General features: G+C 42.3%; 3 protein-coding genes across 3 annotated transcripts; 1 reads left to right on the top strand and 2 right to left on the bottom strand.

Moving 5' to 3' along the window:
• Positions 1-18327: 18327 nt before the first annotated feature.
• Positions 18328-32079, bottom strand: ANXA8L1 (annexin A8 like 1). The gene is made up of 12 exons (XM_051617852.1): positions 32038-32079; positions 27465-27555; positions 27096-27190; positions 25401-25514; positions 24478-24568; positions 23767-23846; positions 23105-23164; positions 22728-22821; positions 21092-21187; positions 20782-20840; positions 19815-19937; positions 18328-18484 (listed from the first exon to the last, which is right to left on the bottom strand). Exons 1-12 carry the CDS (start codon positions 32056-32058, stop codon positions 18428-18430), a joined length of 981 nt encoding a protein of 326 aa, XP_051473812.1. The 5' UTR covers positions 32059-32079; the 3' UTR covers positions 18328-18427.
• Positions 32080-45101: 13022 nt separating this feature from the next.
• ANTXRL (ANTXR like) lies at positions 45102-107125 on the bottom strand. Its single transcript, XM_051618590.1, has 18 exons — positions 106539-107125; positions 94390-94461; positions 94200-94271; positions 93248-93329; positions 93111-93144; positions 91252-91331; positions 91072-91140; positions 90785-90865; positions 90616-90676; positions 84685-84783; positions 82385-82454; positions 81187-81265; positions 75752-75847; positions 75007-75045; positions 71807-71905; positions 70002-70169; positions 68754-68834; positions 45102-50267 (listed from the first exon to the last, which is right to left on the bottom strand). Exons 1-18 carry the CDS (start codon positions 106694-106696, stop codon positions 50037-50039), a joined length of 1671 nt encoding a protein of 556 aa, XP_051474550.1. The 5' UTR covers positions 106697-107125; the 3' UTR covers positions 45102-50036.
• Positions 107126-111139: 4014 nt separating this feature from the next.
• On the top strand, positions 111140-130717 carry ZNF488 (zinc finger protein 488). Its single transcript, XM_051617994.1, has 4 exons — positions 111140-111264; positions 123532-123754; positions 127908-128136; positions 129215-130717. Exons 2-4 carry the CDS (start codon positions 123536-123538, stop codon positions 130384-130386), a joined length of 1620 nt encoding a protein of 539 aa, XP_051473954.1. The 5' UTR covers positions 111140-111264; positions 123532-123535; the 3' UTR covers positions 130387-130717.
• Positions 130718-135792: the final 5075 nt, after the last annotated feature.

The following is a 135792-nucleotide window of genomic DNA, read 5'->3' as shown; positions in this document are numbered from 1 at the left end:
TACAACTACAGCGTAATTTCACAAGGCTAAAGATAATAGAATCACAGAATTTAACAGTAGAAAGATTTTTGTCTGTTTAAAGCTGTAACAACATACAGGACATGAAACTTCCACTTTAACTCTTAAAAAATAAGGCCAGGCTTTGTCCTTAAAGTCCCAGGTAAAAATTTCTGTCCTTTGAATATAACAACTTCAGTTAATGAATTAATGCATCCCTTATCCAGACTATAGGAGTACAGAGCCTTCCTGATGGCAGCTCATGGGTGAATACTAATTCATCATTAATGAGTATTTTTTTAATTCCGTTTTATTACAAGGTGACTGCATGTAGAATGCACTTGTCTCATTCTGTGCCTGTAGCATTGATTCATCTACTTGATAGGCTGACTTAATGATTAGTTACATGTAACATGTATTTCTTTAATTTCCAGACAGACTGCAGGAAAGTTTCTGATGTCCTAGAGACTAATGTAATCACTTTCTGAAACCCACTGCATTCACAGCAGAAATACACTGAAAAGTTGTTGTCTCCTCAGCACGTATGTTAAGCTCACAGAAATGAATACAGTCAAGCAAGCCTGTGTTTTGGGCAGACTCACAGGATACAAAGATAGCAGAAGCTGGCTGGTACTGAAGTTAAGGTTTTTAAAGCTAATGAGATAACCTAACAACAGTTCCACTTAAAATTCACTATGTACCTAGCTCCGTACGTCAGAAGCCACGTTTCCACAAGCCACCAGAGAAGCCCCACATGACACAGTACACTCAGACACATGCAGCCTCACACCAAGCAAGTTAATCACCACTAGCAGGCCAAAAAGGGTTATCACAGACTTTTTAATCAAACCAAATAGTACATGAAACATGAGTCTTAACAGGGTGAATCTACTCCCCATGTATTGGAAGTGACAGTCTAGTTGCATCCTGCATCTGAGTTAATTGCTTACAGAGAGTCAGGCAGAGCAGTGCTAATTACGAATATCTTACTACTTGTGGTAAGGAAGCATGCAAGAAACTATTTGTCTGAAATAAAAGGAAGTTTTCTACCTGTACTCAGAGTAACAGGCAATATATTTGCAAGCAAAGCCCTGACCCAGTATGTGCTCAATTCGTTGCACTGCAAAATGAATCTATTACATCCCACATTTGCAAAGGTTAAGCTTTAAGTAAGGACAACATGTGGCTTTATGCTTACAAACACTTTCCATGCATCAGTTTTCCACAAGTCATAATTAGAAGAATAAGCATTGTGGGATATTTTATATACATATAAATCACAAACCCATATAATTTCTCAGGATCTGGGCCATGGAAGACAAGTGTACATGGTACATTTTAAAAATCATTCATCACAGATGAATGCGCTGTTGTGACCAGACTAAGTAAATGATATTACTTGGTGCAGTACAGAACATCTAACAGCTTTTACTAAGAATAGTAAGAAGGAAGGTGCCCTTATCTAAACCAGTTTAACTCAGTATCACTTTTTACAAATAGAATTCACACAAACAGGCATCTGTGTGTACAGAGAGAGTGTTTGAGCATAAGATATTCAAGATATTAACCTTAAGCCTGTTGTATCTAGGAGATTATATAAAGTCTTCATTAGTCTTTTTAGACCTGGAAACAAATCAATTGATGCTGTTGCTATGATTCAGCCATCAGCTACATGCTGCATCAGACTAGCTGCATTCATTTTTGACTCCATAGTCTCTTAGTAAAGTTAGGGAATGAAAAAAATCAATGTAATGCTTATTTCAAATGTGCTTATCAGTGGCAATCCTCCATTTTATACTAACAGCAAATGATGTTTAATAATTCCTTTAACAACTAAATACAAATTAAAAAGAAGTACAGCACCAGTAAGTAGTAGCATAAAACTTCTTTAAAAATAGTATTTATAGGGTCTATTCAGGAAACCGCTATCAAGTGTGTTAATAAATAAAACAAATCGCTGCCCTGTTGGAAAATAATATCCATGTTGCAACCCATGTTAAAATGCATTAATTGTGAGTAGTGACCAGCAGCATCAATAAGCTCCAGGTGTCTCAGTGCCATCTTGGTACACAGAAATTACATGTAGGCATCAACAGAACTGGTCTTCCAACTGCAGGAGCACAAGGACTTGGACACCCCTGAATGCTTTCCTACACGGCCCAAGCACATGCATGGGTAGGTTCATGTGCTCATGCTTTTTTTTGCCACATGAGGCAGCAATGATGTGCAGATAATTAACTCCTGGGAACAGAATACACTAACAAATTAAGTAGGTTTACCCCTTACCTTTCTCTTTTCAGAGCCACGAGGACACAAGCAGATCATTATGCTTATCTACCTGTGCTACAAATACAGCTCACTGCTACCACAGATGAAGGGCGATGAAGGGTCACACATGTACTGCCTGCACATCAGCTACTCAGCAGTCATATGAAAGTTAAGGGAAAGGGTATTGCCTTGCCGGAGCTGCTGATGCATATCCAATGGCACAGGCCTTTTGGGAAGCACAGGCTGGGCAGCACCTGCTCTGCAGACAGCTGCAGGGGCTGGGAAAGTGAACTGCTCATGGGTGGTGATGAGACCAAGAGGATTCTGGACATGACCACAGCAGGATTTCAATCGTACCAGGGAAGTGGCACAATACAGAAGTCTAAGTTTAGGAAGAGTTTTGAGGTGCTTAAGCTGCAGCTAAACCTAGTAGTAAATTCAGGTAACATGCTGAACTCATGCAAGGAGTTTGTAACTGAGGTGTTGAATCCAGTCCTACACCACCACAGTAATCAATAATCCACTCCCACCTTAGCAGTCTACATGAACCTCTGAAAACTACAGCCCCAGCATCTTCAAGCCAGCATAGCCTCAGGGACTGAAAGCACTGAAAAGGAGATGGAGCTGTACAAGGTGACCTGAATAAGGATTGTCAGTCACACAATTAGAACAATTCCCCTTCTTGGGGAGTCACTTGATTTTATAATTAACTTAGTTTGAATGAGTTCACTTGTCGCAGTATCTGTAGTAGTAATGAGCATCCAGCCCTGAGGAATAGGTACCTGTGCAGAACTTGCTGGACAGACTTTAATGTAATTTTAATTCTTATTTGGTTGCTATTAGACCTCCTCAACTGCACCTAAAGAAAGCATACCTGGTTTTGTTTGTTCTACCTATCCCCCTATGAAGGGCACCCAAGAGGTACAGTCAGTAGAAGACCAAAATATGACTTTTGAAATTAACTAACATCAGGTAACAGCTGTTCCTGCTTCATTGAGAGGCAGTGAAAGTCAGTGTACAATTAAACAATATGTTGGATCAAGGCATCGTGTTGGTCTCTTCCCAGCTTTCTCCCCATCTATTTTTTCATCATACCATGTGCTGTGACAGCACATCCCAGCAGAGCTGGGAACTGGATAGCTTAGCTGACATGCATTTAAAAATAACTCAAAAAAATAAACATTCAAAGAAAAAAGAAATCTTGCTATTTTTAAGCTTTGTCTTATCATTGATTCAGTTAATATTATGGCCCTGTAAACTTTTGTTTATCACCACAAGTAAAGAGACAATGACCTTGCAGCATGAGAAAAAGGAGAGTAGGGGGAATGCATCACTGCTTCATCTCACTATCTTAAGCTATAATCTTTATCACATGAAAAGCAGTTGCAATGGAATGTCACCAATTTACATCAAGTGGAACACTGTCCATAACTTTTTTCTTTTACTCCAAGTTTCTCACTAGTATTTGGAATTCAGCTGCAGGCTCACATTGCCCATCTAAGATTTTATTTGCTCACAGGCTCAGATGGAGTCTTAATCCTGATCACAGAAAATAGCGTCTTTGAACTTCTTGTTGAAATTTAGGCCTAACTTGCATGATTCTGTGTTTTCTTAGAACACCAGCTTTTGTTTGGTGGTGTTATCTCATTGGGAAACATTGAATGTATAACCACTATGACATTCACTTCAAAACCTAAAATGAAACAAACAATTTTTTACTAAAATATGAATAACAGCTCAGTGACAGTTTTGTTGAGAGTCCCTGCATTTTAACAACTCTCCTTTTAGAACCTGTTACTTGTTGCTCTATTTCATATCCTTGCAAATACTTTCATTACTAAAATGTGGTGGTATTTTGCTTTGCTATTTATATTTGTTGGAGACTTTTTTTCCCCCCCCTATTTGACACTATATTAAATTAATGAGCCTCATTTTCCAGAATGTTCTGGTGTAAAAACATGCGAGCCAACAGCAGAAGTGAAGGTCATGTCTAGTACTTTTGCAAGTGAGGGATCATGCTTTTCTTCGGTGACTTTGAGATCGTCCCTGCAGCTGCTTGAGCTATGCTGCAATCCAAACCTTTAGGGAATTGGATGCATCAGACCAGCAAAACATCAGCTTATCTTTTCCTCTGCTGGGGTCTTATTTTTTAAAAGCAATTTTTTTCCTAAGCTGCCCTGATTAGATAGTACTAATAACATTAAGTTAAATTGGTTCCTTGGGAGATGTCCCAATTAAATGGCTATCCTAATTAAGCACATCCTGATTAAGCAGAAGATCCTATAATTATAATAATAGTATGTAATAAAAACTGGCCCATAGTTTCGTTCAGGCAGAAAGCATTTTGCAAGCCTTATTTACAGGAACCACTTTATCCAGAATTGAAACACAACCAGCTTTTGGGTGAAATGCTACATCTGTTTAACAGTGATCAGTAGAACTAAACAGTCTTTCAGAGCAGAAAATGAAAAATTTTGCACCATACTGACAATGCAGACAATGTTATGATAAGACAGAAAATACTTAACATGTAATTTAGATGAAATATTTTTACTCTTATCAGAATTGTTGCAGTATTTACAATTGCTGCAAGAGATTAAAAACTTACCCAAAATTACATTTTATAGAATCTTCTAACAAAGGTTTAAAACTTCTAATAAGTTGAGGAAAAGTACCCCATGCTGAAATTCTGCCTTATAAGTTTGGTTTTTTTTAAATCTTATTCCTATATTGACACCATTGACTTTTCTCAGCTTACATTAGTGAAAGTGTAGCAGAAGAAGCCAGATCTAGTCTAAATACTGATGAGAAAGAGCTAGCAAGACCATTTTTCCAATGCATTGTAAAGACAAAATCCTGACCTTCTGCATTTACTGCAAATGTATGGCATGGTTTTTGAGTGCTACTGTGCCAGAGGGATTTGTTATTGTGTGTTTTGGATGCTGTTCTTATTCCAGCTTACATAATTGCATTCAGCCAACTCAGTCCCTCTCTGGATCACAGTGGAGTATGACAGCATAATTTTTAATTTTTTCTACACAACACTGTAGAGATGATGTTGAGTAACTCATTAAGTAATGAGAGCTGGATAAAACATCTGAACAGACATATGCAGTTATTAAATTGTTTTTTGCCTTTTAGTGACAAAAGAGCAGAAACAGGAAGTCAACATGAAGGTCAAATGCTCAGAAGTGTCAGTTGATAGAAACTGAGTGAATATATATGTAAGGAGCTATGAGCTTGTACATTATCACTAAGCATAAAAACTGGCAAAGTCCACCACAAATAATTATTTGAGGAGAATGTATAACAACTCTCTACATCTCTCCTAGTTGTCCTGCCATTGTCAAGTCTCAGCAGCTCAATGTTATAGAGATACTGCAACTTCTGCTTATTCAATATTAGACAGATGCAGAGTCTTTAAGCTATGTACCATAACTCTGAGGAGCAAAATCTGATCCCTGCATGGACTCAGGGATATTTATAATGCAGGTGCACAAGGCACATTGAAGTTCTGCTCTCCACAACACCAAGGTAGAGGTCTGAATCCATCTCCTGATGCTCTGTTATAAAGATACTTGTGTCCTTGGAAGGACACACTGGTTGCATGTGCTGCTAGGTGATGATGTAATGTTGCCCTTCCAGGAGAACAGTGAGCTCATAGCACGAAGCAGCTATGAGAATTGCAAATTCAACCTGAAAATTCATAGACCATATAATTGCAATACTCAAGTAAGTGTCATCATGCAAGACCTTGGGCAGAAAACTAGCCACACTGGGGATAGATCTGCAGAAACCAGGACAAGCTGCAAAATAAGATTACTAGGATCAGAAAAACAGCCAATCTATACACAAAAAATGATTAAACAAACTTCATTTTTCAAGCTGTTGTTGTTGTCTGTACCTGCATCAGGCAGATTAGAGAGAAAGAAAAAGCAGTTCTATGAAAGAGGCAATGTTAGCATGGAAACAAGGTAATGTAGGGCTTGAAAAATGAAAGCTTTCATTGAGGTACCTCCTTACTGTATTACCTTTAAGAATAAAGCCTAGTTAGCCAGTAAAAGTGTTTACCTGTTACTGTAGCAGACAGCTGTGATTCAGCTTTTACAGCCCCATATTCCACTGCTATGCAGTTCTGACATCAGGCTGGCCACTGCAATCTCAACACCTGCCATGCTTGAAGTCTCTTTCCTTTATCCCAGCCCAACAAGTCACTAAGCATGCTGTGCTAGCAATTAACCCTCAATCAATTATCTTAGATTGGAATTACATGAAGTTTTATTTTCTCACCTATCCATGCCCTGATGTCTCAGGTAGTGATTTTACATCCAGGTGATCCCAATAAACTTCAATTAATGTGCTTCCTGATTTTATGACTATTTTCCATCGTTGAAGATAGTAAAAGTGAACCATACTTAAAAGCCTAGCTTCTGCAAAGCATGGGGCAATTTTTTGTAAGCAGTAATAAAGCCTCACAACAATCTTGAAAGCAGGGCAAAGTTTATGATAGAAACATGAATGTGGTGTTGTTTCTTGTTGTGGGTTTTTTTTTTTTTTTTTTTCCCCAACTTGCTTATTTTGGAGGAAAATGGGAAATATTTTAAGAGCTGTGTTGCAAATTCAGTCTGAATGGCTTGACCACTGGGATTATTTAACCTTAAGCCTGGTTGTAATAACTTCACCCCGCCCTCAAGACAGAAACATAGTTGTGCTCTGTAGGATGCTTGTCTCCCCACAAATTTTTAAGACTTCAGGATACAATGTCTCTACCGGTTGTTGGGAGGGGGAAGTGTCTCACTGATCATTGTTACAACTGGTGGGAAGGCTGACAACCTCCAGCATTAAACCAACTCACAACACATATTTTTAAAAATAGTTCTGGCTTCTCTTTAAGAGGCTGCTGGCCCATCCAAAGCAGGATTTGTGGTGTTGCTAAACTCTGTTCCTTGGCTGGCAACTCACAAAATCTGCAAGCAATATGCAGACCTAGAGCTATTTAATCTGTGTATGGACGGGGGGTCTTACAGGCTGTTTGCTACATTGCCACCTCATCAGGTTGCATGTCTTTACATATCATCTTTGCAAAGGTGTCACCTTTGGTTCCCAGGGAGCAAAAACCCTGAGCTGGTTCCAAGTAGACAGAAAGGCAAATAGTGCCACAGGTCTGTCCAACAAGCTGGCAGGCTCCTTAAAATCTCAAACTCCATTGCCTGATTCAGGAAGCATCAAAGACCAAACAAAGATGTACCACACAGTGAATCCTGCCCATTATGTTTTATTACAATTACTTATGTTCCAGCAGGTTTGGTCTGTGAAAAACACCAGTTCTAGGAATTGAGGATTTCAATTTACTCAGAATACAGAGAGCACAGGGACAGTGACAGCACAAACTTCTACTTTCCTCACATTGCTGTTGTTTTTTTTCCTGGGAATGGGGCACAGACCTACCTTTCCTTGGTCCCTTTGACACTCATGTCACCTTAGGACTGATTCTGATGAAAGTTGTTTAAAGACTGCAAATATTTACTGGGAACCACAAGGAAAGAGGGACACACAGTTGACCAAGTACCAGCCTTGGATCTGAGAAGATGCAATTTCCTTACTTGCAGCATCTCAGGTTTCCTGTATGAGAACAGGCACAGCCAAGCCCTTCCGTAGGAGTATCAACAGTCTCCATAGTTGCTCAGTTCTAGACTCTAAACCACAGGGGAAATGTAACAGACTTTACACAAACAAGGAAGTATTCAGATAGCACAATAAAGGTGTAGTGCAAATGCCTTCAATTAACAGCAAGAGATGTTTGTTCTGCATGATTATCATAATGACATCCAAAACTCACTGTGCCAGATTTATTTATCAGCAAGACACAATTACAAATACACGTTACCTTTCAAGCCCTGTAACATTCCCTTCCTGCAGATGGCTGGAAATGTTCTTAGATACAATATTTGTAATTAGCTTGCTGATTAAATTAGTGCTCTGAAATGGTTAGTTTTATAGATGTCCATGTTGCTCCCTCTGTGGCTATTACTGCTTTAACCGCTTTGAGACCTTGGCTCAAAGTACTTTCTAAGGACTGCAATATTGAGAGGGCAGGTCAGAAAGAAACTAGCCCAGCACAAGAAGAGAGAAGAGGTGCTGTCCCCAGGTGTGTGATTTGCCTGGAACTCTGACAAACTGCATCTTAATCTCTGCTTCATTACTGACCCTGAACTGTATGAGTAACTGTAATTCCTGACATGTGCTGCTCTGCTCCACCCTTCTGCCCAGCAGGAGGGTTTGGGAGGTGTTCAAAACATTCAGGAAATTTCCTTCCAACTACTGCCTCTGAATTCACCTGGGAGAATTGTCCTGGTGCACACATTACTGAAGAGACTTCCTTTGCCTGAAGACTGGAAGCACATCAGTGATGGAAAGAATGCTCCAGGAATGGAGAGACTTCATAGATCCCATCAAGGATCTCAGGGGGTCCCATACATCCAGGGCATAGTTGCTTCAAACCCACTTCCCCACTGTTCACTGCTTTGTGTCACTGGAATGTGCAAGAGCAGTCTCTTCCATAAGGAAGAAACCAGGAAACTCAGAATTTCATGAAGCTTGAATTCCTATTCTCTTTGCACCTAAGCCCATCAGTGTCTCGGGCTGGTTTTTGCCTTTCACTGACAATAAAGTAATTTGCTCATACCAAGTAGCTTCTCATATGAAAGAGGACTGGCATGAATCATAGCAGAAGCATGAATCAAAGAGGACTAGCACGAAAAGTTCATGCTTATTTTTGAACACTGCATTACGTCCTGATTAATTGGCAGTGGCTTATGGCTCTGTCAATAGGACACACTCCCTGGAGGAATGACACATTTCTGAGAAATCCCCAACAGACCCAAGCATGTATTATTGATGTGCTAGGAGAAAATAATCTGGGTCTTGTTAAAAACCCGAGGTTTAAATCAGTTTTGCAGGAAGGTCTGCCAGTCTTTTCTATTTTGGCTTCCCTGTGAAATAAAATAAATTTCCTGTGAGGCTAAGGATTTAGTTATGGCATCAGCCTGTAGCTCAGGAGACCTCTCCTCTCCCCCTGGTTCTGCTTCAGACACCATGGATGATCCTGGACAAGACATGTTGAAAGGTTTCCTATGCCTGCTCAGCTGGAGTCCCATTTTTAAAAGTACCTAGAGGGGTGCAGTGTCAAAACACAAGGAAGGCAATCCACTGGGTTGCCTGCCATGGCCATATTCTCCCCTCTGTCCACCCTGCTGATTCCCCCTGCAGTGGTACCAGCAGTCTGATGATCTGACTGGGGCAGGGGTCTGAGCCAGCAGCAAAGGAAGGAGGCGGGTTTGTTATTACTGAGCTGAAGTAAGAGCTCCTGGCTTGCCAAGGGGGATTTCTCCCTTGCTTTGGCTAAGATCTCAGGCTAAGCTGATGCAATTCCCTTTCTAGGCAAAGAAATACTAAGCTAATTTTATGCTGTTAGGGCTGGCATGTGGTCAGACAAGGCCTGGAACCAGCGACAGGCAAGAGTACATGGTTGGGATCAAGGAAGGAGTGGAACAACTTGCTTTCACCACCAGGGAGCTGTTCAAGTGGTTCAAGCAACCCTAACAAATCTGCAGCCTCAGGCTACAAATACTGAGATAAATTCTCTGCTGATTTTTTCCCAGAATAAGCACATCCCTGAGTCAGGTAAGTGCCAGAGTCAAGGAAATATATTCAGGTCTGCTATGGCAGCAGGTAGCTAGCACAGCAGCTAACCTGTATCATTAAACCACATCCTAAACCACCTGTTTTACCCTTGTCTAGATCTGCCACCTATCCCACATATTGTGTTGATTTTTCTATTTAAACAGCTTTGGAACAGCATCTTCCCCTTAACATGCAACTGTGCGATGTCTAGCACCATGAGGATCCAATCATGATTGTAGGGATCATAACTACTCTTCAAGTAGTTTCACAAAAAATGAAAAGCATTCAACTGCTGCCAACAATCCTGGCTATCTGCTAGCTCTCCCTCTTCACTGCAGTATTTGCAGACCTACTTTGGAGAACTTTTCCATCTTCTCCTGTTTCCTGCAGGGGTATTATCTGTGCTTGCAAGGATTCAATTAATGCCATCAATGTGGTATGTTGTTCCATTCATCACTGGCCACTGCATCTAATGAATAGGATAATCTAATTCTCCCCAAATAAATATGACACCAAATTAAAAGGGTTCATAAACAGCCTCCAAAATGGAGTGAGTTTGTTTCAATTTATTGCCTTTTAAATTGCACTGGATCCCTCAAGTACCAACCTAGCTATAAACAAGTCAGTGACTGAGCCTGAAAGTTCATCATCACTGATGTTTGCCTTTATTTATACTAGAATTGAGTATTAGTATGGCTAGAGGATCAGAAAAAGGAAGGGCATCCGAATGCCACAGTTTTTAACCATGCTTTTCCTAAGTTAATGAGAGAGCTTTACGGCACAATGTATTGTAGACAATTATTTTTGCTGTGTTTGCTGTCACTGAAACATGTAACAAAGTGGTTATGACCAATCATTACAACCACTTGAAGAGTTTGTCAGGAAATCAGAAAAAAAGTTGGCTAGTTTAAGAAGCGTCTTCTCTTCCTATCTTCCACCAAAAAACAACCCAAAAGCTCTTCCAACATTTTGCCTGCTATAATTTTATTTGGGAATCAGCTGTTACACAAATAATTACGTATATTAAGACAGATGATCTTGTCAAGCTCTTCTTTGAAATTAGTTTGGTTTTCAGTGTTCAGGTTCTCTCACCAGCCTTTCCAGAATATCTGGAGGAAAAAGAGATAATTAGTGTGGCTGTGGATTTCTTACAGGATGATCAAGGTGAAACAGGAAGAGAAAGGAACTATAGGTTTAGTGTGGGGTTTACAAAGTATGTCATATTGGATCACCAGTTTCTTAACTGTGGACAATATCAGGTGCTTGAGAAGAAACTGGTCTTGTGCTTTACAGCTTGCAAATCTCATTTATTTAACACTTTATCTCATGGAATCTGAACACTTGGCTGAAATTAATTGATTTAGTAATGTTATATACAGTCCCAGGAAGTAAAGATCTACTCTACTTAGCTTTTACAGTTAGCACATCGCTCACGGTAACGCAGGCTTGACTTGGAAATCCAGAGCTGTTATGTCTGCAGAGCGTGTCGCAGGAGCATGGAAAGCAATGAGCAACAAGTGGGTTTATAATAGAATTACAGAGTAGTTTGTGTTGAAAGGGACTTTTAAAGGTCATCTAGTCCAAGTTTCCTGCAGTGAGCAGGGATGCCTTCAACTAGACCAGGTTCCTCAGAGCCCTGTCAGACCCGACCTTGAATATTTACAGGGATGGAGCATCTACCACCTCTATGGGGAACCTGTGCCAGTGTTTCACCACCCTCATTGTAAACAATTTATTCCTAGTCTGAATCTATCCTCTTATTTTAAAACCATTACCCCTTGTCCTGTTGCAACAGGCCCTGCTAAAAAGTTTGTCCCCATATTTTCTGCTACGAAGACAGGCTGAGAGAGTTCGGGTTGTTCAGCCTGGAGAAGAGAAGACTCCAGGGAAACCTTATAGGGGCCTTTCAGTACCTGAAGAGGCTACAGGAAAGCTGGAGAGGGGTTGTCACCAGAGAGGGTAGTGATAGGATCAGGAGTAAGGGTTTTAAACTGAAAGAGGAGAGATTTAGGGTAGACATCATGAAGAAATGCTTCACCATGAGGGTAGCAAGATACTGGAATAGGCTTCCTACAGAGGTCATGGATGGCCCCTCCTTGGAGGTGTTCAAGGCCAGGCTGGATGAAGCTTTGTGCAGCCTGATCTAGTGGTAGGTGTCCCTGCTCATAGCAGGGAGCTTAGAAACTCATGATCTTTAAGGTCCCTTCCAAACTTAACCATTCTATGATTCTATAAGCCACCCTTACGTATTGAAAGGCCACAATAAGGTCTCTGCAGAGCCTTCTCTTTTATATAATAATTTTCTGAGACTACAGAACATATTTAATTTCACTCCTAGACTCAGGCTTTAATACTCATATGTATGGTATGGACTCAGAAACTTTTTTCTGCCCTGCCTGCCAGGACAGAGCTAAGGCTGAGATGGTGATTGAATGGGGATAATAATGAGATCCTGTTGTATTTAAGCAGCAATTTATTGAATTAATAGTTATGATTTATATGATTGTAGGGAAAGCAGTACCTGTGTTTATTTAGTAAGGCATAGTTTTTTTAGTCTAGGGTACCAGAGTATTGAATGAGTATTGCAGTATTTTAGATTAACGAAAAAGAATTCCAAACAGCTAATAAACTTCTGAACAATAAGTTGTGCTTGGAATTGTTCAGCACAGGGTTTGAATAAGTTTCTGCACCTTCCTTTTGTTGCTTTTCTGCTGCAAACTAGAAAGTTGACTATGACTTAGTATTTTTAACAAAAATATTCCATATGCCTATGTTATAGTTGTTTCCTAGCAAAGTAATGAAATAAGGTTTAGGTGAAACCCTGTGAACCGTGAAAGGAAAAGCTATGTAACTAACACAGAAAGGTAGCAAAGCTGTTGAGGGACTCTGACAGGCTTTGCAGCTTTGATCAGGAAGTTCTGGCAAGGTTGGACATTGACATTAGCTGTATTCTTCCTGTTTGTTCTTGTCTGGACCTTTTGGGTTTTGTTTAAACTCAGAATTTATCCCCCACAGCACTGATCTTTTCTGTTGGAGAAGATTGCTAGTGACATTTCAAACAATGATACTTCTCTCCCTTTTGAATAACACCCACCTTTATTATGGTTAAAATAACAAGTGGCTAAACAAAGGAACTGAAGGGCAAGCTGTGGTTCTTTGGCTTAAACTAAACTAGACATTTAAGAGACATTCTGGAAAATAAAAAAAATAAAATACTATGAGGCAAACCCCCTCCAAAATGTCCTGTTTCAGCTTCAGATTAATGAAACCTTTAAATAATTGTTTTTCAGCTTGAAATAGTTTTTAAAATAAAGTTGCCATTTAAAAATCAATACATTGAAATGTTTACTTTCCCTTCCCCCCATATTTTTCTGCCTGACATTAATTTATAAGCTCAGTTAAATTTAATTTATGTCCACTAAATAACATTTTTCAGTGAGTATACTGCTGTCAATGACATTTTGCCCAGTGCCGACTGTGATTCTGTGCTTCCCTAGAACATTGCTACACATGACTCAGTTCCTGCTTGGACTGTAACTCAATTTCAGAGCTCACTGTCATCTATAACTCCAAAGAGCAATTTCAGCTGAAATCCTAAATTGAATTACAGATTTGTATTGCATTGCTCACTATTTATTAATTATATTGTGCCTACAACATATCCTGCTCTTCATTACTACAGAGAGAACAGTACTGGTTCCTCCGCGCAGTCCAGAGCTATTTATTTCTTCAAATGTTATGTCCCTGCATATACAGAATCTATGGACATCTGCATTTCTTTTATAATAAGTATGTTTATCTAGCCAGTAATGCAGAAAAGGTTTCTCAGGACTAGGAAAGCTTTTGGATGTATCCACAATATTTGCATGTCATAGAAAAAGATCACCACATGCATTTTTTACAGTTTTAGAGGAATATCAAATATTGTGGGATGAAGTCCCTGGGAGTTTTCAGCTCTGATGCATATGACACCCTAAAGTGTCAGGCATACAACTTTTGGTTAGAAATGCCAGTCCTAAGGCTTCAAAGACATGAGCAATCCAAGGCATGATGCTGATGCACCATGGCTAATTGACTAATGGCTAATTTAGTCGGTCAAGAGAGGTTCTCCTCCCCCTCTATTCTGCATTGGTGAGGCCGCATCTGGAGTATTGTGTCCAGTTCTGGGCCCCTCAGTTCAAGAAGGACAGGCAACTGCTGGAAAGAGTCCAGCGCAGAGCTACTAAGATGATTAAGGGAGTGGAACATCTCCCTTATGAGGAAAGGTTGAGGGAGCTGGGTCTCTTTAGCTTGGAGAAGAGGAGGCTGAGGGGTGACCTCATCAATGTTTACAAATATGTAAGGGGTGAGTGTCAGGGAGATGGAGTTAGGCTCTTCTCAGTGATGACCAGTGATAGGACAAGGGGTAATGGGTGTAAATTGGAGCACAGGAGGTTCAAGGTGAATATCCGAAAAAATTTTTTTACTGTAAGAGTGACAGAGCACTGGAACAGGCTGCCCAGGGAGGTTGTGGAGTCTCCTTCACTGGAGACATTCAAAACCCACCTGGATGCGTTCCTATGTGATGTACTCTAGGTGACCCTGCTCTGGCAGGGGGGGTTGGACTAGATGATCTTTCGAGGTCCCTTCCAACCCCTAGGATTCTATGATTCTATGATTCTATGATTCTATGACATCTGGAACAGGAAGGGATATTGAGAAAGCCAAAGCACAGTTTCAACAAATAATACTTTCCTCCAAACAGATAGGAGCCCAGGTCCCCAAGACTGACTGCTTCAATCATGTTGTGGGAGGACAAACAGATATTAAACCTGAATTAAGAATTTTTTCCTGCAGCCTAACATCAGGTTTTTAGTAAACAACAAATTAGCTTCTATTAATTTATTGGAATCTCAGGGATGAGTCCTCTTGGTTCAAATAGATGACACCGGAAGACTGAATGACAACTACTTACAAGGCCAGCATTGTTTGTAGTGATGCGAGTAATGGAGGACTGGAGTGAACTCCTTGTTTACATATGGTCTGAGGAGAAGAAGTCACTGCACCACAGCAAGCAAAACATCTCTGTGCTGCTGCAGTATCCCACACACATGGATGTGCTGCACTAATCAACCCCAACCACTAAAGAAGTCTTTGGAGTCAGCTCAGGCATGCGGGCTCATGGCAGAAGTTGAAGAAGAGTCTGTTATGTCTTTGGCAGAGTCACATCTTGGCATCTTACAGTTTGGTACTATCTTCCCCGCAAGAGAGATACCACTAAATAGGTCCTGAGGAAGTTCTGCAATTTCATTCACCCACTGCTGGGGAAGCCACAGGAACCAGGAAGATTGAACTTCCTTCTCATATTATTTCCTCCCACTCAAAAAAACACTCCTAAGCATGAGAGACGCAAATGAGATCTCCTTCTTTAACCAAGATATTTGCTGCTCTCTTCTTCCACTTCCTGACAGGAGCAAAAATTTTTAACCTCAGTTTGAACACCTAAATGTAATTTATCTAACAATTACTCCAAACTGTTGCAAAATAGAAATGCATATGAAGGAGACCCATCCAATCTTTTCTTCTCCTACCCTGAAGTCATGCTAATGAGATACCTCTTAATCAGAGCCTCTGCTTGCCTGTGGGTGGCCACTGCCTGAGGATCCTGTGTTTCAGGCCACATCTGCACTGGGTTAGTGCACGAGTTAAGTGGCACTCTATAAACACAGCTTTCATCAGAATGGGGTTAAACATGATTTGTGAGCATTGGCATTGTATCTGCAATAGTTAGAGTTTTTTTGTTTTCCCAGATATCAGGAACAGAGCTAGTAGTTGAAGTCAACTATTCCTATGTACACCTGGTTGTAAGTTGAGCAGAGACCTAAAGCACCTACATTTCTCCATGCTGTCAGCTGGCAGAGCTTCTGCTGTGTGTGCACGCCTTCCAATGATGCACAGCAGCCACCCATGGAGGGACAGCTAGTTGGCATCAGTGCAGCCCCCAGGGACTCACTTGCATACAGATTTTCCTGCAGCACAGGAGGTGAAATAGACTGGCACACAGGCAGCAGAAGGCCTGCACCAGTTCTGAGCATTTTTTACATTGGCCCTGTTACCTTTTCCTTGCTGAGTGTTTATCTTGATTCTTGTGCAATAAAATCATGTTAATTAAACTGCGAATGAATAAAAGGCCCTAAGTCAATATTTGCTTCTGGAAAAGACTGGTTAGAACAGCTTAGGAATTGATTCCACTTTATTAAAGCACCTGTTCACCTAGGGAACATTTTTAGCAGCAATCAATACATAATTAAATCTTTATTGATGTTTTACAATTGTTTTGTTTCCCAGCAATTATGGTGATAGAATCAGCTTTCCTCTCATGTTCCTCCTACCCAGCTTTACTACCGGTCTCCTGTGAGGCTATTGGCAATTCACATCTCCCAAGCTGTTATAAATAAACTGGGACCACAATCACACTGAAACAGATCTAATCCTAACCCACCATGCAAAGCACAGGCCAAGAGAGAAAGCCAACCTCTGACCTGAATAAATGGATAGTAATAACAACAACAGCAATGCCAAGATTATATAAGCACTGAAATTTCAGTGAAATCAACAGGCAACTCTGAACTAAAATATCTCTGAAGAGCTGAGTTTTTAATCAGGCTCTTCTTAGTCAGATTCGAAGTATCTCAAAGCGGGGATCACGTCTCACTTTCTGTCCAACCTCAGGGGACACAGACGTCTCCTGACACAGGAAATGTCTGCCCTGACACAGGGCAGCAAATCTCACCGCCCTGTGCCTGTTCTGCTCCTCTCCCGCTGCAGCCCTGGCCAGGGAGGCGGCGGTGACCGGGGCCCTCACCCTCCAACCCTCCTCGGCCGGCAGGTCTCGGGGGCCGGGCGGGGTCCCGGCTGGGTCTGCGAGCTCCCCGGTGCCGGGCTGCACAGCGGCTGTCACCCACCAGAGGGAGGTGCGAGCACGGCTTTCCCCGTGCAGGCACCCGGGTCCAGCAGGCGGGTCGCTAGAAGTCAGCGCCCGTTCAGAAAAAACAGGGGAAGGGCGATTATCAGGCAGAGAGAAGAAGGAGGTCTCCGAAAAATCAAGGGGGGTCCTCTGGCCAGCAGAAGGGACCATGTGATTCCCTGTCCTTTGATGCCTGGAGGTGCCCCATATCTTCCAAAAACTGAGTTAAGAACCTCCCCTAGATGCTCTATCTAGAGCCATATCTCCAAGTCGTTTTAGTCCAGGCAAGAAATCAAGGTTTCACTGAAAACAGAAGCACTTACAGGTTCAGAGACTGAAACCTCCTCTTTATGCTCACCAGGCGGATGCAGGTACCCTGATCCCAGAAGTGTGGATCCTGGAATCCTTAAGACTTTTTCAACTCACCCCTCTCACTGCCCCAGTTCCTGCCCATTTCAGTGTGCGAGGGAGAAATCACCCCTCTGCCAGAAAATTCATTCACTCGACCTGAAAAGCTACTGCTCTGAACACAAGAGCTTTTGGTAATTGCACATTTAAAAGAGTTTCTTTAAGTGTGGAGGGAGCAGCAGAGAAAACAATTGGTCAAGGCAGACCTGAGTTTCTCAGAGCATTTCTTCCCACTCCCTCTGTATTGGTGTGCACATCTGGGACCTTACTCATGAAGTAGTAGGTGCAGTCATGGTAGGGCTGGGGGCAGAACTTCCAAGGGAGTCCATTGACCTCTGAAGTTACTGTGAAACTAGGAGCAGAAATAGGTCTGCTCCCAAGAACAGGATATCCTATATTCACTGAAAACAAATTATCTGGCCCAGTTTTTATTTCTCCATAGTCTGACATTGGTGTCACATGCTGAACTTCCAGGTGTCCCCCACTCCTGCACTCACACGAGCAAGAGGGACACAGTTATAAACTTCCACATGCTTAGAAAGCACGTTTGGCTCTGCCATCCTCATGTCCTTGGAAACCCAGCACCAAAATTATGCAGATAAGGCTGCTAAACCAGCCCCCCTAGTACTGAATTCTCCATTCTGACCCACATCCAAAAGCCTCTTTGATATCTGGGACTCCTTCCAGGTCCACCCTGTTAGCATCAAATGGCTAATGCTGTCTCAGCTTGTCCTAGTGAAGTTCGCAAGTCTTCAGCCCAAGCTTTGTAGGGTTGTTCAGACTTGTGAAACACCTACAGAGGGTTTAAAAAAGCCTTTAATTTCAGGTTCAATTGCCAGTCTTCTGTGTATTAAAAGAGGAAGGAAATCACACAGAACAAAATGGAAAGGACAAAAGAACCTTTCCCACTTGTAATTGAAAAACTCCTGTGGAAGTGAATAGCTTTTATTGTGTAATGAACATCCACGCCCTTCAGAGAGCTTTGGAAATCTTGACCATAAATATAATCTTCTTTTTCTCCCCACTTGAATCAATGAAAATATTTTCTACATGTACATTTTAAGACCCTTCTTCACTGTTAATATTCTTTCTGTATCTACTGCAACATCTTCCTCCTAGATTTTGTCAGTCACTGCCACAGAGATTCAGCAAGGCTGTCTTGTAATCACCGCTGGTGTCATCCTGACAGGGAAGAAAAAAAAAACAACACAAAAAAAGGGTGAGCGTAGAAGTTCCTCTGCATGCTCCAACTGCTGACTTTGTCAGTCCATAGAATATGCCCACACAGGAAAAGGACTTTGGAAAGAGCAAGCCAGACTTCAGCAGAGTTACTGCCAGCTGACACACCATCAAAAGTGAATGGAGAAATCAGGCTTGTAGCTGCCACCTGAAATAACATTTATCAAGTCCAATTCTTTTCCTTGAAATCCAGGTGAGCAATAGATCAGGGCTCTATCCCACAGAGCTGCACAAAGTCAGCACAAATGAGAGCAACCAAGCCTGTTGTGTTCAGATTTTGTGTCCCTGGGTGTTTGTGTAGCACCTCTCCCCTACAGGAAAGGAAAGGGCAGTATAGTTAGCCCTGACATATGACATTCTTTAAAAAGCCACAATTACAGTAATTTTAGTTTAGAGAAGTACTATAGAGAATATCACTACACAAAAAAATTGCTCCCTTTGAATGTTTTGTGACAACATGTGTTAAGCCAGATCCACTTCTCAGAGAGAATGTATGTTCTGTACAGACCCTGAAGACTGATCATTAATCAACATTATAGATACTGACAGTGTCAATTTGAAGAAAGGGCTTTCATTACAGAACAAGACTTCCCATAGGGACTGCTAAGGATAAGACTTCTGTGGCATTTGCACTGGCAGAAAGGAATGTCCCAGAGTCCTCAGGATAAATGGTAAACCCCAGCATTTTAGCCCTAATAGAGCAGGGTCAATCAGAGCTGAAACTCAAACCTCAAAAGCTACAATAATATTTTACAAGGTTCAGTTTCTAAACATATCTCACCACAGTATAGACCAGGCCTTCATCTGGGGTAAATCAGTAAAAAAAACAACAACCAACAAGCCCACGAACCAACAACAAAAATAAAACAAAAGAACTCGGCACTGTTTTGACTTACATGGCATTGGCTTGAGGTAATTAAGGACAGCAGAGAAAGAGGAGAAAATGGCACAGGAGCATGGGAAATACTTAACAGGGAGGATTAAACAAGTCTAGATTTATCTAGGAGATTATGAAGTGTACAATCACAGTCTAGTCCATGAGTAATGTAGAGCAGTCTCTTCTTGGGTCTGGCTTTGCCCGAGTTGCTTACAAAGCATACAATCTGACCCACCTTTCAGGCTTATTTGTCTTTCAAGGAGCTGACCATTAACAGGCCTAATAAAGCTACGATCTTCACAGAAATGACATTTTTACTGAGAACAACCATTCTCTGCTGGTCAGGTTAGGAATATATATGATGGTTAAGAACCATTATATCAAGATGCTGCTTACCAGAATCATACTGGAGAGAGACTTTCCTGCAATACTCTTGAATTCAGCCTTTATTAGATTTAAGTCAACTTCACTGCGAGAAACGACCACCCTTATGAGAGTCCCATCATGGGTGCCAGCCCCCTGGAATAACAGATATATCAGTCTGTGATACTAGCTGGTGTTCAAGGGATAAACTGTTGCAAACTGGTCCAGGACAGGAGGAATCAGCTTTCAAACACTGCTTGGCACATGTTCTGCAGCACATCTGCATCTCTTTCTGGAGGGCCAGCACCCATCTCCCTCCAAAGGGCCACTGTCAATGCCACGCCCCCACCATGGAAGTGTCCTATCAAACTTTGCTTGTGTCAAATGCAAAAACAGATATGCTACAGAGTTGAAAGTCATCACTGAATATATATTGTACTTCTGTAGCATCACCCATGCAACACTTGGCTTCAACCAATATTGTTTAATCACTAACAAGAATATTAAGGTCATGTTCATAACAAAAATAATAATTCACCTCAGCTTTCTATGAAGTTGGGAGAGCTGACATCTTTTACATATCAGTTAAGAGTTACAGGGGCACAATCTGCAGATGCCTGAAGTTTCTCCATTCATTTTTTACTGCCACTGAGAGAACTGCTTCGTAAAAAGAAAATAATTTGGTTCTATCCATTAAGTTTATCATTATGTGTAATGCTCCATCATGATCAACCTCCTATAAAAGCTTATTCCAGAAGTTTTGTCCAGTGACTGCACTTCTTGCAGACTCCCAAGTCAGAAAAGCCAGGCTCCCTTGGTATCTCAAGCTTAAAGGGTACTTTTCTAAGATGTTTGAAGGGATTCTGCTATTACTTGCAACAACAGCACTAGATTTGCTAGATTCCACCAAAACATTGCCTCTTTTAATTTGTATTGATGGAAACCAGGTTACACCTTAAGTCCAGTATGAAAACAATTATGTTACAATGAAGAGTCTTACCTTTAAAGCATGGTAGAGCCTCTCTGCAAAGTAGCGATGGACATTCCTGGTGCATTTCACTAGGCATATAAAAAGGCTCAGTAAGAATCACTAGTAATTCCAGTCCAAGGTAGTAGGTAACAGAAATTCAACATGCTTTCCATTAATTCATTGTGCCCCTTGGATCTGAATTTACCTTACTTAAGAACTACCCTCTACTTCTTACCATATACCTTTATTTATAAAGTAGATCCATCCCACAACAGTCAACTTCTGCAGGAGAAAAGGCAGCAAATTCAGACAAAAGAAGGGAAAACAGAGCCACTCTTACCAATAGCCAGCATGGCATCCTCAAGTGAACCATGAGTTTCACTCTTGATAGAGTCTTCTATGCTCTTACCAGCTAGTTTCTGGTATTCTTCAAACACTGTTTGAAACACAAAGAACTTTTCAATATATTTTTTTTTCCAAAAACTGCTTAGGTATTTTGTGTCCAATACTTATGTGTTTTGCTTGTGTGGCAATATGAAAACAGAGATCCTGCTAAAGAAATGGCCACATTTGCACCAAATTTAGGAGGCTTCAGTCGAGTCCATAAATCAGCTACAAAAATGGATGACAACATTCATAAAAACCCAATCCACAGGTCTTAATTCCCTGCCTTTGTTTGAAAATGCAAGTTCAGTCACCTCATAGTTATGTGGATATCTGACCCTTCATCACCATTTTTAACCACAGAAATGAAGATTACAGAAAGCATAGGCACAACTCCCTGGTTTCTCTTGTGTTTGTTGATATCACTAGCTCCAGGAGCCAAAACAAAATAAAATTATATGTAGGATTATGCTTTTCATGGCCCTTGGACTCTTAAATGATGACAACGGTTTGGGGAAACTTACTATTTCAACCACTGTTACAAAAATACCCAACAAAAGAAATTCAGAAAAGATGAGCAAAACACAGGTGCAGATTCCAAGACATTTTAACTCCTGCATTAAAAAAAGTTCAGCAACAGAGTTGTTCACCTTTTACACTTTGGATACTCTGAGGTTCAGAATTACATATTGGATTTTTGATTCCTAGCTTTCAGATTAACAAAGAAGGAAAACTGCAGCATAATGCAGTGGACATCTTAATTAAGTTCACTCAGCATTCAAGATGAGATACCTAAACATTAACACTCAGATACTTAAAGGAAAGAAAATACCAAATAATAGATGGATACAACATTCTCAACTCAGACCTACCCTCAATATTTAACAAGTAAATAAATTAGCTGCAACAATTACATTCAAGTTTTAAAGATAAATCATTACAGGCTGCTGTAGTACAGAGGAAGTTAATTTCTCAGTAATACAGTTTGTCCCAAAGCATGTTTGCATTCTGACAACAATTTGGTTAAAATTCCATAGTTAAAAGCAGACATAGCCAAAGACTAGAGACTGCTTTTTGTTTTTGTTGTTTTCTAAGTGATGCTGGGAGATTAAATTTGAAACACAGGGGGGAGCTGGTCTCCAGGGCTGAGAAAACACCCTTAGAAGACCTCAGCTTGAAAAAGCTCAAGCATACCTAATTTTTCACCAGCTAAATTTATGAGTTTAGGTTCAGTTGATTTACACAATACTTGATATGCTTTGATTCAGCTGCCATAACAAAATCTGTCACTCTGAGACTTGAACTGCCTCAAAAGTCTTGAGATAAGGTTAGATATCTGCTGTACAGGGCAGTGGGGAACTGAGGGCTCCCTTAGCTGGAGCTGGGTTTGAAGCTTTCAGCAGCACTAAGTCATCATAATCTTTCTCAAAAGCTGCTGGCAGCTTTTGGTCACTGAGTGATCAAGGGTTAGGACACAGACTTAGATACTTATTTCTGACCACTCATCTCTAACATCTATAGCCCTGCCTCTTCTTTTTTGCTATAGTGTTTTCTCATTTCAGAGGCTTGGGAGTGTGGACTCTGCTCCATACCTTTCAGCAAGTGTATGGCACTCCTTGTGCACAAGATGGTGATGAATTCAATCTCATCAGTACCCCGTATCTTCTCCCCAGCAGCATAGAGAGTCTGTAATTCAACATTTAACTGTTAGAGAGATGTCTGTGCATGTAGCTGGTAAAGAAAGAGAGTTAGATTTAAAGCTCTGCTAGGGTAAAGGGGTTTGAAGCAACCTAAAACACTGTCAACTAGACTATCCTAGAATAGCTGATTATGAAAACTCTTGACCATGTCAAGAGTGGGTGTCTCCCACCCTCTGTGGACCAGGACTCTGCTGCCCACTGAAACACTCTGTAGTTCAAGACTGGTGTGATGCAAGCATATCACTGATCACACAGGTATTTGAGAGTACCTCTGCATCCTGGAGAGCCTTTGCAGTGTCCACGTAGAAGGTGGCATTGTCCCTCTCACCCTACGAGAAGAAAAAGAGAGGTAACTACTTTGTCTCATGAAGAGTCTTTCATATATAAGAATCACAGTGACATACATTCTAGGCAAAGATCATTTATCCTTCCCGACTGTCTATTTCTGCAGAGTACTTGAGCAATGTTATAGACAGCACAAGTGCCAACTCCTTCACCAAAAGGCACTGAAATCAGCTCTATTAAGTGGAGCCAAAAAATGGCTAAGTTATTCTGCTTGGCGGGAGAATTCAGAAAATGTGACCCCTCCAAATGCAATTTGCTTTGAGGGGACAGACTCTGGAAGAGTGGTGAATCACAATTGAGGGACACGGTTTTCTAAGACACTTGTAGAGCTCAGTGGCTTTATGAGGTTTCTCCCTGCAGCAGAGCTGACTGAAAGTTCCCAGCTCTCTTACTGCTGCCAAAGGAAGGGGTTTCCCTGCTTCAGTCACATTGAAGCTGAAACACAGATGCAGTCCAAGTGGCATGTTTGTCTGTGTAGTTTATCTGGTGATCAGGGCTGCATTCTCTTCTCTACTGCGTATCTTCTCGAAAAAGGAAGGAAAAAAGTGAATATATTTATACTCTCATTTCTCTTCTCTAGCATTACCTGAAGAAGACAAACCAGAATCTGTTCCAAGTAGCCACTTGTTTCAGATTTTATGTCTTCTTCAAGATCAGAACCATATTCTATCCAAGGGAAAGAGAAGGACAAGGAAAAGATTTATTATTTGGGTGATATAGTCAGGGTGTTACTAGTCACCCAAGAATACACAATAGGCTGACACTAATCAAGAAGGCTGCTAGGAAAACACCCAGGAGCAAGATCAACTCACACTCTCAGTGATACCCAGACAGGCATTCACATCTGAACTGAGTCACTAGCTCCAGTGATGCCCAAGGTATAAATACAGAGCTAATGTTAGGGATATAGTTTAAAGGATCAAAGAGATCTCAAATATTTACAATACATAATTGATAAATTCCCATCTAGAGCACATTTAATGGGGAGAAAAAGCCAAGTGCATAGCTACTGTTTTACTTGCATTCTGACAATAGCCTGTGAGGCCAAGCTGAACAAAATTTGTGATTTGCTGACCTTTTCCAGTAGCTGGATGAAAAGTTAGAAAGGCATTTTTGAAGTCTCTCAGCATAGCCATGTTCTGTTTGTCAGGCTAAATGCAGAGTTAGGTTGCACCTTCTGGCTTTTAAAAATCCCATTTTCCTGCTGATAGTGCTAGTTGGTCTCACCATTCCTGCTCTGCAATCAGGCAGCCACACATTGCTCTGACCACACAAATTAGAGACACAGGCACTTTACCTTCTTTGTAGGCCTTGATTATCTCTTTGATTTGCCCTTTTGTCCGGGATGCCAGGATCTCTATGATAACACCTTCACTTGTTCCCAAACCCTTTAATAGAAAACATAGTGGAGAAATGAAGGTGGAGAAAAGCATATACTCACGGAGTACAATTTAGTGCTAGAGAAGTATGGTCAACTGAGGAGTCAGATGGCAGCAAGAGTTCTCTGTATTCTGTAAGGAACTGTCAGGACAAAAACCAGAGCCACGACACATATTTGGTTTGAATATGGCTTATTTTAGTGTGGTGTCAAATTCATAAAGGATAATTCAATATGACCCTGGACTTCCCCAATGCATTTCTGGATCTCTGATCATGGACAGTGAGAGAGAAATGTGGGGAGACCAGTGCTTGCTTAGTGAGTCCATCTTCCTATTATTGTAAGAGACCTCTCTGCATCTGAAACTTGAACAGATACTGTATCAATAGGTCGGATCTCAGCCTCACCCTTGCACCACCACTCCCTGATTCCTTAAAAGTTTCAGGTCTCAGGTGAGGGATTAGGGAAGTAGCTTTGGCTCAAGGTCATTACGTTCTGTTCCTGAAATGCACTGCAGAAAGCAGTGAGGAGAATTTTAACTGAAAACATCGCCTGTGGATGCTCATGCCTTGCCAAAGCTGAGTTTAGTTTTGCTGTTGCCTTTCCCAGGCTCCGAGACATGTATGTACAGAAACTCTCAAACACCCCTAAATATTAAAGTAGCATTTTCCCCAAGATGTGCATTAATAGCACAATAAACTATTTCTCAGCAGGTACTGCTAATAAAAAAAACTTTATCATGTAACAGTCCCATTATTATCACTTGAGTTAATAAGCATAGTTACTGGAAATTAACACTGGATCTATGCTACTACTTAAATACCAGCATACAGTTCACTAACCTTCATGGCATCATGGAGCTCTTTGGCATCATACTTGAATGGGGAGTACATGAGAGCTACAATGAGCCTCTCAAAGTTGCCACTCAGTTCAGACTTCAGGCTTTCAATCAGATCCTGTTAAACATGCACCAAACCGTTACATAAAAAGCCTCAGATGATTTCTTTACTGCCTAGTGCCATTTCCATCTTCATGGTATACAGCAACAAAGCTGAATGACAGTATTGTGTTGATAATTTATTAGATGAGATCCTGGGACTGAAAAAGTCACCTAATTTCAAAATAGCATATGTCTAGGTACTTCCACATTCCCTGTTGTCCCATTACTCAAGCTTCTCCCATGTACCAATTAATTCTGCAACAGTAGATAAGATAAAAATCTTCCTCCACTCTGCTTTTCTCAATGAGTAGGACCAGGCAGCTAAAGGCCTTGAACTGAGCAAGGAATGTAGCTTCAGAGCCAATTCCTAAAGCCTGCAAGCACCCAGGACTTTTGCAGAATCAGGCATGCAGCCTGTTTCAAGAGAGACTTGAAACTTTATTTCCTTTATAACTCAGATTTTTGGGTATGACCCTGTTCTACTGGGATGCATCTACTCTATGCATTGTCCCGTGCTTCCCACTCTCATGTTTGCTTTCCTTTCTTAGGCCCTTCCATGGCAATCCCCTTTCCAGCAAGGGTCATTGAAGACTCCAGTTTCTACGCTGACCCAAGAGGCTATGTTGTTCTGTTCCAATACATTTCCTTCTTTCCTCCTGTTTAACTGGGACTCTTATGAGGAAAGGCTGAGGGAGCTGGGTCTCTTTAGTTTGGAGAAAAGGAGACTGAGGGGGGACCTCATCAATGTTTACAAATATGTAAAGGGTGAGTGTCAAGACGATGGAGTTAAGCTTTTTTCAGTGAAGACCAGTGATAGGACAAGGAGTAATGGATACAAGTTGGAGCATAGGAGGTTTAAGAGGAATATCAGGAAAAATTTTTTTACTGTAAGAGTGACAGAGCACTGGAACAGGCTGCCCAGAGAGGTTGTGGAGTCTCCTTCGCTGGAGACATTCAAAACCCGCCTGGATGCCTTCCTGTGTGATGTACTCTAGGTGACCCTGCTCTGGCAGGGGGGTTGGACTAGATGATCTTTCGAGGTCCCTTCCAACCCCTAGGATTCTATGATTCTATGATTCTATGACTCTCAGACAACTAGATCCAGCTGGTGGAAGAGTTTTCCCAATTTTATCAAAGATAGCCACAGAAAAACATGGTTATCAATGACCACAGTTTGTTTTCATTTTCAGAATTTCTAAACAAATGTAAGTAATTAAGTCTTTGAATTGAATTACCTTTCGTATTTAAAAAGGCCCCAAGCCAAACTAAAATTTTACTCCAAATGTCACTTAGAAGGTTATCAGTTTTTGTTACAGCTTCAAAAGCAGTAAGAAGTTACAATTTAAGTTAAAGCAGATTTAAAATATTTGTTAAAAATGCATTTTACATAATAAATTACAACCTTTGGGAGAAATCCAGATTTTCTGACCAAAAATTAATTTCACACATGCACCCCAAGCCTTATAAATAAATAATGACTTATTTGCAGAAGACCTGCCTATTGTTTACATCATGCTTCTAGGATCAACTGTACACCCATTTACAACACCCTGCATGCTGTGACACAGTAACTGAATTGACTTTGCTTTGGAAGAACCTTTCCAAACTGTCCTTTGAACGATTTGGCAATCTGCTGACGTTGCATATTGCTCCTCTTGGTTAGGACATCAATTATAGCTTGTTCATCAGTCCCTGTAGAGAGCAACAATAAGCCATAAACACAGTGCACAGAATAAGCTGAGACTAGTCCAAAATCCCAATTCAAGTATTCAGACAGTCTTCTCTAGTTCATTACCTTCAAAACGTACAAGTTTAAGTACGCATTGATGAAACCTTAACTTTTCCTTTTCCACATTAAAAAAAAAAAAAAAGGTATTTCTGGTTGCATTTTTCTTATGGAATGGCTTTCACTTGGGCAATTATGAGCAAAACATAGAATTTACACACGTAGTTGGAATCAACTCACCAAGCCCTTTCATGGCCTTGTAGAGAGTCTGAGCATCAGGTGCAGGGTCAAAATTTAAAGCACCCGTCACAGACTTGCCCTCTGCTTCACTCTGAAAGAAGAAGAAAAATACAGGACTTTTCACCACTGCTTGTCATCAGCTGAAGTCTGGTAGAAAAAGCTGAGTAGGCTTATTCACTTGTTATACAAAACTTCATAAATGTATGCTATCATATTACTCTGCTTTAGAAACTACATTTCCCAGTGGTTTGGTGCAGGGTAGTTTTCATATTTTTTGATTTCCTGAAATAGTCATGCTCTCACAGACCATTTTCTAGGTAGCAGCTTTATTCTCCTGTTGTTTCTCCACTTGTGCACAGCTGATTTCAAGAAGGAAGTATCTCTGCTGGAAGGATTTGGGCCAAGACACTACTTTGAAGGGAGAGATCTATTTGGAGAAGTGCAGGTTTGATGTTCTTCCCTGAACCAAGGGACAACTATATAGGAACCCTCTGGACAGACCCCTAAGGTACTGTCAGTGTCAGAGTCCCAGGGCAGAAAGACATGCCAAGACTTATTTCCAGTCACCAAAAGGTAGTGAGCGGGGCCATCCATCAGAACCCAGGCTTAAGAGCTTGAGTTTAACAAAAGCTGTTACTCAAGGAACTGGCTGGAATATATTGACGCATCTCTAACAATAAGGTCCTATCAAAAGGGGCTTATCTGAGTGTTTAGTCATAGAGAGTCATCACCACTTTATTCAAATAACACACAGAGTTTTCCTTTTCTTAGCAGCAGAGAGACTTAAGTTGCCCAGGAAATTACTATCTTCTCAGAAATGTATTACTGGCAGGAATATGGTCAATATCAAACTAATGATATCCATATGACTTGATGGATTAAAAAGTACCTTTAAATCTGGGCTTACAGGTGAGAAGGAATCACTATGGTTGTCTCATCTGGCATAACATAGACCATCACTGCCACTCAGCAGCTTCCTGCTATGGTGTAAACCCCTTCTGTTCTTATCTCCTGCACTAAAGGGGGCTCTATCTCTCTTCTCTAAGAGTCTCATCCAAGTTTTGCCAAGAGGGACGGTTGAGTCTTCAAGCAATATTTGCCAGGTAGAAAAGCTTGTGGAAATTCCCTTGAGGATCTACATTCCTTGTTTTTAAGAGAGGCTGGAAGATTGATAAATGGCTGCATGCTTAGGAGTGCCTGTCAGCAAATGCCAGCCTAGTGCCACAGCTGGAGCATACCCGTGCCCTGCTTCACAGATGCTCAGGCTGGCTCTGGGCAAACAAGCTCTGGGGTCCTCATTGAGTGCCTTGCCAATGGATATAGCTGCCACACATCTGCATGCTGGCCCCTTTGCCAGCCAAGCTCTGAGAAGCAGTGATGAGCAATCAAGAGGCAATGACAACAGAATTACAGAATGCCAGGTTGGAAGGGGCCTCAAGGATCATCTGGTCCAATCTTTTCAGGTAATACTATATGAGGCTTATATGAGATGGCTCAACACCCTGTCAAGCTGAGACTTAAAACTGTCAAATATGGGGGAATCTACCACTTCCCTTGAGAGACTATTCCAATGTTTGACTGTCCTCCTAATGAATAATTTACCTTGTGTCCAATCGGAATCTCCCCAGGAGGAACTTGTGCCCATCACCCCTTGTGTTTTCCATTTGAAAAGACATGATGAGGCTCAATAAAAGCAGTATGTTCATCAGTCAGGAAGATCTGGAAGCGGTCTTCAGTTTGCAGAAGTTTGCTTTACAACCAGAACAGAGAGAGACTCCTGTGCTACCACACCCTGCTCTCAGCAGAGAGAGCAGCTGCAGAACTCACAGCTTTGAGGCCCAATGACTGAGCAGCAATTTAAGGCTGCAGTGTAGCTGTCACTGCAGAAAGAGGAATGACAGACTAATGCATTGCCTCTCCAAAAGGTTTGTCATCAGTCTGGAACAGGAGGTTTGGCTGAGCTTGTAGTACCATTGGATGTGGTCTTGCTTTCCTGCTCCCCTGTGAAGTCAGCCAGCAACATCACAGCTGCCTTGGAAAGCAGGTTACACTCAACCATCTGATTTTACTCTGAAAAAGATGGACAGTTCTCTATAGCTGGATACAATGGCTCATGTGAAAGAAGCACTCTGGATCTGTGCCTGATGACTCAGAGAAAAAGGGAGTGCAAAGCTGAGCTTCATTTGGAGGCAGCGGAAATAACTTAAACAATAATCTTTTTATTTTTTTACTAATTCCAGTAAACATTTACAGCCCCTCCTGGCTCTTAAGCAGCACATTCATGACTCACTGGTACACCTCATTCTCTGTGTTGAATTGTTCCAGCACAGGTACAATCACAACAGGTTTCCAGAGTAACCCTGTTCAGTTTGGTCTTGGTTTCACAGATGAATTGACCCTTCAATTACCTAATTAAACTGCTTAAGGCATCTGTGTAATGCTCCTGTGAAGATGAATAATTGGCCTGAAAGCAATGGAATGAGTGTACCTTACAGCTGATGCTCTGAAAGTTTTACCTGTAAATGAAAGGGAAGGGAATTAAAAGTTTTCCCACCAAAATATTTTCAAACTGAATCAGTAGTTTATTGAAAAGCTGGAATCTGGGGACAGGGTTTACTGTTTTTTTTCAGTGAAGTGTTTCCAAAAAAGTTTCACTTTTTTTTTCATTCTGTTTGTTTTGGAACTCTGCTTTTTACGAAGGGTTTGGAAAACCAGAACAATTTTCTACCATCCTTCCTTTGCCCTCTTATCTCTTCATGCCACCACCCCTGTACAATACCGATAGATAAGATATCCTGAGGCTTTTCTCCCTCTCCTTTTCTCACCCTAATTTTTCAAAAGCTTTCCAGCTTTGAACAGATGAGCAGAAAGGGAAAAATTAAAGTCAGAGCTACTCCAAGTTTTGGAAAAACAGTCTGTTTTACTATACTAAACCTCCAGAAGGAAACATGGAGCCAGAGGGACATCAGCAGAACGGAAGATTACACTTCCAATTTTTCTAGGAAAAAAAATCTCTGTATGTTTTGAGATCAGTAAAGTTGCCCATCTGAACTGTATTTGAAGAAAAAGTAGGCATTCACTTGATATTCCCCAAGGGGTTTTCTGTCATTTCTCTAGCTCCCACTGCTTGGGTACAAAATTGTAACAGAGAATGTGAAAATGGTCATGTCCATGCTGAGAGTTTTCTCACTCCTTGATGATGTATTGCACCTGAGGTAATATAATACACTGCAAGACAGCACTCCTGCACTTCTCAGGCATCTTTACTGGCACATGGCAGCAGAGGCCCCTTGTTCAGCTCACCCCTTACACAGGCTGCCAAAACATGAAGCCTTCTTCACAAAAATGTGGAAGTGAAGCACAAATCTTTCCATTGACAACACAGAAGCAGCCAAGAGAAAGCCTGTGCAGTATTGGCAGTGGTGCTGGTCAGTGGACTGGGCTGGGGAAGAAGACTTCTATACCAGTACTCTTCCATTGCATGTCTCCAGCAGGTCTCTCCCAGGCCTTGGCTCAGAGTTATTTGGAGATAAGAGTCGGGGGTTAAACTTCACCTTCGACATAGGCTAATGGGAGAGCTATCACGGATGGCAAGAGAGCTCTGCACATCACCAGAGCTGCCTGCTGCCTGGCCTGAGCTGTGCTCCAGAGGCTGCCTCAGTGCACCCCATGAGCATCCCCTCATCCTGCCATATTCCTCCAAAGCCACAAGATTTTAGAAGAGCATATATGCAGTATTTCTGGGTCCCAGCAAACAGATAGGGTGTCCAAGTCCAAATTGTCATTGCAATATTAAAAATCCACAAAGAAAAAAGACATTGTGGCTTGACTACATCTTCCTCCACGACCACAGCCCACCAGAGCGACTGGGGACCAAAACAGGGCCAGTGCCCTGAACTCACTGCCACAAGAGAAGGGAGCAGATAAAGAGCCTGTAGCTTTCAGACCTATTTCAGTCCTCAGCTATGTTACTTTGCTGCTCTCCAGGACTGTCTTCCCATATCCAAAGGCATAACCAACTGAACAGAAAACATTCCCCCACTATCAACAGTCACCACCCCCAACTTCCACCCTTCAACAGGACCCTCAACAATCATCCCTACAGCCAGCACCAAAACAAATCCAACCCCATGCCCTATAACACGCCAGTCACCCCACGCCTCAGGGAAAGGATCGGCTGCCAACGACAGAATACACAAAAACTACCAGCATCCCCCTCCAGATACGCCATAAACAGAACCAATGATACAAAGGAGAGGCCACGGCTCATCAACCATACACATCCTACGACAGAATCAACCACCAAACCAACCACCCCATAATAAGGAGAAGGATTAGATGCAACTGCATCACACTCAACTGAAGGACCAGGGCAAGTCTGCTCTTCTTAAAGCCATCAATCATGTTAACACCTTCCTCAATTAAGGTTTTAGAAGTACTGAAAGCTATTTTATAGTCAGAAAAATCAGAAAATAGGTCTGGCTGATATTTAAAAAGGAAACATTTCATTCCCTCACAGTGTCAGATGTAACTTGTAAGTCAAAGTATCTTGTTCAGTATTTCCTCTACTTACCCAGGCCTTCCACCATGCCATTGCAGTCTCAGTAGGGACACCTGGGTCTGTTGGTGAAGAAAGTCACACGTATCACACCTCAAGGTTAGGGAAACTGAGATAGGAAGTGGATGAAAGGAGAGAAAGAGAAGAGAAAGAAATAAAAATGTTTGTGGCTTTTTTCCCCAATAAACTTACCACAAGAAAATTGGAATAACTGTACTCCTTAGAAGAGTTATTCTGTCTGGAAGCTGCAGAAAGTAACTGGCTTCTCTGTGCTGGGAGCACACAGGTATAAACCTTCCTTATCTACGAATTCCATGGGCCAACACCCTCAGATGTGACTCAACCTGTTTTTCACATATGATCTCACAGGGAGAGAACAAGTTGCTTAATAAATGAGGCTTCCCTTGTGAGAAGCCCTAAGTTCAACCCCGTTGACAAAAGCTTGCTGTAATTTTTCCACTGCTTCTCCCCACACACCCTTCCCTGCTAACATTTTGGCTTCTGGCACAGACACAACATGCAAATTACAAGCAGGTAATTTCTCAGCATAAAACTCCACCGAGAGTCAGTGAATTTTGCTACAACAGAATAAGCCACACACTCATTATTACCGACTCTCTCTCTCTCTGCCTATCTGGAATACAGCAAATCAGGCCTCCAGAAACTTAATAAACCCACTACTACCTCCCTTCCTTCAAAAAATCATATTTAATTAAAATAAATATCCAAACATCACAACCCGCTGTACCACAAAAACAGCCACACCCCAGAAGTCCTACATCTTACAGTAAAGCTCAATAAAGAAGCAGACTGCACAGAGACTTGGGAGGTCCCCCTATCCCACACCTGGACTTGCATGGCATGAGTCAAGAAACATCTCAAGGGTAACATAGGGCCAGCATATTTAAAGATAACAACTTTCAGTAATGCCAGCCCCAAAAAAGTTATAGGGCTTGCACTAGCTGCTGTGATATGTTAAGGCTTAGTAACAGAGTATGAAATGTTTTTGTTTCTTTTTTTTGTTGTTGTTTTAAAAAAGAGGTGAACAGTTTTCAATGCTTTAACTTGGAGAAATGTTTCTGTGAAATAAGCTGAAAGAACTTACAGTTGTAGTAATATTTTCCTGTCTAGACTTCTGTCAGAAACCCCTGCCAGCATTTATTTATTTATTTGAAACAGAAAGGTGCCCTGATGGAAATGATGTTCCCACCAGCTATATCTTAACCCTTGCTATACAGGAGCTTTTTTCCCTCTCACATTTACAGACCCACATGGGATGCTGGGTAAGCACCAGACTACAGGCCTTTCTTATTTCCTTCCCACACACTGCTATTTCACTTAACCCAGCAAGGTCCCTGATGGCCTGGGAAGCTGCCCTGGCCATTCGCAGAAGAATGATCTGTGCCAGCTGTTCCTGCCTCAAACACATCCATCAAACAGAGAGGGCAAGTCTCGAAGAGGGGGGTATTATCCTTGGTATGATAAGCACGTTGCTAGAGTCTGCACTGGCTTCATTTCTAGCCACATTTGAGAGGCAGGTTCACCAACAGCACACAGTACAAGAGCAGTCCTTTATTCTCCCTAGGGGTAAAGTGTATTTGCTTTTGCTGGATCCCAAGGCTGTGCCTGGCTGGTTACACGTGCCTTTCCCCCTGTGTTGAAATTTAATTGGGTCAGCTTGCAATGGAGGTCAGCTTGCCATGGAGGTCAGCTTTCTTGAGGACTCCAAGGATAAAGGCACCCTTCTAGAGTTACAAAGGCTAGAGGTCACAGAGGGAAGCAGAGACCACACCAGACCAAAAGTAGGACAAAGCCCAAGCAGTCATTTTTGACAGCATGAACTAAAAAGGGCTGCAAAGGGACATTACAGAACATTTGAATGCAGTGAAACAGTGGCCAGATTTTAAGAAATCAATATGGATGGGCTAGGTAAGGTCTGGAGAGCCTGAATCATGCAGTAAAGGTATGAGCAGCATTGCACAGTTTTAATACAGATCAGAGCAGTCAGCCCTCCCAGGGCTGACACTGATGTTCAATATCCCTTTTGCTTATGCAGGTGCTTCAATGGAAGCAGCTCAATTTAATATCAACAGATTAAGCTTCACTACACTTCTTGTCCCCCTCTTAACACACATGCTGTGCATGTGAGTGAGCTTACCTGTGGTTCATGCACTTTATTAATGTGTACCAGACACACACACATCTTTTACAGCACCAGTACACTTATGTAAGGCACAACATCATGTGTAGTCAGTGATTACTGACAGGAACATGCAAATCTTCAGAAAAGGGCCAGAAGATGATGCACGTGTTCTCCCAACCCTGTCTCCCTCTCCCAAGATGCCATTTCTGCATCTCAGGCAATATTCTTTTTTGGAAAGTAAACTCCAAATCCACTCAAGATTGTAATTTTAAGCTGCCCAGCATAATGGGGTGGTTAGAATTTCACCCAGCCAGTGATCCCGGTTGCTTGTACTGTGATACCCCACAAAATAATGTAATCTCTGAGCTAGGCAGTGGGTCAATCACACTGTGGGTACAGACAGCTATAGGGTGTTCTCCACAGTGAATCTTTCTCAGGCCTCATCCACAGGCCTTCTCTAAGCTTCCAGAGAGTTCCTGCTCCTGTCAATATGCCTGGCACAGCCATCAGCCAGCAAGAGTGGGCAGAAACCTCCAGCAGAAGCAGCACATACACCATAATCAGGTTTAGTTTGCACATTTTTAAGCAATTTGGTCCAAATCAATTTTCAGCTAGATAAAACAAAGAAGCTACCCATGTACTTAGCTTTTCTTGACTTTGCTCTTGGGACTTTCCAAGCTTGAATCAGTGATATCAGAGCTGCCCCTGATATATACTGATCCATTGTAAGGAATGTTATTAAAGAAATCACAAGCAAGATTTTGCTTAACGGTTTTCAACCTCAAAAAGGTGTCCGTAGCCTCAGAATGGTGCATTACCAGCATTCAAGAAGCTTTTACCACCCATAAAGCTCTGGCTATTCTGTTTTAAATGAGAGCAGTCTAAAGGGTACTCTAATTTAGCCTGAGGGTGACTAAAGTCTTCTAGGATGCAGGGGCAGCTCCCTTTTCCCCTTTCCTATCTGTAGATTATTATAAAGTCTGGCCCTATGCCCAGAAAGATTCAGGCCAGGAGCTGACTGCCTTGGAACATGAAAATTTATGGAAACCAGGTTCTCAACTGCTCAGCAATTTCACTTACTCCATGGTTTTCAACTCCAATAGAACTTTTTCAAGACTAATGAGAACAGCATATCTCATTGGCAATTTCACCCCAAAGTTTGTATTCACTTGTTTGTTTGGTTTTTTTCAGCCAGGAACCTGGAAATCAAGTGGAACATTGTGGAAACAGCAGACCAAACACAGATACTTTTGTAAAACATTAATCTGACCAATTGTATAACATAACACCTATATTTGAGGAAATTAGAGCTCACCCCTCAAACCAAAGAGGAAACAGGTATTCTATTACAAGGCCAAAAAGTTAATAACTTTGTCCAATCCAGTCTGTAAGAAATACCATGTAGAACTTTAGCTCTAATAAGGAGACAGTTCAGCATACAGAATTTTCTTTTGTACATAGGAAAAAAACTCATCAGACTCATGCAGGTCTATGTTTTCCAGGTCTGAACATAACCTCATTGCTTACAAGTCTTTTAGCTTGCTGTACCTTCCAGTGACTTAAATCAGTCTCTTGCCCCATCAGCTGCTGTGTTCGCAAACAGGTTTGTACTCTTCACCGTGCAAACTACAGTAGTTTCATCTTACAGATTTTAAGCTTCTGTCCAAACAAAGCCAGAGACCAGGCCCTACTTTCTTCTACTTCTACTGCTCCTTTTTTGTTGTTGTTCTCTTTTTCTTCCTGCTTATCACTGCTTAAGTGGATACAAGCAGCTGAATGCCCTCACAATTCTTAAGAGCAAATACCCTTGTGTCTACTAATCAGATCACAATCACCTGAAACCAGATCATGGTATGGCAGAGCTGTGTAAATTTGCCAGCAAGCCAATCCAAACAAAAAGTTTTTGTCTGCTTATGAAGGAGGGATGAGCTGGAGAAAATAAACAGAAGGGGAAGGCAACAGTTTTGAGCAAGGAGTGCATTTGTAATGCAAAAATAAAGTCACTAAAGCCTAAAAAATTGTACTCACATACCTGGCAGCTCACTGCTCGCTCCGCCCTTTCCTCTTGTGCCTTTGAACCATGTTTCAAAGGGAAAATGACCCCAATGTAGGATTATTTCCATTTGAAAATCACTAGCACAGCCTAATTTTTCAAGCCTCCTTTATTACCACAAGCAGCTCTCTGCCAAGCCTTGTAAGAAAATTCACATCTATATGTTGTGGGGGTCATTCAGTCACAGAAGCAGCAATAGAGTAAAAACTCAGGCCTTGATTCTGTCCAGCACCTTTACAGCTCAGGAGGACAAGCCCTGGGGTCAGTGGGGACAGCCAGTGCTGCAGGGGACTCTGCACAGAGGTTTCCACAGGTTAGTGAAGGGTGTGTCAGGTTCACCTTTGCTGCACAGGGCCCCTCTGCTGCTAGTGTGAGAGCCAGGGTGAGGCACTAACACAAACAGCAGAACACATTCCCTTGGCTTGGCTGCCTCTGCTCTGCTTCTGGCTGACTCTGGCTGACCATTTTTCTGCTCATTCCTTTCTTGCTAATGCTGGTGCCAAGGAATCCCTCCCAGTATCCATAACAGCCGTTCCTCACAAAAAGCAGGGAATTGCTGTTCTTGTTTAACCCTAAAGGCCAACAAAGCAAGTACCCACTCAATCACAGTGGGCAAAGGCATCTCACTTGGGTCTGATAGGGATGTGACAGATTCCAGGAGTTCACACACCAGCAATGGGAAAGAGGCAGCATTTGAGAACCTTTGGATGTTTGCATGTGAACTATATTGTGTATGTCCCCACCTACCTTTATGGGATTGTTTTTCTGTAGTCCTTGGTGGAATAAGTACCAGGTGTCTGTAACCAATTAAAGATAATCCTGCTGCTTAAAATTACCCCATGATGAAGATGGATTTATACAGAGCAGCCTAAGGGAGAAGAGAAGGACCCTGGATGTGTCTGGGTCCAATTGTTTGTAGCAAGGTAGCAACATATCCTTCACTGCTTGCATTGCTTAGCAGGTCAGACAGCCTTTCTTGGTAAGATATGCTCTTCTCCATTTCCAGCTTTTACACACTTAGTAGCAATGGGGACATCTTTTGTAGCCTTTTCTGACTTTGCTCTGTGGCAGGAATTGAACCAGAAGTCCCCAACACAAGCTCACTGTGATGCTGATCATGTGGAACTGCCCGAGCAGTAGCAGCTGCATCTGCATGGCTCAAGGTCCACAGAGTTTGAGTATTGTGATCTATGCTAAAGGGGGTTAAGGTTAATAAATGAGATCATGGTGTCACTTCTGATTTCTTGATGAAATTAAAGGTAGTACTAGTGCTTCAGGGAACATCCAGTTTCAGCATTGACTCCTTGCCTGTCTATGTATCTTATTTTGATTGCATTTAGTGTTCTTTTTCATGTCCTTCTCTACAGCTAGATTTGCCTTGAGCTTTGAAGCGGCCATATCATTGTTTGCTGTTGTATTTTATAGTGTGTTTACACAACAGCTGTTGCTTTTTAAGAGAAGCCAACATTTTTCACAAAAAGTTTTTGTGGTAACAAGAACAGAAAACAGGGCAAATAATTTTATAACAGAGAAGTCTGCATTAAAGGCACTAAAAATAGCAACAGTGCTGCTAAAACAGCCAGCTCTCCTTAAGCTGAGAACTGTGGTCTAGCTGTGTTAGTTGAAAATCTTCCAAGTATTTGACTTTTTTCTTGGAGACCCCTGCCAGATATGGGTGGGTGATTTAAGACCAGCCCCTCTGTGATACTGAGGTGATTAGAGTCCACTGAGTCAAACCAGAGAGGATGTGTTCAGGGTCATGGTGATAGCAAGAAATCAAAACAAGCTCTCCCAAGAGCCAAACTCACAGCACCACAGTGTCTCATTTGCAGAATGGCATGAAGTATTCATTCATACCTCAACAGACTAACTAGTGTGTCAAATTGTGGGTTATTTTCAGCATCAGTTTTTGTCACCGAGGTGATAAATGAGGGCTGAACACTTCAGACAGAGAATCATTGTCACTAGCTCATAGATCAGCTCAGTTAAGTCCAAGAACAGAAGAGGACTGATAGTCAGGGCTTGTCTCACTGGAGTTTTTACTTGACACATGTTTGAGGGTTGGTCTCTGTCTCTTTGATAGTAACTTAACAACCAGGTCACAGCTCACCGATGAGGATGCTGATATGAAATGTACATTGTAGAAAACACAGCACAGGCTCCATCATGCCACCACATTACCAGTTTGGCCTGTACAGAGGCTGCAAGAGACGGGCACAGCCAATGAAGGACTAGCTCTGAGGAAGGTGAAGAGCCTGGAAAGAGGGACTTACCATGGAAAGGGTTCAGGAAGGAGCTGAGGAGGTACTGGTTGTGGCAGAGGTCTACAAGTGCTGGAAGGAGAAAAGGTGGTGGCCCCAAGGCCCTGTCCTAAGCTTCCTTTGCTGGTCAGCCTGAGCAGGGGGACTACCAGGCTGCAGTTACATAACTGCAGTTCTTGCAGAACCATTCCAGGTCCAAAAACTGAACCTTAGTTCTTGGAGGAGGTAGGAGCCCTTAGCTATCAGATAGTTTTTAGTTGCAGAGTTCTAGTTTGGTGAAAGATGTGTAACAAAAGATGCTGTTGGTTTAGGAGACAGTTATCTTCTCCAGTGTTGGGCATGAGGGAAACCTCACATTGCTGCCGAAGCTGTATGATGTCTGGGATGCTTTCTTTTGCTAGGGAAGCCATGTCTGGTTCTGGTCCTGGTCCTGTGAGCTTTTGGGAATCTAAGCAAAGACTTGGGCAATCCCTATATAAGCAGGAAAAGTACTGTATTGCATTGCAAGTTGATGGTAACTGCAAAACAAATGAAAACTCCTATAGCAGGGGACTTTTACAATTCCCATTTCCAAATTCCATTTATATCAAAAGGCAATTCTCTCTCCTGATGTGAGTCTATGTGTGTGTGTCTATGTGAAGCAAGTCAATCCCATAGCTATGCATCTGCATAAACCCCTTCTAAGACTACAGGCATGCAACACTATGGACAAAAGCAACCTGAACTACCAGAGCGAGCACCCATTTGCAGCAGCAACCTGTTTCTTGCTTAGTAACTGTGGAAGCTCCAGCTGAGCACGTAGACCTCAAGCTCACAGCGACTTGGATGGCTCAAGGCTGATGCTGGTCAGTGATAAACGTGAGAATGACCAAATTGAGAATGGCAGTGATGTGGTCTAGGGGTTTTATAGCCAGGGAGTTAGTTGCTCCTTGGCAGGGCAGATGAACAGAGAGTGCTTGGAAAGCACATTTACTGTGTGGGCAGTAGAAGAGGCTGTTGAGCTGGAACTGCTAGTTAAGCATGGTTTCCACAACAAAACCAGCTTGAAATAGATTTTTTTTTTAAAAGCAATGCCAAGTTCCCACTCTATTCTGGAGAAGTCTGAGTTGGCTGTTCCGCTGCAGGAAATAGGCAGTCATGTCCTGCCCTCCAGTGGCAGTCTGGCCAGACCTGCCTCCCTGACCACCATGGCCATCATCACCCTCCTCTGCCCTGGACAGCCCTGTGATGCCCTGACCAGCTCACTGAGTGCTGTCAGGGGGTCACAGTCCAAATGGCCACTCTGGGGTGGTACCATGTACCATAATGTCCCAGTGCTTATGTGCAGTGGCCTGCCTCCCAGAGGGGACAGCCCTGCCAAGATGCATCTCCTGGCTGGCATCCATTATGGTCTCACAGCCCTCACTGGAAAAGTATGTTAACCATTTCCTTGCTGTGTGCAACTAGAGGGACAGGATTCATGCCAGGGAGGAGAGGGAAACACTGTGTTCCTTTGGGCATCTTGATGGGGTAGGAGGAAGTGCTGGGGACATTCACCCCTCAGCAGAGGAGCAGGGGAGGTGTGGAGCAGCCAAGGCTGTTGCTGGGAGCCCAGTTCCCACCTTCTGCAGGGCTGCCAAGCCAGGGTGACAGGGGTGCAGTGAAGCTGCGATTGCTTATGGTCCCTTTTCCACACTGGGACATGGAAGACCTCTGCTCAGAACATGGTCTCAAGGGCAGATCCCTCATCGTGCTGAAAGAAACAGTGACAGAGCACCTCCAAGTTCACAGGCAACCCTACAATAACAAGCCAACTGGCTCTGCAGGCTGGCATTTTCCCTCGGCAGACTTGTGGGGAGAAGTGCTTCTCCACAGCTTGTCCTCTGCATGCAGTTCTCTGAGACCTGATTAGGAAAGGGGCTGCTGGGGCCAGATACTGGCAGAGAGACATCATGCACTCTGTTTGGCAGCAAACACGCCAACAGGCTATTTTTACACTTCTTTCCTGCTGTTGAGCTGAGGCTGCTCTTGAGCTACCAAAAATACCATAATGTCAGAGGTGAGTCATGGGCATGGCCAGCATCAGGAGCCTCTCCCGCTTCTTCCCTCTGCCCCAAGGGGAGCTGCAAAGGTACCCAGAAAGGAAAGCTGGCAGCTGCCAAGTCTGAAAGAAGCCACCCTAGCTACAGCTGCAGAAACTGCATGGCCAGGACTGCTGAGCTCTACAGTTCAAGCAGCCAGAGCTGGGGTCTGTTCTTGCAGTAAGGGAAACTGAGGCACAAAATGGAGGGCATCGATAAAGACAGAGCCTAGTTCCCCCGTGGTAGCATCACAGGAGGGAAGGAAAGACTGTTTCATCCCACAGAAGCTATTCTGCAGAGCTGGTGAACACCGGAGGCACTCTGTCAACTCCTCAGAGCCCCTCTTGGCACCAGCAGGCTGCAGCCCAGGCACCCTGGGAGCAGATAACCATCGTCTGTGCACAGCTCATGAAAAGGAGAAGAGCAGGATTCAAGTGGAATGTGGAAAATTCACCTTCCAGACACACCTTCCAGGAGACCCTGGCAGAGCCACTGTCTGTAGCCATCTAGAAAACATCCTGCCTGCTCTTCCCAGGCAGTGCTGGGTCCTTCTGGCCTGGGTTAGAGGCAGACCTGGCTGAGAGGGAAATGAGCTATTTCCTATTTTGACCTGTGAGTCACTTCAGCAATGCAAAAGCCATTTTTATTGGCACAAAAATAGAGGGCTAGGAAATTCCAGAGTCTGCAGAGAGCTGCAGTTTCTCTCTGCCCATTTTTTCCTTGGTAGTACCTTGCTGTACCTACTAGTTTGGGAAGAGAAAGACCCCCACCCACATCTCCATGACTGTCCTGGTGAGTAGGCTGTTGCTTGTGGTGTCTCAGACATGGATTGCCCGAATTCCTGGAGCAGATGGCTCCTGGTGACCCATGGTAGACCCAAGTCTACAATCATGATGATGATGACTTATAATTAACTACCTTCTGAAGACACTCATCTGCTGAGGACATTGCATTTCCCAAGAGGCCCAACAGCATTGTCGCTGCACTGGCAACCCCTTAAAGCCAAAGATCCCAACACACCTTACACAGGTGAATCAGAAATCCAGAAAATAATAGCCCCTACATCTAGGCATGTAGGCCTAGATGGCTGACCCTGGCTGACCATTTTTCTGCTCATTCCTTTCTTGCTAATGCTGGTGCCAAGGAATCCCTCCCAGTATCCCTAACAACCGTTCCCCACAAAAAGCAGGGAATTGCTGTTCTTGTTTAACCCTAAAGGCCAACAAAGCAAGTACCCACTCAATCACAGTGGGCAAAGGCATCTCACTTGGGTCTGATAGGGATGTGACAGATTCCAGGAGTTCACACACCAGCAATGGGAAAGAGGCAGCATTTGAGAACCTTTGGATGTTTGCATGTGAACTATATTGTGTATGTCCCCACCTACCTTTATGGGATTGTTTTTCTGTAGTCCTTGGTGGAATAAGTACCAGGTGTCTGTAACCAATTAAAGATAATCCTGCTGCTTGAAATTACCCCATGATGAAGATGGATTTATACAGAGCAGCCTAAGGGAGAAGAGAAGGACCCTGGATGTGTCTGGGTCCAATTGTTTGTAGCAAGGTAAAGATCCCAACACACCTTACACAGGTGAATCAGAAGTCCAGAAAATAATAGCCCCTATATCTAGGCATGCTCACTTTTAACTAAGCTATTCCTGATGCATAAGGAAATTGAGGCACAAACCAGCCACCATTTCATGAAGAAGATGAGCTGCCACATATGCTTACCATATTTTCCCATTGGTTTTGATTGGACAATTTTCCTTGGATGATGAAGAGGAATCTTGGGACTCAGCACAAAATATCTCCCTACCTAGTGAAAAAACAGAGATTAGAAAACATTTGAGGGCATTTATTATTTTATCTTAGCACATGAGCTGTGGTCAGCAACGAAAGGGGACTGACCATGGCAAGGGCTCAGGAAGGAGCCAGACTCTGCAGTAGTTGCCAGTGACAGGACAAGGGGCACTGGGAACAAGCTGGAACATAAGAAGTCCATTTATATATGAGAAAAAACTTCTTAACTATGAGGTTGACAGAGCACTAGCACTGGGACAGGCTGCCCAGGGAGGTTATGGAGTCCCGTTCTCTGGAGATACTCTGGATGCAGTTCTGAATAATGTGCTCTAGGGGATCCTGCTTTAGCAGGGGAGTTGGACTAGATGATCTCTAGAGGTCCCTTCCAACTCTGACAATTCTGTGATTCTGTGAAAGAGTCACTGTATTTAGTAACCTGTGCCAAGTGTATGCATGTTTATTGCATGTGGATATGTCTTGACTGCTGTGTTCCCCTGTACCTTCTGGCAAGGCTCATGCTCTAAATTCATATCCCTCTGCCATCAGAGGGAAAAGTGCATACCTCCAATGTGAGGTGTTCTGGGTCACAGAATCTCAGGCGTTGCTGAAGGGTCCCTATTTCCATCACGAAGAACAGTCTGCACCCAAGAATAATGGCCTAGAGGCTCAGCAGGATGCAGGAGGACACCAGCATGGAGAAAAGTGCTACATGGCGGTAACAGACTGGCATGAGGACAGCTTATTTCAGTGAACTCTCTGGCAGCAACATAGCTGGAATTATCTGAGTGAAGTACTTACCATATGTAACAATCCTGCATCTCTGAAAGCTTAAAAGTAAACATTTATAAAAGTCCCAGGCAAAACCTTTCAGCAGCATGTTCTCTGTCTTTACGAGAACTCTTTCATCTCATCATCTCACAGTTCTCCTGAGTCGCAGTCAGATTCAGAGTAAGACCTGGAAACTTTCAGCATACCCTCTCTTGCAGTGAAAAGGGGAGCCCTCAGTGTGCAGGAGAGGGGAACTTTGTTGCAGAAAATGATCAAGCTTGAGATGAATCCTAACCCAAAGGGCAAAGCACATTCACTAAGTGAAAATCTGACAACTTCCAGCATGGGCAACATGTTCTGCTTGTGGCCTCTTAAGGAATGGAAGAGTATGGGAAAAGGGCATTTTTTCATTTCCTGGCTCAGATTGCTGAAGCCAGTAAAATTCTTGCTTTTGACTTCCATGCAGCCACATAGGGTTTGCTGGAGTATGTTCATGTGTAAACGCTGCTCCTGGCACTGTGAAGCATTTTTGATGAAAGATGCTAAATCAGCATTAGAGGCTATTTATAGACAAGTCCATAACGAAAGCTGTACTGGGATCTGTAAATTCTCAGTCTCTGGGGAAGTTCAGGTCAAATTTGATTTTTGTTGTCTCAGGCATGCATAAGCCTAACTAGCCACAGCTGCAGCCACTGTCAGGTTTTTGTTAATGTAGAAGAAAAATGCCCAGAGCCTTGGCTCCAGGACTGCTTTTGTATATCTGATCTCTTCCGAGAGCCCGAGCCTGCCTTTCACCCAAGAAGAGGATGGAGAAACCAAAAAAAAAACCAAACAAACAAAAAAAGAAGGCCACAAAACCTTTCTGAGTGAGTATTGTCTTGCCAGATTAGGGAGCAAAGTCAAAGGAAGCCAGGCTATTTGTCAGAGCTCCTGACTTGATAAGGGAGGTGCACAGCTCCAGGCAAAGGTTCTTGGCTCCCATTAGCAGCACAGCCAGTTGGAGCTGCCAGAGGCAGGGGGGTGCCCAGCTCAGCCCGCACGCAGCTCCCACCTGCTTTGCCACGATGACTTACTGCAGCTATCAGCCCCTCAAAAAAACATGTCCACTGTTTCTGCAGATGAGGCTCACATGGGCTCAGGGGGCTGCATGTGTGCAAGGACCAGCTTCTTTTCCCACTGCACACAGAGCTGTGGCTGCTGTGCTGGGCAGACTGAGCATGGAGCACAGCTCAGCAGCTTTGCAGCAGCCTTAATCACCCATAATTGCAGCCTGTTGGGGTTGGAGATTTTTGTGGCCTACCACTGCTGAACTTCTTGTCTGTCTTACGTTTCCACCAGCCTGCCTCCAATCCTCAATGGGACTCAAAGAGATACAGACAAAACATTAGCGGGAAGGGAACAAAAAAATTAGTTTCAGAGACAGTGAGGGAGAAGGGTTCTTATGATCCAGCTCTGTGTCCTTCAGGCAAGACTCCTAAAAATCAGTTGGCGTTTTTGAGTCCAGACTCAGAGACCTGTGACTCTAGTGTTTTCATAGGTGTAGGATTTGCCCTAGAACTTCTCTTCCAGCTCTAACATCTTATCTTGCATGGCTTTTATTTTGTTTTTATGCATTAGACAACTTCTCTTCAAGATAGCAGCAATAAGTTTGATCCTGCTCCATATGTCAATCAATGTTTAAGCATTGACCCCAGTGGAATTTACTAAGCATTTCTTACCTGCTACCTGAGATCTGTAAGGGTTTCCAATAAATGGTGCCTTACCTTTGAATTACGCAAAGATTGAAATTCTCAGAAAAAGAACACTAAGGCACAGAACATACCCTTGTCTTGACTCAATAAGTTGTTAGCAATTTGGGGATGAGAATTCTGACAGCCCAACTCAAAGTTGTCCTACTGACCATTAGAAAACAGCTAAGGCTGAGCCGATTAGAAAACATGTACAGACAAGCTTACCCCCTCTTAAAATGACCCTGTGACAAAATTCTCTGTAGTGTTTAACCAGTAAGCACTTTTATTGTTGATTTTGAATCCATCAAGACTACATTAGGTTGGATTATAAGACTTTGGCTACATCTCCCACATCTGCATGCAGGTTTTACATTTGCAGGGTTTTCTCGGAAAAATAGAGCAGGCGCATAAAATGCATAAAGGTTATGATTATAACATAGAAGCAGCATGTCAGTTACAGAAATTTGTACCACATGTACCAGTAATAAAGTTAAACCCCATATAAAACTTCTTTGTCAAAAATCCAACTGCTTCCTGTGTCCCTCATCTCCATGCCCCAGCTGACTATCAGCCTACATCCCCACTATTTCTGAAAACAGACATTTTTCTAAAAAAAGTTTAGTACAGTACATTTTTTTCCCTTAAAAACTATAACATTTCTTTCACTACCCCGTCCTCCCAAGTGAAAAATCTATCACAATCCACACATCTGTTCAAGCACTGTTGTATGTTTAGCATCTTTACTACACTATTCAAAAGTTTCAGGTCAGTAATGAACTTCTAAACAAACTAGGATGACCCAAAAATCCCCCTTCCCCCAAAACTAAAGAGAACTAAAAATGCTATACTGCATTATCACACTTGCATGCATCCTGAGCCACCTGTATTTATTCACCTTAAGCCCCTTTTAATAAATAACTGTCCAGCAGTAACATCCAGAAGTGTGCTGTCTCCTCCAAATTAAACTCTATATTTACAGAAGTAGGTCTGTTTTCTCAATTAAATGTTTAAAAACAAAACAAAAAAACCCAAAACAACAATAAAAACAGCAAACAATTACAGAGAGAAAGCATATTGCTGATTGTTTTGCTTTAAGATCAAGAGGAGTAAAAAGCATTAGAAGCACCAGGTGCACATGCATTTGAACTGGTACAGTTCATGAAATAATGTCATTCATTGTTATGCTCGCTCATTCAGATGAGGAGCTGATTCTTTTTCTTTCTTTTTAAATTTTTTTTTCTTCTTCTTTTTTTTTTTTTCCCTTCTACATTTAGAACAGTCTGCTCTGCAGGCTACTCCCACAAATGGCAATCCATGCATGTAGGTTGAAACATGGTCATAAATACACTTTGATCAATGTGGTTCTGTATCAGCTTTAAACACATGGGGTCTCCCTCCCTGCTGCCTTGCACCTTGTGTCATTTCACATCTGTGCTAAATACGAGGCAAAAGTCCCCTGAATCCACATTTTTCTCTGATTTAGGGAAGGATTAGATACTCACTTTTTGCATGTTTAAAATGCTGCTATGTATTGGAAAATACAGGGGAATCATCCCACATGAGAACGTTTCTTAGCAACGTAACTATAGTAATCACAACTGAACACAAGCATACCAAAACAAACATTGAAATATCAAGCCAGACAGAGGGATTTTGTCCCTTCATTTATTTTAAGATAGCTCTCAGCTGATAGACACCAGTATTACTGCCTTGATTTCAGCTGGCCTATGTTGACTTACACCAGGTAAGGCTCAAGCGCAAAAGACAGTAAAATAGCAACCAGTTTCTCCTACTGTATTGTTATAGTGCCTGAGATCACTGTCAATAGATACATTTCTACATAGCCAAAAGGCCTTTCTATAGCCAGTGCAGTATATCCACTGCCCCCACCTTTGCAAAGGCAATATAGTTCAGGTTCACTTTCTCTTCTTCCCACGTTATTGACAAACTAAACTTGCAGTGCTCCTATCACAGAAGCTGCAGCCAAAACTTGAGTTAAACATCAAATATTATTATGCTTAATTTATATAATGAAAATGGTGGGAACTCCATTTATGCTGAATCTAATATTAAAATTCATGTTGCTTGCATTAACATATATAGATCTGATCACCTGAAAACCCAAACCACTCCTGTCCTCACTGCACTTGCAAGTTATGCAGAAATTGTATCTATAATCTCTGCAAGACTGGCTGTTCCAGCAAAGAAGAATATTCTCCTCAACTGCAAACAACAGGTATGTTGGATGTATGATTATGAGAATCCCTCCCTAAGCCAACACCTCCCTTTTCACTGGAATGTTGGTCAAATTCCATCAGCAGTAACATCAATGCAAATCTACAAAAGAGCAACAACTCTACTGACTCCTTTCAGGATCTGTGTAGGTGCAAGACAACACAAAATCTGGCTTCCAGGCTTTTTCACAAGCCAAGGTTTACTCCTTACACTTCAATTCAACTTTACTAGCAGATACTAATTCTGTAAGCAAGTTTTCCCTTTTATTATTACATAATTTGTGAGCACCACCATTGTTTCAGTCTTGCCGCCTGCTGATAAGAAATTTGGCATCTACAGAGCAGTGGTCTGCATCACTGCCACAAGCAGCTAAACCTCAAGCATTGTGTTTTTCCCTGGCAGGGGAATCAGCTTTATTACCCTGTACCATTTTAATTTCTGGTTAGCATCTGTTGGCTAATTATACTTAGATGGCTAACATGAGTGGCTGTTTGGTTCAAAGTTACATACACATCACCACTGGTCTTAGACACAGCAAGATTTTTTTCACATAGGCTTCCATATGACCAAAATAATGTCAACCAATGATCTCTGCCTGTAAAGCACCTTCTCCCATACCCAGGTCCTTACCCCCTCACTGCAGTTACCCAGTTCCTTTCAGTGATGTCAAAAGTGGAGCTTCACCAGAACTGCCGTGGAAAACTAAACACGTTTTAGTTTCACATTTTAGTTGGAAGAAACTGAGAAAAGTAAGCAATGATTGTGTGTTGCACTGGCTACAAAAGGCCTTTCCAGTCATAGAAATGCTTCTTTCCAAGCAATTTTTGTAAAGGAAGAGAAACCAAACAAAAACCTACACAGTTCTCACACACAAACACAGACGCACACACGTCTCTCTCCTCCAAACAGAAATCCATTCTTATGGATCAAATTATGAAGACCCTATTCAAGTGACTAAAAAGAATGAGTTTAGGGTTGAATGCATCCCAATTCTCCTTTCTGATCACAGGTCAGCAAAGTGCTTGGACATAAGGAGGTTCCTCTTGACCTGCAGGACATTTAATGCATGCAGAAGTGCTTTGTGGGCTCAGGCCTAAATTAGGAACAGTTCCAAGGTCAGCTGGCACCCATGAGTGTGATTCCACTACCTGCACCAATATACATGAGGTAAGAGTATAACTCAAGAGAGCAGAGCAGTGCAAGGGGAGAAGGAGGCTCTGTGGTTCTTCTGAGTTTATCTTTGACAGCCTCAGCTGCATACACACGGCATGTCACAGTGATCAGAACAGACTGATGAGAGCTTGGTATGGTGTTCTGCAAGTGGGACTTCCACTGGAAATAGTAAGCCTGATTTCTATTTGTACCAGTGCAAATTTATGTACCTGTAACAACTCTAAGAAGAGGCCTTAAATCTGGAGTAACTACACATTACAGTCCATACTTTATCTTGGACTTCTGCAATAGTAACTACTGTGATGTACTACACACCCACACACAGATGGAGAGACAGCTACATGCTGTGTCATAATGCAATATAAACATTATTCCTACAACTATCCTAGTAACACAGCCAGTGCCAAAGCAAACCAGCATAGGGATTTATAGCCACCCTCTCCAATACTATATGAAAAAGCAAGCTCAGGTGTGATTTTGATTCACTAGGGAGTGATCTGGGCACAACCCATTCAGGTATTGCTTAGTGAACACTATTCATGGGCTATCCCACAGTCCCGCGTCATAAATTCCCACCTCTGTGTGGGTGCTCACATCACTTTCTGATGACACACAGAATTGAGGTCATGGGTGAGCAGTCACAATGTCTGGGAAATCCTCTAGCCAAACATTATATAAAACAGATAAAAGCTCATATTGACATATCATGCCATGCCTCTCAGCCACAGGTAGACTGCAAGGTGACATATTAGTGGGATGTGGGCTGTTTAAGGAAACAGCTACTCATAGAGGAATTCATATTTGAATCACAAGAGGATCTAGTCCTACATGGCAGTAAGATCAAAAGGAAATGTATCTAATTTAACGGCAAAGGAATCAGTCCCTCAATGCTGCTGATATAAATAACTTATGCTGTTTGCATATTACAGCATTCATGCTCAAATTGCATGTGTATTTGCTCCATTTTGGACCATTATTTTGGTAAATAAAAACTACATATCCAGCCAAAATATTTTTCTAAAAATTCCTCTGAACTTTGGACAAATCTGAACCCAGGCCTTGTTCAAGGACTGTATTTCTCAAACCCATGTCTGGCCTGCAGTGGCTATCATATGCATGAAGTCTAAACATATGCAGAGATGGCTGGTTCAAAAATGATTTTTTCAGTTTCTCTGGAGAAAAAAAAACAAACCTCTTTTCAATGCTGGATTACTGTTGCTAGATTATTGGTACATAGTCTCATTTTACCTCATTATTGTTACAGCCTTCTTATAAACTTTCATAGAAATTCCACCTGCAGAACCAAAAGCAGAAAGTTTTCTTTGCACTTACTGTTCTAATATTAGCATCTGGATGCAGTACTGTTGGGGAAAAAAAAAAGCAAATTCCTCAATGAACTCGGTTTAACTAACTTGCAGGTGGCAGCTATCAAAGCAACTGATGAACATGTACTGACTAAAGTTATTACTGAATGATCTGACATACCAAGTCAGACAAATGTCAGATGTAAATAGATCTTCAAATGTATACATAACAAAAGCTGCTACTGTATCTAGGTGATAATTTTTGTTTGTTTCTATACCCCATAGCTCTGAATCTATCCACTGAATGATTACTCAGCACGTGTGGTATAAATATATTCATACACTAAAATTGACACTTGGCAATTTTTTTCTTTTTTTCTTTGCTGACCAGCAACAAATTCTGATATCTTCAACTGTAAACCAATACTCAATAAATATGCTGTGTTCAGCAAAGAGACATGTTTTGTCGATGAAGGTTTTGCTGCACTCTAAGCCATGGGCTGTGGGGGTGGACGTGAAGGAGGTGGTCCAGGAGGGGCTCGGGATGGGGGTGGTCCAGGAGGTGGTTGCCTGGAAGGAGGCTGCAGAGACACAGGAGGAGAAGGATTCCTTGGAGCACTGTTGAGAGGAACATTGTCACGCCGTGGCAGCTTTGGTGGTGGGCTGTAAGGGGCAGAGGTTCCATCTGATTTCACCCGAGTGAAGTTGATGCATCTTCCCTAGAGGAAAAGAAAAACTGATTATTAAAAAAAGCAGGTGTTTTGACCCTAGCAGCTAGCCAAATGGACTCTAAGCAGAGGCACCAGGCTACATTTATAGATCTTCATCCACTATCATTCACTGAGTCCTAGGCATGACATTCAGACCACTTTCTGCTGAAGGTCAGCTCTAGAAATGAGTGCTTTCCCCAGGTTAGAGCTCCTGCCTACAGAGAATAGTGTAGGAATTGTTTAAACCAAAAGGGACCCTGATGTGGCTTTGTTCACACAGACCCTATGCTCCACTACTAGAGCTATGCAGAATAAGCATAAAGCCACAGCTCCACCAAAGTCATGCCTGCCTTGGTGAGATCCCCGATTGACAACGCTGTGTTTGAAAAAAACTAATAGCAGAGACAGGATTATAACAGAGGAACAACCTTAGCAAAGACACCATCTGTAGCTTTCTTTTTCACCGTCATGTTAACCTAGCTGGTGTCCACATTTTGAACACCACACTGTGACAGTGTCTCTGTCTTCTGTGCTCCAAATGTAGATGTAGCTTCCCTCACCAACACAGTGTGGGATTTGCAGAAAGGGCGCTCCAGTTAGTGTACTTCCAGAATGGATGTGGGATGCTGGCAGGCAGGACCTGATGGGAGAACTATGGATGGAGACTTTAAAACAGGAGTAGCTTGGGTTTGAAAAAACAGCAAACACTGGGGACGTCCTAGTGTGCTAGGAACTAAAGGCAAATACATCAGGACATCCTTTAGCCAAAACAAAGCTTTGCACAGGTTCCCACTAACCAAGTTCCAGACAGAAGGAGAAACAGAATCATGTGAAAGAGCTGGAGATGAAGACTGCCTGAAAATGGAGGAGTGGCACTATCAACAGCCCACTTACAGGAGCTGATATGTGGTTTCCAAATAAATAATTGTGGGTTGGAAATCACCCAGCCCATCAGTGTAGGAACTCCATTTGCCAGCACCTTATCCCTTGCACAGCAGGCTTGTTTTGTTCCATGTAGCAATCATCCTAAGGATAATGGCCTCTACTGTTTAGCAAGGAGGTGAATGTTACCTGTTTTTTTCTTTTCAAGGCAAAGACTAGCCAGGGGAAAAGGAAAAAACCTGTCTGGTCTGTTTAGAAAATATCTGTCCCAGAAAGCATCTTTTCTGCATTGTTTTGAAAGACCTGCAGAGCCATGATGCTGATGACAGCCAAAGGTTTGGGTTGCATGCTGGAATCAACAAACCAAATTCAGCTCAAGGTTATTCCAACATCTCCCTAGCAAAATTCAGGAGAAGGACTCCAGATTTAAAAAAAGCTTATCTCAGAGCTAAGCAGCTGTAGATCATGATCCCCACAGCTGCCAAGGAGGAACTAGAGAGAGGGTTTTAGGGCCCTGAAGAACGCAGAATGCTCGGAACAGAGTGGGGTCAGTATTCCCTCCCACTTCCTGCCATACTCAACAAAAGCCAGGAGAACCAGAAGCTCAGCCCCTTTTCTTCCTGCATTTTCTTCCTTGCTGCTGCTGCTGCTCAGAACTTCAACTTGCCATGTGATCTCCAGAATCTAACTCCATCAGGTGTTGTGAGGAGCCATGGACGGCCCTCCAGAAGTGGCCTTGCTGCAAAAGGCACTTTCATCCACCTACTCCCGTGATCATCGAGATTGGTTTTGTATATATCTGTATATAAGTTTATATATCTGTTTTTTTTCCTCATGTGTTACTCCCTTTTCTGTGTTACAGTAAATTTGTTCCAGTTTCAATTTCCAAACCCTTAAGTCTCTCTTCCTTATGCCCCTTTTATCTTCCCTTGGGAGGGTGGACAGAGGGGTAATAGGGACCAGTTCTGGCTTCTAGTTCATGGTTTGCCCTGATCAATAAACCAGGACACTGGGACAACAAGAACCCACACCAGCAACAGATTGCTGCTAGCTCAGTGGTGCTGGCCTGAGGAAACTCTTGAAGTATTTAGGGAACAGGCTAAATTTCGGTGGCAATCCCACAAATCACAGTGTCCGCTGGAATCCAGACAAAAGCCATTACTGCTGAAGCAGAACTCTGATTTGTTAAGTGACTTCAAATACCTACACCTTCATTTATGAAAACTACTCCTTAAAAAAAGAAGGGAATCACTTAAGTCTATGGCTTCTCTGAAGAAAGTCAAGCAGAATACCAAGAGAAGCTTGTGTAAGCTCCAGAGAGCTTGGAAAATGATTCAACATTGCTGACGCCCAAATGTTACCACCCTACCACTTACTTGGATTGGTTAGCTCAGGGATTCAATAGTTCAGCTGCAGCCAAGAGCTGTTTGAATGGGCACGTTGTTGCTTGTGAGCGAGATACTCAGTAGTTCTCAGTTCCAGCTTCCACCATCACAAATTCACCACTATACTTAAACAACAGCTTTAAATAAGTAGGATAAAATCACCTTCATAAAAAAGCAGGCTTGTTATAGCAGACTTTGGTTATGAACCAGGTTGAATGCCATGCTATTCTAGGGCCAAAGCCTCTGCATGGAGGTATCAAAGCGCAAAACCCAAGGTCTTGGTTACTTCTGCAACAAAGATAAACCACTGGATCAAAGAAAAAAACAAGTCAGTGCTTTGCTCTACTCCATCAGAGAACTCAAGTCCTCACCAGCATTGCAGCAAATATCCATCCTTGCCAGTTTACAACAGTCTTTTGCATTCTGCTGTACTGTATTCAGAACACACTTGGAAATTCAGTAAGATTTACTGCTCTACAGTGAGCACTACAGAAATGTTTTGTATTATGGCTGTTAAATATATAAGAAAACACAGCCTTGATATTTATAAAGTTATGAACTTAGGACAGCTAAATAATCACCCAGGGAAAAAAAAAAAAAGAAAAAAGAAAAAAATAGGTATTCACAGCTGAGATGCAACACATGTGGAGTAAAAAATTAGGAACAAAACAATCTCCCTCATAGAAAATACAAAGCTGCAAACCCCACACTAGTGCTTTTTCCTACAAGCCTTTCCTGCCTCTCTGTTGTGTCTCTCCTTCAAACATCAGTTCCAAATATATTCATAGTCTATAATCAAAGGGGATCCCATAAATCTGTTTGCATTACTTTCACTTCAGTTAAAGTGATAGGCGACGTCAAACTGCTGCCAGTTTCTGCCACACTCACTGATTTGTCAGACAGATGGGTAATTTAAAGGCCATGCGCTGCATTGTGTCATGAAAAATACGGTTAGGTTGGGAGAGTCTGACAGACAGGGGCTTGGATGATCGATGTACGTATTGTGACACTTGTTCACAAAAGATTGTTGGTGTTAGCCTACAATCTCATAGATCAAAGACTTCTGGTGAATACTGGAGCAAATCCTCCCCAGCACTTCAAGCAGCCATTGATAAAATGAGGCCAAGCTCTTAGCCAATGTTAGGATTAACATCCAAAAGCGAAAGGGAGGAACAAATGATAATAAATCAAAAGTCATGGTTTGGACTTATAAACCGTTATTTCCTCAAAGGATTTCCAGGTTGAGGAATTAAGCCCTTCACTCATCACACTTTCCTAATAAGAGTGCCACAGCTATTCTACCCAACACTCACATCCCTCTGGGGTTAGTTTACAAAAAATATCCATGATGTTTCTCAAATAAACATGCTAACCACAGGATTTTTAATATTCTGTGTTTGAAAGGATTAAGTAATTTTTCTCCAAAGCCATATAAAGGCTTTTAAACCATGGAAAACCTGGACAGAAATCAGGAACCCTGCACATTCACCTATGCTCTCCCTGAACAGGGGATTAACAGGGGTTAACAACCACCACCCTTTCAGTAGTGGTAACAGGTTTTGTTTTGTTTTGTTTTTTTTCCCAGAAGCATGGTAATAACACCAAGTGTCTTAGGGAAGGTGTCAGAGTTGCAAGGTGCAGTAATACCGTGATGATCTCCGGCACAACAGCTGTCAGTAGCTGCTTTACTGTTTGCTAGGAAGCAGATGATCTGCATAAATCCAGTTCTGTCTGGTTGCAGCCCTGCTCCCAGGACAGCATCCCTTGGATGGGGCGACCTGCAACGCGTTCTGTCATTCAGGCACCAACTGAAGGTCAGCAACTCGCCATATGGAGTTACGCCCTTACTTCAGCTCACATCTGCACAGTCTTCCTAATGCACAATTATTTTGCCTCCCCATATGTCCTTTCACTTGTTAGGCCCTTGTTATGCTGCTTGCCAAATTGGCTTTTCAAAAAGTACAAATACTGAAGCAGCAGGATCAGCCCTTGTCCCGACTCCAGCTTTTATCGCAGTGTAACAATCACATGTGCAATTCAGGCACCTGGTACTTCTAGGCAATGCCTCCTCGACCACCTAGGATGTGTTTTTGTGTGTGGTTTAAGGGGGGAAGGAAGGGAGGAACCTCTTGAAAGCCACTGCATCTTATTTCTGGGCTACTTTCATCATAGTGCTCAGTACATCATTCCCTAGTGCTTGGTCTCCCAGAATCTTTAGCAACTACTCAGCAAGTTCTCAGTGGAAAAGAACTATTAAAAGGATCCAGGCAGTTCAAATGCTACTATGAGCAAGTTTCCTCACCCATGATACTAAGAGCACTTAAGCAAAAAGAATTTAAAAAATCCACCCTATCTGCCAGTAGTCATCTCTTTTTTCTGTTCATTCTAAGACACACTTTGGTGTTTATTTAACAAAAAACAAATCCAGTTTCATCTCTGTGCATGCCAGAGTGTTTGTGTACACAAAAGTATGTCTGTTTCTTATTTTTAGCTACATTAGTTGATATAATGAAAGATATCCATCCTGCTACAAATTTTGTTTGTTTTCATTCATTCTTGGGTTTGCTTATGGAGTCTTAGTGCTACAATTCTAAGTAGCAGAGGGAGGTATCTGACTGAGGAAGAGCTGGCTTCACTTATATGTTTACTGAAGTTTCTTGATCTTTGACTTTATAAGAGTCTGATACTTGTCTTTACATTTTAGAATGGATTTAAAGAAAGCAATTCCTTTAAAGTTTGAGCTTATTAATCCAAAACATTGGGCCAAATAAAAGTAGCTCCCTGTCAAATTGTTACATTTAGGATGTTAAAATCCGAAGTGGACATAATTTCCTTGGACTGAAATGAGTAGTCACCTTTCTCCTCAGTTTTGTTTATGGATGTCACTAGGATGGCTCTGCCAGCCCGCTATGGATGTGGTTTGTCAGCATATAGCTTCACTTCCTAAATATCTACCAACAGTTCAGTGTAAAAGTAGAGCTCTAGAACTCAAAGGATAGATTCAGGTTTTTATGCTACCTACAAAACCTTAAGAGACATCATCTACAAAGAGTCAGAATCACTTTGGCTAAGTTAAGGTTTTGATCCGACACCCAGAAACCAATGGGATCAGTGACTTTTGCAAAAGTTGAATCATTGAAAAATTAGAGGACAAGGTAATCCCTATCCTCTAATAAAGAATAAAAGTGTTCTAGCAGGAACACTGACACCAAGTATCCTAAAACAGCAACAGTGTGAGAAACTTGTTTAGCAAATGTATTTATAAATGAGGCAGATTATGGACACAGTAATTTTATAGAGAAAGAGCTGAACCAAGATGGTAGAGAGTTCCCAATATTTGAGTTCCCTGGGCAAGTGTCAGGATTAGCAGCTGGCTACTCAGGATACAGGATCTATGTGCATTAGCCTTTGCCAAAAGCTTCCTCACATTGCACTTCTTCATGCTGACTGTGCACTGAACATGTCATGGCTCATTAAAACCTTCACAGATTTCCTGGGAATTGTACTGATTACCCTGCAGCATACAGGCTAGAAATTAGTGAGCTGCTGAAACAGTTTGTCACATAAAACCTAAGCCTGCCTGGTTTTCAGGCATAGAACCATAATAATGATTAAAGGAATGGTAACTTTTACTAACTCCTACTATTACATTTGGGATTCAGACATTGTTTTTCTGTTAAAAAAAAAGTATTGGAAATGTCAGATTCCCATATGAGTAGTTTGGTGGCTGATCATGCTTTCAGGTTAATAAATATGTAAATTATAATTAGTATCTAAGTATATTATGGAAAATTAAAATGTAGTAATAACTAATAATTATACTGCTGTTATTGCATTAATAATTAACAATTAATTATTAACAATCAAGGAATACATTTTATATGTTATTAGCTCTCAAATAAATACATTAAATGTCATCAACATAAAATATTTGTTTTCATAAGAATCTGACTCTTTAAATGCCTTCCCATTTAATAAGTTCTCTCTTGTCAATAACATTTTTCTGGCGATCCATTTGACAACTCAGCACTGATGCCTAAAATGATTGTAATCCAAAACTATGAAGATAAGAGAGCAAATGGGGTTGACTAAAGAAAAGAGGATTTTAAAAGTAAGGTCCAGTAAAGTGGTAGGGTCCAACAGTGAGAATATAATTGTTATTTTCTTTAGTCAAGAAGGAGAATCACTCCAGCCCATTCTTTAGCCATTCTCTACCACTTCTGCTCCCTTCTTCTATGACTGAGTTATTGGAGAGGAAGGAAATCCCTGCACTGTGGATTGTGAATCACTCACCCGGGACAGCAGACTGATACTTAAAAGCAGCTGAGGCACATGAAGATCCTTCACACAGTCTACAGAGACACTCTTATAAGTGAATTTTGTGCCTTTTCTCTTACTTTTCAACAACCAAACAAAACCACCCACAAGCCCCACTCATTGACTGAGGGGTGCAGCACCAGGGAGCCACAGCACATAAAGTTAATCCCTGCTTCAGAAACTTTGAAGCCCAAGTCAAAACCAAGAAGATAGCTGCATGCAGGCCAGAAGCAGAGCACACAGTGACAGTGAGACACAACTAAGCAATGTCCTGGGCTATGACACATTCAGAGAAAAACCCTGTTGGTGTAGCTGATGTTAGGGCCCATATTGCTGCCCAGAAAGCTCAGGCAGCACAGGTGCTTGAGCCCCTCTTACAGGGACAAAGGGGGACCAGCCTTGCTTGGTAAATGGGCCAAGGAGAAGAAATTCTTCAGAAGCTCAGAATGCCCACACACACCCTGGCTGTGGGAGCCAAACAGCTGAGAAAATAGGATTTCTGGGGTGGGGAAGGGGGGAAGAGAGCATAGGAATTCTTCTTTTGACACCAAGTGTGTGATAAGCCTGTCTAGGGGATCCCCAGGGACTGACAGATGTAGGTTCCAGGACAGACTCTCAAACAGGCCCATGCCATGCTCCACACGTAACAGCAGCGATAAAAATAATCTTTGATAAAAGTCATCTTTGAATCCACTTGCTGGCCAAGAGAAAAGTCAACAACAGCCAAAAGTCTTAATTTTTCAGGTAAAAGAAGTATGTCAAAATAAATTTCACTTGGGTTTGAAACACACGTTGTTGAATTCAAAACATCTTTTCTTTGAGTTTTGGAAAGAAAAGGTGTTTCAAATAAAAAAAATGAAAGTATTGATACTTTTTCAAGGTATTTTATACCACTTCAGCCAATTCCATTATCATGCAAAGATATCTACAGACCACCTAAAGAAGCAGTTTTTAGCCAAAACAGAGTCTTGTGGAAAATGGTGTCCAGATCTCCTAGGGATTTAGGATAAATATAAGAGCTGTTTTGCAGTAAGAATAATAGCTGCAGTATCCCAGACTACTGTAGCTTCTTTAGTCAGAATATCAAGAGCAGAATACAATCAAGTAGTGATAAGTTCCCAAGACAAGCATGTCTGCAGACACTGCTCCCCAGCTGACAGTCCCAACTGTGCATGGCACTGCTTGAAGCTAGGGATGGGTCCTCTACAAGCCCTCTGCACAGCTAGTTTGAAGACCAGGGCAGGAGTACACTTCAAAAAGTGTGCTACCTCCATTTCAACCCTGGAGAAATCAGCCAATAATGAAAAATCTGAGGGAGGAATAGCTCAGTGAGGGAAACTGGCCTTTTAAGCTAGTACCAGGACCTTTCAACAGAATAAATTTTGTCCTGAACACATCGTCACCTCCCAGCTCTCACATGCCTGATGCCACCTTTCCAACTTAGGCACACAGGGAAAGTGACATGGAGACATAGAGCAGGTGATATGAAGAGCCCATCTCAGTATTGAGAGGGCTATTGAAATAATTTGCATTACACTCAATTCAGCAGGGAGCTGCGTGTTGTTTCCAGTCCTGCCTAGCAGGAAAATGCAGCAAAGACCTCCTGAAAGAATGGCCAGAGTCACAAGATACCTTGCAGGAATACACAATACATCACATCTTAGGCTTTGCGGAGCCTGCAGCTGAAGTAACAAACAGTGCAGATCCATAAAAAAGCCTGTTGATTCCGAGTCCTAAAAAAGATGAAGTAGCAAAGGGAAAAGAAAAGGATGACACTAGGCATAATCAAAGTTAAGGTCTACCAGGCAAGGTTTGTATTCAGTACCAACCTCAAAATACAGTAACATCAGACCAAATGCCACACAAACCCCAGAGAAATATCTTAACCTAAACCTGCACTCACAACACATGATCTTCTGCCTTCCTCTTTCTGACAGCTTTTATGGATGAGGCTGTCAGAGTGGAAGAAGTGAGAAGAGCCACTGTAAGGTCATGCCATCTACTCAAGGTTATGCAGCAGCTTCAGGGGAAAACAAATAAACAACAACAACAAAAAAGGTATTTACAAGTTCAGGACTCCTGACTCACATCCCTTGTTTTAACCACAGCACCACACATTTTCACACTTGGTTGCTGACCAGATTGGAAAGCGGTTCAAGAAAAAAACAACAGTGGTTGGTTTGCAAAAGATTTTTCTCTTTCCTTTGGTGTTTTCAGGGAAAAGGAGACTGCATTTGCCCGTCACCTAGAATGAGGGCTTTGGAGCATAGCAACAAGAGCAACAAACATTTGCTGGGTGCAACAGTCTCAGGCTTGAGGTATTGATGGCTTGCTGGAAGGAGCAACTGGGCCACAGAGGACCATATCTCACTTTGCTCAAACTGTAATTAAGTGTCATTGTGCTTTGCAGGGAGAATTATTTGGTTGTTTCTTCAGGAGCAAACTGGGATTATGGCATGCACAGAGGAAGCGCACAATCTTCTTAGCTCTCCCAGGGAATAGGATAAAGCTGGAGACTCATATTTGTGGTGAAAATTATTATTATTATTATCTTTCCTTGCCTCAACCAAAAATATAAAATTCTGGCTCACCACACAGACAAGCTGCCTCTCTGTTTAGAGTCTGGAAACAGCTATGTATATCTCTAACCCATCTCTGCATAACTGGTCCTTAGATGGCTCTGCTGCTACCTAGAGCAAACCCACAGTTCCCAGGTTTTATTTCACAAGGATTTTTTTCTTCTCATATGAGACTCATGCAGTTCATTATCAGTGCTGGCATATTTACAAAGCACAAAAAACATCTCCTCCCCCAAAAGCTCCTATGTTAAGTCAGATAGAAGAGCTCCTTGGGACGCAATCACCTTATTATTTCTAGGAATTAACATAACAGGGAAGCAACTCGAGTATCAAGGTCCTGACATGGAACTCTCCTTGCCACTTGAGCCCCAGATTCATATAGCCCCAGAAGTAGTCAAGATAGGTGAGGACATAGTAGATGAGGATTGGGTTAGGGATCAGTTGAGTAATCTGGACATCCATAAATCGATGGGTCCAGATGGAATGCATCCAAGGGTGCTGAGGGAGCTGGCAGAGGTCATTGCTAGGCCACTCTCCATCATCTTCGGTAAGTCATGGGTAACAGGAGAGGTGCCTGAGGACTGGAGGATAGCAAATGTCACTCCAGTCTACAAGAAGGGCAAGAAGGAGGACCCGGGTAACTATAGACCGGTCAGCCTCACCTCCATCCCTGGAAAGGTGATGGAACAACTTGTTCTTGTCTCTATCTCTAGGCATATCAAGGACATGGGGGTCATCAAGAGCAGCCAGCATGGTTTTATCAAGGGTAAATCATGTTTGACTAACCTCATAGCCTTCTATGAGGAAATTACTAGGTGGATAGATGATGGTAGAGCGGTGGATGTGGTTTATCTTGATTTCAGTAAGGCATTTGACACTGTCTCCCACAGCATCCTTGTAGATAAGTTGATCAAGTATGGGTTTGGTGACCAGGTAGTGAGGTGGATCAGGAACTGGTTGATGGGAAGGAGTCAGAGAGTTGTAGTCAATGGGGCAGAATCTGGTTGGAGGTGTGTGACTAGTGGAGTCCCTCAGGGGTCGGTACTGGGACCGGTGTTGTTCAACATCTTCATCAACGACCTGGATGAGGGTATAGAATGTACCCTCAGCAAGTTTGCTGATGACACCAAGCTGGGAGGAGTGGCTGACACACCAGAAGGCTGTGCTGCCATTCAGAGAGACTTAGACAGGCTGGAGAGTTGGGCGGGGAGAAACATGATGAAATTCAACAAGGGGAAGTGTAGAGTTTTGCATTTGGGGAAGAACAACACGATGTCCCAGTATAGGTTGGGGGCTGACCTGCTGGAGAGTAGTGTAGGTGAAAGAGACCTGGGGGTCCTGGTAGACAGGAAGATGACCATGAGCCAGCAATGTGCCCTTGTGGCCAAGAAGGCCAATGGCATCCTGGGGTGCATTAGAAAGGGTGTGGTTAGTAGGTCAAGAGAGGTTCTCCTCCCCCTCTATTCTGCATTGGTGAGGCCGCATCTGGAGTATTGTGTCCAGTTCTGGGCCCCTCAGTTCAAGAAGGACAGGCAACTGCTGGAAAGAGTCCAGCGCAGAGCTACTAAGATGATTAAGGGAGTGGAACATCTCCCTTATGAGGAAAGGTTGAGGGAGCTGGGTCTCTTTAGCTTGGAGAAGAGGAGGCTGAGGGGTGACCTCATCAATGTTTACAAATATGTAAGGGGTGAGTGTCAGGGAGATGGAGTTAGGCTCTTCTCAGTGATGACCAGTGATAGGACAAGGGGTAATGGGTGTAAATTGGAGCATAGGAGGTTCAAGGTGAATATCCGAAAAAAATTTTTTACTGTAAGAGTGACAGAGCACTGGAACAGGCTGCCCAGGGAGGTTGTGGAGTCTCCTTTGCTGGAGACATTCAAAACCCACCTGGATGCGTTCCTATGTGATGTACTCTAGGTGACCCTGCTCTGGCAGGGGGGGTTGGACTAGATGATCTTTAGAGGTCCCTTCCAACCCCTAGGATTCTATGATTCTATGATTCACTTCAGGTATGCTATAGAGACCTAACACTCCACGCAAACATATCCCTGCCATATTTTCCCTATGCAGTCTATGAAGTAACAGCTCTGCATTTTGAAGTTTCTTTTTACCATGAGCACCCCATTACCACCTCACGTACAAACTCTTTTATACACCCTGATCTCAATTTATAAGAGACAGTGGCCTGTTCCCCAGCAGCAGAAAAAAAAACAAGTACACTCCCTCTCATTTTTCAAAGCTCTGCTCCACTCAGGGTGCCCAGCATTTAGCATTGCAAAAAGTGACACTGTTCTTTGTAGGCTTTGCTTTAAAGTTTCTGTATATCCCACTCCTTGAAGTAATCATCAGTTAGTGAAGACTGAGGTGTCTTCCTGGGGTAATTACATTTCCTAAAAGAAACCCAAAAAGTAGGAGCAAAGAAGGTATGTCCTCATGAAAACAAAACAAAAAGCACAAAGTGTTTGCAGTCTTGGTGTTCCAGGAACAGTGCCTGAGACTAAAGCTGGCATATAAAACTGCATTATTTTACTATTAACACAAAGTTTATGTTCAAAGCAAGATTAACTTAAGGTTAATCTTAAGATTTAACAGACACAGCTCAAACTCTTCAGGTTGTGTAGAAGCTTTGTGTTACTCGTACAATGGCAAACAAGGTGATTTGGTTCTGTTCTGGTACTACAACATGAACCACAGCAGTTTATGTAAGATTGGAGGCATCCAGAACTAAGTTCTTCTGTAGAAAGTAATGATGCAATACCCTCTGAATTTTAGTTATCACTCTGTACAATAACTTTAGTATGAACAATAGTATTAATACATTATCTCATAGAGTGATTTTTATTTCCAGAGCTCAAACACCTTCAGAAGAAGGTCACATCATTACGCATTCTGCATATAGTGGAACAGATTCCTGCAGAATTTCTGTAAATGTGTAAGCAGAGAACTAAAGACGGCTGGGTAGGTTAATTTCTGGTCTGTTACTCAACTCTGAAGACAATCAGGGATACACAGCTCCTAGCAATCCAACTGAAACAAGGTAACATGGAGCTCAGAATTGATCCAGGGGTGTTGTCAGGAAACAAATAAACATGATCCCGCCACAAATGAGAGGTAATGCTAGTATGTGGGCTTCTTGCAGGGCAAGAAATTAATTAGTCACTAATAACATGTTTCCAGCTGCAGTGCTCAGCACATTCTGAGAACTGTGGACTAGAACATTGGTCCCACACCAGGGGGTTATTTCCCCCCCCATGCCAAGCCTGCTACAGCAGGAATGAACCATACCAATACTGGAGTTCTTTGCAAAAAGGAAAAAAAAAATAGTAAAATGGAAGATATATGTGTCACACTTTCATTGAAAGTGATGAAGTGAGATCACCTGCAGTGGCAGGTGATGTCCCCATCTTATTTTTTCAGCAGCTAATGAAGGTAATTGGCTCAAGGAAAGTTAAGCAAAGAGAGACAATCCTCAGAAACAGGCAGCAGTCACCAATGAATACAGTCTGAAGGAGCTCAGTGCTGCTTTTCCAGCACTCTGTGCAGCTCCGCCAATTACTACTTGGGGGATTACAACACATCACCAAGCAAGTGGCAGGAAGGCCTATTAAAGGCCATTACTCAGTCTTGAGAAGAAAAAATTAGACTGAGCTCCAAGTAGCACTGATATGTGGACAGCTAGTGTGGAGTGACAGGCGGGTGCTGCCATCCTCATGGGCTGCATTCAAACTGCTAACCACATGTAGGCAGCAGTCAAAAACTAATTACTAGTCATTAATAATCTATACTAATGTCCTACCATTCATCTGAGGAGTTCCAACTGTCTAGCAGGACTTAACTTCCTTACAGCTGTGAGGTTAAGTACTGTGTTCTTATGATTATTTTTCAGTTATGAAAACTATGGCACATAGATGTCATGGTCAGCATTACAAATAGCCACTCAAAATGTGAGGATAATCAGACCTTCTAAGCTTTAACAAACCTACTATCTTAAGAGTAATCACTTTTAAAGGGATGCACAGAATAAGAAACCCAAATACTCCAGTTTTCATTCCAGAGGCTGATGTTTAACATTCCAGCTCCTGAGCTTTGTTCAAAGTCATGCAGCAACTCAATGGAGAGAACTTGAAATTAAGTCCTGACTTGCAAACTGTGAGCTATTGGTCACACTGGAAAATTTTTGGATGCACAGCAGCCTTCTTACCTACAGTTTTATGGAATGAAGAAAAAAAGGCTTTCAGATTTCTGTAAACAGCCTGCTTCCCAGTCCCCATCCACAGGAATGGGCTTTGCATGTTTAAACCACAAAGCAGTACTGATAAAAACATTGCTTTTTTCTAAGTAAAGTTCCATGAGTATACAGGGGTGATGGTGACATCAAAATTCAGTCTACTCTCTGTCTCCGTTGCAGGTAATTTTCAGTGGCAAAAAATGAGATCACTTTCTAGAGCTTTAAAGTAGAAAAGAGCAATTCTGCCTGGGGGAAAAAAATGTCGTCTTTGTTTCAGCTGAGGTTTTCGGTAAACCGAGCCTCTGAGAATTTCCTGTGACAGTGTGTGCTGAAATGCAAAATGGAATGGATTTGCTGAAAGCAGCAACTAAGCAGACCATTTGAAATTAGCATCTGACTTTCCTCTCTGCACATTTTGGGGCTTTTAATGTTTACCTGCTGGTGCTGGTAACAGCCCCACTTTTGATGTGTGAGGCCAAGGGGAAGAGGTTGAAAGTTCCCTTTTGCAGAACCTACTGACACAACCTGCCTCACCAGCTACTGTCTTTTCTATGAGATACTTCAAGACAGCCAGACATTAATATTTCCTGAACGCCACTCTTCACAGCAGCCTCCTGCAAGCTCAGAACCAAGCTCAGGAGGATGCCAACACAGTGATGAGAAAGTCTTCAAGGCAGCCAAAGTATCTTGAGTAACACATAGCTCACCAGCCCATGTAGCCACTCTGACATGCTCCCTGTTGCTGGATGAGCAGTGTCCCTGTCTCAGAGCTGTCAACCCCTTTCTTGGGTGAAAAGAGTGGCTGTTGGTCCTTGAGGAGGAAGGGAAAAACAGCAGCCTAGCTTTAAGGGATCCATCACAGCAGCAGTAGCACAAATGCCGACGAAGGCTTCACCTGTGTACATTCTTGCAAGGAGGAAAGCCCAAAAATCCACAACAGAGCTGCTAGCCCTTACTTCTGCTCCTCTGCTGATGCTGCATGAGAGCTCAGCAAGAAGCCATCCGACAAATAGCAGCCTACTAATGATGGGGTAGGGCTGAATGTGTTTATTCCTTTTGTTGTCCCATCGTTGGTGCAACAAAAGCTCCTGCTAGGGTTGACCTGAAGAATTTGAGTGAGTGGATCCTGTGACCCTTTACTGAGATGCTTGCTCAACTAATAACCAGTGTTAGCAGTGGTGCCATGACATGATCTTGAATAGAGACCAAGAGGAGGAGCTGTCTTCTAAGCCAAGTCAAACATTGTGGGCACAGTTCCCAGGAGAAGGGGCATCAGAGCTCCTGCTTGGCTGGTTTTCTTTAAATAGGCAGTTCCAAAAAGTGCCTGTGATTTTCACAGCCAGTCCTATTAATACGATCCTGTCTAACTCTGATGGGTCATCCATCCTGAGATCCTCTTCTTGCTAAGTCCATGGAAGGAACCAGCCAGGGTGGCAGACCCCTTAGGAGCCTCAGCCAGTTCTGTAATGAAGCCATAATCCAGGGCATGCTGATACCAGCAGCTCAGTTCCTGCAGGATAAGAGGAACAGGGGAAGGAGGCTGGTCACCAGACCATTGTTCCCAGATGGCAGAACTGCAGGGTACCAGTCTGTCTTATCAATGGGAGGTGTAGGGAAGCAAGGAATGAGAGAAACAGTGAGGAAGAAACCACTAAAGAAAATGGAAGGGAATGTCTAGGGCAGGAGTCCAAGGGAGGTACATGTAAGGAAAAAAGAAGGTGGTTTGGAAAAGGCAACATGATCACGATAAAGAAGAAATGAGGATGAATGAACAACATTCCTGGCCACCCAAACGACAACAAGAAGTCCCTTGCAGCAGTCAGCCCTATATTCCTGTACACGTGCTTCTGCCTGAATTTCCACTCTCACACACACTCTGGAATGGACGTCATCACATGAAGACTCAAAAAGAGTTGACACCGCCATTTTTAACTTCACTTCATTATGGGAGTGGGGGATAAATAATGATTTGAAACCAAAAGGGCCGTGTTGTGGGGCAAGATGCGGAACAGCTCTTAAAAAGTCCTAACAGACTCCTGCTTCTCTGTGACAAAACCACATACATTAGTGAATATGCCTAAAACATTAACATGTTTTGCTTTCCACCAAAACTATCACAGAAAGGTTTTCTACAAGTATTTTCTCAGAGTTTTGGGGAGAAAAGCTCCCAAACCACAGGACTCATTTTCATATTTTGAAATAAAATAAACTTTTAAGTTTTTAAATAATATTTTAATGCAAAAAAAATATTCCTTGTCATCTTTCCCGTCTCAGAAGCCATATGAAAAATATTTTTCTCTCTGTACTGTGAATGTTCTCTTCTCTACAACTAGTATTTTCATTGTGCAGAAAAAAGTGTTTTGCTATAATTTCTCCCAATGGCTACAAAAAGTGAATACATGCCAAACTGAAGCAAAAGTATGGAAAATTAACACTTTTTTTCTTTCAGTAGAGGTAAACTAAGATACATAAATTTGGAAAATATAACTTCAGTGAATTATCTTATTCCAATGGAAAACTACCTGCATCTCTGGTAATCTCTGGAAATGTAAAGATAATAATTTGACTGACTGTGGGAAATTCAGATAGGAGTTTTCTGAGTTATGAATCCAAATGCCACTCCTAAAACACAGTTGTGTTCCTTTTGCTTTTTAAATTCTAAGTTCTCCTGAACAACCAAGACAACTATGCAATTACCTTAAAAACAAAAAAGGCAAAGCAAAACCCCCAAATAACTCTTACCCCACCAATCCCTTAAACCCCCACAAAACAATGCAATCCTGCTCTCCAAGATCACCACACAGTCACTGGCCTCTGGATGGTGCAGACTGGAAGAGCACCATGCATCAAGGCATGTCAGGCTATACTTCCATGTCTACCCAAGGGTAAACCAAAACCCCACTGACTGCTGCCAGCAGGCACATACAAGAGTGACCTAGTTCCTGCCCGGGCTGGGTCAAGCAGAGCTGTGGACTTGCTCCGGGGTGTGCCAGCCTCCTCCAGCTCTGTACAGCCAGGGCTCCAGGCCCTCCATGCTGCTGATCATTCATAGCACTGACCTGATCTCCCCATTCTTCAGCCACAAAGTGTGTGCCTGCATGTATACTCATACATACTGATACACATACTTATGTGTAGATACTGGTGTACTTATATACTTCTCCTCCACCAAAAGCCTCTCTCACAAGGAGCCACTTTTCCACTGAGCAATTGCTACTAGAAGAGTCAATCAAATGATAAATAATAACCTTGCTCTTTCCTTGCTAGCTTTCTCCATGAAATACAGGCCTGTGATGTCCTTTATTTATTTATTTTAACAGCAGAAGGATGTATAGTAATTTTCTTGTTTCCCTTTCAATATTCTTCAGCTTTAGTTAATTTCACAGGCCAGGGAACAGAGATGATCCTATTCTTCCACTGAAACTGGCTCAATAGCATTCTTTCCACCCTATTTCCCAGATGTACATTCAGTGTTTCTAATCTTCTCCTTGATACAATAATCCTTCAGCACTCTGTTTTACATTGCCTCTTTGGAGCTCCTTGTCCTTCCTGCAGCAGAACTGGGAGGCAAGGAACTAAGGATCCCTGTTCAGAGTCAGCCCCCTGCATGTTTCTTGACCACACAGGCTAACAGAGGCTCTGTTGTGCTCTGCACTGATAGAAGTGTACCAACTGAGAGAGTGAAAGGCAGAGGATAGACTCATATTATACAATGTTAGTGCTATCAAAATACAGCTGGCCTAAAGAGCCTATTCAGAAGCTCTAGATCGTGCTCAAAAAGTAAATGTGTCTCGAACAGAGCTGCCTTGAAAATTCAGCTTAGTGAAACAGTTAAGACCGTTTTATAAAGTATCACAGGAAGACACTAAATCTTCAATACTGAAACTGGATATTGGGTTAATAACTAGACAAATGCCATAACAGTATTTTGCCAAAGGGATGTAACTTATTTGCCTTCAATTATTAAAATTAGAGCTACTTCTAAAGTCTGTTATTAGGTGTGAAAGCCACCTAGGCAAACAAGCCCAGCACAAGGGCATCTGCACCACTCCTACCCCAGAAAAACACTTGATGGCCCCTACTGCTCTAACTCAACAACCCCTTCCCCTGGGAGTAATGGTGATGAAAAGTAGGGAGCCTGGCCAGAGAAGGGCCACAGGGGAGAAAAAGATGCTGTCATCTCTGCTCAGTCCTCATGTTTCAAAGTACCACTGCAGAAAGTCAAATCTGAAGGTGCAAGAGGCAAAACGCAAACACTCAATTCTTATGGAGCTGTCCCCCAGAATAGCAAGACAGAGACAACCAGAATGGTGCCAGGCTCTCATGGGGAAATTGTGAGAGCTCTGAACTACACTATTGGAAGTGACCCAGGGACACTATGCAGACATCTCTGTGGCTCTGAAAGGCACAAACTGCCTGCTTCCTCCCAGGAGGAATCTACTCCTGACGCATGTCTGGCCAATCAGCTTTATCAAGGCAGGAGATACTCTGCCTACATATCGGATATGACTAAGAAATGTGTCTTTGCACAGAAATCTATGGAAATTTTATTCTTCATTAACTTTGCTATTAGCTGTTTCTTCATCACCTGCACAGTTCATACTCTCATTAATCACTTAAACTCCATTATGAGATCTAAGAAACATTATTATCAAGTTGGGTAGGAAGGATAATTACTGTTGTAGAAACACTACTGCATATTCAACTCAAAACAAGCAGTATCCCAGAACCCACAAAAAACCTATCCCTCAACTTCAACATGTGTGCCCCCCCCCAAAAAAAAAAAAAAAGGCTAAGGACTTAGATGGCTGAAAAAGGTTTCATATACTACTGTGGCCAGCCAGCTTCTTCCTCCTCAGTCTGCTCAAATCATCACAGTGGAGATATTGCTGTTGACCTTTTGGGGCAATACTTTTAAATAGATGCCACAGCAAACATTTTAGCTCATTTTGAAGTCTCTGGTTCTTGTGACAAATTTTTAGCCTTAGGGAAATGTGCAAAACAAGCTCACAAAAAAAGAAAAACAAAGGTAGGTGGTTGGGAGGGAAGAGCATTGCTGTTGCTAACAGCAAAGTGACATGCCAATGTGTTTGTGACACCTTACCTTATCCCCTGGCTGCGGTCTCATAAGAGAGACTTGATCATAGCCTCGTCGAACCAAAGCCCACAGTGCATCAAGTTTGCCCTAGAATAAAATAAAAAAAAAAGAAAAAAGAAAGAAAAAAGACATGACCAAGAAGCTTAAACTATGGGTGAGTTGATCCAGCGTTTCTGTATTATACTGTCTGCACAAACATTGTTCCTGTGCCTCTGCCCTCTGTAGGCTGTTTTTCTGGGCAGACAAAAAAAAAGAGATCTCAGTGGGATAACATGTACCCAATTTGCAATGGGCCAAATTCAGCCTGCTCAAGACTCACTGAGGATGACTACAGTTTAACATGAACAATTCCCTGAAGAGGCACAATTAGGCAGGTGTTACATTAACAAAAGGCAGAACAACAAAAGTACTGTATTGATGGGGGGGAAAGCTGGAGCGTGGACGAACAGCCACAAGGTCTACCTACCTAGGCAGACCTTAAAATTGCCATGTGCTTTCAGACAATAAATCCAAGCACTATTAAACTGATCTGTGATCAGAGTGGGGAGCTCATCCCACCAAGGAACATGCTTGGGACATGGCCACAGGTTTCTGGGACGAGAATGGTATGCTGCTCCCTTGGCCTCACCAGCCCTCCACCTCCTTCTCTGTAAGCTTAGGGAACAGCCCTGCCCTGCCTCACAGGCTCTATGAGGATACAAACATTAAAAGACAGGAAGACACCAGACACTATAATGACAAGGGTGAAAAGGGGACGAAAGAGTGGAGACACTAGCTACTTCCCTTAAATCAAACACTGTGTCTTGTGGCTGAACTAGAGTGGTACAGAGCTGAATCCCAAACCGTGGTCCCAGCCACTGTGCAGTCAAAGCAAGGACAGTGCACTTCATCTGATCCTCTTTGTATGCTGCCTGAAGATGGCACAACACAGCACCTGCCCTCCCTAAGAGCTGAGATACATGCTGTTGCAATCCAGGCTGTGCAAAAGTACTTGAGAAGACGGGGTGAGCCGGGGGGGGAAGATGAACAGAGGCTCATGCCCTCCAACACCCTCCACTCTTCCTCAAAGAACTACAGCAACACAGTGCCAGGTGAAATGCATGTTCCAAGAAATGGGCAAACATAAAGGTTACCAGCCTTTTTTCTAAAGAGGCTCTCCCAGCTCTGCCATTAGTAAGGTTGTGCTAAGGAAGGGGGACGTAGTAGCATGCATGACATAACAGGCTTGGTAAAACTGAGGGACAGACACATTACCTTGATCGGAGTGTACCATTTCCGCTGGGAAGGTGGTTTTCTCACATGGGGCTTTTTCGGCTTGGGTTCCCATGGCTCATACTCCTGTTCTGGCAACTTAATAATAGCATTTTTGGGCTTCTCCAGTTTTGCTCCTTCCTCTGTTGACCCCTTGTCTCCCCATCGCACCTGAAGTCAGGAGAGCAAACTGTAAGTGGAAATTCTTCAGCAGTCCCCACCAGCAGGTGGTTTTCCCTGACATTAATCTATTTCCCATCAGATGACCTAATGCCAAATTAAAGCCAAATTTATGAAGGTACCAAATTCCCTCTGTAATAAAAAAATACACATTTAAAAGTAAAATATTCTCACTCAAAAGCTGCTTGAACTACTAGCCTTTGCACCTTTGCACCTAAGGTGTCGTGGGAAGCACCCAGGGCAGAGTAACCCATCACTGAGTGAAATCTGAAGCATTCTGGTCAGCTCTGGTAGGACACAGACGTAATACACCTCCCACTGTCTCATGCAAAAAGCAGGCAGCAACACCAGCTGAAGGTAGGCAGTCTTCCCAGCTAGCACCTAGAAGCTTCTGCTGTTCAGTTCAAGAGTGAACAAGGGGTTGAAGACAAGGAATGGAATAGACAGTGGAATGGTTTAAGAGTATCGGTCCTCAAACTCGTGCAGCCACTACCAAAACCAGCCTCTTCAAAGACAACTTTGTACAGTCACAAGAGAGGTCAGTAGCTTTATCTTCAGATGCTATTCAGTACTCATTTCAAGTTGAAATTCTGATTTTGTTGTCTGTCTTACCTGAAAAAGAAGCGTGATGCTGCGTTCAAGGGCAACATGATGCATAGTGTTTCTCAGCATCAGGGATAAAATTCTCCCAAGGAAAACGGCTAAGGTATTAAGATGCAATACCTCAACTGCAGACTTGCTAAGAAAACATTGCTTTTATTCTGTTAACCCTAGTTTGGTCCACATCCTTGGCTGGTTACGTTAGCCCATGTCGGCTACCAATTAAATCTAGTGGGCATTTCTGATGTGACATCCCTAAAAGTCACCATTAGGCATTCAGCTGATACAGGTGAGTGCCAATTCCCTACCTTATATTATCCATAGTTAGGAATGCTGAATTTATTTCACTAACATGGTTATTTACAGGAGTTAGCAACTGGTCACAGCACTATCCCACTGGTTCCCTGAAACATACATAGGAAAGCTCAAGGCAAATTTCTTTCACAGCAATGCTTCAATTTACACATCGAGATGGGCTTGTGCATGAATCCCAGGTCAGGATTTGATTCATTGGCCAATTTCAACACGGATGTATTTTTGTGCATTACGAGTTAATACTTAACTGAAAAACAAAACAAACAAACCTAAAAAAACCCCACAATCTCAAAAAGAAAAACTAATGGTTTAAATTCCCCAAAGCCAACTGCTTCCAGCCAACTAGGCACAGTACAGATGGCACCCTCAAATACTCAAAACCAGTGTAAGTCTGTCTAAGGCAAGAGAACTGGACCCACCTGCACTGAAGGGTTTGACTAAGTAACTTTAAAACATCTTCTGGTGCTTTTCCCTTTTATTAACCTGCAAATTTTCTCTGGCTCATAATGCTAGATTCATTCAATTATTCATGCAAATTATGGCAGCTTGATGTCTGTTACTTGGACAGCAGGTGCAATCAGGTGGACAAGCCCTAGTTAAATCTCAGACTCTAGCCTATCAAGTTTGCTTTTTTAAAATAACATTAAAACATAGTGCTATGATTTATAAGCAAATGTATTGATTTTTACAATACTAAAGAACAAGCCAAATACCTCCATCCTCTTTATCCCACCAACACCTCGACCTCCATAATAAGATGCGTCCACAGTTGGCCACTTTTTCTTTGGCAATCCATCTTCATCATCTGATTCCTATGGGAAAGACAGGGAGATATTACTGCTGTTCTCACACAAACAGCATAAACTATGGAAAGCAACTGAACATCCTATGGTCCAATCCTTGGGTATCTGGCTTTGTGCATTTTACTTAATCACTGCCAAAAAACAAAAGTCTCTTGTCTGTGCAGCTGCGATTTTAACTAGGGAAGCTAAAGAGGATTGCCTATTCCACTCTCCAGGCAGCTTTTATTTAGTCAAATATTCATTGAGCTTCAAAATCACCACCGACTTGTAATGGAAGACAAAGTGGAGATGAATCGTACATTATACTGGCTTGCCACTATGCTATGCAGAAAATGCAGCAATCAGCCCAAAGAAATAATTTATTAATCATGCTTTTAGAACTTAATGTAACCTACAGGGGGGGGAATAGTTACCACTATGAGTTTTTCTAACATGTGCATCAGGCCCTTTTCTCATGGCAGCTGTAACCAGTTATTCTACACTGCCTAATTCTTTGTAGAATCTGGCTCATGCTGTATAGTTTGGAACCAGGACTCAGAGTAGAGCATCTCCACATTGTCAGGAAGCTCAGATCTGGAGTTTTTGACTTGCGATTATAAAACTGCAGAGTATTTTTCTGAAATGTGGGAGAGTCTGAATCAGAGCTTTACTTCAGGTTCACTGTTCTGTCCATGCGTAACTAAAAGCTGGCAAATGTCTCTGGTTTGGCAACCCTGGGAACACATCTCCAACTCTATAATCTCAAGCTGATTGAAGTCACTGGGTTTTCTAAGACTCCCTGTGATTACACTGAGTTGAGGCAGCTGAAAGTCACACCATGACACTCTTCAATTACCCACATAATTGAGAAAAGGGCCCAACAAGCCTCCTACATCACACTTCATTCCTCACACTCATTAATAAAGACAAATAACTACATCTCATACTGATATGCAGATGTGCATACTGCTCTTGGACTGGCCCTGCCCTTTGCTAATTTTCATCAGTAAAAGTCTATATTACTAGAAACACTGCCTGGATGTAGGCTTTTTTTACTAAAAAATAATAAAAAAATAATAATCAGGTGAAATCCAAATATTAGAGAAGACCACAAATGGGTGTGAGATTACTGGGTGACATTTTCTCAAAATTGGCCTACATGTTTCTATTGGAATGTAAAAGGAATTGAGAATCTAGAAGCCAGTAATAGCTTTCCAAAAACATGCCTTAATTTCTGTTTGATACCTTGGAGAAAAATATTCCCATCAGTTATTCAGTAACATTTGATATCTCAGCTATGGTTCATGGGTTACTTCCTGCAATAAATTCTTTAGTATGGCCAGGCAAAACTAGAGTTCACATTTCCATGAACTGCTAAGGGGATTTGGGTTTGATTTTTTGTTTGTTTGGTTTTTTGTTTGGGGCTTTTTGCTGTTATTTGGCTTTTATTCTAAGTCGGGGAAGTAAATATACAAACAATTCACTGTGGTTTGATGTTCGGTTTTCTTGTTTGGTTGGTTAACAGTATAATAAATACACAAACAAATGTATTCCATTTCATGACATATCTAAAATAGTACCCAGTGAACTACATCAGCAATTTTAATTAATTTCTGTTTGATTCCATCGTGACCTTGAGTACCATAAAAACTCTCCTGCCTCTTCCATGGGATGTGACACAGATTTCAAGTCTTCATGTCTAGCAATCCTTCCTGCTAGGAAGCCTTACAGTAGCAAGACAATTAATAGCAACAGCTGATACTTTTTCAGCTGATAAAGGATTTATACCAAATATCCCCTACATCAAACACATAGCAAAGCAACGTCAACAGCTACCACATACATTCTGAAAAGTAATGAAAAGCTAATGCTTGCAGTTCAGAACAAGTTTTAGATAACTAGATTCAGTTTAATAGCAACATACCAGACTACATGAGCTAAAGGGTAGGTGATCACACCTAGGGAGACTAGTGCTAAGTATAAGATAACAACAATCCACACTGGATAAAGACAAGGCCAAGTAAAGGGATGAATAACATCTGTGTTCTGTGTTATTCCTGGAAGCTTACTTCAGCTCAGTTTCTTCGATTGCATTTAAAATCTCTGCTGATCAGAATAATTGCAATGCATCTGGGAACTCTACTGCAGGGGTGTGATGCTCTCTGAAACCTCCTTCAAACATACCATGGCTGCAATTGCATGCTTCATGACAACACTAATCACCCAAAAATCAGCATGATTTTTGGTGGTATTTTAAAGTTAAATTGTCACAGTGCTGCTGCCCAGGACAAGCAACAGGATCACATAAACAGTAATGGTGGCCTCTGGCAACCTCAAGAACAGCAGCTGTGGTTGCCTCCTGATATTCATGCCAAGTTACAGCAAATTAGCAGCAAACTGTAGGCTTCCCTTGTGAGTCAGGCAAGTATTTTCCCATCATTTAACTGTCTATGCCTAGGAAAGAAAAAAAGGCAGGCATGAGTCTTCTCTGGAGTTACTTTTATTTATTACTATTATTTTAATGACATTAGTACAGTAAAACTAAGCTGAGGTCAGGGTCAGTGTGTTACTGACCCAAAAAGAGCTAAATCCAATCCTGTCTCAAATAGCTCAAAACCTAAATGGAGAAATGCTAAATGTCCTTCCAAAGGTCACCCTGCAGCAGAGCCACAGCTAGGGCAGACTCCTGTCTCCCTCTCCTGCAGCAAAGCCTCAAGAATGTGGCCTTCCACGTCCTTTCTTCCAGCTGCAAGACTTTGTTCCTTACTGCTAATCTGGGCTAAACTCCTGTTGAGAACAATGGCAGGTTTACTGAAGGACAGCTTTCAGCACACCTTGAGAAGCGTTGGTTTGCCTACGCCCCTGTCTGGTGTGCAGCAAAATTAACAAATCGTCATAAGAACTGGTGCTCTGTGAATGTCTGAGTTATGCAACTGTTTTCTCTGTGGACAAATATCTTGCTCTGTACATATAAAGAGGCCAGAAGGCATAAATAACTGTCCTGACACAAGAATCTTCCTCTCACAGCCTTCAAGGTGTCATTAAGACACCTACAGGGCTGATGTTCCTAGGAAGCACAATACACTACAGTGGCTGCAGACAGTGCAACAGCTCAAAAATAACACACTTACGGGCTCTGGAGGTGGTGGTGGCGGTGGCTCCTTGATGACCTGAAATACAGAAACAATGGGAGAAATCTGAGATAATGGTAGGGTTCATCCATCTCAATACCATGTCATTGCTGCTTTCTTGCTCATATCACAGATGGCCTACCCTGTTCTATTCCCCTACATTCAATCCTCTCATTAGCTCCATTGCTTTTCAGCAGGCACAAAACAAATGCAGATGAGAAGCTAAATCCATCATATTGAACTATGTGATTAGACAAGAAGTGCCCTATTAAGTAACTCGCCATACAGCTTCATATTCTGGTAGTTCTGCCTTAAAATTTGCATATGATTATGAAGCTACTGCAAAATACTCACTCAGAATCCGCAGCTCCTCTGAAAAAGAAAGTCTAACTCTTCTCTTTTAAAAGAACCACGACAGCTTACGCCCATATTAATAAATCAACTTCATTACACTCTTCTGCAGCAGGCTTCAGACTTGTTCTAAGTAGGTCTCAATCCCTACAGAAATTTGGGCCCCAGCCACAAGCTCACTAAAACTTCTCATTCAGTGCCAAAATCAAGTAGGCTTTGCAACATTCAAAACACAGACCAGAGTGACTTCAACAAGCACTTTAAGCAATTTAAGCCTTACAAATCTTGTAGCATTTTTCTTAAGCCAAGATAACTGTCCACTCCAACACTTTACCTCCATGCTTTTGTAGAGAGGAGATGAAACAAAGTCAAAGGAATAAAAACCTGTACTTACCACTGTGCAGCAGAGGGGCCAGAACCACCACAGAAGAGCCAGAGCCAGCAGCAGAAAGAGTATCAGCAGAGCAATGAAAAGGATGGTCCCAGTCAGCTGCAAACAAGATTATTTCTGAGTTATCTGTGCATGTGACTGACAAGGCAGGAGCCCTGAAGTTACACAATTAGACTGGGCAAAATGAGCCAGATTTCCCTTATTTCAAGGTCTCAGGTAGATTCCACAGTCACTCTTGTCGTTAAGGTTACATCAGTGTTTGGTGTGACAAATCTTTATTTGAAGTCATGATTCATGGAAGCACCTCCTGTTGTGGTGTGTATATGTATAAACTTATTATGTACTTCTATCCTGCTATATTCAATGGTGTTAAAACTCATACAAACCATTCTCAAATCCGAGCTGACAGGTCCCTTAAAACTGTCAAGAAGGGCACTGGAAACTACATGATCAGAGTCTCAGATGTGCAGAGTCACTAGATGCTGCAGAATATGCAAATGACAACATTTAAAGAATGGGAATAATAGAGCTAAGAATCACACAAAGTCACAGAATCACTTAGGTTGGAAAAGACCCTCAAGATCATTGAGCCAAACATTAACCTTACTCTGCCAAGTCCACCACTAAGCCATATTCCCAAGCACCACATCTAGACAACTTTTAAACACATACAGGGATAGTGATTCAACCGCCTCTCTTGGCGGAATGTTCAAATGTCTGACAACCCTTTAAGTGAAAAAAAAATTTCCTAACGTCTAGTCTAAACTTCCGCTGGCACAGCTTGAGGCCATTTCCTCTTGTTCTATCACCAGTTTCTTGTGAAAAGAGACCAACACCTACGTCTTTACAACATCCTTTCAGGTAGTTGTCGAGGGCAATGAGGTCTCCCCTCAGCCTCCTTTTCTTCAGACTAAATAGCCCCAGTTCCCTCAGCCGCCCCTCATAAGACTTCTTCCCAAGGCCCTTCACCAGCTTTGTTGCCCTTTTTTGGACACGCTCCAGCACCTCAATGTCTTTCCTGTATTGAGGTGCCCAAAACTGGACACAGTATTTAAGGTGTGGGCTCACCAAGTCTAAGTACAGAGGGACGATCACCTCCTTAGTCCTCCTTGCCACACTATTGCTAATGCAGGCCAAGATGCCATCGGCCTTCTTGGCCACCTGGGCACACTGCTGGCTCATGTTCAGCTGCCTATCAATCAGAACCCTCAAGCCCCTTTCTGCCAGACAGCCTTCCAGCCAGTCTTCCCCAAGCCTGTGGCACTGCAAGGGGCTGTTGTTGCCCAAATGCAGAACCTGGCACTTGGCCTTGTTGAAGCTCATACAATTGACCTTGGCCCATCGATCCAGTCTGTCGAAGTCTCTCAGAAGAGCTTCCCTACCCTCAGGCAGGTCAACACTCCCTCCCAACTTTGTGTCATCTGTAAACTTATTGAGTCCATTCTACGTCATCAAGATCGTTGATAAAGATGTTAAAAAGAAGTGGTCCAAACACTTTCTGTTCAGCCAGGCTCATCTCCTTCCCTGACAGCCTGTCTTTTGGCACATGGGGACAGCCTGCTCCTGGTCCTTTAAGACATCCTTCTTGAAATATGTCCAGCCTTTCTGGACTGCATAAGAGCTTATGGGTAACTGTTTGCATGTCAACATCACAGAACGGAGCACAACTTCTTCGCTCAGCCTCATCAGCTCCCAAGCCTGCCTGTGTTGCCTCTTGACCCAAACTGCACACCCAACCCAGCTAAATGATTATGCAAACTAGTCCAAAATGTTGCTGATTCTTCATGTGCTTCCTAGGACTGGGCTATTTTTACTGAGATGCTGTAATAATGATCTTAAGCATTTCTGATTCTTCTATTCCACCTGTTTCTCTGTAGAGAACAATGGGAGTCTGGGGCTGGATAGCTAACGGTCTACATTCAAAATCAAGGTTCAATTTTCTTTACAATTACTAATATCCAAAAAATTTCAAGTGTTAACACTTCAAGCTAGCTTTTGAGCAGCCAGGCAGGATTGAAAAGAATCACAGCTCTGATTTTCCTGGGTAAATCTTGATGGATTCTTTGCACTTGGAGCATTTCTCTGTGTATTGCTCTGATGACTACAGGAAAGCTGGTCTTCATGTACTGCTTGGCCCCTGCAGAACATACAGAGCACACAGCTTTTTGGAAATTAAACATCTGTTGCAGACATGCAGTGGTATGCCGGGACATACCATTTCCCTGAACTGGGCTCTGGGATAAGGTTAAGATTAGCTGTGGTGCTCCAGCCACTTATTTTATACTGGGAAAATAAAACTCTTCCATATTAGATTTTCTGAGTTTGAGAAAAGTTTGATTCACTAGGGGTACCAGAGAACAGGCAAAATTGCCAGCAAACTGAAGAGCAGCTTGGGAATAGGAAGATGTGAAAAGGGCCTGAGGAAAGGGCCTGTGAATCAAACTGAGGGAATAGGAGCTGGCTAGACAGGAAACTGGAAGAGATTTCCAAAGAAGGATAGGTGGGAGGACAAACAAAGAAGATTTATGGAGGACAAAGTCCATGAGAATTACCTTATTAAATCCGAAACTACTTGCTGAATTCCCATGACACCAGAAATTGATTCTGAGCCCCTTATTACAACAGGAGTTTCCATCACTGTTCCAAATAGGTTTGTTTTCCCCTTGGAAAATGAAAAGGCTGAGGGTGGAAAAGAAAGTACCAGGTCCTAAGAGCTTTGCAAAGTCTGGAGAAGATCCTGAGTGGATGACTTGGGTGGTACCTAGTTCTGTCTCAGGCCAGATCCTAGAGCTGTCAGGACTGGCATGTTCAAAACAGGACTAACACAACCATGACACTTACTCCATGCCTTTAGGCAGACAGCTCAGTATCCCATCTGTGTCACAGCATCACCATCCCTCCACTGCTCTGAGAGTTCTTATTACAGATGCAAACTGACCTGGTTTGGGATACACTATTTAGGTCACCTTATTAATTTGGTCAGGGAGCAGCCGAAAGACAAGACAGAGTGCTGCAACATGTGCCAGATCCCCTGCTCAAAGGGCTCTGGATAAAAGACACACTACCCAGCTGCAGTTCTGTACTGCAGCCCCCCTCTCTGGCCCTCCTATGGCCCCATGTAGCACTAATGGATCTGGAAAGCAGACACTTGGGCAGCATGAATTCCCAGTGAAGTCAGTTTGCTGAGAAAAGGATAAACAGAAGTCAAGCATAACTTGAAGAAATATTGCTGCACTGCTTAAAAACAAATCCAAGAACAGCACCAATGCAGTGCATGAACCACAGATGCACATACAACCGCTACTGTTACTTGAAACACACATGACCTTGTTTTGTAGCCTTTGTTTCCAGGCGTTGTTTTTCCCATGCTGAGTGCTCATATAAAACGCCAAGATATTTGCCAGCAGCAGCTCAGGAGCTGCTGGCAGCAAGAAGCTAAAGCTCTTTTAATGATTTAATACACAAAACATCACAGTGAAGCTGGACTTCAAAAAGGAAATTGCAGACTTTGTGCAGCTGAACACAAATAAGCACAGGAATCACATAGAGGCTTTAGGAGTAAAGTGAAGAGAAGATACTTACTGTACAGAAAGGACAGAATTGCCAGCTGAGGAGGAGAGCTGAGCAGGCCAGCTAACTGCCACCCACAGAAAAGGAAACAGGAGAGGAAAGGAGGTGGAGGGAGTCTCTAAAACAAGAAGAGTGAAATGCATGAAATTAAGATGAAGTTGGAAACTGAACCATCATCCTTCCTGCTTATGGGATGTAAGTGGATGAGATTTTTTGTACCAGCTGAGAATCAGGCTCCCTGCCTCCTTCACATTCAATCTGCAAGGGGTTGGTCAAAAAATGTTAGATTGACAGGACTGGAGATTGGATTCCTCTCTTTATCCTAAGGCTACTGAAAGAAAAGCTTTCTCCATCCATGTTCTGGCCTGCAGGAAGTCCAGCTAGGGCTAAGACTTCAGTCTTCATCAGAAATAAACTACATATAGGTAACTAAATGCACCCATTAACACCTGTGTTTCACTGCAAATTGAAGAGGTTTTATTGTACCTGAGGTAGAAAAGAGGAATAAAATATGAAAATATTAGTCTTCAGTATAGAAAACCTGAAGATAAGTTTTTGGAAAAATAAAAACAATGAGGTGAAGCAGCAAATACCTCTGCTAAATTCTGAGTCCTTGCACCCCAGAGAGTTCAAGCAATCTGGTGTGATATTTTCCAGCTTTATTGCTGAAAACATCAGAAACTCCAATTTGCATGTTCCAGTCACTGCCTCTATCTTCATTCCTGCCCTTCTGCTCTGCAGCTGTCAAAAAGGCCAACAATGATTACAAACGAATATGACAGCATTTGGCGTAGGGTATGAAAGTCCTTTTGACACTAATAACAATAAGGCTCAACTTTGATACAAAATGTATCAGGTATTTCAGAAAACTTTGTTGAGGCCACATGGCCAAATCTTTAGCTACTGTACTCTCTTGCACCAGCTATAGGAATTGTCAAGGTTTACTGCAAGGCAAGGAAGAAGGCTGTTTATCTATTAGCCAGTTTTGTCATTCTAAAATCAGACTTTGATAAAGGATCACTCCTAGATGTTGGTCCTTAACACTCCACCTGGGGATAGGTGGTCTTTTTCTCCAGGAGATGCTCATATCACAGCCATCACTGTCCCAAAGCAGCACATTGTCCCCCAGCTAGGCTGAGCAGCTGCCTATTACCAAGAAACTCATCCCAGGATCTGAGGCTACTATCTTTTTCTGGTCTTGCTCTGTGACACCAAAAGAAAAGTAATCGCTTCTGACACTAAACTGTAAAAACACCTTAGCAAATTCTGAACTAGTAAAGACAAATTGTGGTGATCCAAGAACAAATGCTGGAAGCTCTAACAAAAAAAACCCCACAAACAAAAAACAACAACAAAACCCCAAACAAACAAAAAAACACAAACAAAAAAACCAAACCAAACAAAAAAAACAAACAAACAAAAAAAGCTTTTTAAATTTAAAGAACCTTCTATGCTGTGGTCCTTCCACATCCAAGTCCTGGCAGTTGCACCTTTCAACCTAGATCCCATAAGGAATCCCAAAGATGAACAGGATGTTGCTTCCTGATGCTCCTTTCCTCATTTTCCCAGATTCCCTTCTAGTCAGATCCAAGCTTTGAGGATCTCTTTTTCCTTGGATAGGAATGGGCTGGGTGCCTTTTGTTGAAATTTTTTATTCAATATATCAATCATCACCTATGCATTGTCAATATTGATTTAAACTTAACTAGCTCTGATTATTTTTCAAAGAACTGCTGGGATCCAGTCAATAACTGTGATACAGAAGCTGTAGAGAGCTTATGCTTACTCAAAGATGCTTTGCCTGAAGAGCCACCTTATTTTTCCAAGATCCCATGGTTTCTCTGTCAAGCCCCACTGCAATTACTTACACACTGTGTGCTGGTGATGCTGACAGAGCTGGAGATGAATGTTAGCCCGTTGTTCATGCTGACTTGTAGGAAAACCACCCTAAAACACAGAATAGATACATACATTTTTAGTATCATCTTTATATTCACTTTCCCCTTTATTCTGGCTGTGCTTTAGCCAATGGCTCATGAACATGCATGGATAAAATGTCCTGCTGAGTCAAGGCATTTTCATGGCTTCAAGTGTTTACCTGCATTTGTGCCTCCGCTTGACCAGAAGCTACTCTTTTTAGGCTGGCTTAATTGAGTTGGGGCATATGCACATTATTAAAAAACCTCCATTCCACCTGGGACAAAGGGCACTAGGACAGTGAGTCCTTACATAAAGTCTCAGGTATCTGAAATACTAGACTAGATAGCACAAGGAACTTCAAGGCTTTTACTTCTTTTTCCTTTTACCAAACAACCCTTCTACAGTCTAAAGAGCCAGAATGTGTATTCTTCTATATCCAAGTAAATCCAGAATAGTTGCAGTGAGGTAAAGGGGTAAAAAAGCTGAAATGACAGTGAAATTAAAGAGGAATCTGGCCCTAGCCACTCTCCAATATCAGAGAAAGAGTCTGAAGAAAACAAAAACAACACAATAAAATAACCCACAAAAAAAACACCAAACAACTTTCCTTCACCCCCAGTACAGTATTTAAGCACCCACAAGTTCACCAAGGGGGAAGGCAGGGCCTTTTGCCATATTTCCCATAAGTCTGCAGGATTATGACAGCTGAAAAATATAAAAAACTAGCCAGAGCATTGCAAAACACAGGAAGCAACATCTACAAAAGCAGCAAAGGGGTTACAATAAAGTATCTCTTTTCAGTCAAAACTAAGAGTCTCCCTAGAATTCAATTACCTTTTGGCAATTGGTGTGAAATTTGGTGTGAAAAAACATGATATAGGATCAGAGGAGAAATCATGATTCTATTATATGGGACCATGGTCCAACAAGGCCTTTGGTTAAGCGCTGATACAGACCCAACACTGAATAGATCTATGCTGGCTCAGACTAGGAGAGGATTTGGCACAAAAGGGATGGAAGTAAGCCTGTCACACATAAAAATGTATTAGCTTGGCACTTGGGGCAAAATTCTGAGTTCTTGGCTCAGTAATGACATCCTCATCCAGAAGTCCCCTCTCTTGACACATGCTGGAAAGCAATACTTACTGTCCAGCATCTTCTATCACTGGAGCAGGACAAAGTAAGTAAGTATCGTGAACAAAGGTTGGCTTTTCATCTGCAAAGAAATTAATATCATTGTCAGGGATGAAAAAAAGAAACTGTCCCAAACAGACCACTCCCTTGAGAAGTGTTAATATGAGTGAAAACCACAGACAAATTCAGTATACAAATACCAATATTCCCCAGTGGCACTGATTACAAAGACAGGTACTAGGATGACCATTCTTCTTGATGCCAATGTAATGTTATCAGGCTAGAGATACCACAGCTAAGAAATAGAAGAACATCTTTGCTCCTGACAGCAGCAATCAGCCATTTTGAAACCAGCTTTGAGCAGCATTCATTTTGTCTGACAACTGCACACAAACTCTACTCAGACTGAATACTCTGGCCCCACAAGATACTCAAAAGGTCCAAAGTACAAAGTTCAGTTTTTGCCCATCCATTTCCAAACAAGAGGAGGCAAGGCCTCACTTAAGTGGACAGACAGCAGAGGGGAAAAATAAACATGGCTGGTCATATACTGGAGACAGGCAGAGAGGAGCCATGACTGATGTTACTTTGAGGAACTGTCTTGCAGTAGTCATTGCTTTTCCTGTCCCCAGACTTCCCTCTGGCAACATCATCCAGAAACAGCCCATGTTTAATAGACGTCTGCTGCAGGCTGAGTCAAAAGCAAGGCCATGGTTGTTTTCCTGCCTCCCTGCACTTTGCTCCAAGAGTCAGCAGTGCTGATCCTGTTGCTTTCAAAAGCCATATCCAGAAAGCCGAGTTCCATGATCACCAAGAGGAGGTCCAGCAGCAAACTTGCAATTCCACTCCACTAAAACTGTGTGAGCTGAGGCACAGGAGCAGACAAGTCACTGCTGTGACTGCACCTCAACTCTGAATGGTCCAAAGCAGCTAAGGTGCTAGCCCAAAGACTGGTTTCCAAAAGTGCAACCCTGGTAAAAGCTGCCAGCTTATTTAAACCTTAGAGGCTTGAATATTCTTTCTACCTAGGAAAAAAAATTATTAACTAGAGCACAACAGATAGGAGTTGTGCTTTCATGCTTCACCCACCCCAAGCACACCTGAAGACAAAGCTCATTCCCCTGTTTTGGCAGAGATGAGACCACGGAAATTATAGTGATACGCTTTATGGCTAGCCTGAGGGTAAAAAACCCAGCCAACAAAGATCAGTGTCTCATCACAACATCTGCTGCAGACCTAACCCAAGGAGAACACAGCACAGAGGAGATGTGGAATCGGGGTAGTTTTCCTCCTGTATACTTCCAGGCCCAGGTCAGCACTCACTGTGAAGTCCAGTCAAAATGCCAGTGCATTAGGGACAATGAAGGAAAAACCACAACAAAAACCCAGGAAGTCTGTCTACCTGGTAAACCACAATAAACAACCCCCTGGCAATGGGCATCTGTAAGTAGAATAAAAGAAAGACCACCAGAGTTTATTTAATGCAGCCTCCATGCAGGAAATTAGGATGCAAAATGAAGGAACGATTCATGTGCTCCCTAATGTAAGCGAATTCACTGCTAGGGAAGACACTGGTCTGACCATGAGAGGATTTGAAAGCCTCTACTGTGCTGAGCCAACAAGGGTAGCACATACACCAGAGAGCAAAGCTCCCCTCCCCATGCTGTGCCTCACCCTGCCAGACATGCACTGCACTCTTTGGGAATAAGTGAATTGCTGAGAAACTGGACACTCAATCTTTTTCGGCCATTCAGTCCTTTGCCTGGCTGCTGAGAGAGCAAACAAAAGACTGTTTAGCACAGCAAGGATGGGCAGTTCCCAAGTTCTGTGCTCGCTGCAATGAGACCAGCAACTGGTGTCAGAGAGAAATGGAGCAGGCCTGGGAGGGCCCTGCTTTATCCTCCTTAACTCGTGGATAAGGAGTCTGAAGACATCAAAGGATCAAGATAGCATTATTTCTTTTTACCATGATGAACAAAGCAATAGGGAGCAATTTTATTTCTCCCTCTTAAAACTTAATACCCAGAACTCACTGGCTGTAATATGACACCCACATACACCATTACAATGATGATGATATCCTTACACAGCAGCACACACCCCTTAACCCTTGTGATACAATGTCCACAGATCCCCTGGATTGGCTAAAGATGCATTTCAAGCTTCTGTTAGGTGTAGATCCCTACTTGGTTTCCCCCACATCCACTGCAAGGACTCTCCAACACAGATGAGAGGTGGGCTGTGTCACTTCTGAAACTCCTCAGCCGACACAGCCACAGAGGACACTGAGATCTGCCAGCCTGCAGACTTACTGATAGTAAGGCTGTCGTTGAGTTTGAAGCTGCAGAGTACCTGGTCGATATTTCTTGCATGATAAAAGCCATTGCCTCTTACCACAACTTGAAATGATTCTGTAAGTAAAAATAAAAAGAATAATGAAAGATATTTCTAATAACACCATTTCCTTCCAGAGTTACAACAAGAATTACAACATGATAATTATTGTTCTCTGCCCTATGCCTGAAACAAAACATCAACACTCAATATTCAGCAGCAAGGGTCAAGAATCCCGTAGCAGCACTACTGCTTCAAGGAGCAACATCCATATCAAGGATGTTCCCACAAGCATCCTGCTGACCCCCATGCCCTAATTAAAAGTACCAGAGTAATACTGTGAGCCTGACATGACTGATGTAATCTCATGGTTCCTTCACGACTTTTGGTTGTTTTTGCTAACAATACACACCAGTCCTACCTCCTATCTTCACAACAGGCTGCACTTTCAGCAGCAGCTTTGTTCAGACAGATGCAAACAGGACTTCCTGTACAGCCCCTTTGTGAATTGGAGAGGAAGTTCTGCATATGGTACAAGTCCTGGAAAAACAGTCTTTCAGTCCATACAAGAACTGTGCCTGTGCACAGCCCTGTTAGCATCTGCTGTATGTAGGAGTAACTGAAGACTCAGGGGCTGCAATTTCCTTTGTGCTCTTCCCCTACACCTCTGCCCCACCAGCAGAAACCACCAGGAGACCTGCCACAACAGACACATTATTGCTGGCCAGGTCAAAAACCTGGCCTTTGGATGCTCTCAATTTCTGTTACTTCGGTCATGATACTGAGAGGGCACCTCAGTCTTTTTACTGATACAGCAGTTTCACATCTGAGTAAAGCCAACCTAGGAATGCTGCTATCAGAAGTGAGATCCCAACTGCATATGCCCTCCACTTGTTGACACCACTAATCATGTTGCAGTGCACTGAATTTGTTCATACACCTGAAAAATAACCCTCTGTTGTTGCCAGAGGGATCAGTAAGGTTATCTGCCTGGCCAAGCATTTGCTGGGAGTAGAAATGTACACAGGGAAGGGACAGAGAAAAGTGGTATCAGGTGAATTTATGTCTATCATGAAGAACAAATAATCAAGCTACACATAGAAAAATAAGAAAAAACTGCATGAAAGTTCTCACTTGGACCAGCACTCTAAAAATGAAAGAAAAACAATGTTCATAGGATTGAGGGAAGAGGTGCCTAATTTTTAGTGATACGATGTCTGGCTTTTGATAACACTTCATATTATGCACTGCCATGTTATTTGTATTCTTTGGAGTAAGGACTAATTATTGGATGAGGCCTAGGTGTCTGAAATACATATTCAGATTAGTCTGCCTGCTCTTCACTATTAAGTTACTGCAAGGCAAGATAGCATGAGGATTTGGAGTGCTTTAACAAACAGCTTGATCTTGCCAAAAACACATTCTCAATATCTGAAATATAATGCAACTCTATGTGAATTAGACATGGACAAATTATGATCAAGCACTGGAAACCCACACTTTGATTTCTCTCATGGTAACTTTCCCTTAGAGCAGTGCTCTGAACTGACACAGGCTGCAAGGAAAGGAACATGAGAATCAGAGAAGATACTTTCTTTTTCCCCTCCCAAAATATCTACTGGAATGCATATTAAAGTGAAACACATGTTTTGGCACTTTGCTGAAGAAAGTTGATCAACTTTGAGACCTCACTGAGCATATCAGGAGCCAAACACACAAAGCCAGCATTGGAATTTGGCCACTTTAAGGAAAGGGTTATACCTCCTCATTCCCACTGGGGATGGAGGGCACTTTCTTGAAACAAATAAAACTGGAGTTTAAGGTAGATTCAGCTGCTTTTTACTTCAACAGGAATCTGGAGTTACTCTGATTCATGCCTTGAGTTACTCTGCATTTAACCCAGCTGACACACCAAGAGTTATTCTTGATGAGCATCTCTTTTTTTGCCAGCAGACCTGATAGTCATGACCAGCCCTAAGGGCAATCAGGCCTCTGCCCACCCAGCAGAACTACTGCCTTCCTGGGACCACACATTACCCTAGACTTGCCTGCAGCCAGCCCACTTCACAGTTACCTGAACAATCAGCTAAGAGTCTCTCAATTTTATATTATAAAAGTAGCCTGCTGAAATAAAATTGCAGGTAGATTTATCTCCCCTTCTCCCCCTCCTGAACAGGTCTTAAGAGGCAACAAACACAGAGGCATAATTGAGAGCTATTGCAATGACTTTAAGAAGAGGCAACAAGTAAGACACTTTAAATACAAAACACTGGAGGTAAAAGCTACATGTAGTTTAGTCTTGTCAAGATAGTTTACCTCTCTTTCCCTTCTTTGCACTGTCACTGCCACTCTGCAAGTCAGTTGTGACTAACTGACTTGGTAGTGACCTGTCCACCAACAGAAGCTGACAATATAGTCTCAATACCAGACCTGCATGGAAATGTGAACAGCTGATATTGAATTTGGTTGTTGCTGTTAAGAAGTCTGCCCCTTCGGATGCTCTGGAGCATTCACGTGTTCTGGATGATGGCTTGTTGAAATGGCTAATTCCATTTAATTTTGCACCCTGGCTCTGGCTGCGTCCTTTTCTTCCTTAGTTACTGTCAGATCATAGATTGTAGCTTTTGACAAGACAGCGAAGGGAAAAAGGTCAGCACTGAAATAACCAGGCGGCGCTGGCAGCGAGATGGTAGGTTGAAGCTGGTGTGCACTGGCTGTGCTGTCGCCTTCACTTCTGTGACTCTGACGAGAAGCTGACGGCTTGTATCCACACCTGGTAGTTGATGTGGCCAGTAGGATGCCACATCCAACAAAACCTTTCAATCACATCTGCGTACCATAAGCATAATCAAAGCAATGATGCTGTCAAACAGGATATGAGGCACCTCCAATTCTGCACCGAGAGCCTGTTCACAGGCTGCATGTCTTGGTCACTTTAAATCAGAGAGAAGGGGGAAGAACAAACTACCTTTCTCCACATCGAGGACGATAAATTTGCAGGGTCAAAAAGCATTAAGCATCAGATAGCATCACAGAACAAGATCAGTTTGTAAATGGACTTGCCAAATAGCTTCGTCACTGAGTCCTACATGGATATTGTTTCATCAGCAATTTACCAAACCTCTAGCAAATCTAAAATGAAGCTTAACTCTCCAGTAATCAGCAATACAGCAGCAAGAACAGTTACAAGGAGTGCTCCAGAGTTTGCTCTAAGCCCTGATCACAACTGGCTTCCACTGAGCAACATGAAGCCCTCTCTAAAAACTCGTAATAATGCTAAATAAAAGCCTAACTGATTATCACCTCCTCACTCAGATAAGCTCCATAAAAAAAGCACAGAGCCACATTTCAAGGCTCTTTCAAAAGGTCTATGCATTTTAATTGTGAATTTAAAAAAAAAAACAAAACCCAACAAAAAAATTCTTGACTTAGGAAAAAAAAGAGGAGAAATGTTGCTTTTTTTAGAAGCCAGTTCTAAATTCAGGTGTATATATATATGTCTACATAGGATTCAGTGGCTATCTTACCCATACGGTATCAGTGAACTGTATTAGCAATTTACTAAATTTAAAATGCATTACAATACCAAAATTACTTCACGGGCTTTAGTATTTTTTGTATAAAAGTCCAAATAAAGTACACTTAAAAAGTAATCACATTACAAATAGAGTAGAAATATACCTGACTGTCCAGTGAACAGGATTCAGAATCTGGATTCACACTACCATGAAAAACATTGTTCAGACCCAGGAGATTCCCTCCAGGAGGCAGTGGTTTACACAGCTATAAAGATGAACTTCTGGCCACGTTGAAGTAAGTGGGGTAATAAAGCATAACAAAGCCAAGCACAAGTATAAATATTTGCAGCCTCATGCTGTAAAACCTCTTGCAGGAGTTCATTTCAATTGAGGCCTGAAGGACTAGACTAACAATAAAAGCTATTACAGGCCTGACTCTTGGTGCTAAAGACCATTTAACACACCAGTCTGCACCACTCAGAGCTGCAGTTTTGGTTTCCTTCTATTTTCAAGCTCCCTGCTGCTCTAAGCAAAGCTTCAAGCGAGATCCAAGTCTTCATGCCCTGGTGATTCAGCACCACGCTTCACCATGTGCCAGCCTTTGCTGGATGCTTTTGTCAACAGGGACAGGACAAACCTCTGAAGTTAAGTGAAATAAGTGCCAGGATGTTACTGCATCAGCAGCAATACACAGAAACTGGTTCTGCCCGATTTATATTGGTCTTACTTGAAAGGCACAAAGACAACAAAAAACTTTTCCAGATGCAAGTGTTGAAATCTTCAACAGCAAGTAATGCAACAACTTTTATATTGGTTTTATTTTTTTTTTTTCTTAAGCAGAGCAAATTATACACAAGTAAACTTGAAAATATTTAATCATGTTTGTGATAAATTAGTTACCTAGCAAGCCAGGCAAAAATAATGATGTGGCTTGACCTCATGAATCAGGAACTAAATTGATTCCTTTTGAAACTAGAAATTTTACTCTTTTTGCTGAAATACATCCATTTTTGAAAAGCAAATCTTCTCTTGAAAATTTATTTTCTCAAATACTTCGGAAAAATATTTTAGAATTTCAATTTGAAAAAATGTTTTCCAATTAAACTTTCCAGCACTTTTAACAGTGTTCCAAACAATTACAAATACTACGCTGAAATCCCTCCTATTGGAACACTCACATTGTCATGTAGCTAAATGCAATTTTTGTTTAACAGAAAAGCTTGCAATAAGCTGTTGCACAAAAAATTCCCTGGTATACAATAAGCAAGCAAAAAAAATAATTTATCACTATGAAATAAAAAAAGTTTTGAAATGTCAAATCTTTAAAAATGTTTTTGATCAATTCCACATGAAGATTTTTAAAAGCAAAAATATTTATTGTTTATTTTTTCACAGACAAGATCTTATCACAAACATCTAGTCCACAATTATATATTTAGGAATAGTTCAAAAGATAAAAGGGTATTTCATTTTAAATTGAAATACTCAGAGTAAGATTATACCGTGACTGATACATGGAAAGTAAGAGTGAACAATTTATCTTCTGTGAAATGTATTACATTTCTCCCAAGTTTCCTATTTTTATCTGTTTTCAAGGTCAGCTTTCATGCATCATTGCAATTCTTTGTGTTCATTTTTGCAGTGTATAAGAAAATGAACACAAGACATCAGATCTAAATAACCATGCTGTAAACTGTACCTTCCAGCAAACTTATGGTGTCACTCTGCTGCAATAACCTCTTAAGTAGACAAAGACACAGCAAATTAATTGCTAACATAAACCAAAACAAATCCAAATTAAATACACCAGACATGAAAGACATAAAATTATCAACAGCTTCTCCGGAAATTCTTCATATTTACCATGTACATTAATGGTTCCTTGCAATTAAGTAAAACATTAGTACTTTGGAAAACACATCTGGTATCCTGGCCTATGCAGTTTATTATATCTGGTTCAATAAACCTGAAATCTCTGTGAATGTTTTGCAAAATCTTGATCTAACTGCTGACAAGTCCTTGCAGATCCCAGGAACGCAGTCTTTCCAGAAATTCACAAGACATCACCCTTTAGACCCTAGAACACCTCTGGCAGTCCAAATTCACACCACTTCTATCTCCTCCTTGTCTCATATATTTTAAAAAACAGTATCCCCAGTTCTCCAAGCACTACCTCAGCTAACTCTCCAAGCTGGCATTCAGCTGCAGTGATGTGATTATCAGCACAGTTCTTTTCTTGAGCTGAGAAGGAGCACATGGAGCTTTAGCCATGGCCTGAGGGGATGCTCTAACACATCCATGGGCTTCAGCTTGGATACCACATTAGGTAGCTGCTGACATTTCATCACTGGCATTCATTTGCCTTATCACACTGTTCTCCTGGAAACTTACCTCCTGCACAAACACTTGATGGTTCAGCTGCTAGGATCTCAATGCAAGATTTCTTGAGAATCTAAAAGATTTAGATAATGGCATTTTTTTGTAATCAGTCATTTTAAATTTATGTTTTATTAATACAGGAAAGGGTGCCATTTTCTTGGTTTCAGAATACCCAACTTACTGAATCAATGGTTCCTCTTAGGGCATAAAAGCCTCCCGTAACTGGAAAAACATGATCGATGCTGTCAGCAATTGTTGACAGCTGCAAAGAAAGACAATCATAAATCATGAGGAAAACAAAATTACAGTGAAAAAAACCAGGCCCTTTAGTACTTGCAAAAAGACATCATCCTGACACAAAATGATTTATGCCTAAAGTAATTTTAAAAAATGCCTTCATCTGATGCTGTTACTTGTGCAGTAGTATAACATATAAAAATAAAACAAGAAGATAGCAAGCAAAGTTACCTGAGTTTCATTGAAATCTTTCACTCCAACACAATAAACAATAGCCCCAAGGCTTCTGGCTCTGTTGGCCTAAATAAAAAAAAATTGCCACTAAATGCAAAGATATATAATCAGTGGAACCAACAGTAAATGCCTACAGGTTTGACTAACATAGTCTGAGTAAATGTGGAGGTGACTTACTTCTTGTTCTGCATAATAAAACTGAACTTCTTGCAATTCTCCATCCGTCAGAGCAATAATAACACTAGCAGTCCGAACTCCTACATGAAGGATAGTTAACAAATTGCATATATATGACAAAAGATTCAGAAATCAAAATAAAATACAAACTTTTATGTTCCATGGAAAATATAGCACCTTCCAGGAGAACTACAGCTAGGCCCTTCACGTGAAGAAGTGACAAAATACAACCGCTGAGAGGAAGAGGTTTCCTCTCTTCTCTTGACAAACATGTCTCTACATAAACCTTGCCCAGAGACTGTGGCAAGAGATACCTCTGCAAGAAGAGCTTTCCTACAATCCTACCTGCCCCTCTAGCAGACTTTCAAGGAGCAACTCCCACCAAACACAGTATGAAATGTGCTTCTATAGGGGGCTCAGTCCTACACTTCCAGAACTTCAGCTGTCAATGAAATTCTTTGGAATTCTGAGCATATGAAAAACTTAAGATCAGGTCCACTGGAGAAAATTCATGCATAAGACACTGTGTATCCCACCTAAGCTTAAATTAAAATGTTGCATAGACATTGGATAGCTATATATGTAACACAGTACAGAATACAAATACTACCTCGAAAAATGCAACATCTTAACCATAATAAAACAAATCATTGTGCAAACTATGTTTCAAGCAACCACTCTGCATCTATAGTTCTTAGGCAAAGTAACTAATACAAATACATGTTGTTTTCAGGGAAGTGTTTGTTATTTTTTCAAAATAATCTGTTACAATTTCAAGTGTCTTTTCACATACTGTTTGAAATTAAAGACTGATTAGTTCTGACAGGTTTCTTATGCCATGCAGTCCTTCCCATGTCATGTCAGACACAGACATAAACCTTGAAAAAAATGACCTGCAACTTGAGGGGAAAAAGTCCCATTTTTCTCTCTCTCTCTTTTTTTTTTTTTCTGCCCAGCATGTTTGAAAAAGACTGAAAAATTGAAGATTTTTTTTTCTTCTTCTTCTTTTGAACACTTGTTTCTTCCCTGATATTTTAGCTTATTAATGGAAATCCCATCCACTGCTTTCTCCTTCCTCATCACCTTACAGAATAGTTGATTAGCTCTTAGATGTATGTAATGAAAAAGTTAAATAGTTTTCATCTGGACTCTTCAGAACTCTTGGTTTTGCTGGCAGAAGCATCTGAGAAGCCATGCAAAGCTGCTGCTGAAGACTCTACACTCACAAGCTATTTTATTAAAAAGGCACTGACCCATTTCTCTATCTTCCAAAGAGATCATCAGCTCACAAATGAGAACAATCTCACACCAGGATAAAATCCAGGCAAGAAGTGTTCAGTTTAACTAATCAGACTGTATTTTGACACAGACAAAACCCCACAAATATATTTCCCTCTTAAAATTTAGGGAAAATTTACATTTTAGGAACTCAGAAATTGATCTCAGATCATCCACACTGATGCAAAAATCTTAGCTGACTGCATTCATACCTACGCTAATGAGAACAAAGATGTGGACACCCCAGGCAGACAAGGCTGAGCGCATCAGGACAGAAAGGCACAAGAAATTCTAGGTATTCCTATCCCCTGAGTGCAGGGCAAACAGTTCTGCCTGTAATACTTTGGTCTGTATTCTGCACTGGGTCAGATCTGTGATCATACTGGTCTCCTCTGGTCTTAATAAACCATGAATCACGCATTTAAAAAGTAGAGTTGTAGTCAAAATGGAATGTAGTGATTGTGTAACACCAATTTCTTCTCCAACACTTCTCTTGGCAGGGTTTACTGCAGGTCAAATAAAAAACCTATTATCCTTGTCCTTTCAATGCAGATATAAAACAAGTGATATACAAAGCCTACCTCCATAGGTTTCATGGTAAATCTGCTCATTTGCCTGCAACAAAATGTAGAACATTGTTAGCTGTTAAGTACAGCAGCAGCAGGCAAAGCAAAGTTTATATGTATAAATCAAAGAAAGGAGGTACTGTGACATGTACCCTTTTAAATCCTTCATGCATGAACGTGTCTCCTCCAGGCACTTCATACTGAAGAATGTTGAGCCCTCGTCTTATGGCTTCCCTTTGGATAAGAAAAAACAGGAGAAAATAATTTTAATAAAAGTTCTCTTTTCCTGTCTTGAGATATTTCTGTACCACAACTAGTTTATGCAGCCTGTCAATACACTGCACAGAGTGCATATACACCAGATAAAACATTGGCAAACTCAAGATTTTTCAAAAATATAATTTTTCAGCCAAACACTCAAGGGAGCACAAAACTGGACATAGGATTCAGTGTTGGGACTAACATTTTAAGGGTGCAATTCAGTCCCCACTGTTTATTCTTGTATGTTATCAGGCAGAGTAAGATTGAACTAAAGCAAATGCCAGATATTAAATTCTGACAAACATTAAAACTTACGACCCTGTCATGAAAATGGGACACCTCTGGCACAGGTGCTGTCTGAGGGCAGGTCAGGAGAGGGGTGTGAAAGCCTGGTGAGGCAGAGCTCCAGCACTGGGTAGGACCAGCTTGCTGGCATCAGGTTCTGGGCTTAGTGCACTTCAAAGAGCACTGTGGGACTTTCAAACAGTCTTTTGCTCATGAACTTATGGTCTGAGATGTCTTACACAAAAACTGCCCTTATTTGGATAGCTGAGGACCGCAGGGATGTATATGAATCCTTCACTGGAAAAAGAGCTCCTCCCTGAAACACTGCAAGGAAGAACAGACAGCTCAATGCTACCTTTCTCTTAAAAGGCTGAAAACAATGGTAATGAGAGACCCAAAGACCTCCTAAGCCTTCTTCCAGTTGGGAACGGTGGAAAGTATTTCAGCTGGTGCTACACCAAGGGCAGAGAGAGAGCTCTGAATTCTGGTTTTGGGGCCACTCACTGCTTGAGAGGATGAATAGAAGGTATTTCTGGATTAAAGCTGTAGAGTACTTGCCTGTTTTCTGTTAGTTTCATGACTGTAGTGCCTCGTGAAGAAAAAACTATGAAAGACATCCGCAACATTGGACTGAAACAGAAGAACAAGCCAGATCCACGTCACAGACACATTTCTGCTAAGAGGCAGTGAATAAAAGAATAAATTATGTCTATTAGCAAATTAAAATATCATCTTAAGAAAACTTTACCTTATGAATTTCTCAGCTAGGCTTTCCACAAAGGAATAAATCTCTGTCCAATGATTTCTGACACTTCCAGACCTGCATACAAAACATAATTAATTGCATTCATCTTATTTCATAGTAAAATCCCTTGTTCCACTCTGGATTTTAAGCCTGGGCTACTCCAAAGGTGGTTAGAGACACAATATCCCTAAAGGTCCACAGAGATGAGACAGCTAACTCTGCCAGTGCCTCTATGGAAGCTGTAAGAGGAACCATCATGACAAAACTGACTCAAACAGAAGCAGAAATAGGTCTGAAATGGTTTACCATAACACTTCTAAACAAGTTCAGTAACCCTTCCACGTGCTTTTGTTCCTTTTTATCACAACAAGTATTTTCTTCTATTTTAATTAATTTTATTTGACTTAACTAAATCTCTGCTAGCAGATTATTTACTTTCCTAGAGCACAGCTCTGCCCTTGTAGCCACACAGAAGGTCCTGACTGATGGCCTGTTCTCCCAGAATGTGTGGGAGAATGTTTTCATGAATTACTGATTTTTTTCAAAAGCGAAAGTTTTTGAGGTACTTCTGAAGAGACAGTCAGTGCTCACAGCTAATTCACAGGACGAGCATTCTGGACAGATAATCCCTGGCCCCATCACAGATTTCTCATGAAAACCTCAGCAACTCAGTTACACGCATTCATGCTGCTATTCCCAATATATAGAGTTGCATTACTGGCACTCCCTGGCTTTTTTTCTGCTTAGTCTCACTTTCTCAGGGACCCCATGGTCTGGTGGGCCTCAGACCTCAAACTCAGCCTTGCAAACAGCAACTCTACAGTAAATATGAGGCAATTTTTACTGTGTGGATTTATACCACACACTTTAAAGGCTTTAAAAAGGCTACATAGCATGAGAATTCAATTATTTTAAAATCCTTCCCTAGGACTCTGGTGTTCCTGAGAATGGCTCACTTGCTTTCCTGTCCAGGCAGACTCCCATATCAGGTAGGTGTCTTAGACATGAAGATATATAAAACAGAACACCTGATTTTTTTCTGAAATGTAACTATTGTAAAGCAGTAGACTTCTTCTAACTACTGTTAGACTTTTTTTCTTGTAAATGGTTAATAAAAAAAAAAATAGGGAGTGACCCAGAAAACTATCCCATTTTACAATTCACTGTTCTAGTGTGTGGTTTCCAAGAGACACTATGCCACTCACTTCTGTACAAGGTACAGATCACCACACAGAAACCCACATAACAAGGCACTGCCTGCCCTGCAACAGTGCTGGTGGAGCGGAGGAAAACAGGAAAGACAAAGGGACAGGACTGAAAAAAGACCCATTAAGTACATAAGCTAGAACACGCTTGCTTGTCTGACTGTGCTTTCATGCTAATCTTATGAAAAACTGGTGATTCATTCGCAGAACAAAATGGTTATATCAAGGAATGAAAAAATTGCCAGGCCCCAAGGGAGAGCAACAAAGCACTAGGGAGTGCTGGAACGAAGAATCTGGATCCTCTGAAGTCTCCTATTTATAATTGCTAAGCAATGGATGATACATGATTATATATTCCTGAACAGCACCAATGAAAGGTGCTGGCACTATTAGCAAATAAGACCTTTTCATATCATTATAAAATAATCCATGCAGATATGAGGTATGTACTTTAAGCACTGCTTTTCCAGGAGGCATCTGAGGCAATCCAATACTTGTAATTCTGAAAGTCCCCAGCTAAATCTCTAAACATGCTAAGCTCAAACAGATTTTCCTTTAAATGTATGCAAGATGCATTTACAGGTCCCCTTTTTCTAATTTATTTTTAAAATTATTTTCCTCTTGGTCCTGACACTTTCAGTTTCATTCTGCACTTGCTCTTTCACAGAAGTCCAATTCCTGGGATTTCCAATGGAGTCACTTCCCTACATAGAATAGCCAGTTTCTTACTTGAAAAAGACTAATCTATTTTCGATGAGGTATCAAATTTCTACTGTCAGCTGCAGAGACATTGATGCAATCCAAAAAAGAAAGTAGCAACCAATTTTCTTTATATTGCAAACAAATAATTATTTCCAGTATCTTCTTAGGACTGTCAGATTGCCTTTTTTTTTTTAATCTACCCCTCAGGCAAAGAACAGCCTGGCAAAACAGCCTAAACATTGAAAGTTCCAGAAAATCATAATCCACTAATGGTGGAAAAACATCATTACTTTTAAAGTGAAAATGCACAGATGAAATGAATACCATGCACTTCCGTGCACTCTGACTATAATGAAACTTCCTTTCTTGGAAAGGGTAGAGCCAGTGAGACTAAGAGTAACTAGAATTGCCTGCAGTAAATGTAGAGATGCCCACCTCTGAAGAGCTAGGGAGGTCTTTTTCATGGGCTAGTCCTCACAGGAAGCACACTGTGCTCTTCAAGCTCGTAGCCCTACATCGCTGTGCTACAACTCTAAGCAGAGGAACTTCAGCGTGGCAGCAGCGTCTCCTTCTCCACTAGGAGGAATTCTGCGCCCACATGTTGCTTATCTGCTGGGAAGTGTCAAGGCCAGACAAGCCATACTATCAGGAAAATTTTAATGCTTCAAAATCTCATAGACAGAGTGAAGTTGTCAGCAGTTAATCGTTTTCCCCATGATGTCCCTCAAAATATCAGGTATGTCAGGTCCCACTGCAAATCATGCCCAAGTGATGATGACGATGGCCACATCAAACACCTAATGAACACCAGTGGGGGGGACCTGGCTTAAGGAAACTGATTTCCCACTCTTCCTCCCCAAACTCACCTCTAAATATCCATGTTTGTAAAGCAATTTTTTTTTCTGTTTATATTTTTATATATATACACACATTTCAGATGCTTCTGGGGTTTGTTCTGATATGGTTTCATGAGTTGTCCTAGAGGCCTGAACCCACATATCCAGTAACGGCAGTTTCAATGGCAGATTAAACAAAAATTCACAATAGGAAAATGCTTGCTAAACTATACACTAAGTTGCCAGATGTTGTCAAATGTTACTCCAAACACAGACAAACAGCAGCTGCGCAACATTATTGAAAACACTGAGGCATTTCACTGCTCTTGGAATCTTATGTTTCACACTGCAGGATCACTTTTTCTGGCAGCATAAACTAACTTGCTGCCCTTCATGGCTGGGTCAGACTAGTAAGTTTTTGCCTTGGTTTCCTATGGCAAGTGAGAGGCTCCAAGCATACTCCAAGATCCTTTCTGACCATGGCCAGTGCTTGTAAGCCAAACTCCACAGTTACCAAGCCTAGAGAAAGCACAAGGTCTTCAGTGACGCTCTACACCACAGGTTATCCTTGGACATGCACACTGCATGATTTTGCAGCAGTTTTGGTGCTTTTGCCATTTCCCTTAGAATCTTACAATAACTGAGAAAAAAAATTCTTCTGAATCAGCTTATCAGTGCTCATAGGAGCCTCAGACAAAGCTGGTATGTTGTCTCAAATTGCTATTAGTAAAAAAAAACAAACAGGTTCCTTGCCTAGCCTGTTTGGCCATCAAAAATACACTCCAGTAAGATTTCAGACGAACTGTGAAGACTTCTAAATAATGAGGAAAGAATAAATGAAACACAAGAGCAGCACTGTGCAGAAAAACCACTGGGTGCAAGACACACGCTCATCCACCCTCACCAGTGTCTGGGGAAAGCCATGGGGAAGCGATGCAGCCAGGGAACCCTACACATCCTTCTGTGGAGGCTTGCCCCAATGGACCTACCAAGCCAGTGCTGTGGCTGTCTGCAAAGAAAGATGTTACAGACAGACCTATCTTGCTGTCTCATGCCTCAAAAACTTCCTGCTTTTCAGGTCATCAGCTATCTGGTTCAACTCCTCACATCAATCAAAATGGCCGCTATCACCCAGCTGAGCCTTGGGCTTCCTCCTTTTATTGTCCCTGCTGAAGAAGCCCAGAGATCCTCATATGCGCTGCAAAGCACCAAGCCCCACAACCCAAAGATCTCTGTGGACAAAGACCCACAGCTTACAAGCAGTTTGTGTGCCTTTCAGAATCAAGGGGGACGATGATGTTTCAGTCCTGAGAGGTTACTTAATTCTCATGGCAAAGGAACACGTAAAGCAATAAACAGTTGCTGCGGGCAGCCAAGCACCACAGAAATAATTTCAGGGCCTGTTTCTCCTGCCAGTTCCACTGGGGTGAACCTGGAACAGGTCCAGAGGAACAGCAGGATTTCCCAGGTTTGTACCTACACAAGCAGGATCAGAATGAGGCCCAAGTGAGTGAAACTCCCCCCCAGGAGCCATTTGTTGTTGGGAGCATGCTCTCCGCTCCACAAGCTCTGTTCCCACTACACAGGAGACAAAGAGAGGAGTCAGCAAACCACAACATAGGAAGGAATGTGCTCCCAGCCTCATTGGGACTCTGCTCAAAGTAGCAGCTGCTGCTGCAGCTCCTGCTTCTGCTGTTTTCCTGAATTTCACATTGCTACCGCTTGATGGGAGGGGAAAAGAGGAGGTCAGTGAGTATTTCTGGGGGTGGAAGGAAGTTATATGATTGCAAGGGTTGATTCTGGTCCTGCTTACTTTGGAGCAACTCCTTCTAGCTTAGTGGAACTCTTTGTCAGTATAACAATGGTCAGCATGTTGGAGTCATGTGTCTCAATCTGGGATTTTACCGCTGTTTGAGAAGACAACAAAGCACAAGACAGGCTAAAAACCTCTTATTTCCTAACAGGCTTCCAGAGGTAGTGGAAGCCAGAGCCCCGAGTAATCGAGCAGCATAACCCTGGCATAAGAGGTGCCACTGCCAGCCCAGTTACTTCAGCAGGCAAAAACCAGAAGGGACAGTTGCAAGGTGTCTGTCCTAAGACATGTGTAACACAGTTACAGCTAAATTCACTGTCAAGAGCTTATACAGATCAACCTGGTGCAATATACATCAGAGCTGCTGCTTAGCAGTAAAAGTTAACACCCCAGCACTATCCAAACAGTAAATATTTGTATTACCACATGTACACAGAGAGAATGCAGCAAGACCCAAAGCTTTTACTACCTGCTGAAAATGAAACCTCTTGAAGATACAGAGCTGCTCCTTATCCTACACTCTCACACTCCCCCTTCACCAAGCACATTTGCCTCTGTTATGCATAAGCCAAAGGCAGCAATTCCAGAGATCCTGAACCAAGAAACAGGCCCATTATTATTGATGCCAAGTTCAGTTTGAGTATGGTGTCAGGGAAGTACAACACCCATTGAGTCTGCAGGTCCCTATAAGTCTCTACCCCCTCGAGTTAATGGTGGCTCTGTATACAGCCCATTGCTCAGAAGCTTTACACTTTGTCATTACTTGGAGAACTCTTTGTGGCCAAAACCATGTTGGAGACAACAGAGTGCTTGCACATGGCTAATAGTGGCTCTGCAATAAAAGCAAACCCTGGGGCATCTAGTTTGTTGTGGTTTCAGACATGCACGCGCATGTTCACCCACCCCTCTGCTCCCTTCTGAGCCAGCAGAGCATTCCAAGTGACAAGAATCCTCCTCTCCCAAACAACGCTTCTTTCGAGCACAGAAGGGACCTTGGGTGATTCATCCAGGCAAGGAAAGTCTAGTTTATATTATCTGCTCCAAAGACAATTAGAAACACTGGAGGAGACAGCCATTCTGAGACAGCTTTCGCTCCAAAGTACTTGGAACATTAATGGATAAGACAAGGGCTGGAATAGAGGGGGGATGATACAGAAAAGTGAGTGGAAAATGGATTTCTTAGTTCTAGGCCAGAACCCTGAGCACAGGACCCAAAGTACTTGTATCCAAAAGGTTTCAGGACCAAAACAATTGCTTTTTTAGATAGCTTTTCTCCTGTAAAACCAGTGACAAAATCTGCAGCAATATTACAGACTTATATAAATCAGCCCTCAAAACATTGCCTATTTCTCCTACAATAATCCACAAGTCCTGTCCACCTGGTGCTAAAGCTCTTGATACATACCCAGCCACCAAAGGAGCACAAAGGGAAAGTCAAAAGCCAGGCTTAGACTGAATCTAACCACTTCAGATCTTCTTGTAAATCTCCAGAGCTGCACTCTGAGCAACACCAGGCCTGGCAGATCTACTCTCAGCATCCTAGTCCTCTCCAGCATAACCTGGAAAGCAAAGCAGAGCACTCAATCCCAGTCATGACTGCAACACTCTTAACACGGTGCACCTCTCCCAGGGGCAGGGAGATACAGCTCTTGCACTATCAATAACTTCTGGGAATGAATGCACGTTCTCCACATTTGAGATGAAAAGGTTAAGCTGAAACTCAAATCACAATTCACACCAGTGTTTGGCCTACAATCTCAGACAAAAGTAATGGAATTCTCAATTATTGAGAGCACACAAACCAAAACCCTAGGTCAGTGGGAACCTTACGGTTTACTTCCTTGGCTCAAGCCCCAAATAAATCAGATTTAGTTACATGCATAAATAGACTGCAAATGACAAGCTGCCATGGCTTTTTCTTCCCACTAACTGTAAATTTTTTATGTCAAATAACCACTACCTATTAGCTTTGCCCTGTGTTTTAGAAAGAATTTTTTTTTCTTGGGACAGAGGGGAAGAGAATTGGTTTTCCTGAATATTTTTTTCCCTGCCTAAAGGCAAATGTGGCAGAATAATATCAGACAAAATACAAACAAATAAAACCTGGTTCAAATAACATAGGTATGTCTGAAGCTGAGTAAGAATTTGCTTTGGAACATTCCATGCAATTATACCTGGTTGTAAGAAAATCACAACACTGGCTGCCATATAACCACAACAGAGAAAGATACAAAGGCAAAATACCAACAGATTATGTTTTGAAAACAATAAAGATACTGCTTTGGGCAGTTTGAGAGGTCTTATGTAGATGATGTGGTTACTTTATAAGGAGAGGGGGGAACATCAGATAGAAAAGGAGGAAGAGAGATAGACACAATTTTTAAATACACATTTATTGTTATCTATGACATCTAAGGAACAAAGCTAATACTTTTATTCAGACAGCAAGTCCTCTCAACCTCAACAGGCAGTTAACCTGCAGCAGTTCCTACATTTTATGATGAACTGAAGTCTGGCCAGAGCAGGAAGACATATTCTTGCTTACAGAATAGGGAGTTCAGCAGCGTTTTGAGTCAGTTAATATGAGATTTTTCAAATGCAGTTAAAATAGGTGTCAGAACATGTGTCCAGGCACTCTGCCAACAGTCCAATTTCCAACCACAACAACACTACTAGCCACACTCTTCTCATGCACTGCATAAAGCCAGCACACAGATCAGCATCAGATTGAGATAGCAGAGAGAGAATCTGCAGAAGCTTCCACAAGTCCAGCTCCATCCTAACACTCTTGGACTGGGACTATGGGGACATCAGAGAAAGGCAGAGTGCTACAGTGAGAGCCTAAGGCCAAAAATATTAGTTGTCACTAATATTTGTAATTAAGGAGTGCTAAATTCATTCAAATCATCGACAAGGAAATCAGGCAGGAGAAGGAGCGAGACAAAATGCATTTATTAAACTCTTGTTTGCTTAAAATGTCATCTTTTGAAAAAACAAGGTACATGGATATCAGCAATTATTTGTAGTTGCCTTAAAATGATAAAAGCTGGCACAGAATAGCAGCTACTGAAATGCCTTTTGTTCTGATGGCTTTTTGTCTTGCCTGAAGTGAGGAAGTATCAACCTTTTTCCCACCTGACACCTTCCACTCTCAGAAAGCTGGCTTTTCAAGGGGAAGTTGGATGGGGGAGCACAGACCCAGAAGCCAAAACCAGGAGGGAGATGGGACAGGGTAGTTAATTTCCCATCTGATCAGAGGTTGTGCTCTTTCCCACCACCTTCCTACCAGTGACACTCACCTCTAGAGTGATGCTTACCAAGTTTAAAGAGAGGCAGCTGGAAAATGGATTAAAAGCAAGAAGGCTTGCCTGACCACACTGTACTGATGACTTTACTAAAGTTGCTGTTGTAAGGGATGCTCTTGGGAGCAAAGGAGAAAAAGCAAAAGTGATGTAAAAGGCAATACGTGGGCCCAAGAGACAGGAGCATCAGGAAGAGAGACTACCCTGAATGTCAGGGGAAAGTTGAGGAGTGAAGAAAGGGTAGTTAGGCAAGTCCCGCACCCCCAGAGTGTTTGAATCATTGCTCTAAAATCAAATCAGCCAAGGCCTTACTCAAGACACTGGTGCTGCCATGGACTGTGCTATGGAAAAAGATAACATTTTCCAATGCTTGTGCAGCTCATTTTTCCTCAAAATCGAAACAATTTCTTAGCAAACATCCCAGCAGGAAAATGAGAAAATACTTTGAATTATGTGACATTATTTTCCTCCCTTCCTATCCTGTCCTAAAGTAAAAAAATAATTAAAAAACACTCTTCATGCTTAGTAAATGCAAAATACAGACAGCTCTGCAGCTCAGATCTGCCATAACAAGCATTGCCAGGAGAAAATATTTATGGCATCTGTAAGTCCTTCTTTTAAAAGGGTTTCTATTTGTTGCTCTAATAAACAATAATAACAATGCTACCAGGCACTGTTATAATTAGAAAACACTAGAGGTCAGTTATCCTTTCTGCTATACAAGTGCATTTCAATATAATTACAAACAACAGCAGGATGTTAACAGCAAGGCAGGGATGAAAGACAGTTACTTACATGCTCAAGCATGAGGATGTCACTATAAGGCAGGAAGAGTCAAGCAATCAAATCCCTAAGACCACCTGTCCTCTTTTGAGGTGGGACTGAAACAAGTTCTTCATGCACCTGGACAACCAAAGCAAATGAAGCAACCAAAGCCAGTTAGAAGTACTCAGCTATCCATTATGTTGGATGCGAGAGCTTTGATTGTTTAAACATATAAATATTTATATCATGTGTGCCTTGATCTTAGCACATGCCAAGGAGAGATGGGTATGCAAACTGCACAGTACACTTTACCTTGTGCAGAGGGAGTAACTCAGCTGCAGACAGAAAAAAATCTGCTGCTTCAGTATGATTCTTTAAAATCTTTCAGTACACCTCCAAATAAGCTCAACTCTGCACAATTAGTAGCATATGACATACAGACAGCACCAGATTGCAAACTCTGGGCAGCTACCTCTGCAGCCAGCAAATATCTAGTTCTCACAGCTTCAAGATTTTGCTTATTCAAGCATCCCCAGAGACAAGGCAGTCCTAATGTGACTCTGGATTGGTCAAACAATCCTATGGAAGATGGTGGCAGGTCCCCCTCCCACACATGCTGTTTTTCCCTTTCACCATGCCAGCTTCTTGGACCTCCAAGCCTTAGTTCTACTGCTCTGATCTTGCCTATCCCATGAACTTAGCATAAAAGGCTGCAATCAACTGCAAACAGAGAAAAACCTGTAGGGAATCAGCAAGTTTCTTTTCCTAATTGGCAGCATATATATTATACCAATAACTTCACCAGCAGATGATCTTTTCCATCTGATAGTTGTTGCCTGCAGGATTAAATCCCCACAGACTTTGCCTGACAGAATGAAAAGAAAAATCATTCCCCAGTCAAGTCACTGCAGTTACACACAGTGCATACATGCATGAGGAGAAAGGTTTGTTGACTTCTTCCAATGTGCCTCCTACTGATGCAAAATTACGTATTTCTATGGGGAACCAAAGCAAAGCAGACTGAAAGTCATCTTGGTTCACCCAGGCTGGCTTCAGAGACAAGGCCTGTCATTCAGCTAAAAAGCACACTACAGGGTTGCAGGATTAAAGCCTGAAGTTTTTACAGAGCCAATGCTTCAATTCCATTGTTAAACAGCTAATTAAGACTGAATGCATCTAACTTCAGCCTGGCAAGGCACCAAGGAAGGGCAGCAATCCTCAGGCCATGTGGGGATACTCTGTGGTACAGAGCAGGGCTTTTCTGGGGATTCTCCCATTAGAAGTTAGAGCCAGAATTATTCCCAGATATGTATCAGCATGGATCCAATTCTAACAAAATGTGTCCACTGCATTTTCAGATTCGACCAGCTGCTTCTGACTGGCTTCCTGCCTTCTCCCTACCAGGAATACCCTGACCCTTGTAACACTATATGGATTGTCTAGGACCTTCCTGGTGAATTGTCCCAAGATCCAGGGTCTATCCACTATATCAATCCTTCCCACCTCCACAAAGCTCCCTGTGCTGTGCCAGGTGTCACAGAATACAGCTGGAACTAAATGCCCCCTCAGTCAGCACTCTTACTCCCCTCTCCCCCAAGTACCACATGCATTCGGTCACAGCAGGAAGGCAGCATGGGGCCTATGGTTCCTCAGATCTGGCGCTTTAATATCACACATATGAATTGTAATGCAATCTCATTAAGGCCAAAAGAAGCTTTGCCATCAACTCTGTAGGAGCAGGGATGAATTCTAAAACCACCCAGGGGCCCAAGTTACTTTTACTACAGCTTTGTACAAAAGAGTTTGTTTTTCAGCCTCTAAAAGGCTATAAAGACTCAGTCTGCAACAAAAACTTAAAGAGAATTTTCCCATTGGAACCAAAGTGCATTACTTTTACTTCAATCATAATCAAATCCAGTCTCCAATGGATCACTGTACCAAATGGACAGCACCTGAGCCAAGATACAAGACCTGTAGTCAGTGAGAAGAAAATCTGTGATGTCATGTCCACAATGCTGAAGAGGAGCTTGCTTACACAACCAACTTACTATTGCTTTACATATATCTGAGCAAGTCACTCTTCTCTGCCTTAATTTCCCAAAGTACAACACGAGTGATAACACCAATCACAGCAGCCAAGCACTTTCTGACTTAGAGGTGAAAAACAGCCTAAGAGCACAGTGGGGTGATTGCTAGGGGAATGCAATACCAGTGTAGAGAAGGAAATCATGCAGTAGAATACCCATACTATATCCCAGAAAGAACCGGTATTGTAAACATCTATTGTTACTGGGAAGTCAGAACAGGAAGTTAGCATGACAACAGGCTTCTGGAAAGCCTGGTGAAAATGAATTTGAGAACTAACACTAGCCCCCCACAGACCTCTTTCTAGACATGAAGGTTACTTTGGGAACAAGCTCTTAGTGAAAGAAAAGAAACAATGACTACATGGTGTGTTGAGGCATCTTTCAGAAAAGCAGAATGCCTTTGGTCTTCAGATCCTTTTGCTCTAAAAACAGAATCACTACTTAATGAGACTTTTTTTCCTTCTTGAGTAGGGGAATATACTGGCTCCTGAGCAATGGTGATTTTTGCCTCATGCAGGCTGTGCAGAAGGCCTAATGGACTGAATAGTTCCCCCAACTGGGCAACAGCACAATACAGCCTTCATACCTGGCTTATAGGTAAGAATCACAAAGAAAAGGCTTCAGTCTTTCATAATACCATGTCACATATGTAATTCAGTATGCATTAGGTAACAACCACCACACTGAGTACATGTGGGAGACTAAGACGCTATTATTTGAGTTTAACCCTTGACTGCCAAGCTGGAGTAGTGCACCAGGAGAAAGAGAAAACCGTGCTCTCTGAAAAATACTTGTGGGTGTACCAGTTTACCACTCACTTTGCTAGTGCTTGCTGTAACATGCTTATGAATGTGAGCTTAACCATGCCCTCTGGCCATAACTAAATTGAGCTAACCTAGTATTAAAGAAAAGTATTTGGTAACCTGTTTTAATAGATGTAACTCAAACACAGGTTTAGGCAATTGCTGTTGATGTTGACCAGAAACATGTTTTATAAACCCTTACAGTGCCTCTGTAAGAAAGCAACCACTAAATACAAACAAGCTAGTGCTAACTTTAGGAAGGTCTGCACAGCCCTGGCACTGTGACACAGGTGACATCTCCGCACTTAGCCTAGTCCTGACACCAAAATCTAGGAGTGCTAGGGACACTAACCAACATCCCATCAAATCCAATGCTCACAGCCCATACACCACAATCTGATGGCGAATAGATTTCCAAAGCTTCCATGCACAACTAATGCAGGATAAAGCCCAGCCAGCGCTCCCCTTACAAAATGTGCAAGTTTTGGGGGTCAAAAATACAGATCCTCCCCCACACATCATGTTCGGCATGAGGGGAGGTATGGAAGGCACCCGACAAAATGGGGGAAACAATGTCCCTGCTGCTGCAAGGAGGCACTGAAGGGTGAATAACCGTTTTTAAATGCGACTGTCACTTACTTATCTAGGACGAAGTAGAGATCAAAGGCACCGTGACAGGAGCGCTGCTTTTCTTGGTCTTCCTCCTCTTCAGGCCGAGCACAGGAGGTTAGGCTCCCCATGGCCAGCAAGAAGCACAAAAACGCCGCTTTCTCCACGCTGCTCCTGCAACTCGCCATCTTTTCCCTTCCTTAATTCTTCCTCCTTCCCCAGTCTCTGTCGCTGCAGACCTTACGGGCTCCTCAGAAGCACCGAGGGAAGAGGGGGCGGGGGAGGGAGTGGGGAAAAAAAAAAAAAAATAGGAGGGGAAAAAAAAAAATCACTAAGTTCAGGATCCCGACTCAACCCTGCGTGCTCAAGGCAGCTCGGACACCAGACTGCTGGCTCAAGGCTGATCCCGACCAGCAGGTCCCCGGAGCTCTGTCCCCATGTCCCGCCGCCTCGGCGGCTGCCCCGAGCAGCTCAGCCCCGTCCCGCACGGAAAGAGGCTCCTCTCGCAAGGGCCAAAGGCGAGGGAAGGCAGCGGGGGGAGGGAGACAGGATCTTATGGGGGAAAGCTAAACTAGGACTTTCCTGTTCCGGGATACCGAGGTGGGAAAGCCTGCTGCACAAGGGGGACCGAGCTTAGGGTCCGCTATTCCCTGGCCCCACCACCTCTCCGCCGCCCCCACCGGGCACAGGGCGGGCGTCCCTCTTTTCCTTCCCTCTCGGGCTGCCCGCAGGGCGTTTGGCAGCCGCAGCGGGAAAGGAAGGGAAGGAAGAGCAGCCGGCCCCGCCGGCCGTGCGGGCTGCCCCGCGGAGGCGGCTCCTCGCCGGCCGCCCTCTGAGCGGGACAGCGGGGAGAGGGGCGGGGGGGCTCCCCCAACGGCAAGGGTGGGAGAGCCTGGCTGAGGACAAGAGCAGCCTAAATGTGTCGTGGGACATCGCGGCGGATCCTGCTCTGCTTCTCTCCCGCGAACTCTGAAAGCGATGAGGGTCCCAAGGTCACTGCAGCTGAGGAGCGTTGGGTGCTGGGTCAGAAATGAGTTGCTTTAGGAATGATTGGCGTAATTGCAAAACACCTGTGACAAACCGGGAGGGGGACGGGGGGGCGATGCGAGGAGACGCTTGTGAAAAATTGAGTTGCGGAGGATGAGTGCAGTTAAAAGTTAAAAAGATTGTTGCCTGAGGTGGGGGCGTAAGGACAGGTTTTGACGACCCTCTCATGCCACAGCAAATTGTTTATTTTCCGTGGAAAAAAAACAAACTTAGTTTACCCACACTGCAGTCTGCACACATCCTGCAGGCAATGAGTAAGGATGAAACGAAATTCTTAATGGAGGCTTTGCACAGTAGCATAATCACTCCCCGCCTCATACACACAGGTTACAAAGCATTGCCCCAAAGAGCTGACCCAGCTCATCTGGATGCTGTCTCCAAAGTTGGAATAATTAGTGGCTTCCAGCTGCTTCCCCCTCCCCCAAACCCGTTGCAGCCCCTAATTAATGAAAAGAGCCACGGGGAGGGATGCGAGTAGAGTCGCTTTGCATGACCGAGCCGGGGCTAGATGTTTCTCTCTCTTTCTTGGGGGAAGGCTTTTGAACACGAGTCAAGGTCGAGCGAATCCATCCCCTGGGGGCTGTTGGCACGCTGCCCCATCTGTACCGCCCCTCAAACACCCATCCCTTCGCTGGGGGGCTCTTAAGTGGGGAAGCGAGTGATGATCCTCCGGCCAGGAGCCACTTTTACGTGGCAAGAGCAAAAAGTGTACTCTCCTCGCCCCTCCAAAGCTGGTACCCGAGGGGCGCAGGGCCCACCTGGGCTGGGCTCAGCCCGCTGTCCGGCGGGGAGGCGCTGGAAGGGCTGCGGGTGGGCGTGCGAGTGCGATCTCGCCGGCTATATCCCCGCAACACTCGACAGCTCGGTCCCGGCCCTGCTGCCCCGCAGTGGGAGTGGGGGGTGGGGGCGTGTGCCCCCGCAGTCGCCGGGCCCTTTCCCTCTGCGGCCCGCACGGACACGCGTGGCCGCTGCGAGCCTGCCCCTGCCGCGCAGAGACCCCGCCCCGTCGGACCCGATGCCCCCTCCAGCAGCCTCTCGCCTGTTCCATGCGGTGGACGTTGCCGCCCGCAAGTCTGAAATACGAATTCGCACTGCGGGAGAAGCATCTCGGTTTCAGTTCCCTGTTTCTGTGCTGGACCGTGTTCAGAGACGTCCAACCGCGGCGGCGGTAGGACACTTATCAGTAAAGATACCGATTTTCAGCCGCTCACCCAGTTTTAACTATGCACAGCTAGAAGTTGAATGCACTGCTTGAGCTAACCACTTGAAAGATTTTTGTGCGCTGGCCAGCTGAGACCCAGCGATTACTTAGATCATGGAGAAATACAAGAAACCCACATCCTTTCTGGTGACATTCACAAAAAATGAGCAAGCGGCTGCTGGGCAGCAGCAACCCCCCTTCTTCCCGCTACACCGGGTCTCGGCCTCGACGGTGCCCGCTAGTGTCCGCAGCCTGCACGGTCCCCGGGAGCCGCAGCCCGGGCACCGCGCGTCCCGGCCCCCCGCCCGAAGCAGCCGTTCTCCCCCGCAGCCACCGCGGCCTTTCAAAACGAAAAAAAGATGCTAAGAGCTTCAGATTCCCTCGGTGCTTCATGAGTATCTGATTGTTTGGTTAAAATAACGTGGCAGACTTCAAGGCAGTCTCCATAGCAGAATCATAAGGCACTCCGAGGAAAAATTTGGCTGTAACTATTTTCTGATAAAGTGCATTGTCCTTCTCCGATCACTAATAAATCACCTTATTCTGCAAAGAGATCACGCTGCTTGACCTGCCTTCTCCAAAGGATTTGAGGTCCCGGCGATGGGGGCATATTTTAGCTAAAGCAATGATACCCCGGCGATTAGCTCTGGCTGGCGACTGCCACCAGTACTGGAGAGCAGAAAAAACAATGGGGAATGCGGGGCTTCCCGTCTGCTAGCCCCTTTCCCTGCTCGCCCACTCCCTGCGAGGAGGGCCGGGCGCTGCTTGGGCTGCGGGTTGTCTCCGCAGAGCAGCGTCCTCGAGCCACGGCCTCCTATTTTCAACAAAACAGGCTTTCTGATCTGCGAAGACCCGCCAGCGGCTGTCACGTTACACCGGGAAGCCTGGCAAGTCCTAAAGCGGAGCCCGGTGCGTGTGGGGTTGGTGCTTTTGCCCACGGGACGGGAGCGGGGAGTCTGGGCGACCCACGCAGGGTCCAGCTCAGGGACTGCAGGTGACCGGGGAGCCCGGGGCCGTTTGCTCCCTTAGGAAAATCAAACCAACCAGCAGCTGAGCTGACCGTAAGATGAGGATCTCGCCCTGGGACACAGGTGACCTCAGCACCCTGTCTCACAATGGTTCGAGCTTCGTAAGGCGGGTAACAACATCTAATCTATCCCTCCCTGCGCCTTCTGTAGCTATTTACATAAGGGCTGCAAAAATACACACTCTTGCCATACGAAGTGCAGTGGGAATTGTTCATCTCGGTTTTCTGATGTCTGCACCTCCATTTTCGAAGTGTTTCCAAAAAAGTATTAAAAGATGCCGCTGGCACATAAACCTGTCCGTGAGAGGGTGGTTGAGGCTCCAACCTTCCCACAGCGGTGGGGTCAGCTACCAAACCCCCCTTATGCTCTCGTGCGTTGTTCGTTCTGCCTGAGCTGAATTTTAAAAGAAAACACAAACCCTGGACTTCATCCTCTTTCATCCCTGTAGCACAGAAGGCGTAGAGAGTGATTCACTCTCTTTATTGGTATAAGATTACTCTTTAATTGCAGCGAAAATCCATCCTTTCAAAAGCATTAAAGCGCTGACGTTTCTTTTCTCAATACAAGCCAATATTCAGATTACATCGACACTAATCAAATAACTCGAGTTATTTCATTTGTCAACATGTTCATAAGAATTTTCTACCAGGCGTTAAAGGCATTTATATGGAACGACATCTTTCAAAAGCAATGTCGCTAGTCCAGGTTTAGGGAATATTTGATTATGACAAGACGTTTGATGGTTTTATTTTACATACCAGCTGTGCGACAAATGGTTTAATACCTCAAACAAATTCCTAATTTTATATCCCTAGAGTACTTTTTGTGAAGGAGTAATTTACATTTTAAGCCGTCTTTGTCGATACCTGCAGCTCGCAGAATAGCCTTATACTCAAAAGTGCTGTCAGGTGCTCTAAAGGACAACTGACCAGACGGCTTTAGAGGTGCTTTGGTTTTATTCATGTGTCTCCACTCCCCCTCCCCCCTCTCCAACTTTAAAAGAAACTCTTATTTTACAAGTACCGTTATAAGGGGAAATCCCGTCCACCTTCTGAGCCCCCCTCGCTGCAGTTCGCAGCCGCTCCCGGTGTGGCTTCTGCCTCGGGAAGGGCTCCGCGCTCCCCTGCGGGCGGGGGTGGCCCCGATCCCCGGTGGAGGGGGACAGCTGCGGGCACGGCTCGGTGCCGGCGGGGGGGGCCAGGGGGCAGGCGCTGCGGTAGGCGTTTCCCGGGGTCTGCTCTGGGCGGGGAGCCGTGGCGGGGGAGGACGATGCCGCCGTGCTGGGGCGGTGCGGCGGCGGGGGGCTGCCGGCGCGGCTCTTGGGGGGCCAGGCTGTCCCGGGGTGAAGACTCTGAGGGGACGCCGCCATAGCGGGATCCCGGGAGAGGGCTGCTCCCTGCGAGCCGGGGAAAAGCGGCACGGCGGGGACCCCGGGGCTGGAGAGCCTCTGTTCGCTGAGGGTCTGCAGCGGGGCCCCCAGGTGAGCGGAACCGGGGCCGCGGGGACCGGGGAGCGGGCCCGGAGGGGCGGGCCGGGGCAGCCGCCCTGCAGCATGAGCGCGGCAGCGGGCGGCGAGGCGGTCACCCCCGTGCAGTCCCTCCCGCCCGTCCGGGCTGCGCGGCCGCCAAGAGCTGCGCTGCGGCCAAGAGCTGCGCTGCCCTCCCGGAGCGGGTAAGGGGCCGGCGAGGATCCGCGGCGGTTCGGGCCGTGCCGGTGGCCGGTGTCCAGGGAGGGGGCAGCGGGGTCGGAGAGGGGGCCCGGGGGTGACGCCGACCATCTCGGGCGTCGCCGCAGCGCCGGGACCTGCCGCGCCCGGGCCGGGCTGTCCCGGGGCGTTTGCCGGGGAGCAGTCGAGGGCGCGGGGGGCTCCGTGGTGACTGGTGCTTAACGCACACCCTGTCACCGCCCGCTTCGATGAGGCAGCGAGGGGCCCCAGAGAGAACCCCCCAGGCGGCGAGTACCCGTCCCTGAGCTACTGGGGGGGGCGGTGATGCGGAGGCGGCTCAGGCGGGCGCGGGGAGGCGGCCCCCCTCGGGAACCCCGAAGGTAGTAGCCCTTTTCCTCCCTCCCCACTCCTCGTCTCTTGGCGAGACCTTTCGAGCATCAGTTGCCTTTTTTATTGATTGCAGCTCTCGTCATCCTTCCAACTTCAGCAGGTGATCCGAGCATCGTGGCGGGTTTAGGTACTTACTTAGGGTCAAATTTCTTTTAAGAAAATGATGAACTTTATTTGGAACACTTCGCATTGTTATGCTCTATTTGTATCTAATACAAGGATCTTAGCTGCTATTGTTATCACTTTCAAATGTCACGTTGATCTTTACATTTGCAGATCCTTCCAGGAAGAGGTTTCTGTAGGAATTCAGTCCACTACAAATATTTGAAACATTATCATGTCTTTACTCCATGATGAGATAGATACTACTTTGAAGAAATGTCAATAAAAAACTTGATGGAAGACACGATTTGAAATTAGTTTTCTATTTTTAATATAGTTTTTCTTAAATAAAAAGCAATTGCACTCATGCATGAAATTTGGAACTTGCTAATAAATTATTGCTCAGGGACCTATCCCTTTTTTTTTTTTTTTTTTTTTTTTTTCAAAATGCAAGATTTAGTACTTGACAGCTCTTGTTACAATTTAGTAAACATAATTAGCATTAGAGAAAGGGATTTATTTAGGCAGAAGGAAGACTGGAAGATTAAATTTAAGATTTATTTCTTTTAATGTGCAAAACTACACCAAGGCATTAGCTGTTCTTTGAGAAAAAATAAATAAATTGGTATTTAAGCATCTTCCAGTATTTCAAGGCAAAGTAGAGCTGCCTTATAGAACTCTATAAAGATACCCTCTTAATGGAAAAAATAGCTTTATAGCCACAGAAATATTAATGTGAAATCAAAATATTACTTCAGTGTCTATTATCTGAACACAATATAACCAGATGGGAAAGTAAGAAAATAAATTCTGTGTAAAGAATTATAGATTGTACAGAAGATTTTGTGGAAGAAATTACATGGCTAAATCCCAGTATGTTATATGTGGATATTTCCATGCCTGTAATACTGTGAATCAGTTAATATAATTTTCCTACAGCACAGTCATATGTTCCTTGCAAATGCTACTAATAAACGCCAGGTCAAAGAAAGATAATTTTGTTGGGAAACAAATTATTTTAGGTCAGACCTACTTTAATTTACAAAATTCACTTTCCATCAAAAGGTTTCTCTGCTTCATTGTGCTGTAAAATAACTTGTTGATGTTGGTCTCCACAATTTCACATTACATACTGTATTCATTAACTTGATGATATTGGAGTTGACATTATGTAGTAAGTTTAGAGTTAATGTAAATAAGACTAATGTAAGCTAATGTTATCTAGTACTGTTGAAGAAATATCCAGTATTAACCATTTGAAAGTGACTGGTTCTAGTTTTAAAACATTTATCTTCAAATACAGATGATGAACATACAAAACTGCAGAAGATTATATAGCTGTATGTGTAGGTATATGTATCGTTAGTTGTGAATGCATGTACGTGTGTGTATATATATGTGTACAAATATATACGTATATGATTACACACCAATATATTAATATCCTGTCAGAAAGAAATATTTGAACAGATATAATATTTTTATTTTAAATCAAGAGCTACTAAAAATAAATAGCAGGACTGTTAAACAAGAATGTACCTTATATTTCTTGAACATAAATTAGATAATTGAATTTCTTTGAATTTGTGAAAAGGAGACATGAATGTGAACTCTATAAAGAGAGAGGAAAAGATATTTGTAAGTGTTTCACATGTTACAAATTTAGGTTCAGTCTGGTTGTGTTTGGGTTGTGTTGGTTGGCTGGTTGTTCTCTATTTTCTGTGGGTACACAAAGGGAATAGTGGTTTTGTGTGCATGGATGCCTGGGTGAAGGAACAAATGCACAAATCTGTATTAGAGCAAATGCACACAATTATTAAGTATTTGAAAGGCAGCAGACTACAGAGTTTAGTCAACTGCTCTTAATCCACAGGTGGACTGTCTGGCACATGAATTACTTGCAAAAGCCAGTACCATCCACCAGGGTCCATTTGATCAGATGCAGTGCCAGAGAGCAGTCCTGTTTCTCTCTGTGGGGCCAACTTTGTGCACCATGGAGCCAACTTCTAGACCTAGTCAGTGTGAATCACTGGGACATCAGAAAATAAAGGTAGTTAATCCTTTCTAATTAGGGCAGTATGGTATTACTGTTGCTTCTCCAGCTTGAAACATCAAGAGCCCTCACAGTGGCTGCACTTAATTTCTTGTAATGAAGTACTGGGACATGTGGAACAGAGACCTCAGTTGCTCTCTTGCTTATGTTCCACAAGATTTAAAACCTCCAGTTTACTATGAGATCTGCTAAATCTGAGAAGGCTTCACACGGAGCTATGCAGATACTGCTGCATCACGCATCCCAACAAATCAGTATTAACCACGCTTTCCAGCTATGTGGGATTGTGCATTCCTCTCCTGCTTACCCCAGTTCCTGCCATGGAAGACAGTGGCAGTAGAAATGAGTACTCAACGCGGAAGCTTCCAAAGAACATAGGGAAGTTTGGTGCTGAGCTGCCATTTGAAAGCGAGGCTAGGGTACATGACTCTTCTGGGACTTGTTAAAATCTCATTTATTTTCTCATCAGCCAATATATGAGACTCAGGCTCAGGCATTTTGTTCCTGGCCTTCAGAAAAAAGTTGAAATTGCCTCCTTGTGGCGGTCTTGAAGAAATTATTCAATCCAAATCTACTTTGGAGAGGCAGATCTGCGTGTCTGTGGGGCAGCTACCGTGCATAAGGAGAGGTCCCAGTTCAGTTTCCCCTGTCCTCAGAGGAAGTAAGAAGAAACTTGGGAGTTTTTATCTTAATCTGCCCTTCCAAATGGCTCCTGTATTTCACAAGACTTGCTTAATGCAAATGTGGAGCTTGAGGTATTTACTAATTTCCTAGTAGGGGTTTTGGCTCTGTCTTCTTCACTATTCCCACTGAAGTCTGAGAGACTGTTCATAATAAAAAGATTTGGCAGCTTCATGATTCACTAGGCTGGGTATCCAGCCAAGATATAATGATGGTTCATCAAGAGCTGTCAGCTTGCATTGCATGTACTGGGGATTTCAGGTGATGGAAGACAGTCTGAAGACCATAGAGCCTGAAAAGTGGATAAACTGGAGAACTTCTCCCTGAAGATATTATGACAATATAACAAGAAAATGGTGAGCACCCCATAAGCTTGGATGTCTTTGATTCACAATAAAACCTCCAAACTGGACTCACACTCCAGAAGGGGCCAGTTTCTGGAAGCTCAAAGTAGACACCAGGCTCTTCATTCTGAGCTGCCTCATGATCTTTTTGGGGCAGTGACTTTCCCTGTTTCTTCTGAATATTTTCAGGGGCTTTTCAGGTCAGAGTTGTGCAGCTGCTGTATAGAAAGGTACGATGAAAGGAAGCTGCGGTTGCTTGCAATGCCAAAGGAAAAGCATTTTCAGGCATTAGGCTACTTCTATCCCAATTTTATTCCACTCTCTTCAGTTCATTTCTGCAGTCAGCCAATTCCTCCTTGGTGCGTAGTTGTGTTTCCTTCTGTTTCTTTCCAGATGCCTAGCTCAGGCTAGCTGCAGGGACTCAGTCACCCCAGCAGTACAGGGCATATGTTCAGAGCAGCAGCACATCAAGGGCTATGAGAAACTGAGACATAATCACAATATGCACCAGTTGTAGCCCTGGATAAAAAACAAAAACAAAAACAAAAACAAACATCAACACAAAACTTCCCAATCTACACAGGTTGTATTATCATTATCTCAAGTTTTTATTAGTGCTAATTGGGCTGTTCTAAACCACCAAGATGGGTAATGGCTCACTGGCAGAAAAAGGCTCCCCCTTTGTTTCTAGGCAGAATCATTATTAGAATCCAGATTTGCCAACAATGAAAATGTGTTGATGAAAGAGCATACGTACTCAGAGCTCAGGAATTCAAGGAATATTCTCTAAGAGCTGCTTCTCAAAGATGGACAGGTTGCTAAACTTGAGACTCCTAAATAAGTGACACATGACTAGTTTTCTTTACTAAAATCAACAGTCCTTCCCTCCTTCCTTTCCAAGGTAATTCAAGACTTTTGTATAATCTGCTTGGGATATAATGGCTATCTGGGGGTAGCAAAGCCACAGCTGGCTTTGTTAATCCTAAATAGGCTGGGAATAGCAGCACATAGCTATATCTGAAACATCTACCAGACCTGTGCCCAAGCTGAAAAACAGAAGCTCTGTCTTGCAGTGGAAATTAGCTAAAAGAAATGGGTTGTTTGGACTTCTCATGCTTTAAAAGGATCTTTTCAGCTTGTAATTTAATAGATTTAGGAAACAGATTGCAGTTTCTTTCAGAATTTATTTAATGGGTTTTTTAATTACTTATTTTCATCTTTTAAACCAAGAATTCTCCATTCCTTTCTTTGATTTCCTGCCATTTTCCTTCAGTTTTAGTTTTGATTCTTCTCCTTTGCAGTTCACTACTTGAATAAAAAGAGAAGAAAACCTTGCACAGAAGGAAAGCAAATGTATAAAACACAAGAAGTGAATTTTCCTGCTTTTCCATCTCTGATTCCTTTGGAATTCCCTTCATGTCTTAAGAATCCTCAGTTCCTTGTAAGAATGGAGAATAATAAATGCTGCAGACAGAAGCACTCCATATGCATCTGCTCATTTCCTTTAATATCTCTAGTTTATTGTCCATGACACTGCATGTCTGATCATGGATTCCTCAGACCGACAGACCTCCAGCAGCTGCAGGAGTGCATTGGCAGGAAGGCATAGGTTATGTGCTTCAGGGAAAATGCCATCATACTTTTGAGTGGAGGGCAGTAAGTTAAAAGGTGAAGGAAATGATGGCTCCAGTACTTTTTTTTTTAATATATATATTTTTTCTTTTTTTTCTTTATTTTTCCTTTTTTTTCCTTTCAGTTTTGTTGACATAGCAAATGCAAGGCTATCCTGTTTACATTAGTCCACACTCTGGACAGAGTCTAGAGTAGATGTAAAAATGGTTGGACAGGCTGTGGCATGATGATCAAATACTTTAATTAGTTTTTATGAGTAACTTACGTGCCGTACTTTTTTCCAACTAGGGTAATTGCTTTGAAAGTGGTATTACTATATGCAAATTAATCCATGGTTAAAATGGAATGTAGGGGTGAAACAGAAGCTGCAACTGAAATTTTTATAAATCAAATTAATTTAAGATAAACAGTTTTTACTATCTCCCTATATCTATGATTGTGAAGAGCTGAACTAGCTAGTTAAGTTCTGGCTGAAAAGGTTCCCCTCTTGCAAAGCTGATTAAATTTTTTCCTTCACACTGGCAGAGTTGATCGTAACATTAAGCAAGGCTACCAGTGTTTTTATGACCATCAAGAGGCTCCAGGTGATGCCACAGTTCAATATTGTTACTGTGGCAAGGAGAATCAGGCCAAGTCCTGTGAAAACAGGAGGCAGAGGAGTTCTTGCTCAAATTAATCTTTCTACATTTGGGTATTTCCAGAGACATTTCTTAGAATAGCTTGCAGTGACATCTGAAGGCCATACAGTCGAAAATCAGGGATCCAGAAATTAGCTCAGAATCATTCTTGTGCCCGTCTCTGTGTTCCTTGCTCTAGAAAGTTATTTTTCTCATCAGGTGAGGGAGCTAGATACAATTTTTTTTTTTTTTTTTCCAGGAAGACCGAAGTTGTAACTGTAGTTAGTTAATGGGATGATATGCAAATTCTAGGAAATACGGAGAGAGAGAGACAAGGCTATCTGCAGGATTTCAACTTGGAAGAGCATTCAGGAAAACAAAGAATGACTAGCAGCTTGTGTAGTCTTTCTGCAAGCAAGCAGACTGGGAGCTTGTTGTTGTGAGCCCCATCTATTTCTTGTGCTTTTTGATGGAACGTCCATGGGGAGTTGCCTTCCCATAGGTTCTCATTTGACAGATCTGTCACAATTGTCAGATATCAGGATGCAAAATCCGTCACTCAGGGACATGGAGTATGTGTATCAGATCCTCTCTGGGGGAAGAAGAGTCCATTAAACAGCAAGTCCCTAAACTCATTGATATGAAAAGTTTGCATCTGTGACAGATAGAATATGGAGAACACCCATCGTCTAACAGGTAATCTGACTTTAATGTGCTACAAAAGCACTATAAATATTAATTTTATTTTACCCATTCAGAGATGTGTGTGTGGGTGAGCCCAGAGGGATAGGAACTGCTTATGCAGAACATGAGTGAGAACAGCAGGATTATGTTGCTTGAAGGGGATCATGTCTCTAGGTGGAAATGGCACTCCCAGCATTAGCAGTTTGAGGCAAGCATATAATTGCCTGCATGAGACAGAGCTGAAGATATGACCTTCGCAAAAAGGCTTATGACATAGTTCTGTAAACTTTGCTATAACGTAGAAGAGAATGTAAGAAAGTAGAAGTCAGATTTAAGACAGTGAATCTGTAAGAAATGAGAGCACAGCAAAATTATTGCTTCTTAAAGGAGGTAGCCAAAGTGTGGAAATCAGTAACGTAAGACAAGAACAAATGATTACCTGGAGTCTTTCAGAATTCATTGCTATGAAAATTTTCTCTGTTCTTTGTTAATGTGAAGAAAGTGAGAAATTCACCTACGTCAATCTGTCGGAGAAAAATGCCAGGAATTCTGCTATACCTTCTCCATTTCTCATTATGATGCCATTTGTGGATTCTTAATGAATGTGACTTCCCTTAGGCTATGAAGATTGAGGCAAAGATGTGAGCTTTGAACTGGAATTGGTTTTAGAATTAAATGTGTTCAAGTATTTGGCTTATGGATTGGTGTAGAGTTTCCATTCAGGTTCAAGTCTGAAGTCTCTGAAAGCTAAGGAAAGTTTTACAAAAATCAAGCATTCTTCATTGTTGCTGAAGTTTTGGCTTTAGATTATAACCAAATGAAAAAACATGTAGAGGTTAGTTTAGATCCAAACAAAATTTTCATCCAAGTGGAAAGAGATTTCAGATTTATATTCTGGTCCACTTACAGATCATTTTACTTTGTTCCAGCTCACTTCTGTCATCTGCTTTAAGTGCTGCAGGCTGCTATATTTCAGCAATGCTAAGCTATCCACTGGTACTCTCAAGCTATGAGGTTGCATTGACTGTTATGCAGCAAGCCTTATGTGCTGTATGCTGCCATAGTGTAGTCCCACACCTGCTGACCATGCCAGAGAACCCAGCAGGGCTCTCCTGGCAGCAGTCAGATCAGACCTTGCACACAACTATTCCTCAGTTATCACTGGGTTTGCAATGAGTGGTGGCAGGACTGAAAAGAGCAGAGATTACTAGGGCCCTGGGCAGTCTCATGCCTACAGCCTGTTGAGATTTACTCCTGTGAATGATGAGTATTTTACTGGATTTACTAAAAAAAAAAAAAAAAGTGTAGGACAGATTTAGGCTTGGGATACTGCTAAAATTCCCTGAGTTTTACTGAAATGGCATTTCCATTTGCATTTCCCAGACACTACCATCCTCAAACTCATGGGACAAAGGTAAATTCTATGTTAATAAACTTCCTTAAAAAGTGCTGTGCAGCCTGATAAGTTTCTTCAATGGCAACAACCATTAAGAAGTGATTTTTAAAAGTCTGCAATGTAGAAATACGTTGTCTATGTTGTCTGCATATGTGTCCTGGTACCCTCTTTTATGCTGCAGCTGTTGAGTTGCACAATCCAGCCATAGTATTGTAGTGATGTCTGTAAAGCTCTTACAGATTCTTAGCTCCTCTTGACCTCTTACTCCTGTTGTCTGTGGTTCTTTTACCTCCCTTCAACTCATCTCTTGTGTTTCCTTTGCTCCACCAGAACGTTCAGAAAGTAAATCAGTTCAATTTCTCTCTCTCTGCTTAAGTTGTGATTCAACACTGTCTTTACTGTTGCGGAGGTCAGTATTTCAGTTCTCCAAAATGAGGGCTCCAGCTACCAGAGGACCCCCACACCACACCACATGTCTCCTGTCCAGGAGGCAGGACTTGTTCTAGAACTGTCCTGTGGATGAATCTGCACTTTGAAATGGAGATCTCTGAGTGAGTGCTGGCCCACACTGGAAAGCCCACAGGATGCAGCACATCCCTTTGCAGAGGTAGTAGCTCATTTTTGGAAGCAGTGCAGTTGTACCTGCTCGCTGTTACCCCTCTGCTGATGAACTTGCCTTTGTAACACAAGCGGAAAGCTTGTCCATGCAGAGGGCAAGGTTCCTCATGCTATTTGGAGACTATAGAAAAAAAGATCCCCCTCCTTTTCCTTATAAACATGTTGCAGAGTATCACCACTGTCCACTCTAAGTACCAGCAGTACATTGTCACCCTACTTTCTCTGTTTCAAAAAGAGAACACTGTAAATTTAAATTACACTCCTGCCCTAACATAACCCTGTCCAGACCCTATGAAAACCAGTATCTTCGAAGGCGACTAACCTCCTGTTTGAGCAGAAGGTATCAGAGAGAGGGGTGCCTGCATGAGAGAAGTGACTCATGCCTGCCAGGGTGCTGAGAAGCTTGAGTGATAAAACAGGCTAGCAACACCAGTGACTCGGGGGTTGTCCTGCTGTCACTTGGCTTGGGCCACTGTGTTATACTACGATGTTACACTAGGTGGTGCATTCGACAAATTATTTAAAGAGATTGATCTGCCCAAGCGAAAGCTACTGGTCCAAGGCTGCCCATAACAAACCCATTTACTCTGTACACACAGTACATCTTTTTCACATAGCTGATTCTTCCGTGCGAGAGTTGAATGCGACCATAGCTGTCGCTTTGAGATTTTCCCATTTATGCCAAATGTAGGATTGTGGGGCTTTTTTGTCCACCACAGGTCTTTGACAAATTCACAAGTCACTTAGAAACGAGCAATCCAGAATGGCATACTGAATTTGAGGGTTGCTTGAGTTTGGATTAAGGAAAATAGTGTTAGTCAGAAAATATCTGATATTCCTCATTAAGTTGCATTTCCCTCATCTCATCAGTCTAGATTAATTAAATGAAGCTGAAGATGTGCACATAGTGATTTATTTGCTGGAGAATAAATATTGATTTATTTTCCCTATGTCCTGATACCTTTCCCATAGGGCAGTGCTAGTCATGAGGAGTGATGGTTTCCCTTATGCTCCCCAGAAGGGAGGATTAGACTGTGGCCAGCTTGGTGGGACAGGGTGCACAGGCAGAGACTACTCCTGTGTCCAGGGAATGATTTCCTGCACTTCCTTTTGCATTGTGTGGAAGCCCTCTGTATTCAGGATTTGGGGCAGGGGAGTAGTCAACACAGCAAGCAGCACACACATTGCTGGGAACTGTTGGGACTAACACCAAGGAGGTCAGAAGAGCTTTCCCAGTTGGGGTGTGGGCAGCGAGTGTGCTCTAGGAGCCAATGGTTGCAGATCTGTCTTGCAGGTAGCGAAACCAGAGTGGGGAACAGTTCTAAAGCATGTCCTGCCTCTTTGTGAATCATTATTTGGGACTTATATCACGGCAGAAATCACTAGATGGTGCTGTTACACGTAATTATTACCTTATTCTTGGTACCCACACATTTTCAGTCTTTGGAGAAATGGTTCTTGTTAAGAGTATTTTTTAAAGTAGGTCTTTGAAAAGCTGCTGAAATACAGAGAAAAGTAACAGGCAGCAGTAGGTAGCTGGAAGGGAGAGTAGCTTCTTCATACACTTGTGTCTGTGCTTTGGCAGAGATTTCTGCAGCAAGAGAGTGACAGCACACAGATAGCACCCACCCTCTTCTAGAAAACTCAGCTTTAAGGGCCCTGGATTCCTCTTTCCTCTGGAGTGAGGCACAGAGCTCTCCTAGTTTACATGGAGAAATTCAGATGAATTTCACAGAAAGAGAAATCTTAGTAAGAGGAGTTGCTTTCTAGCGTCATAAGTGGATTGGTAAAATAATGTTAGAAGGGATTAGGAGTTTTCTGAATGAGAGTCCTTTAGAGAAAGAACTGTCTCAGGTTTTAATTTGTTTCTAAACTTTTCCTTAGTTAGAGAGACTTTAAAGCACTTTAGATCTCAAATTTATTTTCTGACAATTTGAAACTTTTTTTTAATTATTTAAAATAAATATGCTTTGACTGTTTTAATTTATTAAAAATCACTATAATTTAAATGGAAACATACATACCCATTAATACATTGTATGTAATTAGGCAGATCCTATATAATGTACATAAGTACACATAATTCCCATCATTTTGTTCTCATACTAATAGTAACTTTAGGAGATTATTGGGAAACCAGGCAATGAAACTCATCATTAACAGAGAGCACACACCTATTCTGTCCTCCTCTTAGTGACTAATCTCTGGCACACCATCTGACCTATTTTTTACCCCTTTACCTGCCACTCTTTGCCTTGGTTGACTGCTTCAGATGTTTACTACTTACTGCATATGTAATCATGTATCTTAACATTTTCAAGATTGCGCCTTAGACCTTGCCTACTAGGAAGAAATTACACTGAATTAACCATGCTGATTTAGAAACTGATTTAGTTAAACCAGTGCAACTCTCCTGAGCACTTTGTATCAGTTCAGTTTAAGTCATGAGTCAGTGAGTAACAAATAAATTCTGTCGTCAGAGAGTGAGAAAGATTAGACTGGATCTTCAGCCCTTCCATCTCAGTATTTATTAGGCTAAGGCCTCTTCAGGGCTTGTTGCTGTTCTCTTTAATTTTCCCTGCCTAATGGACCTGATCCAGCTCTTGATGGCGTAAATGAGGGTTTTTCCATGACCTCCAGCTGGGAGCTGGAGATGGCAATATCTTTATTAAAAACCTAGAGAAGCTGAGAATGACAAATAACTCAAACCTGCCTCCTCACTGCATACAGAGTTCTCAGATTGTGGCTCATACTGCAGAAATCACCTCTGCTCTGAAAAATGTAATACTCTGCATTCAGGGCAGGAAAATTCATCTTCTGAAGACAGAAATCTCTACTAATGTTATGCTAAGAGTATCACTATAAAAGGGTCATAATCTGATTCAATTTTCCCAATAAGAGCAGATAAATAAAATCTCACATATAATTTATATAATTTGAGATTAGATGAAAATAATCCTTTTGTCATTCTCTGGAGATTTTGTGCATTCAGGTTGGATAGACTTGGGATTCAGGCTATTCCTGTTTTTTTACCTGCTTATCCAGAAACTAGACTGATGCTGTTCTTCCAAATAAAAATCCATGTTTTTTTCAAAATGCATTTCAGAAAGTGTTCACTTTTTTTTTTCTTTTTTTTTTTTTTTTTTCTTTCCCCTTGTTCTGATTCTCCACCTTTCTTCATACTTCTACAAACTACCAATAATAAATAAGAAGGCTATCTGACAATATGCTGGACAAGAATCTTCTGAGTCCCACTGGCTGCAAATCTTTCTTACTGTTACCAAAGTTTCTTATTCCTGGCTACAGAGAGCAGCGGTGTAGCAGCAGTTGAGTTCTGCCTATTCCAGAGAAGAGTTACCAACTGATTTAGAAAGTTTTTGTTTTGGTACAAACTCATTTTTCTCTTTCTGAACTGGACATAAATAAAGCTCTGTAACCAACAATATCATGGTGTGTTCCTACAATTCATCTTCAAGCTCCTGGCAGTCTTTATATTGTAAGAAGTGATGATCCCTTTCATTTCCATATCTATTCCAAACGTGATTTCTTGGGGTTTTTTTACAGGTTTATGATGGAACGTACATCTTTGCCTAAATTCCTTTCGACAAGTGACAACAAACTTCTGCATCACCATTTTCCAGACATATTGGCCACTGTTCATACCACACAAGACATTCCTGAAGAAGTTGGTTTTGGACCATGCATGCTTCAAAACACCCTACTGGATACTGTAGCTTTTATTGCTCTCAAGTGTTCTGATAGACGGAACATCCACTATGTATTTAAGGTAGGAGAAAGCAGCATTTAATGTTATTAATATAAAAAGGGTTACACTCTCTCTGAGAAGATAATTTTGTCAAAGGGTAGATTTTTGTTTTGTTCAGCACAGCTATCAGGTCCCTCAAAGGGGAGAAGAAGCCAGTGCATTTCTGATTTATGAGCTCTAGACTGGAGTGACCTTGGTTAAACCTTTTTCCTTTACAGAAATAATACAAAGTCCCACTTCTGTGCTGATGATTGATGACCTGCTTCAGCACTGACTGAGAATAGGAGGAAGGAGGCACAAATAGCTCAGAAACTTCATGCTCACATTTCCTCCTTACGAAGGACAACGGAGGCTTTTCAGGAAGCTTGACAGCCTTGAAAGAGCAGAGAGGGAAGACTGTGGCACCGCACTGAGTCATGCAGGTGGTACCTTCACAGCCTTTTTTGATAGATCTGAGCAAGCATTAACCCAATTTGCTCAGTTATCTATGAAGTAAAATCACGATGGCAGTGATCTCGGCACCGGTTGTATGAACTGTAGGAGACAGCAGTCAGACAACTAGTCCATACAATCTTCAGGCAATCACAACTTACTGCTATTAGTACATAGACCTCCTAAAGTTACTTTAGATATGTCTGTGTTACAGCTGCATTTTTTGATCATTATAGAGGATCTGCAGAGATACGTCTGTGAAGCAGAAGGAATTGCCATGTAAGGAAAGTCAGAAACCCCAAGACTGTGATGGAGTGTTAACCCTACAGTTAACTTCCCAGGTTTTTTTGCTCCCTAGCCACTGTTTATCATACTATTTTAGTCTGGACAATGCATATTTCTCATGCTGGTCTCTTACCTTGGCTTTCTGGATCTTGGAGTGCATTTTAGTCACCATTGGTCTAGAAGAAGACAGTGAAGTAGTGTTTTATAAAGTGAAGTAAGCAAATTTCCCATATACTGTTACATGGATGGATGTGGGAGAGATCCAGGTTCTCCTAAGATTTCTGTGCTCTGTAGGATAGAAATCCCAGGAAACATGTAATATGGAAGATGAAACTGTTGGGAGATACCTGTTTGACACTTTTGTTTTAAACAAATTCAGAAAAAGAAGATGCTTCAGGTTTTTCCTGGCTATTTGTTTGAGACTCTGGCATAAGTTTGCTTGCTTGGACAGTGTTACAAGTACTCCAGGAGAACTCTAAGCTCTTTGGAGAAAGATCTGTCCTGAAACAATGCCTTATTTATGGAATATTTCTGTATTTCTCTGGGGAGTTTTCAATTATGAGACTCAAGAGAGCCACAAAGGGTTTCTCCATTTTTTCCACCAAGAGACCTCCAGAGGGGTGGCTTTAGTGTTTTGCTACATTTGAGCTAAGTAATTGTTATGCAGCCATGAAATTGGATGCCTGAGTTGGCTCAGATCTCTGTCTTTTGGCAGTAAGTACATCAAGATGTGTGCAAGTAGCTGTTTCTGATACAATTGATGGTACCATATCCTGTTGCTATTCATAATTAAAAGTAAACCTTCCAGAAATCAGGAACTATTGTTAAGTTCCTAGCTCTGTGTGTAGACAATTAATTAACAATTCAATCATGATACTGTGTTGTTATCATGGTACTGAGGTGCAAACCAAGAAATGGGTTTTGATATGCTGGCTATGGTACAAACAGAAGACACATGGGAATAACTTGGCAAGGTGGATTCTTTGCAGCTGAGGTTTATGGTAATCATAGTTCAGCCAACACTCCTGGAAGACTTCAGGGAATATTAATTTCTAACAAGGGTTTCCTCATCTTAGCCAAAAGGGAGCTCTGTTTTCTCTGTCTTCCTCTTGGGGACCCTAACTTGAGCTCCTTGGGCCAATTTGTACACTTGGGCAAAGAAAATGCCTTGGCAGCCATTGGCACAGGTGGTTCTTTTCAGCTCATAATTTACCCCAGCAAAGCAAACCGGCCCCTTACAAACTTGTCTGTCCCACTGAGCTCCTCTGCCCCTTGCAGCTCCTTGTGGGTTAGACTCTGGGTTCTAAGGAAGAGTCTTATTCTCTCTTCTTCTCCAGCATCTCTCAAGGAAGCCTGATTGCCTCCATAGCCCCGTTGTGATTTAACCTATTGGGCTGTGAAGCTTTTATCTCACACAGGGGTGCAAAGGATTCATCTGAGGAATTGCCATCTCCAGAAGAGAGTGGACTTGCAAGTGTCTCTAAACATATAAAAAAACTAAAGCTGGTGCAGGCTTCTAGCTGACAGCACCCAGGTCTAATATTCTGTCCTTTACTTCTCCCCATCTTCTTAGCTCTGTCAGCTCTTTCCCAGCAGGCCTTGTTCCTGGAGGAGCTGTGTTCCTTTTGACTTTGCTTAGAGCACCAGGTGGATATTTGGTATTTCTGAAAGACAAACTAATAAACGACAATCTCTGTCATAGCTCTTAGTTACAAGCACTGTGTGTGGGTGGGTGTGCTTGTGCCGCTGTCAGACTTGTATTTCTCAATCATTGTTAATTACCACGGCATTTAGAGAGAACCAGTTACAGGCCATGCTAATCTATTTTCTCCCCTATAACTGACTCCTGTCCTAATGCTTCCTTTACGTTTAATTCTTGTATTCAAGCCACTAGTGTGGTCATACTTTTCATGGCAGGTAATAGTCAGAGAGAATTAAAAACAGAAAGAAATAGCAGAAACACTGTGTCTGATATAGAACACCAATAAACAGCTACCATGCAATTAGTGCAAAACAAAGAGCTGTACATTGCTTGGGGTGAAATTTAAGATCACACCTGTCATTAGACATTTTTCATTTCCAAACTTCTTCCTTCCTAAACAATAACTTAGTGCTTCAAAAATCAGTTGAGGCTTTTTATGTGTGTAAATGTTGCCCTTGATCACTGTGTTTCAGCCTCTGAGCTATGAAAATCCTCCTTATCTTTCAAATACTGCAGAGGACATAGTTCTGCTGTGGTAAACACCAAGAAAAAACCTATAAATAAATAAATCTTTCCCTATTCAGAGCAAATGTAGCAAAGTAACTAAGATGACAGCCACACTCGGAATGAGGAAGACAAAGCCAAATGTTTCATAGTTATATTATTTCCAGAGCACAGTGAACCTGTGACTAAATTACTTAGGAGTTATGTGCAGAAAACAGTGTGTGACTGAGGACTATGCTGTAATACACACACAGAAGGGAAATCTAAGTTGAGTAAGAGACTTAATATTATTTTTTCAACTTTTGAGTGCCTGACCTTGCAACCCAAACAACATTTTGTCCTTAATCTGTTTGATATTTCTGAATGCGCATACATTAAAAGTAAATCAACCCCTTGCTACTCTCCAAAATTATTTCATGAAAAATATTAACCTGATTTTTTTTCTGTTTAGATACCTTGAAATGAATTTAATTCATTTATCAAAGGCAAAAATCTGAATATATAATTTTATTTCTGAAAAAGGAAAGACATCACAGAAGTGATCTTAGTTATATTTATTAAAATCTAACTTTTATGTAATTTAGCCAAACAGTTATATCTGTTGTCTACTACAGACATCTGCAGATGTTGTCTACTATGTTTTTTGAATCAAATAACTGAGATTATTCTTACTCTTTCTGATCCATATCCTCTTATGTCAGTGACAAAACTCCACATGTAGCAGCATAGAGTGTGGTAATTTCTGAGCTCACACTGCATTAATCAGGGTCTGCACATTTCTCATTCCCCAAACCACAGCACTCACATCTCTCCTGACTCATACCTCATTTTCCCATGGGATTGGGCCCCCTACTTACAGAGGAGTGTACCTTCCGTACCTCTGTGATCCCCATCTGACACAGTCTCATGGGACAACTTGCATCAGGTAGAGGACAGCATCCTTGCCATGAGTGGGCTGGAGACTGGCTGATGTACCAGGCCTGGCATTGCCATGACAAGTTACATATGAACATCAATGTCTCCTTCTCCCTCCTGTGCAGCTGTATTCCCAGGGCTCTCAGCATTCACGCCAGGGAGGCCTTCTCCCTGTGATGACTTGGGATTTGGTCACACTGGCATACGAATTGGGCTCACAGTTTTGACACAGTGGCTATATATGAGGCAGAAAACAGGCTTTGTTCTTGAATTTGATGGAAATCTATTTGGGGTCCTAAGACCTGAAACTTCCCCTTTGTGTGTCCTGTCTCACAGGTAGATGTTACATCTGTGCACAGTCCCACAGGATTGCCTTGGATGAGACTTGTACAAGCAGCTTCCAATAGGAAGGAGCAGAACTTGGAAGCTTACTTAGAAAACAGTCAGTTATATTTTCGCTCCACAAGGAAAATCAACAAAAACGAGGAGCTGCTTGTCTGGTATGATGAGGAGCTCTCCAACCTTTTGGGTTTCAATGAGATAAAAGCTCAGAGTGCCCAGAATGGTAAGTACTGAATTGTTGACTGCAGGGTACTGAGGACTGAAGTGAGTCTGCAACTTCTTTAGTATGTGGTGCTCTTGTAATACAGAAAATAAAACCTATCTAAATCTGTAGCTGCTCAGCTAAGAGAAAAGACCTTATGCTTTGGGGATTGAGCTGGAGGCATAAAGCAAGAACAGATTTGCAGTTCTTTGCAGTTTTCATTGTTACTTTCAAGCAGAGGATGGTGCGCTAGGGATTAGTGCTGAAATTTTTGAGCTGTGCAATGTATGTCTATCCTCCTGACTACCTGGGAATTCTAAAAGCCTAAAATATTGATTGTAAATATGCCTTTTTTTTAACACATTGAGGAATTGGATATAAGCTAGTGTTCAGCTCCAATCCTGTAAATGAGCAGGGCTATAAAAATACATAACAACCCAAAGAGTTCAGAAGCAAATGGTGTCATGCCAGTGCATGTTCCCCCTTCCTCCTGCCCGTCACTGGTGTTGTTATGCTTTTAATATAATTTTCTGTGCCACAGGCATCTGTGCCTTGAGGCATATAGCAGTGTGAGTGCACATGAGCAAGGGATTCTGGCATTATTGTTAGAAGACTTGTGAAAGATATTACACTTACAGAGTTTATGCAGAAAATAGAGGCTTACGACAAAACCTTTGAGACCAGGTCTAAAAAAACATTATTACTTGGGTGTATAGAATATATCATTCAGCCTGTATTAAAGCCAATGACTTATTTAGGAAATGCAGACCCAAATCTGGGTTCAGAATTCAAATTGTCATAAAGTCCATACAGTTTTATCTAGTCTGTTGTGTACTGCTCATTTTATGTAATAAAACCTTTGTTTTAGAGTCTAAATGAAAGCATTTCTGCAAGTAGCACATGGAGGCAAATATGAGCAAACCATTTTCAATAACAGCAAGGGGCTGGCTTCTGCACTGCATTAGCTTTAACATGTGTGATCTGGTATGACACAAGAGATGTTTCTGGTTTTTTGTTTGTGTCAATTTCAGGGTCAGGATCTGCATTCATCCATGATTCTAACTTTGTAAAACTCATCAACTGTTGTCTGTTTCTGCAGAGCTGAGATGCCAAGAATGTGACCAAGTCTTTAAATGTGAGCACTCCTATCTCTCACATGCCCGCTTCCTATGTATGCCAGAGAAGAGTGCCTTGCTATGGAGAAACTTCCAGAACTTTAAGACTGAAAAGAGCCACTTAGCTGACCAGACCACAAATTTCCATAGCCTGGCAAGGGATCTAGAGGTCAAAATGACAGCTTGTAAAGATGATGCTTGTGATGTCACAGGAGAAAAGAGAGCAAAATCTGAAGAGGCTGAGAAAAACAGGGGCAGGAAAACAGTGTTGTTGGAGAAAAACAACAATTTGAGGGAGGAACATACCTGTGGGGGCAAGGAAGAGGTTGGATCAGAGCACGCATTAGCTGGTTCTTTCTGGAAGCTTAGTTCAGGGAGGCAGTCAGCTAGAAAGGATGCTTTAGAGCAGAAGCAGAGCGCTTTCACTGAGGTCAGGAGGATGAAGGAGAAGCTGAGGAATGAGAGACCAAAGGAGCCAGAACAGGAGGATGGCACAGTCCCACTTGATAAAGATCAGGCATCAAAGGAAGTGTTGCTGAACTCCTCTGGTAGTGCATTCTCCTTTGTATGGCCCACCAGAGCCGGAGGAGAACAGAAGAGTGCTTTCAGCAAACCCAGTAAGCGTCTAATAGAAAGAGCTGCGACAAATTCTCATCTCATGAGTGAGACACCAAAGATCCTGGGTGAGCTGTCTGGCTTCATTGCTACCACAGACATTATGTGCTGCAGCACTCTTCTCAATTCCAAGTTCTTTGTCAGTAATTTGTGTAATGCTCAGATGCTGCAGACAAGCATCAGTGGAAGCAATGTTTTCCCCTATACCTCAGAACAGTGGCTCAAACAAACTGGGGGACAGTTACAAAATACAACCACTACTTCTTCTTCCTCCTCCTCCTCCTCCTCTTCCTTGACTCTTCTTCCCCCCACCTTCACATCCTTTGGAGTGGCCGCCCAGAACTGGTGTGCCAAGTGCAACCTGTCCTTTTGCATGACATCTGATTTAGTCTTTCACATGCGGTCACATCACAAAAAAGAATACTCCTCAACTGAATCCCAGTGCAAGAGGAGACGAGAGGAGAAGCTAACATGCCCCATTTGTCATGAGTACTTCAGAGAACGCCATCATTTATCCCGCCACATGACTTCTCATAATTAGAGCTATGCAGACAGACCTCAGCAGGGGGCTGGGCAGGTTGGGTAAAGAATGGGAACATAGTTCACTTGTATCCATTTCTTTCTGAGCTTATGTTAATTTCTTACAGGAAATCACTGGTTGCAATAATTTATGAAAGGTGCTTTGCAAAAAATGTAAAATGTTTACAAGGCTCTGAGTGGCTTGTATGTTTTGAAAACTCAACCCTGGCCCTTGTCAATCTATTTCTGAGGAAATAAAATAGTGAAATGAATGCATATGCAGTGTTAATTTGCAAAGAGTTGGGAAAAAAATTATTGTTTTGCAAACTGAGTTTTCTTTGCTTGTATTTGTTTTGCTGGTGTCTGTGCAGTACAATGTGAATACAGGAATAATGACCACTTAATTGAATGAGGAATCTTTAAGAATAAAAAGAAATAATCAGAGATTATATGCTAAAAGAAAATAAGTTACTGTTTCTAGCAGCTTTGGTGGACTCTTACTCATTTATGTTAGCTGAATCAGCTCTCTGACCAGGTTTGTGAGTCTGAGACAGACCTCACTGTCTCCTTGTCTTTGAAAGGGGCTTGAAGTTAAGACTGTACATAAAATTTGTGATCGTCAGCTACTGACCAAGAGACTGCTAAAGAGAATGTGACTTGTTATCAAGTGTCGCTTGTTATAAATCAGTATATCTGAGTTCTGTTCTAGGCTCTGCTACTTTTGAAATATCTTCTACAATGTCAAATCAACCTGGATCTGTATCAAAATGTGACCTGTGACAACGTTTTTTGAGTAGACAGGGAGCACAAATTCTGCCCTGATGCGTGCTTGCAAGATCTGTGTGGCTTTAGTTGACCTATGTTTTCCACATTTTGGATATCCTAAAGAGAGCAACTAGAGTATTTGAGTTACTATTAGCTACTGACAGATAGAATCTGCACACTTCAGTTGTGGATGATAGGCTCTGTTCTGCTAACAGCTAGAAGAGGAATATCCTTCACAAAATGACACAGGCATAAAGGAATTGTATTGCATTAGACTAACTTGTCTGTCCTCAACGGGTTTCTACATGGAACAATTCCAACTCTATCTTATTTATTTATTTATTTTTAAGATAGTGCCACATTCTCTCCATAGGCTGTCCATATGAGACATTTTTCTGTCGTCTCTTTGGTTTGAGCTTTGCTTAATCTCAGAAGCAGATGGGTTTATAATGCTCTGTGTGTGTAAGCAACAAACCTGTCTATTGTTACTGCAGCTCATCTAATTAGCCTTTTGTTACTTTTTAAATCCATTTAGGACTTGCTCTTGATAGTTTATGACATGTTCTTCAAGTGAGCATTTATCTCTCTCTTCTATAGAATTTTTTCTCATGTTTCTGTGGCCTGTCTCTGAGCCTCATCTGCTTTTATATCCTTTCAGGTAGAGAATTATGAGAAACCACTCATTTCCCAGCTACGAGTAAAATAACATTGCAATATACTCAATATTTTCAACCATACTGTAATAAAGTCCGGTGTTTGTCTGCTGGACACTGGACAGAAGTTTACTTTGAGTTCCCATTATGATGCCTAGGCTGATAATACAAGTATCAGCAACTAAACACATCTGAGTGATAAAAGACAGCCTGAGAGTCTTAGGCTGTCAGCTGGGATCAATGTATTACACTAATTGTCATCTCTTGAGAGATTTCTATAACTCAGGAGACTATATTCTTCCCAAGATATTGCTGTTGAACATTAATACATGGCTGTTTCCTATTAACATAAACATTTGACATATTGCAAGCCAACCGCTGGTTGTGCACCCCAGCTTTATTTTCCCAACATAAAGTGATTAAACTGTTACGTTATGCCTTTGAGTTCAGAAGACATAAATTGAGACTGGAGGTCTGCTTGGATTGTAACACAGCTTTCCAAGGTCAGTGGTGGAAGCACTTTCACTGGAGTCATTAAAAAACAAAATGAACAAAAGCTTTGAAACATGGAGCACAGGGAACAACCTCGCATTGAGCAGGGGATGATGTGGTTTCCTTCTAATCTTTCCATATATATTTTGTGTCCAATAACATTTACTGTGTAAGGAATATATTTATGGAAGGGTTTAATGGGCCAGATTTCACTCCATCTGGTTTTTTCTGGGTGCCAGCCAGTTTACTGGGAAGTTGGTGTCCATAAAGTGTAGTGAAGGACTCCATGGTGTAACTGCATTCATATGTGGCTAGGGTTATAGTTCCCATTAGTATTTTGGGCCAGATTGTGATATCATTTATTCTAGTGCAAATCCAGAATAATTCCATGTTGCTACTCCTGATTTACATCCATTACTTTAAAATTAGTCTGGCCCAGTATAAATAAGACTAAAGATTTTTTGGTACCATTACTGCAAAATGTTCTCTTCTGCACTTATGAAAGATGCAATATTTTCTGAACAGTATTGTGGTTAGAAGCCTAGCTTCAGATTTCTTCTGGAAAAAGACAAGACCAGCCATGTAATGCTCCCCAGTGTTATGTTGGTGCATTGCTTCAACATTACCCTGCTCCAAGGGCCCGTTTTTCCAGTGTGCCACACCTGGCATATCATTTGATCAGAATGAAGCAGTACACAATTTAACCGGTTACATGTTTTCACTGATTTTGTGTTGGTGTAAGTGATCTTGAGAAAGCACGGAAAATCAGTCACTGATAAACAGCTGCTGATTCTCAAAACCTTTTCTAATGGCATGTTCCATCTACATCCTTAAAGGTTTCACCAGTAATTAAACTTCTTCACTTTGCTTATGGTATGAGGCTTAAGCAAACAGGAAGGCTACCAGGAGAGAGAGCTTTCCTCTATGTCCTGAACCTGATTTCTTTGGGGAAAGGGGAAGTAAGAACCCAGTTTCTTTGTGGGCATATCTCAGCTACTGCAATTTACATACTGTGATGACAAGCAACATCTAAATGCTTTTTGTGCACAGAAGGACAAGAGAACCAGTCCTGAAAAGTGGCAGACCTGATTCAAAATGCAAAAATGAAGAAGCGAGGTTTTTAATCAGCTTTATTTCTGGTACTGTCCTCACCTCCTCCAGCTGCGGAGGCAGCACAGTTTGGTCCTAGCTTGTAAAGATTAGGGATTTTCCTCTTGCAACATTGAAGTAACACTGCAGGCAAATGTGTGCAGTACAGCCCTTGCTCCTTTGTAGTCAGCCACTGGCATAAAAATTGAGTGAAGAAATTGCTTCTTATACTCAACTAAAGTGTTTTGTGAACAAATACTTGTTTACACATGCAACTGACCAATATCACATCTTGTTGCTTGCTACACCTGTGCTGACATCAGAGCAAAATAGCATAGAAGTCAACAGGAATAGAACTCGATTTCCTGCTCCTCTGTGTAAAGCCCCATGTTCAGGCAGAGGGAATGTCTTTTATGTGTCTCAAGTTTAACTGAGTGTCTCATCTAAGCTGGGTTACATACGCAAAGGGGCTTATCCAAAATTTTTGCAGATTTTATGTCTTTAAATGAAATATTCATATTAAAGCTGAGTGAAAGAAATATTGCACAGGCAGAAGGAAGCCTAATGAGACAAAGATAAACTTCCTATAATTGAGTCATGCTAGAAGATTTTTTTCCCTTATGTATAGAAGTCTGCACACTTAAATTGGTACAGATGAAAGTACATCCTGGTGGAGGAAAAACACTCCACTAGAGCAGAGGTTCCTCAAGTAATGAAGGGACTTCAGGAATTCATGAAGGACTTCATTCAGTCCCAGTGTAATACTGTGATTTTACAGCAGAGATTCCTACAAGTAGAAATACTCAGAAGGAAAAAATACAGGATTTTGTTTTTTAAAGCAGAAGGAGACAATTTGAAGTCAGCTGTCTGGTTCCTTCCCTGTTTTTGCTAGCAACTGCCTGTGTCATTTTGATCAAACCTCTGGTTCTCATGACATCTGTTTCTGGATCAGTGAAAACGGACATAATACAATGCTGTCTAGCTTGGCTGTTGAGACTGTTTCTGCAGTGGGTTGTGAGTTTACTGATAGGGAATGCCAGTTGAGGATATTTTTTCACTCATTGATGCTGAAGATGTTTTTCTCCCATGAAGCAGCACTCAGACAGGCTTTTCAAGAATATCTATTTGCTTGCATTTTTCCACGTAATTTTCACTAGTTGATGCAGTCTTTGGGCTCCCATTTGTCTATAAAGCACAGTCTGAAAATCAGTGGGGAAAAAAAAAAAAAAAGAAAAAAGAATAAGCTGTCTGCCATTTCTTGGTCAAAGTTCTGTGATTGCTAAAAGGAGAAAGATCATACTGCTAGGAGGCCTGATACAATTTCTTTTTTCCCACCTTAAAAAGGAAAAGGATTAGATTTAAACTTGAAGAAGTTGTTCTAGGTGGGATGGTAAAGAAATGGTGCTACAAACTGGGGAATGTCCATGTCAACTCTGGAACCAGAAGAGAGAAGATAGACAGTTTCAATGTATTTCCACTTCCAAAATAGATTGTCCCTCCCTACAAAAACTTCTGTCCAACTTTCTTATTTGAACCACAAACCATTGATTTTCCATAACTAATTTTAATTTCTAGTTTTGTGATGTTCAATGCAGTGTAGTGCTCTACACAATTACTGTCTGTACTTTTGTGAGATCAGTTGATCACACTGTGCTGTGCTCATGCTTGGTTTGAGCTCACTTTTCAGTGAGCACTAGAAAAATAAAAAATGCCAGGTGATGCCAAATGTGGGAGACATACATACAAAGTGCGACATACAGCTCAGGATCTATGTCTTCCTTGACACTGTAGAAGAAGGTGGAAGATTCATGAACAAAGCAGCTGTGGGAAAAAAAGTTCTTGACAGCATAGATGATAGCATAGACAGCTTTGGCTTTGAAAGTTCAGGTGTAGGTTTTGGGGAAAGTTCTGTTACATATCAGAATTCCAAATGTCCTAGAAGTGCTTGGTACCTCTAAATGGTACAGTCTCGCTAGGTTCAGTTCCACTTGTCTCAGCAAGTCCTGCAGGCTCTATCTGTATTTCCTTTTCATCAGTTCTGAATTTGTCTCCTTTCAGCTTCACTGTATTCAAGTGAGATAGGTTAGGATATAGTTCATCTATCCTGCTTGCTGTCATTCCACTCTGAGATAAGAAAGCCAGTCTTTTCAGTGTCTTCAAACAACACATCTCCTGTGACCCTACCTTGGGCAAAAAGTACAATCTAACACAGTTTGCACTGCAGTGTGTCCTAGCTCTAAGCTCATTGAGATGGAAATAAGATAACAGAGCAGTTTGAAAAGACAGGAAAAAATAGTTTTTTAACACACTGGCCTTTGTTAAGTCTGATTGTTTCAATGTCAATTAGCCAGCAGATGGACTATGGAACAGTAAATAATATTTTGTCAATTAATACAATTTTTCAAGGTTGCACATTGATTTTCCAGTGA

This window comes from Apus apus, chromosome 4 (genome assembly GCF_020740795.1).
Source record: "Apus apus isolate bApuApu2 chromosome 4, bApuApu2.pri.cur, whole genome shotgun sequence".
In the NCBI taxonomy this organism is placed as follows: domain Eukaryota; kingdom Metazoa; phylum Chordata; class Aves; order Apodiformes; family Apodidae; genus Apus; species Apus apus.
Note: the sequence above shows the minus strand (reverse complement) of the source record. Positions and strands in the feature narration are given on the sequence as shown.

Excerpts from the sequence above, each read along its gene's own strand:
- ANTXRL (XM_051618590.1), bottom strand. The coding sequence starts at position 106,696 with ATGGCGAGTTGCAGGAGCAGCGTGGAGAAAGCGGCGTTTTTGTGCTTC. Across the intron at positions 90,866-91,071 it reads AAGATTTCAATGAAACTCAG|CTGTCAACAATTGCTGACAG; the intron begins GTAACTTTGCTT and ends CTTTCTTTGCAG. Across the intron at positions 82,455-84,684 it reads CAACGACAGCCTTACTATCA|ATGAAAAGCCAACCTTTGTT; the intron begins GTAAGTCTGCAG and ends ATTTCTTTGCAG.
- ANXA8L1 (XM_051617852.1), bottom strand. The coding sequence starts at position 32,058 with ATGGCATGGTGGAAGGCCTGG. Across the intron at positions 25,515-27,095 it reads TCAAAGGACAGTTTGGAAAG|GATCTGATTGAAAGCCTGAA; the intron begins GTTCTTCCAAAG and ends CATGTTTAACAG. Across the intron at positions 20,841-21,091 it reads GGATGCCATGCTGGCTATTG|TGAAATGCACCAGGAATGTC; the intron begins GTAAGAGTGGCT and ends TTATATGCCTAG.
- ZNF488 (XM_051617994.1), top strand. The coding sequence starts at position 123,536 with ATGATGGAACGTACATCTTTGCCTAAATTCCTTTCGACAAGTGACAAC. Across the intron at positions 123,755-127,907 it reads ACATCCACTATGTATTTAAG|GTAGATGTTACATCTGTGCA; the intron begins GTAGGAGAAAGC and ends CCTGTCTCACAG. Across the intron at positions 128,137-129,214 it reads AGCTCAGAGTGCCCAGAATG|AGCTGAGATGCCAAGAATGT; the intron begins GTAAGTACTGAA and ends CTGTTTCTGCAG.